Source organism: Dioscorea cayenensis, chromosome 12 (assembly GCF_009730915.1).
Source record: "Dioscorea cayenensis subsp. rotundata cultivar TDr96_F1 chromosome 12, TDr96_F1_v2_PseudoChromosome.rev07_lg8_w22 25.fasta, whole genome shotgun sequence".
Lineage (NCBI taxonomy): Eukaryota > Viridiplantae > Streptophyta > Magnoliopsida > Dioscoreales > Dioscoreaceae > Dioscorea > Dioscorea cayenensis.
Window position 1 is genome coordinate 9649245 of NC_052482.1, and position 130917 is coordinate 9780161.

Sequence of the window (130917 nt, forward strand, 5' to 3'; positions counted from 1 at the left end):
CTTCTTCTCCCCGTGACCAATGCACACGAAGGGGAAGCAAAATAGCAGTAATTCTCATAAAGTACTTCCACCTTAACCTTTCCCCCTTGTGCCTCCACCCAAAACCTTGTTTTAAAGGTTGGGAGAGATCTATCTCAACACAAATTTTGACAAATTTTTCCCTAGTTTTGTTTGATCTGTGTTTATCAATTTTAAGAAGCCTCCCCAGATGAGTAGTAAAGAGCTCAAGCATCTCTCCATTCCAGAATTCCATTGGGAGATAATATAATTGAACCCAAACAATAGCTGTATCTAACCTTTTAAATGACCACTGGAAGTTACTCCTCCAAGTTGTGAATTGAAAAATTATTCCTCCAATGGTCCAAGGCCCTAACGCCTACCATACATAATCTAGAAGGATAGCTTTCCCCAGGAATTATCCAAAGAGAGCCGATTACATAGCAGCTTTTGATAGAAGATATAACTCAGAATCCACACCAACAATGCCTTTGACAACTCCCTTGAGTTTTTTCTTATGGACCTTTGGATTTGAAAGTAATGGGTTTAATGACACCCTGAAGGATTCTCCTACAATGTTAGCCTAAGAATGAGACCTGGGTTGGGACACCATTGGTTCTTTCCCCTTGAGAATCCAGGAGGCTGGTTCCCCACCTACCATGGCAGGTAAGGAAGAGAGAAGACGAGCGAGAAAGACTCTATATGGTGAGAGAAGACTAGAGAGAGAGCCATTAACATGACTAGTTAAGTAAGAATTCTTGACAATAAAGAAGAAAATTGGCAATGATATCTTCTATGCTCTTTAGGCTTAGAAAGAAGTTTCAATTTTTAATTCAGACCACTGCTTGATAAAGTGAATTTAATTCTTGATTTTTAGAAAACTTAAGCTTAATTGTGGTGGAGGTTTGTTATAAGATGATTACACATGTTAGAAATAAATACTATCCATGATTGAGCCAAAATATTTGAATATTTTTGTCGCACCATGTTGTGGCAAATAATCATTAACAATAAGATAAGAAAGACTCTCTTTTGCATTGATACCTAGCTTCTTAATGAATTGTCATAAGTATATCTGAGAATAAATTATACTTAGGACCCCATCTTATAAAAATTATCATTAGGGTATATCATACATGTGTTGATTGCTTTGATATGAGATATGGGAAATAAAGGATAAATATAAAGGATGAAGAAAAATATAAAAGTTTGTATTTAGGTTAATATGTTAAATTATATCCTTCAATTCATTAATCTCAAAACAATCTACGAATAATATGGTAAACTCTCTTGGAATACTTGTTATGAGGTGCATGCTCATATATATATATATATATATATGTATATGTATATATATTGATATATTAGAATTCATATATATAATCTAAAGATAAAATGATTTTCTTTTATTACTTTGCATATATGCTTTTGTAAAATTTTGAGACTTGGCATATAAATTATGAAGTTTAATTAAATATACAGACTAATGTTTAAAGAATTTAAATTTCAAATTTCAAAATTAGATGGAAAAAAGTTAACAAACATAATACAATGATATAGCATAAAAGCATGGTAGATATATATATATATATATATATGTGTGTGTGTGTGTGTGTAAGGTTGAATCCCTTATGTCGTGCTACTGTACAATACTGTACAAACATACTCTAGAAATATTGTATCAATTCTATTCATCCACTGCTCATGAGGTCCCTTGTGGGAGAAAATGTATTCTTAACCGCTCTAGAGTTGCAAGGCAAGGGGGATTTACAATTGTGGGGTTGTGGTCATTGATATATCATCTTTGGCACACATGGCAGGTCCTAATTGCCCTGCATGTTAATCTGACCATATGGTAAATCCTTAGGAGTCATTAAACCATTGTAAATGGTGCACCATCATCCTTATCTATCCCTTTGACACCCCTTGTGGGGCGGCGCTTATTGCCATTTGTTAAAAAAAAAGTAAATAAACTTTTATATTTATTTTACATATTCAACCCAAAATTTATCTAATTTGGTTATCTGAATTTTTTTAAAATAATTGAATTTGATGTTGGCAATATAATATTATCCATTAGTCTTATGGAAAATTACTTATAAGTCTCTGACAAGTTTCATTCTTCCTAGATAGTCCCTCTAACTTTGCAAAATTCCATACAGTCGCTCCTCTTTTTCAGTGATTTTTCTTTTAGTCCTAATTGTTAAGTCCGCCAATTTGTTTCATTTGAATTACCAAAAATGGCCATGTAATACCTTGACCCATTGGAATTTACCTTCATGGTAAAATTAAAGTTACAACAAGAACTTATATGTGACAGTTTGTGGAAGATTTTGGGCTCAAGAGCAAATAAGAGGACTTGAAATGAAGTGTTTTCGGAGACCATGGATTGAGAGGTAAGTTGGCAGGAACCTTTTAGAAATACTATTTTTGACACAGACACATTGGTGATTTTTCAATGACATTTTGTAAGACTTTTTATTATCAGGAACTGAAAGAGAATTTTGACCAGAAAATAACATAAAGAGAAAAGGAGAAAGGTTGGGTCAGCTGAAGAATTTTCATCCTCCCAATAATGGAGTTTTAAAACTGTTAAAAAAAGAAGGAAATAGGGGAATTGGAGGTTTTGAAATGATGGGTTTGGAGATCGTCGGAAGGAGTTCGCCGAAGTGATTGCATTACTTGGTAAGAGTTTTTCTCATTGTGTTGTATTCTTCATGCAAGGCTTGTATATGTTTGGATGTGTGTGTGTATGTGTGGGTGGTTTGTTGGAGAAAATATTGGTTGTGAAGAAGTGTTGATGGTGATGATGATGTGGATGATGATGTTTTAAAGTTGAACAAAAGGATTTGAAATTGGGATGATTGATTTGGTGGAGTGAGAGGAAAGTTTCATTCTATCATGGTGACTAGGTCTAAATCACTAGGAACTTAAGATGGAATCCCTTCCGCCCCAACCTCCCATGTTTGTCTTAAAGTACGGGAATCCCTCGAGAAGAGACCAATCAGACTCTAAGCCTAAGAGACAATCAATCCCTAATCCAGAAACCTAGCTATGCCTAGCCTTTTAGAACATGCATAGATATATCATGGCATGGATGTTATCAATATGGGGGCATATCCTCCTCATCCACATCAACATGTAACAATCAATTGAGAACATGCAATGATTACAAAAACTAGAACAATTTATATTAATCAATCAAGATTCATAAATAATAACCGAGGGACCTAGACATACAATTCCCCTCGAATTAGGTTCTTATGGATCATACAAAACAAAGTATCAAAGCACAAGAGAACCACAAGACCAAATACAGAATAAATAAGCATTCAATGTATTTCTAGACTAACTCTCTCCAATTGTTCTCCGAAGATAGAGATTAGAGGATCCCAAGATTGTCCGATGACATGAGCCACTCATATCTCTTTGATAATGAGCTTTGAAGCTGCCTGTCATGCATGATCTTCCCTGATGATGCTCGTTGATGTACTCTTGAGAAATCTGTCGGAATCTGTTGGAATATGGAAGAAACTCCATCTCCCACCGCTCAAATCTCCAGAAATCCAGTCGCCTTAGCTTCTTCGGCAAAAGAGTCTCTCCCAAATTTAGAGAAAACTAAGATATTTATAGTAATTGGCTCCGCCACAGCATCAACATAAGCGTTGTGATGTCTGTTGTGAGTAAGTTATTGCTTGGGCTCCAAGTCACATCCTGACACGGTCTTTGGACGTTATGTGTCTTGACAACGGCTGTTATAGACTTCACAATAGCTATTGTGAGGCCATTATGGCTTCTATATTGCTACCAGTGAACTCATGCTGCCACAGCCTGATCACGGTAGTGGTAAGTGTAGACAACGGGCATTGTGTATTACCACAATGCCCATTGTGGGTTGTGGTGTAGCCTTGATTTAGCAACTTACTTCATTTTGTTTCAAAACATCCTCGAATTCACTTCTTTCTTCCTAAAATAGAAATAAAGGTTGTTGTGAACAAATGAATGAAATTTTGTACTAATGAGATGCGAAACAAGTACAATTTTAAGCTAAATGTAGTATAAATGATACTAAAAATATGATCGATTTAGCACTTATCAGCTACGTTAAGTGGGTTGATAATTGACTTAGGCTTCATTCAAAATTTGGGCTAATGATTGCAGAGTGAATTTTTTCAATGAGAATTTGGGCCAAGAGATTTTATATAAGAATTGGAATTAGTTGAAGGTTGGTTGGTCCAATTGAACTTGGTTCAGTGAAATTGGGATTGGTTCAAGTTGGTTCATGACGTTTAGGACAAATTGAGTTGGTTTAACCCCAATTCTAGTAGTTGCAACCCAATTGGATAAATTTGAGCCTAGTTTGGAGGCTAGTTTGATTATGCAAAGTCAGTTTTGAGCTGTTTTGAGAGAATGGGCCTTATTAAGCAGTTAGTCATTTTTCTTGTATTTTTTTTTTATATAGATGTAGTGCAGTCATTAGTGTTTTTTATTTATTTGGTTTTATTCTATTATGCTTCCAAGTCATTGTCTTGGCATAGGAGAGAGATTTCCTATTGAAAACCCAATCTAGCGTGAAATTTGAGGAATGCCAGGTAAGTTGGTAGTAAAAGCTATTTTTTAAAAGAATATTTTGAAATGGTTATTTAATTATTTTCTAAAAGAATATTTAATATTATATCTTGTTATGCAAAGACTTATTATGTTTGCTATCTTCCAATATGAATTATTATATATTTTGTTCACTCAAAATATATAATGTGTTTTATAACATGACAAATTAAGATTTAACATATGCTCCTACTCTGTGATTGAGTAATTTATGCTATTTGTACTTATATATATGACATTGCATAACTAATACTTGTATATTAGGTTTGAAATACATTATGAAGCTTTATACACACTATCATGCTTTTGACATCAACACTTGTAAAAATGGTTTTCATACTAGATATGTGAATGTTTATCCTAGATAAGGACCTTATGATGTTATATGCATGGATTGTATTATTGCTACACCTACAGGGTGGCTTGGATGGTGACAGGGTTGTAACCCGCCTACTACAATAGGGGGTCCCCACAGGCCAGCCTATAGAGGTGGCGTGGAGGACCCGGCATTATTTGTCCACTTCAGGTGGCACTTAAAGCCCTAATTGGATGTGCATCAAGAGTCTGGAGTCACCACATGGAACCTGGTGGGTCAACATCAAGGGCATGAGGACCTTAACTACTCTGAACATAGCCGCGGTCACGACTAGAGTTTAGAGAGGTTATCTAGACCATTGATTGTTTGATCGATTTGCTAAACTTCCTATTTACACATGTGATATAATTTTAATACAGTATATACTTGTAATTGGATACTAAGTAAATCTTACAACTATGTTATTTTTATAATATTTTTTTATTTTAAATTACATGGCCACTACCAACTAATTGAAATGTGCCACAGTTACAGTAGTAAGACCCTACTAGGTCATCTTTACAAGTTTAGAGCCAGTCAGGGTTAAGCCTAGGAATGTAGTGGCCCTCCTTCCTTTTATTTGTTTTTGTTGTGGTCATGTAGCAGTTGTACCCGCACATTTCACTATTTATGTTTCTTGTATTCATGTATTTGAACTTATAGTTTGTGTAAAAGTTGTCAGTTATGTTTTACGAGTTTATTTTTGTTTTAGAGTGATGTCATTTTTTCTGTTAAATTGAGTTTTAACTGTTGGGTGCCACATTCTTTTCGGTGGAAGGGATAGGTGTGACAACCCATGTGAGATAAAATGAAAATTTTGTGGAATTCAATTTCGCGCTAGGTTACATCTAATTTTTGTTTGGTGTACGGATGAAATCCCAAAGAAGCTTCCCTATGAAAAGCTTTTGGTTTTTTTCCCTCCTTATTCTTCTTCTCATTCCTTCTTCTTCATCTTCTTCTTCTTCATCATCATCTTCTTCTTCTTCTTTGGGATTCTTGGGGAAGCTCCCTGTGTTTTATTCTTCCTGTTGTTCTTCGTACAAGATCAAATTTGTAGCGAAATCTTTGTGTCTTGTTATTTCCCTCTTCATCTTCTTCTTCTTTTGGAGGAAATGGAAAATGCTTTCTTAGGTTTTCCATTGTCTTCTTCTTCTTTTTCTTCTTCTCCATCTTTTGGAGGCCATGGAAAATGCTTTCTTAGGTTTTCCATTGTCTTCTTCTTCTTTTTCTTCTTCTCCATCTTTTGGAGGCCATGGAAAATGCTTTCTTAGGTTTTCCATTGTCTCAATTTTTATAGTAACAATGGTACTAACAGCCGATAAACTTATGAGCTTTTCTAAATTTCATGCTGGTGTTCATCATCAAAGGAAACTTTTTGTGCTATTGCACGACATAAAAGAAAAGGACACGTACTTAAATTCACCGTGTTGAGCTCATGGGTGAGATATGTGAGTGTTGGGCACTGGACGTTTCTCAGGTAAGAGTGAAGTTTGTGACACCTAACTCATACAAAACATTTTACCCAATTGAGTCAAATTTGGACTTTTAATGCATAAGTTATATATATCATACTTTTAACAAGACTGTCATGGACATCACCATCGAGGAAGTGAATGGGTCAATTGATAAAAACTTAGACTCCTTCATCACATCATAATATACTAATAAGTGCTAGTGCTAGTTACTTTTTTTTTTTGTGTTCCTCCGTATTACAAGGCGTTTTTGTGTATTATTAGTTCTTTCTATATATTACAATGGCTTTGCATTTAAAATACATAATTCCTGTGTATCACTTTATATTACTACTTACTTTTGTGTTTTCTATGTATTGTACGTTATTTGTGAATTATTCTTCTTTGTGTTATGCATTGTCATGCAGGAAGTCCTTCTCAGAAAGCATGAGCGTCAATATTGAGACTTTTACATCCCAACATCATCCCGTAGGGATGCTCAATATTGTAGGGTGTTCCCAATCATATGATGGATTAACATTAAAATTAGGTCAACATTTTGATAATGTAGAACAGTTCAAAGATGCCTTACATAGCAACTCCATAAGACAAAATTTTGGCTTCATCATTATAAAAAATGATAAACTCTGGGTAACTTTCAGGTGCATTGCTCTGATTGCCAGTGGCATGTTCATGCATCCAAAGAGGAAAACGTATACACACTCTAAGAAGATAATGCAAGAAACACACATTTGCTATGGAGGCATTAGAGGAAAACGTATACACACTCTAAAAACATATTACGAAGCCATGGTGTTCGTCTACCTTATAAGGGTGCTTGGATGGGGAAGAAAATTGCTAAGGCCGCCATTCATGGTAACGAGATAAGTAGCTATGATTTCCTTCTCTAGTATGCAAATAAAGTGGCAGAGATAAATCATGGTAGCGTCATCGCCATTGAGAATGACGGGGAGCGGTTGAAGAGCACTTTCTTCTCTCTTATGGCTTGTTTGTTGGGGTTCAAGCAAGGGTGTAGGCCATTACTTTTTGTTAACAAAACTCAATTGCTGGGCAAGTATGGTAGGATTTTGTTAAGGTCAACAAGCAAAGATTACAATGAGGATCTGTTTCATATAGCATTCGCTATCGTTGATAATGAAACAGACGAGAATTGGACTTGGTTTCTTGTTACTCTCGGGGAGACATTGCATGGTCAAGATGACTATGACAAAATTATTACATTCATCTTGGATTGGTCCAAGGGTCTTGTGAACACAGTCCCAAAAGTCTTCCCATCATTGTTGCATGGTTATTACCTAGGACATTTGGAGGCAAACTTCATGAAGACTAATCCTGGACTCAGGAAAGCACTGAAAAAGCAGTGGTGGGCAGTAGTCATCAAAACAATGTGCATTTACACATCAAAAGAGTTTGATGATGCATGTACGCTTGGTTGCTACACAAGTCCGACGTTGATCATTGGTCCAACTACTCCCTCCATTATGAAATATGAGGCATTTTAAGAAAAAAATTATTCAAAAATAGTTATCATTTTCCAATATCAAGGCAATATTTATTCATTTTTCCCAATTTTACCCATCTTCAATTTCCTAAAGTATATAAATGAAAAGAGTAATATTGATAGTCCTAAAAATAATACATGGTTCCAAGAGAGGGATAGTTTAGTAATTTGGTTGATTTTTATGTTAAATTTAGAAAATTTAATGCTATCTTTAATTCTTGTGCAACATTTATAAACGACATGTATTTTGGAATGGAGGGGTATTTGTTTAAGGGTGTGCGATGGTGCGAGATATACTCCAATGTGGCAGAGTCTTTCAATGCCTAGATCAAAAAGATGCAGCATCTACAGGTAACGAGCATGGTTGATTCCATAAGGTTAGCCTCTATATGCACATACATATATTTTTCATGTATTATCATTCATTACTGTGTATTACTAAACGTTCGTGTGTAGTCTCCTGTGTTTGTGTGTAATATCGTCCATTTCTATGTATTATATTAAGTTACCATTTATTAAATTATGTTTAACTTAATTGATTTCCTTTTATATGTATTATATATAGTTAATGTGTAGTTCACATGTTCATTTACAGGTTTAAATATGAATATGCTGGCAGAGAGACATGAACTATCAAACAAGTGGGATATATACATTTTCCCTGATATACACAAGAAGGTTGAACATATAATCAAAAAGAGTCGCTTTCTGAAGGTGGATCGATCCAACGTTGAAAGAAACGAAGTGGTTGATGACCACAACAGTGTTGTCAGCTTGCTAATCCGGAACTGTTCCTGCAGAAGATGGGAAGTGTATGGCCTCCCATATAACCATGCATGTGCCGTGATTATGCAAACAGACACGAATGTGCACTATTACATAGACGATTATTTCACAGTTGAATGATATCATCGTGCATATGCCGAACCAATATACCCGATCCCTAACAATGACAAGCTATGCGATGACAACCATGAACTCCGAATGCGACCGCCAATATTAAAGAAACAACCCGGCCGTCCAAGAAAGAAGATAATCGAGTCACATGCATTTGATGTTCACAATCTCCATTGCAGTCGGTACCATTAAACTGGATATAATCATCGATCATGTAATGCAGTTATAGCGGACTGAACACTCTATGCATAATATGGGTGGGGCTTTTTCACTTTTTTTTTACACATATCATTTCTATGTAATATTAGTATACATTGTGTACATTTTCCCATTGTTCTGCATGATGTTTCATTTTTGTATATTGTCCGTAGTTTCTCTATATTATATGAATTTTTTGTGTAGCATTTGTGGTTTATGTGTATTATGCTAATTTCCTGTGTAATATTCATATATAGGGTGGATTTTGTATGTAATTCGTATATTACTTAGAAACGAGGATGAAATGTTTTCATGTAAAAGCACAAAAAAAAGTATAAGTATTTGTTTTGGCACTGCTATTGCGTTATTACAAATTAATGTTTATGAAAATACATGAGAGAACTCCAACAACATCAGTAATTGTTGTCAAGGACATCGTCATCCCCGACATCATCAGCGTCGTCCTTCATCGCACTTGCTGCCGTGACATTATCATTAGGTGCAACATCCTTTGCTATCATTGCATCCTCCTCAGAAACATCCTCTTCTGGCCAGCTATCTCTTTGGCGGCAGTGCCAGTCTCGGCAGGGACTACCCCTCTCCAGCAGCACCTTCTTTCAGGGGAGCTATCTCTTCGGCGGTAGCACTCGCCTCGGCAATGATTATCTTCTCCCCGGTAGCATTCAATTAGCCGCTAATTATCTTCTCCCCAATAGGTTCAGCCTTCCTAACAATGTCTTCCTCCTTGGCAGCAATGTCCTCCTCCCCGGTGGTGATTTCCTCTCTGGCATCATTCTCTTTCCCGGTAGTTTCCTCCTCTGTGGTAGCATCACTAATCACATCTTCACTTGGTATAACTATCCTCCTCATAATATTGACCAATATTCATGTAATATAGCATGTCCCAAGAATGGGATGTCTAACCACAGTATGTCTAACTGTTCCAAGTTCAAAATTTGCTCCATATGACGCAGGTAAAACATCAAATAGTCAATGCTTTCTGTTTCCTGTTGGGGCAGTTTTGCACATGCTCCAAGGGAATGTCTTTAAATTTGTTGTGTCCTGTATCAATATCGACACACAGTTGAAAGAAATCCAGTAGAACATGACAAATATTCATTATTAAATAGTAGATAAAATGGGAATCAAGCCTCAAAACTATACTGGAGTTACTTACCATGGCTATGGCATCAGCGTCATATACGAGCAACATAAGAGAGGAATAATGCATGTACTTTTGATTTGGAATGTCAAGGGTAACCAAATGATAATGGCCATTGAGAACGATGTGCATAAGAATAAGTTCAGCTTGCTTGTGTCCATATATGACATCCTCCATCACGTATACCACCTGATCTAAAATGAATTACAATTTCCGTAATGCAAGTGCTAGAGGCTAGATGGCAATGGCACACTTCTTGTATACGAAGGGATTCATCAGCAATTCCTCAAGGATCATGAGGACGAGGACATCAATGACATCATCGGGGACTTGCTATTTCCCTTGTAAGAGGACATAGAGGTTATCACGGTTCGTATACCCATAGTCATCCCTCCAAATGATGGAACTGTAGGACATAATTAGTGCAAATGATGTTAGTTATGTTAAATAATAGACACAATTAACATAAAATGATAAAACAGTAATCTTGCACTAGAACAGATTCTATTACATAGTAAACGTTAATAATACACATGAAGTATATATACTACACAGATATAAAGCATGACCCACACAAACAAAATGTTATATACAGGAAACATTAATAATACAAAAGACAACGTATGTGAAACACAGGAAAATTTAAATCTACACATGAAAAGCTAATAATACACTATTTTTCCATAAACTTTGATTACTATAGAAGATTCATAATTTACAGAGAAAAAATTACCTGTCAACACAGGTGTTCAGGTAGATCAAAATGGTTGCTTGTTCAATTTGGTTTAGCCTACCGAAACTAGCATATTTCTTCTTCTTTGGTAGGAAATTTGTTTGAACCTTTAACTATACCTCACGGTACAACTGACCCTCTGTTGGATCCTCGTATAGTACCAGCTCAAGCAAATCATTTTTTCCTTTTCAATCCTTTAAACCTATGAGGGATTCAAGTAGTATGTTGATAGCGCATAAGGCCTCCTCTTCTTCTTACGATCCGCCAGTTGAGCAAGAGCCTGTTTTGTAATTGTTCTCTTCAGCAGGGACCTCTTTAATGGAGCTCTCATCGATTGGGCCTTTTTTGCTGGGGCTCTCTCTGGTGGAGGCCTCCTCCAAGAAAGATGGGTAGGCCTGGCTTGACTTGTGTCTAGTGCAGCCATTTGTCTGGTTACACGCCTTGGGCCGCTCAGGGATAGGGCTTTATGAGAAAGAATTTCATCCAAGGGGCACTCGGGAGCAAGAATGTTATCGCATAAACCGACGTGTCCATTCCCTGACCCTATTTTACAACTTTTGGGTAAGGTAGGTTAACTTCTATTAGTGGAACCTCAACCTTCGGGCAAGATATGAACTCATCCGGTGTAGGAATTCCTTGTTGCCAGACGTCTTTGTACTATGCTAGCTAGAGCGGCCTTTCCAAGATTGCACTACTCTTTTGAATCTTATACTTGAAGAAAGAGAAGGGCCTAAAGAAGGAGGAGAACCAAAATCTATTGGATCTCGCTGGATGTCAGAATCCATAGGTGGTGATCGTGAGTCACCCCTTTATCGCCTTGCATCCTTGGCGTCACTCTTGATGAGTGCATTTCATATAGACATTTTATATACCTTCTTTATGTATTTTGCTTGTCTTTTAGCATTAAATTCATATATTTTGATACTACTTTTGGTAAAAGTGTGTGTTTGTGCAGACTAAAAGGTCTTGGGACAAAAAAAAAATATTTGGAGCAAATTCGACATCAAAAGAACTCTACTACACTTCTTCAATAGAAGCATGGCCATGTTGAGGCCGTGTTTAGCCCTGTGCAGTTCATTGGACTTGAAGATTTTATATGAAGGAAACACGGGCACAGAGCCTAATAAGTGCTTGTGTATAAGCAATACGAAGTATTCTTTTCTTACATTAAGCATCACTTTTATTAGATTTTATTGCTTATTGGTGTGTATTTGTGTTCTTTTGTGCATTTAGGGTTGTGGAGTCAAGTTTAGAAGAAAAGGAAGCAAAAGTAGATCGTGGATGCAATTGTTGATGAAGTACTTGGATTGAACAAAGATGAAGACACAAGTTGTGCTCAGAGACATGTGGGTGTGTGCCAACTTCCATTGTGCTCAAGTGAATGCGCAAAGTGGAGGGGCACAAAGACAGTCACACTGATATGTTCTAACCTGTGCAACATTAGCAAGAGCTTCGTTAATGTGGTTTCATTAAAGACCCGACACGATCTACCGCATGGATGTGTGCCCATTCATGTAGCCTCAATGAAAAGAGTGGATTCGGGAGCATTTTGGCGAAGTACTGTAGCAGTTATTGTAGTAGTTACTGTTCATAGCTCGTATAAAACTGATTTCTAAAAATCCACATGGCCGTGTGGAAATTTCACACACCCATGTGGATGCCCAATTCCTGTTCCAATAAATACCTCATTTTGAGGATTCTTTGGGGATCTTTTTTCTATCTTTTGCCTATCCTTGGAGGCACTAACAGCTAGGGATTGGAGAGACTTCGGTTAGGTTTTTGGAACAGCCATACGGTGTTCGACATCGAGTTCCTTTGGAGGAGAGCTATTGAGGGAGCTTTCCTCGGTATCGATTCGGTAAGGTGTGCCCTAGGTTTGACAAGGGAATCTTTGGAAAAGACGAGGCGGCTCCACAAGACCATCGATACGGACTACAAGGGGGTTTTATCTATGGATTGTATGCATTTACTTTCAATTTCATTGTTGATTGTGTATTTCTTCATGGAGAGCTAAACCCCTAGTGGGTGCTTGGACTTGTAAACCCTAGGATGATTTTGTTTCATTAACTCTTATTATGTTTCTTTAATTGATGTTTTAATTGAGTTTCAATCTTGAATGCTTGTTGGATTGATTTTCCCTTAGAGTGACAATAGGGTTGAGAAATTATCTTGGTAATCCTTGTGGATGGGTGACACTCCATTAGATTAGACAAAGAAAGGTTGGAGGCGGTCGAGAGGATGAGTCGAGAGGTAGCGGAATGTCCCCTTTCCCTTCTGATGTGGTGATTCCTATCTCTACGTTCCAAGAGTTCTTAGCGGTCATGATAGAGTGAAGTGCTAAGAGATAAACTCTATTGGGGCTTTGTTACACAAGAAACAAAGTGAGGTATTGAAGTAATAATTAGTGCTGGGGCTTAATTGTGACTAGGGGTCTTTCTCCTGGACCAAAGGGTTAGATCTATATTAGGGAATAGGGTTTATCACTTGAAGTCCCTAGAGCTTTCAGTAACCTTACACAGTGTGAGGCATCGAGAGTATCCTTTTTCACTGGGCATAGTGTAGGATTAGTCACGATTGACCTTAGGTTTGGGACCATGTGTTTTTGGATTTCCACGACTCATTAAACTTCAATTAGGAGGTATAGTAATTAGTCTTGCACTTGAAACAATAGTCGTAAGGTGAGCAATGTTCGGGTACCCCATCTTCATATTGATTACCTCTCCTTATTCCTATTACGTTCTTTTCTCTTTTCTTTATTTTTATTTGCATTGATATTGTTCACTCAAATCACGAATTAATTTACTCAATAGCTAAATAACATCACTACTTGCTTCTGAATAACTATTCCCTGTGGATATGACTACCCACTTACAGGGGTACTTTATTACTTCGACAACCCGTGCACTTGCGGTATACACATGCAAGGGGTGTGTCAGAGCCCAGAGCATAGCTGTGTAGATGGAAGCAAGGAATAAGCATGGGCATGCTTCTGCCCATGTAGCTTACTGTCTGGAGAATTTCAGAGCTGATGCCAAACTATAGACCAACCTATAAAGTGCACGAGCATAAGCACAGCCTAAGCACGACCATACTTGTATCAGGAATCACTTTTTATATTCCCCAAAGTTTGGGTTTAAGGGGAATTCTTCCTGATTTTGGATGGCGGTTGCTAAACAATCTTTACCACCATCTAGAAAGGGAAGAAAGCTAAGATATTGGAGTATCAATTGGAGTAGAGCTAAGTTGGCAGGAAGGTCCTCGGAGCACGATTGGGAGGATTAGAGAAGCAAAAGGAAGTTCGATGAATTCTTGCTTGTTTGTTTTCTTTATCTTTTCTGTCGTCATTTGAACCCATGAGGAGCTAAACAATTCTCTAGCGTCCCGGACTCATGAACCTTGAGATTATGTGTATTTGACTTACTCTTTTATATTGGCTATGAAGTTATTTTTGGATTCTTCTATTTTTAATTTTGTGTTGCAAAACTTGATGTACATGATTGTCATAGTTGTGATTGCAAAACTTGATCTACATGTTTGCTATAGCTGTAACATTTTGGGTTGGAGTACATGCCTAGAGATAGGACGTACAGTGTCGAGCCTTCCGATCTAAGGTTTACCTCCAGTCTAAGAAGATATACCTGATAGTCATTATAAAAGAGTCAATACATGTTCCTCAGGAGGATTAGTTCGGGGCACTGCTAAATATCATTGTTTCTAATCCAGTTTAATTCCCTATTTCTTTCCATCCCGGTCCCATCCTTCACATCCTTTTAGATCTTTATATTAGAATCGCTTCCCAATTTTTTGATTTGGTTAGATATTAGGAGAGCAATTACTACTAAGAGATTACCAGTCCCTGTGGATTCGACTACATGATCCTATTGAGTACACTTTATAATTTATATAATATGTGCACTTGCAGCATAGAAAGAGCTTGCTTATCAGTTCTTATTTATACAAGCTTGTAATTCATGAAACTCAATTAATACTTGCTATAATAATCGGGCCACATCATCATCACCATAGGGAACATTGTTCGGGCTCTCAACCGATAATCGATGATAGCCAATTTCTCAAGGTTGAGTAGGGGGGATGCTCTTGACCTTGCCTTGTCGTCTCTCTGCTTGGCTTTTGCCAAGCCTCTATAGGGACATTATTTTTTTCACTGGCCTAGTGGGCTGAGAACTTTGTCGGGTCGGCCTTTTGTGTCACCCACTTCAGACAATCTCTGAAAGGCTTGCTTCTAAGTCTCCCGCCTAACATTGCCAACTAAGGCAATCTCTTCATCATTGGATGGAACAAGTTCGAAGAACTGCATAGAAAACATGCATAAATTATAAGGTCATCAGTCAGCATATCGTACACAAATAATCTAAAACTTATACATAAAACTTGAAAACTATACATTAATTATGTTTTATACACAGGAGCTATGATAATACATATGAAGCAAAACATAATACATAGGAAGACAAAATAATACAGAGGGAGACATTATTATACACATGAAACCATAATAATACACACGAAACAACTCAATACACACAATTAGCAAACATATTACACAAAAAGAGGACAAATTTACTCCTTTTCCTTTAAGTGGTTTCAATAGAGGACCAATGGACACCGCCTTTATGAAACTGCTCTCCCTATAGCACATTATTCAGGGTGTCCGTCCCAGGCGCTATTTCTTCATACTACTTGTTACCTCGTAGAACCAGATGAATAGGGCAATGACGAACCCTTTTAAATAGCATGTTGTGGTATACTTTCCTTTTACACCGAAGTTGTACATGTGCGACCTTCAAAGGGACATTACCCATCATCCATCTGTGAATGGCATGCGCCCAAACAAAACTATTGATAAGTGCTTGTGTATTAGTAATACGAAGTATTCTTTTCTTACATTAAATATTACTTTTCTCAGATTTTATCGCTTATGCATGTGTTTTGTGTTCTTTTGTGCATGTAGGATTATGAAGACAATAGTGGAAGAAAGGAATCAAAAGTAGATCGTGGATGCATTTTGTTGATGAAATCTTGGAGTGAACAACCGTGAAGACACAAGTTGTGCTCAAAGACATGTGAGTGTGTGCCAACCTCCATTGTGCTCAAGCGAATGCAGAGTTTGGAGGGGCACAAAGGCAGTCACACTCATGTGTTCCGACTTGTGCAATACTAGCAAAATCTTCATCAATGTGATTTTATTGAAGACGCAACGCGATCTATCGCATGAATGTGTACCCATTCATGTGGCCTCGATGAAAAGTGTAGATTCGGGATTATTTTGGTGAAGTACTGTAGCAGTTACTACAGCAAATCACTGTAACAAAATTATTGTAGCATTTACTATTTACAGCTCGCAAAAATTCAATTCCTGAAAATTCACACAGTGTGAATGCTCGATTCTAACCCTATTTAAACCGCGACTTGAGACATTTTGAAGGATTTTTTTCTCATCTTTTTTCCCAACTTTGGAGGCACTCGCGGCTAGGGTTTGGAGAGGCTTTGGCAAGGTTCTTGGAGTGGTTCTACGGCCTTCAACACCGTGTTCTTTTGGAAGATAGTTATTGAGAGGACGTTCGTCGGCATCGATTCGGCGAGGTGTGCCCTAGGCTTGACGAGGGAACCTTTGGAGAAGACAAGGCTACTCCACAAGACCATCAATACGGACTATGAGGGGGTTTTACTTATGGATTTTATGCTTTTACATTCGATTTCATTGTTGATTGTATCTTGCTCCATGGAGAGCTAAACCCCTAGTGGGTGCTTGGGCTTGTAAACCCTAGGATGATTTTGTTTTATTGATCTTTTACTATGTTTTTTTAATTGATATTTTAATTGAGTTCCAACCTTAAATGCTTATTAAATAAATTTTCCCTTAGAGTGACACTAGGGTTGAGAATCTATCTTGGTAATCTTTGTGGATGAGTGACACACCATGAGGGTTAGACAAAGCTAGGTTGGAGAGGGTCGAGAGGGTGAGTCGAAAGGTAGCGGAATGTCACATTTTCCTTCCAATGTGATTTATCCTACCTCCATGTTCCAAGAGTTCTTTGCTGTCATGATAAAGTGAAGTTTTAAGAGACAAACTCCGCTGGGGCTTAGTTGCGCAAGCAACAAAGTGAAGTGTTGAAGTAATTCTTAGTGTTGGGGCTTAATTGTGACTAGGGGTCTTTCTCTTGAACCAAAGGGTTAGATCTATATTAGGGAATAGGGTTTATCACTTGGAGTCCCTAGAGTTTCTTGCAACCTCACACAGTATGAGGCATCGAGAGTATTCTTTTCCGCCGGGGCATAGTGTAGGGTTAGTCACGGTTGACCTTAGGTTTGGGACAGTGTGTTTAAGGATTTTCATGACTCATTAAACATCAGTTAGGAGACATAGTGAGTGGTCTTGAACTTGAAACAATAGTCCTAAGGAGAGCAATGTCTGGGTGCCCCACCTTCTATTGATTGCCTCTCCTATCATTTCATTGCGTCTCTTCTTATTTCTTTTATTTTCATTTGCATTGATACTGTTCACACCACTCTTGAACCATCTTCATTATAGTTAAATAACAATTCTTGTGTTTCCGAGCACTATTCCCTATGGATACGACTATCCACTCACTATGGTACTTTATTACTTCAATAACCCATGTACTTGCGGTACACACACGCAATGGATGTGTCAAAGGTCAAGCGAGGCCAGATCATCAATGTACCTTACTATGAATATTGGTGCATTTAGTGAAGTATTAGGAAGAAGACTGTCGTCATGAAGTAGACTACAAGAAGCTTTACAAATGTCTCCTCCTCACTGTCTTTACTGTATACATGCTTGAATAGGTTTTCCTTTATTGCATCATGGTGCCGGTTATGCATTTTATTAAGAAATAACTACTCAAATTAGGAGTAAACCATCTCATGCTTGAAGGATATGATATCTCTATCACAACTAAGACCTAGAATGAGAGCCACATCTTCTGCCCTGAATGGCAGCATGCTTTCACCTATCTTAAAGTGTTGGTTGTGATCATAGTAAATCTATAGCAATGCGTCAAGCATACCTCTCTCTTGCATCACCGGTGCCACATCCATAAAATTGGCAAAAGGTGTTCCGCAGAGGATCTCCCAATGTCGCCTACTCATTTCTTTGTCAACTATGAGATTGTTTCGACAATAAAGGCTAGTTTCATTGAAGAACGAATTTGGCTTTGTAAGGTAAGCACAAAGTTTTTTGGAATTCTTGAGCATTAACATACAATAAGCTTCTGCCTATTTACTAACAGTGGTATTAAAGCAATCATTGCTTGTTTTCATCCATATTATGTTGTATGAGAATGATTTGCCATTTTCGCTAGAAATTGCTCATGCATGCATAATAAATTTGTAATGGTATACTATTTGTCTAAATTGGAGTAAAAACGAGTGAGCTTTGCACTAATGTTTTCATGTTTGATAATTGTGTATTACCTACATGAAATTATTATGCATGCTCATATGTGTTATGGATTTCATTTAGCATGATTACATATTTTAGCAATGAACTAAGGTTTTCATGTTTGATAATGGTGTATTACCTACATGAAATTATTATGCATGTTCATATGCGTTATGCACTTTATTAGCATAATTACATGATTTAGATGATATTTTAGCTATGAACTAAGGTTTTCATGTTTGATAATTGTGTATTAGCTACATGAAATTATTATTCATGTTAATATGTGTTATGGATTTCATTATCATAATTTCATGATTTAGATGATATTTTAGCTATGAACAAAGGTTTCATATTTGATGGTTGTGTATACCTACATGAAATTATTTATGACATTATTGTACATGATCATATGTGTTATTAATTTCATTAATTATTTATTGTATTTATGTGTTAAATGAGATAACGTTTCATTAATAATTTTAATAGACTATTTTTTTAATGATAAAAAAATATATAAAAGGTACAGTAAAGTAGATATCTTAAATCATTCTTAAGAAAATTGGAATCCTTGAGATAGTAGTTACTGGAATATAGATGTATTTGATGAGCTTATATTTAGTAAATTATAGTTTAAAATATTTTATATATCATATAAAATTATTATAAAGTAATATTCTATATGTAATAACTAAATGGTATATAGATTGTTAATTTTAAATAAATGTGTTAGATATAACTAGAGGTGGGCACGGGCCGTCCGGCAACCCGGCCCGACCCATGCCCGGCCCGGGACCGGCCCGCCGGGTCACTGACCCGGCGGGCGGTTCGATTGACTGCAGAACCCGTCCTGTCAGACGGGCGATTCTGAGTCAGACTTCTCCCAACCCGTGGCCCGGCGGGCCAACTCGCCAGGCCAGGCCCATATAAGAAACGGGTTGCAACCCGGCGGGTTGGGAGCCCGTTGAAGCTGGGCTTCAACGGCCATTATTTAATATTTTTTTTAAAAATTTCAAATTTTGAATTTTCAGAAATTCATTTTTTTTTTTAAATTCTTATAAATTTCTATATATACCCCCACCCCCCTATTATTTACTTTTTTACCAATTCTTACTCTTTCCCAACTCTCTACTCTCATACTCTCTTAATCTCCTACTTTCATTCTCTCTTAATCTCACTCTCTCAAAGCATATTATTTGGATTCTTGGAGTTTAATTATTTGAAGTCAACATTATCAAGCTTAATTCTTGGAGACTTGGAGTGGTGCAAATTTTGGATTTTCTCTTAATTTTTAACATTTCGGAAGTCCCCAATTAACAAGGTTGGTGATGATTTAATTTTTATGTTTAGTTATAGTTTTCTAGGCTTATCTTATTTTAATCATGCAAGTATTAGTTGTATTCTTGAAATATTTATTTTAATTATTAGTTTAGACTTGTGGTTTTTTAAAAGAAATGCATGAAATTATTATTTGTAGTTTTAGTTGACTTTTTTTTATAAATATTTGGACGAAATTATTATTGTAGACATGAATAAAAGTATTAGTTGAAATTGTTGATATTTATTTTAATTATTATTTTAGACTTGTGGACATATAAAAAGTGCATGAAATTATTATTTGTAGTTTTCATAGAGTTGTTTTTTTAAATAATTATATGAATTTATTTTTAAATATTTGCATGAAATTATTAGTTATATTCTTCATATTTATTTTTATTATTAGTATGGATATGTGCTTTTTTAAAAAAATACATGAAATTATTATTTGTAGTTTTTTTGTAGACTAGGTTTTTTTTAATATTTGCATGAAATTATTTTTTTGTAGAGTTGAATGATTTTGCATTTATGATATTTATTTTTTTATTATTAGTTTAGAGGTGTGGTTTTTAAAAAAATGCATGAATGTATTTTTTTTATGGACTTGTATGAAATTATCTTAACTTGTGGCGGTTTTTAAAAAAATACATGAAATTAATATTTCTAGTTTTTTTGCATGAACTTGTTATTCTTTAATATTTGCATGAAATTATTTTGTAGAGTTAAATGATTTTTTTTTTTGCATTTATGATATTTATTTTTATTATTAGTTTAGAGTTGTGGTTTTTTTTAAAATGCATGAATGTATTTTTTTATGGACTTGTATGAAATTATTTTTTTAACTTGTTGGAGTTTTAAAAAAATACATGAAATTAATATTTCTAGTTTTTTTGCATGAACTTGTTATTCTTTAATATTTGCATGAAATTATTTTTTTGTAGAGTTAAATGATGCATTTTATGATATTTATTTTTATTATTAGTTTAGAGTTGTGGTTTTTTTAAAAAAATGCATGAATGTATTTTTTTATGGACTTGTATGAAATTATTTTTAACTTGTGGGAGTTTTTAAAAAAATACATGAAATTAATATTTCTAGTTTTTTTGCATGAACTTGTTATTCTTTAATATTTGCATGAAATTATTTTTGTAGAGTTAAATGATGCATTTATGATATTTATTTTTTTATTATTTGTTTAGAGTTGTGGTTTTTAAAATGCATGAATGTATTTTTTTATGGAATTGTATGAAATTATTTTTTTAACTTGTGGGAGTTTTAAAAAAATACATGAAATTAATATTTCTAGTTTTTTTGTATATTTGGTTTTCTTAAATATTTGCATGAAATTATTTTTTTGTAGAGTTGAATGAATTTGCATCTTTAATATTTGTATGAAATTATTTGTTTGTATTTTATGATATTTGCATGAAATTATTATGTGTAGTTTTTTTATACTTGTTTTTTTTTAAAATATTTGCATGAAATTATTTTTAATATTCTTAAATAGTTTTAGACTTGTGTATGCATTTTTTTATATTTGCATGAAATTATTATGTGTAGTTTTTTTATACTTGTTTTTTTTTTGTAAATATTTGCATGAAATTATTTCATTATTAGTTGTAGACATGTGGTTTTTTTTAAATATTTGCATGAACTTGTTATTTGCAAACATTTGTAGACTTGTGTTTTTTTTTTGTAAATATTTGTATGAAATTATTATGTGTATTTTTTTTGTGGACTTGTTTTTGTAAATATTTGCATGAAATTATTTCATTATTAGTTGTAGACATGTGGTTTTTAAATATTTGCATGAACTTGTTAATTGCAAATATTTGTAGACTTGTGTAAATATTTGCATGAAATTATTTCATTATTAGTTGTAGACATGTGGTTTTTAATATTTGCATGAACTTGTTATTTGCAAATATTTGTAGACTTGTGTTTTTGTAAATATTTGCATGAAATTTATTTGTTGTACACTTGAATGAAATAAGTTATTGTATTGTAAATATTTGTATGAAATTATATGTTGAAGACTTGAATGAAATTAGTTGTTGTATTCTTAGATATTAAAATATGGCTTCACGTGGTGGATGCTCTTGAGGAAAAAGCGTTGTTGGATCGGTTTCCACTCCCACACCACCTACTCAAAAAAGCAATCCATTTCAAGATTTTGAGAGCCCAATAGAACAATCGACACCGGTTGATCTACCCTCACAAACCGGACAAGCAACCAACTCCACAGAAATTGCCCTCAAATCTAACATTTTTAAACTCATTTTACAAAGTTGTATAATAATGATGGCATTGTAACACATGGTAAATGTAACTATTGTGGTTCCGAATTTAAATATTGTAAGGGTGGAGGATATGGCACATTCAATAGACACTTGGAGAAGAAGCACCCGGACAAGCTTGGACATGCTCGATCACAGTCACAAATTTGATTCACTATGGATGAAGGTACAGGTACTCGATCATCTCTATTTACATTTTCGCAAGCAAAATACAAGGATAAAATTGCTGAGACAATTTCCGTCGAGCGCTTGCCGTTCAACTTCGCTGAACGGTGTCAAGTTCAAGAATGCATCAATGACACACTACAACCGGCATGTAAGAAGGTTTCAAGGAGGACAATTCAAAGAACAATATTCAAACAATACAAGAATGGTAGGGAACAACTTTCTGAGTATTTTCGTACTTTTAACTCTTCGGTTTCTTTATGTTCCGATATTTGGACCGATGTTTTTCATGAAAATTCTTTTAGGGGTATTACGGCACATTGGGTTGATGACAAGTGGAATATCCAAAAGCGCGTTCTCGCTTTTAGGGTGTTCAACGAGTCTCATAGCGCCGATAATATTTATAGACTTATGCGTGGAGTTATCGAAGAATTTGGTTTAATGTTCAAAATTTTTTCGATTTCTTTTCATAATGCCTCCGCTAATACGGCCTCAATTAAAGATTTTTTGAGGCCTTCATGTGGTGGAAAATATTTTCATATAAGATGTGTTTTTCATGTTTTAAACTTATGTGTGCAAAGTGGTTTGGAAGAGCTTAAAGAATTTGTACTCCCCGTTAAGGAGGTCATAGCTTATATGGGAAAAAGCATGACCCTCATAAAACAATGGGCTCGCTATTGTAAAGCACATAACATGAGGGTCAAAAAATTCCCTAAAGATATCAAAACAAGATGGAACTCAACTTATCGGCTTCTTAGTGCAACATTTCCCTATAGGACATTGTTGACTAAGTTTGTTAATGATTCCTTACTTGGTTTTTGTTTATATGAGTATATCTGGGTAATTATAGCTCGTATTATTGATTTGCTTGTAGTTTTTAACACATGTACTAATTTGTTTTCGCAAGTTTATTTTCCTACTTCCCATTTATTTTTATATGGTGTTGTTGACGTGACTGAACAATTTTGGAAGTTTAGATTAGATCCACAATTGTTTAGTGCGTTGATCACTATGAAAATTAAATGGTTGTCTTATTATAAAAATATACCTCCTATTGCTTTAGTTGCATTTGTTCTTGATCCAAGGCAGAAGCTAGAAGGTTTGCAGGAATATTTGGACGCATATTACAAATTCTTAGGATTCAATGGAGGACAAGATTCCCAACCGGTTCCCATGAGCTTGCCCATGAGTGACGTGGATACTCAAGAATCTGAACTGGACTCCGACAGCATTGTGGATGTCAATGAAATTGTTGTTGATACTAGGAGTCAACTTGTTGAATTATATGATAGTTATTGTATTAGATATAGTCATATAGTTCCACAGGTTGCACAGGAGGCAGTAGGACAATCTAGCAGTGGTGGAGGAGAATCATTCCGGCAGAGGCAAGCAAAGAAGAAACCAAGGGGATCACAATATATAGAGCTCGACTTGTACTTAAACACTACCTTCCGGTTCTCAGAAGAAATCAACACGTATATGACTTTCAACGTCCCTCAACCGGGTGGCAAGGTAATGAAAAATCCGTACCCCATTCTTTCACTAATGGTAAAGGATATTTTTTTGCGTGTCCTATGTCTACGATGAGCTTGCGAGCAGACTTTTAGCGCAAGTGGAAACATGTTGGATTCAACATGTTCGCAATTGACCCCACAAAATATTGAAATTCAAGTTTGCACGGATGACTGGAAACGTGCTCAAGTTCGGCAACAAGAAGCAGAACAAGGAAGTCCAGATGCTAGTGATTTCTTCTACACAGATAACATGATGAGCACACCTGGCTCGACAGTCATTGAGTCCTACCAAGACCTAGATGGTACCGATTAAGTAAGTGGGTGACCGATTACACTGTGTAACAGAACTACGTAGGCTTTGATTCCTCTCACACCCAGGAGGATACGTAGGCAACTTGATTCGGCATGTAAACGAATTAAGTCCAAGCCATTTATTTTCAAATTTAGTGTAATTTAAAATTTTAGTGAAATTTAGTGTAATACATGGGACATCTCTTATTATTTTGAAAACTTGTAGTCTTCATTTTTGGGGTCTTAATTGATTCATTTTTTTTCTAGAAAATTTTTCCGAATTTTTCCGAATTTTTCACAAATTTTTTTATTTTTTTTATTTTTTTGAATTTTTTTCCGAGTTTTCTGTCTTTTTTTTGAATTATTATTTTTAGGTGGGCCAATCGAGCCGGCCCGGCCGGGCTTCGGGGCCCGGCTCCCTGTGACCCGGACCCTCCGGGTCCGATGGGCCAACCCGGCCCGGCGGGTTCTGCACCTAGCCGGGCCAGGTCCGGGTCGGTGGGCTGGTGAACCGGACCCGGCGGGTCGGGCCTGCCGGGCCCGATTAACCGGCCCGTGCCCACCTCTAGATATAACCTTTCAAAACATCTATTGAGTAATAAAATTAATTAATATATTTTAAAAGAGTATTATGACTTTTCAATGATGCTATTGGACCTAAAAGATGTGACACTTCACATGTAGCATTTGAAGGTTAATGGTTTCATTAAAAAAAAAAGTTGTAACTCTTCGAAAAAGTCTTTTGGAGGCTATAATATTGGTTAATTCAAGTCATTTGATATATAGAAACCATTTATATTAAACCAATTTGGTCATCTAACTTTTTCTTCTAAAGTAGTGATATTTTAGAAAATCACAGTTTTCCAAAAGCATGATCTTCCGTTGTATCCTGAGAGAGACACCATAAAATGCTCTTAGGGGATCTTTGTGATAGGGCGAACAAATCTCTCTAAAAATAATATAAAAGCGCTGCACAAATCTCTCTAAAAATAACATAAAAGTGCTTTTGAATTGATCTTATTCGATAAATTAGTACACCAACCCTATTTATTCCTAATACTAAAAATATATAAAATCTTATTAATGTATTAATTCAACTGATACAAACTTAGATCAACTAAGTAATTAATTTTAAATTCAAATCATTATCTTAAAAATAAAATTTAAAATTAAAATTAATTAAAATAAAATAAAATAAAATAAAATAAATAACGCTCTATGAGCCATATACATATATAATCAATGGTTCAAGTGTTTGCATACGTCTGAAAGACCTATCAACCACAATCGTAAAATAATATTATCAAAGAACACCACGAGAGCCAAAACTACGTCAACACTCAAAAACACTAAATTTCACGAAGATCATTAGCTGATTCAAAGCGCTGCTCCATAACAAGCCTCTCATTTTTAAATGAAGATTCTAAAGATTAACATATCATAAATAATGTACAAGCGGGATTTCAAGCCAATGTGTTACAAGCCCAATTTAGTCCCAAAGTGATAGAGTCTATGGGCATATATGTGAAGACCAACCCCACTCTGTTAAACTAGTTTTTTTAGCCCACATCACTTTATTGAGAGAGTCTATGGGCATATATTTGGAGACCAACCCCACTCTGTTAAACTAGTTTTTTGAGATTGTAGGTCCCCGCTGTGTGCATCACAATGTCGTTTTGTTCGCATCAACTTGACCTTCTTTTTCTGATTGTAAACATTGACAAAATCGACACATTAAATCAAATTCATCCACAGTGACATCTAGAAAACATGATTGACTAATAGCTGTATCTATGAAGAGGTGGTTGACATTTTGAATCATCTTTGTTTGTCAAGTCTTTCAGTCCGCACACTTGAACTGGTCGCTCAACTGGAACTCCCGCACCTTCTCGCTCCAATTGTATGCAGTATTGACCAAAAGTCTCGGGACTCACTTGAAGCCTGAAGTCGAGACTAAACAAGAAATTAAGCTCTAGTTTGTTCATCTCACGAGTGCTAACTCCTCCAACCTTTGCATAGTATGCGTTGCTGAAAAATCTGCAGTTAAAAGGTTATATTCAACTTTGTTTGACAGTAACATGAGATAAGTGATGCTATAATATCAATGAAAATCATGAGGTGCAGCAAACTATCTTCTATCAACTTCATTGGTTGCTTTTGTTTTCTTTGTAATAATTCATGTCCCAATGAGAAACAATTTCAGAAATAATAGAACCGATTGAATTCCAACATATATATATTCAATGGATAATTGACAAGCTATTCCAACGCCCACCCAATAATTTCATTTTTGGCTTTGATAAAGCTCAGCATGGCACTGTCTAACGAGCCGACACAAGACGATCACTATCAGCCAAGTCTTAATTTATTCAATGTTGCCTGTGCATTTCTAATTTCAATTTGATGATATATTTCTGAGAATTTTACAATTTTGATGCTGTAAATTTGAGAGGTAAACAGCTAATAGCTGTGTAATCACAATTGAAGAGAGATTATTTACGTGAAGAGAAGTGATGCCTTTGCAGAAAAGGCGAATGCAAGGCATGCCTATAGATCAATTTTTCGGGTCTTAATTCCAAAAATATAAACCAATATGTTTCTCCTTTTACTTTAGAGTCAATGTCAACCTATCATCCATGAATCACTAAGTTCAAATGCCTTGAAATACTACAAGAACTATAATGGAATCATTTAGATTAGATACCAACGACATTGTAAAGCAGCGTCATTTATCACTTTCTTATTTAGCTTAAAAGGTAAACAACAGTTTACTAAATACCCTTACATGCCAGTAGTTGCTCTACCTACTTCCTAAAGACTATCTGAAGTGGTCTTTCTTAATACCATTTACCATTATCAATGTTTGCACATCATCATATTATATCTCTGGTACAAACTCCTGGTTGTCTCTTTAATTTTCAGAAGAGAAGGATAAAAAATTATCTCAAAATGCATATGCATAAACTATACACATAAGTTGGATAAGCATACAAGGTTGCTTCCAAAAATGCTGTTGATATAATGATACACTGATCAATAACAAGTATCAACAAATTCAAAATTCTTGAAATAGCAATAATTGCAACGAGAAACAGGGGAAACAATGAATAAGTTACAAAGTTAAATTCTAATGAGAAGTAAAAATGGTTAATAGATTTTTAATATCAAGAAGCCATATTAATGAAATAGGTATTAGGCACTTACGCATCATCAATGAACTTGGCTGCTATGACTACACTTGTGATCAGTAAACGATGAACATTTAGAGAAGTTAGACGAACATCTGGTCGCTGAAGGAACCTGTCAATATATATGTTCGCAAGCACAAAGCATGATGGGCTGCACTTTGAATACTTAAATATACGTTCCATATACATTTGTATGCTTAATTCAGGTGCTCGTAGCCCATGGAAAACAGTAACAATCTCTTTGGCCCTCGTCACATCCATTGATTTCTCATTCTTCTGGACAACTCTATCCAGATGCGAGCACAAAGATGACAACACAAGCGGAAAAGTAGAAGCTCCATTTTTTGAGCCACTTAGGCCCAGAGCTACATATAGCTCTGGGAAAATGGCATTAGTGTCAAGTGTCATTGTTGTGATCTCACCACTGCAACCAATTTCATGTATATGATTAGATTAGTGAGAGCAGTGAGTTATTCAGCAAACAAACCCGAACTAAACATGAGCCTGAGTACATGAATATACCATGGAACATTCAACAGAATTCTCAGAACTTATGATGGATTACAAGCATGAAACATCAGCAGACTACAATTTTTTGTTCACTTGGGCACTAACCAATGCCAATCCAAAGTCGTCAAATTGTTTAAACCAACAAAAAGAGAAGCAAATCCATGGAGTAAAAAATGTATGACTTAATTATCAAGTGGGAAAATTTTCATACAATTAGCAGAAGTTATAGTTGATTGCATGCAATATAAATGTCTACAAATTAACAACTATTTTTAGTTTATTTGGAGAAGGCAACTTTAATCAGAAAAATTTTAGACATTGGACAAGAGCATGAAATTACTCAACTTAAAATTATAAAAGAGAAACAAATCTGCAACAAAAATTGTATTATGACTTGGCATTCAATGCAGAAAAAACATGATATATAAACGGAGAAAACATAAAATGTTCAAAAATCACAAAGCATCTGAATGTAGCCTCTGTGGCTCCTCCATTGATAATTAATTAAAAAAAAGTAAAAATAAAAAATAAAAACTAGTTTTAGCTGACTTGGAGAGTGATCAAGTTCAAGCAAGAAATTATCTAACTTAAAATCAACAATAGACAGACATATCTCAAACCAGAACCAGCAATATGACTTGATACTCAAACAGTAAAAACATAAAACAATCAACAATCACAAAACCATGGAAACACAGCAGCCTCAGTGGGTCTCTCACTCTATACAAATAGAACTAAAAACCAAAATCAAATCTAACCAGTGATGACAAACACCATGACCTGCATACCACCACATGTGTGAAAAAAACCATCTCATTACCATTACTAGCATTCTTTCTTAACAATGGTGCCGATCACCAATATCACAAAACATCTAAATGTAGATGCCTCGCAGGTTTTTTTCACTCCCTCTACTAATCCAAGAACTCACTTTAGCTTATTTGGAGATTGACCAACTATAATCACTAAGTTATCACCTTAAACTCAACAAAAGAGAAACAAATCTTGAATTCCAGCAGTCTGATAACTTATGATATCCGAACGGGAAAAAAGACATCAAAATCCAGCAACGTACGTAAGTCTCTCTCACTCTCTGAAAATTAAATCAAACCATGCATACCACCCAAAGTGCCAAAAATTCCATCTTGCTACCATAAATAGGTTTCTTTCCAAGGAATGCCGACAACAATAGCAGCAACAATACTCAGCATTCCAGAACAATCAATGAGAGCACAAAGAGAACACTAATTTTTATCTTGCTTGAAGAATGACCAAAGAGTAACAAATCTGGAACCAACTTGGGTTTGAAACATGAAAACACAAACAAATCAACAATCACAAAACAGAAAACATCTAAATCCAGAGTCTAAATCAAATCAAACACATGCATACCATCAAAACTGACAAAAATTCCATCTTTGTACGAAAATAAACTTCTTTCTCAGCAATAACAGCAGCAGCAGCAGCAGCTGTACTTGCTTTTCCAGAACAAGTGAGTCAATGAGAGCAAAAGAGAAGATATAGAGAAGAGACCAAAGATGGAAGATTGAACTCAGGTTTCTCCTCCACTGATGAGCTACTTGCGGTCTGAGCTGGAGGTAGTGTCGGTGATGGTGTGGTCACGGGTACACCGCAATGGCTATGGGAACGTGTGACGCACTACCAAACTTTTCAGTGGTTGTTATCGCCATTAGGATTGGCACATCTAACTCCATTTTCACACCCAATTCCACCACCGCAATTGATGGATAGCCTAAAAATCCAATTTTTCTTCATTTTTTTTGAAAAACGAGGGCATGGGAAGCGCAGTGGGTGGGTGATTGATTCAGCAGCTTCGGATTTGTCGCCAAGTTCATCGATGTTGTTACTCTCGTGAAGCAAATTTTAGATCTTTGTGAAAGAGGTCAAAGGTGTTTGCTGTTTTACCAAATTAACCAAATGAAAATAATATATATATTATATATAAGAGTCAGTGTAATATGTAGATGTTTGTTGCATATCTATATATGTTTGTTGATCAATATCTAGTTTGGATTACGGTAATGGAATGAGAGGGCATGAGGTAATAAAAGAGATGGGAAAAGAATGGGTAGAGATGATAATAGAAAAGATGTTTGGTTAAAAATAGGGCTGATAACGGGGCGGGGAATCCCAGATCCCCGCGGGGACCCGACCCGACCTGACGGGGACGGGGATTCCCCGGTTCATTCCCCCTGTGGGAGTGGGGAAGGGGGCCAACCCGTCCCCGTCCCTGTTTATTAAATGGAGCGGGGACGGGGATTGCTATCCCCGCCCCGCGGGGTCCCCGTCCCCGTTTATTAAATGGAGCGGGGATGGGGATTGCTATCCCACTCCCATGGGAGTCCCCGTCCCCTAGTTAAAAAAATATATATATATATATAAATTTAAATTATTTACAATTTTCTCATTTTTTTATAAATTATCTCATTAAATTTCGTTTTGCTTAAACATTTAGAGTATTTTGTTTTTGTAGAATTTTTGTTTTTGTTGGTTTGTTGAGACTTTTATTTTTGAATGATTTTTTTATGTTTATCATGTGTGTTAGTGTGTATTAGTATTAGATTTTTTACAAAAAAATCAAACAAAACTTATAGGTATATGGGGATCCCCGAGGGGATGGGGACGGGAGATAACTCCCCGCGTCGGGGGAGTCGGGGATGGGGATTCCCCGTCCCCGGCCCGCCCCGTTACCAGCCCTAGTTGAAAAAACAATTCATGAGTTGGAATGGGAAAATAAAAGAGTAATTTATTAGAAATTGAAAAAATAATAAAAGGATATGATATAAAATTACTTTTATACCATTAATATAAATAAATAAATTATGTTGTTTATGAAATATTTTAAACAAATTTTACTTATTATTACTAATTATTTAAATTACTTATTAATTATTTTATGACTTATATTTGAAATAAATATTTATTTAATATACTTATTATATGATTATTGTGATTAAATATTAATTATTTTAATATTAAAACATTTATATTAAATATAAATATTTATTTATTATAATTATTATATTATTATTATATTAAAATATTAATTATTATAATATTAATATATCTATATTAAATATAAATATTTATTTAATATAATTTATATAATTATAATAATTAAATATTAATTATTTTAATATTAATATATTTATATTAAATATAAATATTTATTTAATATAATTATTAATGATTATTATAAATAAATATTAATTATTTTAATATTAATATATTTATATTTATTTAATATATTAATATATTGTGAGGGGTAAAATGGGTAATTTACACACATTCCACCTTTTATCCTTCTTCATTCCCCCGAATATGGGGGGAATGAACCATTACCTTGTGGGGGTTAATGGTAATCCCCTCAGGGTAATGATTACTTCCTTAAAAATCCATCCAAACATGGGAATGAGTCATGATTCCCTCAATGGAGAACCAGTACTGCCATCCAAAGGCCCTTTAATGTTGTCATTCCTCCCTCACCCGTCCTAACCCTATTTGTCCATAACCCCACTTATCGCTTTCACCACTCTCTTCTCTTACTTTTTATCATTTATAAACGTGTCCGTAGATTTGAAATCTACAACATCCAACGTTGTCATATCTCCCCTGGATTCTCCCCCTCTTCTCTTTTTTTTTCTAAATCCTAACCTTACTCGTGACTTTCATCACTATTTTTTTAACATTAACAAATGAACTAATATTTATATATTAGGGTTTGTTTTTTATATAATTTTTCTTGGTTTTGGTTATTCTTACTTTCATCATCCAATTTCAAAATGTTTAATTTGCTAATTAACATTATTTTAACTTCAAAAAATTTAAGCTCTTCTCAATTTATCTCAATTTAAAAAACTAAGGGTTTGTTTGAATTAGCTTCCGGAAAGCCCGGAAATAAGTTAAGCACTTTTATGTTCAAAAAAACTTGTTCGTATTGCTTTTTTTGTAGAAGCAGAAACTGGTAAAAAAAGGTATAATACTGTTTTTTTAGAAGCTGCTCATCTGGAAAAGCACTTTTCAGAAAGCTATTTTGGGTTATAAAATTACTAAATTAGCCTTATGAAATAAAGAATTGACTGTGTTTTTATATTTTCCCCTAATCTTTCACAATAATAATAATAATAATAATAATAATAATAATAATTTATTATTATTATTATTGTTACTACTATTGTTATCAATAGCAATTACTATGTTTTGAATGAAATATTATAATAACTCAATGAATGCCCATTTTTGTAATTTATAATTAAAAAAGTTCTTTTAAGAATGCACATCAAAACAACTTCACACATATAAAAGTACTTCTACATTAACTTATTCAAACATAAAACACTGAGAACCACTTAACTTACTCTAAGAATCACTTTTTTAAAAGTCCTCTACCAAACTGGAAAAAAAAACACTTATTTTGTAAGCCAATCCAAACAGCCTAAGGAGTTGCTTGGATTGGCTTTTGGAAAGCTCAGAAGTGCTTGACTTAGAAAAAAAAACACTTATTGGCTCAAAAAAACATATTTGTATTAGCTTTTTGCAGAAGCAAAAACTAATAAAAAAGCTGAAAACAGTTGTTTTTCATAAGCTAACCATGGTGCTTCCTGAAAAAGCATTTCTCAGAAGCTATTTTGGGGGTTGTTAAATTACTAAGTTATCTTTATCAAATAGAGAAATGACTATGTTTTTATACTTTTTGTTTCCCCAATAATAATTATAATTGTAATTATAATTATAATCATAATACAGTAGTATTACTATAATAGTATTAGTATTAATATTAGTATATTAGTGTATTAGTATTAGTATATTATTATTATAATAAAAAACACTTTTAGGCTCAAAAAAACATGTTTGCATTAGCTTTTCTACATAAGCAGAAGCTGATAAAAAAAAAGCTAAAAAAACAGTTTTTTTCATAAGCTAGCCATGTGATGCTTTTGGAAAAAAAAACATTTTTTAGAAGTTGTTTTGTGTTTATGAAATTACTATGTTAACCTTATGAAATAAAAAATTTCCCCTAATCTTTTCACAACACTATTTATAATAATAATTATTATTATAATTATAATAATAATAATAATAATTATTATTATTATTATTATTATTATTATTATTATTACTAGTAGTAGTAGTAGTAGTAGTATTAGTAATAGTAGTAGTAGTAGTAGTAGTATTTGTTAGTTCCGCCGGTGTGGCACACAAGATTGGTAACCCAGTTTGGCGTCCACTCGCCTACGCCTGTGGGGCCAAGCCCAGAGATAAACAATCCACTAAAAGAGATGAAAATAATTGAGTACAAACACTTTGTCACTCACTCTCACAAATAAAGATCACTATCCTCTCTAGATTGTCTAGTGCCCTCACACTCTTCTCCTCAAGAGTCACATACAATCTCAGAGCAAGGTAGCTTATATAGACGCCTCAACGTCCCAAATGTAGCACATACCACTTTTAGAATCTCCACAGCTATTAATTTAAAAAACTTCCAAAAATTAGCACATACCTAGTTAGGCAAGAATTCTCGGCTGAGTTAGCGATGACTGCTTGACATGGCCAGCTAGGTAAAATTTTTCAGCTGACTCAATGATGTAAGCATGACCCATCCTATTAAGTCAAATTTTCTCTACTGAGTCAGTGACGACTGACTATCACACCTACTTAGACAAGATTTTTGGGTTGAATCAGTGACTACTAGCTGGCACAGTAGGCAAGGCAGAATTTCTTAGCTGACTCAGTGATATCAACCTGACCCGTTCTACCAAGTCAGATATTCTTGGCTGATTCAAATATGTCTAATTGGCCCAAGTGGTTAGGCACTATTTTTTATCTAACTCAGTGACGGTCGATTGGCACTGCCAGCTAGGTATAATTTCACGGTCGACTTAGAGATGGCAACCTAACCTGCCTTGCTACTTCAGATTTTTTTTTTTGGTTAAGTCAGTAGTGGCTGGCTGTCCCACCTAGTTAGGCAAGATTTTTCATCTTAGTTAGTGATGGTAAATTGGCACTCCATCTAGGATGAATTTCTCAGTTGTCACCAACTCAACATGCCTAGTTTGATTTTCTCTTCTAGGTCATTGATGGGCTGGTTGTCCCATTTTGTTAGCCGGGATTTTTTGGTTGAGTCAGTGACTTATGACTGGCAAGTCTGGTTAAGAAGAATTTCTCTACTGACTTAGTGATGGCAGCCTGATCCTTCTTGCCAAGTCAGATTTTCTCTGTTGAGTTGGTGACTGATGTCTGTCCCATCTAGTTAGGCAAAAATTTTTGGCGGGGTCTGGAAGCCTAGCTAGGCAAAATTGGTTGACTCTGTGATGCCGACTTGACCTACCCTACCAAGTCAGATTTTCTTGGTTGAGTCGGTGATGGCTGGGTACCCTACCTGGTTAAATAACCAGCTAGGCAGAATTTCTCAGCTAACTCAATAACACCAACATAACCCATCCTGCCATGTCAGATTTTCTCGACTGAGTCGATGATAGTTGGCTGTCTCACCTAGTTAGATAGGATTTTTTGGCTAAGTCGATGACAACTGGCTATCCCACCAAGTTAGAAAAAGTTTTTTGGTTGAGTCAGTAATAGTGGGCTAGCACAGCCGGTGAGGCAGCATTTCTCAGCTGATTAAGTGGTGCCATCTTGACTCGTCCTACCAAGTCAGATTTTCTCTGTTGATTCGAAGACGTCTGACTGCCCCAATTAGTTAGGTAGGATTTTTTGGCTGAGTCAGTAACGGTAGGTTAGCACTGGCTGCTAGGTAGAATTTCATGACTGATTCAGAGACGCCAGCCTGACCAACCCTTCCAAGTCAAGTTTTATCTGCTGAATCAGTGACAGCCGGCTGCCCTACCTAGTTTGGCAAGTAATAAACTTGAGCTTAACATGTTGGATTTTGTTTGAGGTGTTAGGTAAAGATCGGATGGTCACGAAGACACCGAGTTCATCTTCCACCACCCATTCCACCACTTTCCCTTCCATTCCTTCATTCATGCACTTTCTTGAGCTCTCTCCTTCATTCTCTTGGTGTTTTGAGTTATTAGAGTTGCAGCTTGTGATTGATTATTGTTCTTCTTCACATTCTTGACTTTCTTGTGATTCTGTTGAGTCATTGGAGGGCTTGCAGATGCAAAATGCAAAAAGAATCGAGTTTGATCCTTCTTAAGCATAAAGAAGGACTAAATTGTTCACTCTATCCCATCATCATGGACTATATTGTAATAAACTTATATATATCTATATCTATATATATATATATATATATGTATGTATATTTAATAAAGATCTTTAATAATTTAATGGTTAATATGAATTTAAGCTATTATTTGTAGGAATATGTTAACAAATAAGACTTGTACAGTTTCAACATCTATAATAAGCTCATAATTGAATGAAACTAATATGATTAACATGATTCATAAATCCAAAATTATATATATATATATAAGAAAAATGAAAAACAAAGAAAGATCACCTCTTGATAAGATTTCACACTTTAAAGTGCCATAATCCTATCACAGTTATCTCTCCACTATTTTTGAGCTTCCCAAGCATTAAACATTTCCGCCCTTCAAATCACATAAAACTAAAGTTAAATACTTGCAAACATTATATGCTTTAACAAGTATTCCCACAAGTAAAATCATATACTTGTCATGGGTATTTTTATTTAAAAAAAAAAGGTACCTAAAACATATCTTTTTGAGAAGATTAGAACCATTAGGTAATGCCACCAAAGTTATATAGACTCCTGGCTCAGCTTTTGCTATCCACTCTTCTTCTCTTTTAGCCTCCAAAACTTCAACTACTTCACTTAACCTATTGGTCTTCTCTTCTTTATTATTGTGAGATAGAAAATACGCGTCCTGGAGTCATGTCGGTGAAGCAACACTGGGTGATATAATGAATCACAAATGTTATTCATTTTATTTATTTTAATTTTGTGAACTCTTTCATTCCTAATAGAGGCAATCCTCTATTATTAATTACCCCATATTAAAACCTCATGAACCTCCAATTAAGATCGCGAGTACAAGTAAAGACAATAAAATTGTGAATTATAAATTTCATTATTTATTTATTTCATATATATATATATATATATATATATGTTTTCATATTACCTCATTTACATGTGAACATATATATATATATATCACTGCATGTGCCTTGTTACCATACTGCATTGCCACCTTGAGATATATATATATATATATCTCATTACCGCCTTGAAATTTGTATTTTTTTAAAACAAGTTTTGCTGCTAGCTCGAGATGAGCATTTTGACGTTGCTTTGGGATGGGTGTTTTTATCAATGACTCTACATTAGAATGTTTCTTCCTCTTCATTACTAGTTGCCTAGTGGTAGTACATGCTTGCATGCATGCATGCAATGGTTTTTTTTTATTTACTACTACAAAACTAGTAGTATTCTTGTTCAATTCTCACATAATAGAAGAAACACGGACATAGGTCGCAGCTTGGCCTCAGCTTTCCAACATTTTCAATATCCTCAACAACCTTCATTCCATCAAAGGAGGCCCTACTCAAACCTTTCCTAGTAAAACCCACTGAATACAAACCACGCTGTCCTTTCCAACATATGGACTCATATTCCTCCTATATGTCACTCTCCTTTAGCCAATATGGTACGTTGATCTTGTAACCAATTGCAAAGATAACAACACTAAAGTCCTCCCATGTATTATCCATGAACTTTATGCCATGTTTCATTAATCTTTTCGTAGCCTTGCGCACTTTGATTTTTATTTATTATTTTTATTATTATTTTTATATATTTAATTTTTAGTGAGTGAAAAATCAAAGATAGTGGGAAGAGATTTTTTTATTTAATAAGAGGTTGAGAATGTACAAATAGGCGGTAGTGTGGTGGTGGTGGTGGTGATTATGCATGAATTGGATTTTTAATTACTTCATTCTTGAGAGGATGAAGAAGGGATTGCATGAAAAGAAGAGAAAAGCTATTCAAAGTGTCCTCCTAACACGATTTCATGCATTCAAAGTCTGGCTGATTTGGGATAAGCTGCATCAAAACTTGCTTCTCTTATAAATTTCCAAGCAAAGTTCATTAAGTTATTATCATTAACAAGAGAGTGAATAAACACTGATAGAAAATTTAAATGGTTCTTAGGCAACAAATTCTTCATCTTGTTGATAGTTTACAAGAATCATAATTATGGATTTGTGCTTATGAATTGTGGTCATGATTTAGAATTGTTGAGGTCAACTCTGTTGGAAAAGATTAGAGAAAACCACACGCCAACACTCAAAGAAGAAGAACAATATTTTTTACGCGATCAACAGACTCACATCTTTTTAGTCTTCTTATATTGATATTAATAACTGAATTCAAACTTTGTTCCTTATCCACTAAGAAACTATATAGATTCAAAGTAACAAACTTATCCAAACATAATCCTAAATGCAAATGCAATTTACAAAATAACAAGGGTCATAATTGCAACCATAAATGCCTAAATGCAATATATAAATAATATAGGGTCCTAAATATGATAACAAGATTAATTCAACATTCACCCCCTTAATCTTGTTGTGTCTTTCTCACGCCCTCCAGGTTGATCTTATCTCATAGCTCGACAAACTTTTGGTATCCAAGGGGCTTTGTCAGGATATCTTTAAGATGCTCCTCCATTTTGACGTGCTTAACTTTTATGTCACCTTTCTGAACACAATCACGAATAAAGTGATATTTAGTGTCGATGTACTTACTCCTTTCGTGATGTACTGAATTCTTTGTCAAGATGCTCAATGCCTGAAAATTAAAATGACCATACCAGGCATACCATAGCCACGCCACATCTCCAAGTTCTCCAAGCAAACATATAGGATGTGTTGCCTTAAGACTGAGTATATACAATCTGTTCTTTAATCTCTTCACCCTTGCGAACAACCTTCCACCTTTATTATAGACACACAAGTACCCTCCTTTTATCACCGACTCTCATCCATGCTCATCAAATTGCCCCAAAATCACAATATTGCTGCACAAATTAGGTATGAAGTAAACATTTATGAGAAGACGATGCTCACCGTTTTGACACTGAAACATTACAGTGCCTTTTCCTTGGATGTCTATGACAGAATCATCACCAAACTTGACTCTCCTAACCACTCTCTTATCCGACTTCGAGAACTGGCTTAGGCTCCCATCATGTGGTTACTTGCACCGTGTCAAGATGCCACAAGTTGTTCTCATACACCATTTCCTTACTTCTAAGACCATGCTTGTTGTTCACCTCGTGCAACATGATCTCCTTTGTCGCGTGCTTCATGTCTTGCAAGGGTTCACACACTTCAGTCATAAGTAGTACCGGCTCATCATCATCATCTTGTTTCTCCACAAAATGAGTTGTCATGAGTAGTGCCGGCTCATCATCTTGTTTCTTCACAAGATGGGCTTCCTCATCCTTCTTCTTGAATCTGTACTCATAGGCATAATGAATACAATAGTGATAATTATAGCATTTCACCTCTGTCTTGTCAAAATTCCTTTCTTGATGAGTGCCTTCATTTCCACTGTTGTCATCACTGTGTCCACATCCACACTCATGGCCATGCTAGTTGCTTTCTCCTCATCCTTTTGATGAGTTTGACGCACCTTTGCCTTCTTCTCTCACATTCCATTTGGTCTATGTCAATAGAATGTGTTCTTCTTCCTCGTCCTGGTAACCTCGCAATCGCTCTTTATGGGCTTTAAGCAACATGATGACCTCATCCAGGGTCATCATCTTGAGATTGTCGAACTGCTCAATTATCGATATGATCTGAACAAACTTGGAAGGGATAACACGAAGGAGTTTCTTGATGACATAGGCCTCATCCACCTTGTCACCCAATGCACGAATTTTGTTGACTATGGTGGTCAACTTTGTGGTAAAATCATCGATTGTCTCCGCTTTACGCACGGGTAAACCTTCAAACTCATTTCTTAGAGTTTGGATCTTTACCTCCTTGACATGGCCAGCACCCATGTGCGTTCTTCACCATCTCCCATGCCTCCTTGGACATCTCCTTGTCAGCCAAACGAGGAGCGCCTCCTCGCTAATGCCCTAGTAGATGGCAGCAAGGGCCATTTGTTCCTTCCGCGTCTCTATCTCCTCATTCAGATTAGCAGGCTCAATGGCATACCACATGCCTTGTGCATGCATGTACACCTTCATCTTGAGTGCCCATGCTGAGTAGTTGCTTCTTGTGCGCAATGGGTACTGGAGGGTCACCATCCCGTCTCTTGTCGAAGACTTCAATTTCGTCGTGATGACAGTTTTTTCACTCATTAATGATGAACCCATCATGATCTTTGTCATCTACTCCAAACCTTACTCTGGTACCAGATGTTGGAAAAGATTAGAGAAAACCACACGCCCACACTCAAAGAAGAAGAACAATATTTTTGACACGGCCAACAAACTCACATCATTTTTGTATTTTTATATTGATATTAATAACTGAATTCAAACTACGTTCCTTATCCACTAAGAAACTAAACAGATTCAAACTAACAAACTTATCTAAACATAATCCTAAATGTAAAAGTAATTTACAAAATAACAAGGGTCATAATTGCAGCCATAAATGCATAAATGCAACATATAAATAATATAGGGTCCTAAATGAGACAACAAGATTAATTCAACAAGCTCGGGTAGGCAAAGTTCTCATATCAAAATGTATCATACAGCTCTCTAGGTCATGATTCAATTCAAGGCTCGCGGATTTGAATAGATGTTTTAGAAAGGCTTGTTTCCAGCTCATTTAACTCATCAATGTCCAGTTCATCATCATCATCATCATCATCGTCGTCGTCGTCATCGTCGTCATTGTCATCGTCATCCATCATCATCATCATCAGGAATGTCTTCCTCGCCACCTCCACCTGCATGGTTGGATCTTCTTGGCCATCTTTATTCTCTTCTATCTCTTTAGCAGCATCTAGTTCTTCTCTTTCATAATTGCCATAAGCCTTAACATTATGATATTTGACATGAGCAGCTCATGACCACCTATCCGATCATTCTCTACCTACATTACAGCCAAACCAGCCTCTCTTCCAATCATTTTTTATTGCATACATAATTCCAGCATCATAGGAGTGGTAATTGCAACTTTTGCATGCTCCTTTTTTAAATCACCTCTTCAATAGGCATCTTCTCTGACTCTTCTGCCAATAAAGCCTTTATTTGAGACTTCAAAACATATTCAAGGGGTAAAGCATAGCTGTAGTGGCATGCAAACCCAAAACCATCCATATTGATTCCTTTCAACTGCTTCTAAGAAATACTTGTAAATAATCTCAATCGGTTTGTTTTGGCTGTACTCCTTTTTCTTTGACTCCACTACCTTCTCCAGTGTCTCATGATGAATTGCTAGCAGAAATATTTTGTGTTGATCTACTTAGACTATGTGGCTTAGTGTTTCCATTATTGTGCCTTGTCTCAAAAAGAGAATGTGCTTCTCCAGAAGAAGAAATTATAGTCATTTGTGATCTGTTAGCCTGGGATACTCCTTGAGATGTGAAATTTTTTTGGCATACTTAGCAGTAGAAGATTCATGTCCTCTAATGGCATTTCATTTGTAGCAAGTAAGGGATTTTCTGCATTAGATGAGGGTCCACTATTCTCCAATGGCAAAGCAGTAGTAACACAAGTAGCCACCATTCTTCCACTACTTCGGCTTTGGCATGGCGACTACAGCTGGCTTCAGCTTGGCAGCTACAGACCTCATTTTGGCCTTGTCTTTTGGCTTTTCCAAAATCTTAATCTTTGCAACAGTTGGCTTTGGTTTCAGCTTCGACTTTGGCTTCATTGGAGCAGCAGCTACAGACTTCAGCTTGGCCTTGTCTTTCGGCTTTACCTCAATCTTAATCTTTACGACAGTTGGCTTTGATTTTGGCTTTGGCTTCGGCTTCGCCAAAGCACCAACAATAGCAACTTCAATATTTTCTCAATGGAGAAGGGAAAGAAATGGCAGCAAAGGTGGCAGGCAACCACAAACAGCGACATTTTTCGGTGACTTTTTTTTATGTATAACAGAGAACGGGAAAGCTTGAAAACTTTAATTTTTTTCCTTTCTTCTTCAAATCTTCCTAAGTGGGTAATAATTTTTTTTAGATCTTCTCCCTCTTCGTTCTTCTCCACTTCTTAAAAGCATTAAACCTTGACATCGTGGTTTGACTTGGTCGCGGTTGTGGTTGATCATGGAACGACCATGTCAACCACACTAAACACACCTCCCACGTTTTATTTATTTTATTTTATATTATATATTATATTTATCTGATTTTGATGTTTTTTTATATTTTCTTTTTATCTATTCTTTTATTTTATCTTTATCTGATTTTGGGATTTGTATTCACAAGTAATCTTGAGATTTATGCTTTTGGATGATAATGATATTAATATATTTTAGATCACCTCAAGATCTATGTGCTGATCTTGGGATTTGGATATTTTAGATTGCATTGGGATCTGTGTTCTTCACTAATCTTGGGATTTGAATATGAATATTTTATATCACCTCGAGATCTGTGCTCTTGGATGATCTTGGAATTTGAATATTTTAGATCGTCATGATATTTATACTCTCGGCTAATCTTAAGATTTAAATGTTTTAGATCGCCTCTAGATCTGTGTTCTTAATTGATCTTGGGATTTAAATATTTTAGATTACCTCGAGATCTATGCGCTTAGCTGACTTTGCGATTTGAATATTTTAGATCGCCTCAAGATTTGTACTCTCACCTAATTTTGAGATTTAAATATTTTAGATCATCTTGAGATCTGTGCTCTTGGCTGAACTTGAGATTTTCGTATTTTAGATCACCTCGAGATATGTGCTCTTGCCTGATCTTGAAATTTATATATTTTAGATTATCTCGAGATATGTGCTATTGGATGATCTTGAGAGTTGTGTATCTAGATCGCCTTGAGATCTGTGCTTTTGGATAAATCTTGAGATTTAAATATTTTAAATTGCCTTAAGATTTGTGGTCTTGGCTAAATCTTGAGATTTAAATATATTAGATTACATCGAGATCTGTACTTTTGGCTTATCTTGAGATTTGTGTATTTTAAATCGCTTCTAGATTTGTGATGTAGGCTAATCGTTAGATTTGTTTATTTTAGATTAACTCGAGATAAGTGCTCTTGGCTGATCTTGAGATTTGTGTATTTTAGATCAAATTGAGATCTGTGCTCTCGGCTAATCTTGAGATTTGTGTATTTTACATCACCTTGAGATATGTGCTCTTAGCTAATCTAGAAATTTGTGCATTTTAGATCGCCTCAAGATTGTGCTCTCGGCTAATCTTGAGATTTAAATATTTTAAGTCAACTCAAGATCTGTGTTTTTAGGATTTGAATATTTTAGATCGCCTCAAGATCTGTACTCTTGATTGATCTTAGGATTTAAATATTTTAGATTGCCTCAAGATTTGTACTCGTTACTGATCTTAAGTTTATAAATTGCCTTGAGATATGTACTCTTAGACAATCTTGGAATATATACCAATATTATCAAATTTGTTTATCTTAACCATATATTATCCTAATTCCATTATGATTTGCCTATATTTTAAAGGTCAAAATATCAAAATGGTGCCTCTATTTTGCGTTTTCTGCCCTTTTAGTTCCTCTAATATAAAATCTGACTTTTTGGTCCTCATATTTTCACATTTTTGACTTTTTGGTCCCTCTAATTGATGGATCTGCCCTTTTGGTCCTTTCAGTTGATGAATTAGAGGGACCAAAAAAGATGAAAATGTGTAAATATGAGAACCAAAGGGGCGGATTTTGCAACTAAAGGACGAAAATGTGCAAATACAAGGACCAAAAGGGTGGATTTTATATTAGAGGGACTAAAAGGACAGAAAACGGAAAATAGAGGGACCATTTTGATATTTACACATATTTTAAAATTTTGGTTTGATTTGAATTAGGAAATGTATTTAATATTTGTATATCTTTTATTTATATTAATTGATTAATTGTTTTTATATAAACAATTATGTTGTACCTTCATGGTCTTCATTGGCATGTCCTTTATCTCTCTCTCTCTATATATTTATATGTTATTCCATTTATGCATAAAAAAAAGAAAAATATTGTAACATAAAAGATGTTTGCATGGGTATTCACTTGGTGCGTGATTCCCCTTAAGGCTTTGCTTGGATGTGGGTTATTGGAGGTTTTGTAAGGTAAGTTTATGGGTGAGCAAAACCGAATACCTGATCATGTTTACAAAACCGGATTAAGTACCCGGTTTTCTAGATCTGCAAAAACTCGACCAATATCCGACCCGGTTTAAACAGGATACTGAAAACCGGGTATCTGATTTAAATCCGATCGGATATCGGATATCTGGATCCAAATTCAAGTTTATCGGCTTCATGGAATTTTTTATATAATAATATTACATAAAAAACTAAAATATCAAACTTATAGTTTACAAAAAATAATTAAAATCTTATGTTATTTTCTACATAATAAAAATAATAAAAAAAGTTTTATTAATTCTAAACAATACAAAATAAAACCAAATATTTTCAGAAGCATCAAACATCTTATAAATAATGAAGTTAGAGAAAAAAAAATGCGGATTGATGTAGACTAAAATAGAGAAGTATATTTTAAAGGAATTAAATTAGGAAAATGGATTTTTTTTTAGCCCTTGTAAAATTTAAATTTATTATATATATATATATATATATATATAAGAATATATTGAAAACAGGATCGGATTCGGATACCCGGTTTTTATTTTTTCCCGACCCGGATCCGTTCCGGTTTTTATCTTGAAAATTAGGATTGGGTACCTAATATATTTTTTTCGGATCGGATACCTACAAAATTCTGGTCCAAAAATCAGATACCGGATCGAATCAGGGTTTTTTTTCCTCACCCATAATGTAAGAATGTCGTTAGAGATGGTAAAGAAGGATCATGAGAAGAGCTTAAAGGGGAGGGGGGATAAAGAAATGAGTGGGACTAAAAATCAATAAATCTTAATTGAAGAAAGGAGCATTACATTCAGAATTAAGGGATAGTTATTTGTTTCTATTCATGTTTTTAAATTTGAATGTTTTATTTAGGAAAAATTTTGATTGTTGTGAGTTGGCTTCTCTCATTTTTGGGCTAAAATTTAGCAATTATCCAAATTAAGCAAATATCTTGTACTCACACACACACACACACACACACACACATATGTGTATATAAATATATCTTTGTCTTTTTATCTGTTCGTAGTATTTAAGGTTTTAAATTAGTCCAAAGCGACATTACTTGAGATTTTGATCACTTGGACTAGGATTGTTCATTCATATTAAATTATAAAATATGGACAAGTTACATATATAGTTAATATTTTAGTGCACATGTATCTTTATTTTATGTCTCTTCAGAACGACACAAATTCTCTATGCAGAAAACCGGTGTCAATAAATTAAGAGATTGTTGGTGTTAACTAATGATTTTAATTAAAATATTTCAATATATATATATAATTATAATTTAAATTCACAAACAATGTTCACGCATTAAGTAAAAATTAAAAGGATAAATTAATTTATTTAAGTTTAAAAATTGAAATAGCTTCTTTTATTTTAATTCGCAAAACCAAGGAGCCACGTTATCAAAGGGTGAAACACGATGTTCAAACATGTGCATCTTATCCAGAACATTATGTGCGTTACACGTGAAATCGACATGTTCGGATGGTTCACAAAAACTTGAAAGATGCACATTGCAACAAAGGCCTGCAGCTTAATGTACGTTTTGTTATATAAAACCTCCACAATAGACTTTATTATAAATTCAGTCCTTCCAATCCAATCTCTCCACTTAATTATATTTTGCTCTCCTACTCCTCCATCAACCAAAAATGGACCAAACTTAGTATCTTTGTGAACCCTTGGGTTAACTCTTGACTTTTATTGATTTTGCAATTTGGAAGGGCCGATACTTGACCTTGTTAATAATTAATTAGATCAAATCATGTCTGAGAGAAGTGCTCTTAGCTAAAATACTGTTCATGAAGATAAATTAGGTTTGCTTCAGAAGAAACTTGAAGCAAATGAGAGGGGCAGAATATTTGGCATGCTACGAGAATGCTCTATGTGACAAGCAAAATATTTCTCCAGAGTATAGTCAAACTATTACGAACTTGAATAGCAACTGCAGTACATTGGAGGAGCGTTGTTTGAGTCTTTCCAAAGCTTTAGAACATGTTAAACGTGAATCCTATGATTGGAAAACTAAATACGACAATAGCTGTTTAGGGTTGCAAGCCGTGGAAGAAGAATTCACTCCATAAATTACTGCTCTGGAGTTTAGGAGAAGTATTGTTGAAGGAAGATTGGCTGCAGCTTGTGAACAAGTTAAATCTGCTATTGAAGAGGCATCTGAATAGAAGAGGAAATATGATGTTGCTAGTGGAGAACTCAAGACAATGCTGGAGAAGTCAACATTAGCCCAGAAATAGTCAAATAAGGAGTTGCAAACCAGGGAAAATGCTTTGAGGGTAGAGATTGTAACGTGCTTGGGGTCAAGAACCAGGAAGGCCAGTGAGATGGGAGTGAGTAGAGGGAAATTAGAGCAAGGAAAAAGATGATAAAGGAAGAGAAAGGAGACGATCACTAGGAAGGAGAAGGGAAACAGAGCCTTTCATTCTCAATTCATTAGTCTTTTGTAATAACTTTAGTTACATGGACCTTACTGACCATACATGTACCATACTAACATCATTCTATCACCATACTACCTATACTATCTTAACAAACCTTATCAATCTCCAGAAGATATGGTGATCTATTTACCCTACTTCTCTTCTAGATAACCATATCAACCCATATTCAAAAGATATCCTCCCAAAAGATATTATCATATGACTATCAATCCCTGCTTTTCTCATGTAACAAATTCAGCATATTTGGTGAGTTTTGTTGACCTCCTATCATGGCGGCCCTTACGCTGACTTATCTCTGTTCGATTCGCCACATTTGCGTCCCCATCAAAAGGTACTTTGTCCTCAAGGTAAAAGCCGAGAAAATTGAGGTGGATTTGATGGCCATTTTCCCAAGTAGCATTAGATATGGAATGCTGGTCCCATTTGACTAAAACTTAGCGGATTGCTTGACCCCGTATCAACACATTTATGGAGTCAAGAATGGTACTTGGCACAAGCAGAGGATGCTGATCAATGAAGTGCAAGAGCAAAGGACTTTGTTGTGGAAGTGGATCACCGACACAGTGTTTCAATTTGGAAATGCGAAAAACATTGTGAAGGTGAGCCATGGGTGGAAGGTCCAAGCGATAAGCCACCGGGCCGACTTTTCTGAAGTATCTTGAAGGGTTCACAGAAGCATTTGGAGAGTTTGTTGGAGTGGCGAGAGCCTACTATTGATTACCGGTAAGGTTGGAGTTTCTAAAAGCCATAATCATCTATGGCAAAAGAAATATCGGTGCAGCCTGAATTAGCATGATTCTGCATACGGTTTTGAGCACGCAACAAATTTTGGTGCAAGGTCTTGAGAACCGAATCCTGGCTAGATAGGAATTCATCGACAGTGGCTACAGGTGAAGTTTTGACAAAGTAATCTATGAGGGAAGGTGGTGGCAGGCCATAGACAGCCTCAGATGGTGTCATGCGAATGGAGGAATGGTAAGTGGTATTATAATGCTATTCTGCTCAGGAGAGAAATTGCAACCATTTCTGAGGATGGTCATTGGTATAATAACGGAGATAATCCTCGAGGTACTGGTTAGGGATCTCAGTTTGGCTGTCGGATTGGGGATGGTAGGAGCTGCTCATTGCCAGTGTTGTGTCCTGCAATTTAAAGAGTTATTTTTCCAAAAAAAAGGCTTGTGAAGAGAGGGTCCCGATTAGAAACAATCGTCGTTGGCATGCCATGGAGACGAATGATAACACGAACAAATGTTTCAGCCACCTGAACAGTTGTATAATTGGGTGTTAAGGGTGAGAAATGCACTTGTTTGGATAAACGATCCACAACCACTAAGATTGTTGTCTTTCCGGCCGAAGGAGGCAAGTTGGTGATGAAATCCATGGGAACGGGATGAACAGTGAGGCCAAGGTGCTATGCGTAACGGTTCTGGATAAAATTATTGGTGGATCCGCCATCCACTAGTCATGTAACCTGTTGACCACTGATCATGCCGGCGAGCTTGAGAGTGGAAGGAATGACCGGTAAGAGCATGGAAAAAGATGGTAGAGTGTCTCCGCTGAGTATGGTTTCAGGCGGAGGAGAAAAAGAGGTATCATTGGGTGGATAAGGATGAGTGTCGAGGTCTGGTAATGGAGTATCATCTTGTGAATCAACTAACAAGCATAGAAATTGAGGAGGTTAACATCGATGACCTGGAGAGTATTTCACACCATAATTGAAGCAAATCCCGCGTTCACGATGGGACGCCATTTCAGCAGGGGAAAGATGTTTAATTGGAAGAGAAAGGGGTTGTGGGTTTCCGGTTGATGGAGGCGGGGGAATTGCAGGTGGTCGTGGTGGAGAAAAATGGTGAGATTGGACTGGTGATCGGGTAGAGTTGAATTTATCTTTGATGAACTTGGCCATTCCCACTACATCATGGAGATCTTGTGGTTTAAGAAGATAGATCTCAAATTGAATGTTGTCTCGTAAACCTGACAAAAAGCAATTAAGAAGACTTTCCGTGCTCAAATGGGTGACTCTAGTAGACAAGGATTCAAATTCAGTGAGATAAGTATTGATGGAAGATATCTACTTGAGCTTGAAGAGCTGAGCTTCTGGTTTAATAAAAGAAAAAGGTCCAAAACGCAAGTGGAGTCGGTGGGCGAATTTTTCCCAAGAAGCAAGCTGTGCCGTGGAAAACATCCAGTGATACCAATGGAGAACTGTTCCGGTCATGTAGAATGCGGTAATAGTCAGCTTCTGTTTAGGTGGGGTTTGATGGAAAATGAAGAAGCGTTGAATCTGAAGGAGCCAGCCTGAGGCATTATCGCCAAAGAAGAGCGGGATTTCAAGCTTCTGAGGCGAGTATTTGGGGAAGGACATTAAGGAAGGGTTGTGGTGAGTTGGGTGGAGGGAGTAGGTCTGCTATGGTGTGTGGATGGTGTGGAAGGAAGAGGCAACAATGGAGGACGGGGTGAAGATGGTTTCTCTAGCTTGGAGAGCTTGACCATGATATCAGTCATGAGGGTTTACTGAGTAGTGAGTGATTGATGTAGTGACTCCAAGATGTCTGGATAGTGTTCTAACTTGGATAGTATGGAATCATGTCGGGCCAGGTGATCAGTGATGGCAGCTAGTTGTTCATCAAGAGCGCGAGATCGAGTCACCGCACCCTTCGTCATGATCGCCTCACAACTTAACGAAAAGCACCAAATTGTAACGTGCTTGGGGTAAGGAACCAGGATGGCCAGTGAGATGGGAGTTAGTAGAGGAAAATTAGAGCACAGGAAGAGATGAGAAAGGAAGAAAAGGGAGACGAGAACCAGGAGGGAGAAGGGAAACAGAGTATTCTCAATTCATTAGTCTTTTGTAATAACTTTAGTTACATGGACCATATTGACCATACATGTACTATACTAACATCGTTCTATCACTACACTTGTTATAACTAGTATTCATTGTAGCAGCTTATCATGTAGCGGCCAATTATTATCTTCCAGTATGTACTGTAGCGCTTGATACTGTAGTTGTAGCAGTCTTTCACTGTAGCAGCCCAGCATTGTAGCAGCCTGAAACTATACTTTAAATCTATTCTTTTCCCTCTTCTTTCCTTCTCCTCCTCTGCTTCTTCTTGTCAGCCGAGCACACCTAAATCCTAGAAAATTTGTCGATGAGCTTTTCCTTTGAATTAAAGAATCAAACTTCCTCCTCTCAAGCTCTTGAGTTCGGTAAGGCTTTGATCTAAGGCTTTTCTTTCGTATTTTCCTCGTTTTTGAAAATCTTTGAAACCTTAGAAATACCCCGTGGATTGGGTTGTTTTTAAGCTTAAATCTAAGCCCTTGATTTTGTGATTCTTTTGTGTGGATGTTTTGTCAAGAAATTTAGTGAGTTGGTGTTGTAAATCAGCAATAAACCATCGTTTTAGGGCCGGCTTTATTGTAGCACTTTCTTGGTCATTGTAGCAATTCTGATTTACTGTAGCAGTACAGTAGCACCGAGAAACTTTCATTGTTTCTTCAAATTTTTTTTTGATTAGAGTGAAGCTCTAACCCTTAGAACTTCATTGGTAACCTTTAGACCTAGTTTTGAGCTAACCCTAGGATCGATTTAGGGTTGTTTAGTAGAAGGAACCTAGGGTTTCTTTGCTTGGATTTTGTACTAATCATTGATTTATTTGTCGTGATTGGCATGGAGGTGAGACGTTAGCTTGAGGCAAAGAGTTAGCCGAGGATTAGCTTGCGAGGGGAAGGAAATTGCCGACCAATGAGCGTGTCTCGAGGCGAGATGACTAGTTTTGTGAGTGTGATTAATTATGCATAATTCTACTAGGAGAATACTTATAATTATTCTATATTGTGAAGTAAAGTTTTATTTTCTTCTATACTTAAATCAAGATTTTGATTGACTTAAAATGAGTTTATTTAGTGATGTTTCATACTTGAAAAGCATTATTGTTCAAAAGAAAGGATTTTTAGATTGTTATTTGGTTCGTAAGTTGTGCGTTGATTTATGTTAAAATCTTTGGATATGGTTGTGTTTATCATTTCCCTGTGGAAATGACAGATATTTTGGATATTGATTATTGTCCTGGTTATGGACTCCTCGTTGCGAGATACATATTTGGTTGGTGACATCCTACTGTAGTAGGCGGTTTTCACGGCCAGCCTGTTGAGGTGGCGTGGAAGACCGGTAGACTTATTGGTCCTGTTCAGGTGGGTGTGTAGAGCCCTGACTGGATATTCATCTGGAAGGCGGGGCCACCACGTGGTGAACCAATGGGTCAACGTTAAGGACATGAGTTCCTTGACGGTTTCGAACGTAACCGCGGCCACGTCGAAGATTTAGAGAGGTTTCAAGACCACTTTTATTCTGGGTTTGAGATTTACTCCTTTTGTGTTTCTTTTGTTGTGTCATATTGAATTTGTGGTGAGGGGGTGACGCCTAGCTGTCGCTCTTAGGAGGGCAGACTCCCGTAAATTTGATTTGGCACTAGTATTATGTTTACATATTGTAAAACTCATGTTATTTACTTTATTATACTTACAATTGGGAACTAGTTGATTTACATGTTAATTATGGAAGATTTGCTTCATGATTAGCTTTTCCATTAATTGGAACTCTATATTTAGTATTTTTACACTTTGATATTCTAAAACCCTAGTTGGGGTAAAAAGGTTTTCTTGACACAATCTTTTGTTATATTGTATCAATGATTTCTGTTATGTTTATCTATGTTTTAAACTGTTGGTATTAGTAAAGCATTATGTTAGTGAGTTATTTCGTGTATTTTGGTGTATTCTTGTAGCATTGTACTAACTCACTCACTGAGTAACTTCAGTTGCTCACCTTCTTTTTCCTCTACAAATAAAATTTATTAAATATTATTATATTGTCAAACTGATGAGGGAAAAATAATACAAAAAGAGAAGGAAACTTTGAGTTTGTTAATAATTTAAATAAATTTTTGAATAAAAATTAAAACAATCATTAAGAGGAGTAACCTTCACCGCAATCACAAACTCTTTTATTTTTTATTTTGATATGAATATAAGAATTTTTAAGATCCAGTGATGTTTTTCAGTTCAAGTTGAGTCAAACAAAAAAAAAAATTTATAATTGGAATGATAAAATGTATAATTAGATCGACTTGGTCCGCTTTGAAATTCACCCTAGCCCAAGTAGAGGACCTGCTAGCGTTGTGTTAACAAGCTGCGCTGCAATTTACTAGCCGGTGTAAGTCACCCAAATCGTGGCCGTGCCCGACTCATATAGTTCAGCCAAAAATGGAAAGCATAATCTGATGAAGAACATGCTTCTCTCCTTCCATCTTATTATTATTATTATTATTCCTCTCCGTCGGCAGCCCTTGCTGTGAGCACAGCGTAACCGAATTCCCAGGCCATAAATCCGATCCACCCTAGGGTTTTCCCTCCGTGTGAGATCTCGTTCTTCTAATTCTGCTTCGATGGCGTGCATCAAGAGTGCCGCGCGATCGGCCCTTGTGGCCTTTGCCCCCGAAGCGCCTTACCTGGCGTCGGGCACCATGGCCGGCGCTGTCGATCTCTCTTTCAGCTCGTCCGCAAATCTTGAGATCTTCAAGCTCGACTTCCAATCAGATGACTCCGACCTCCCCGTAGTCGCCTCCTGCCCCAGTTCCGAACGTTTCAACCGCCTCTCATGGGGCAAGCTTGGATCCGTCTCTGAGGAGTTCTCGCTTGGGCTCATCGCTGGAGGCCTCGGCGACGGCAACATCGGCGTGTGGAATCCCTCCAAGTTGATCGGGTATGTGATCGCTGTTCACCGGAATTCTTGTGGATTCAGCATCGGATGGATCTAATTTCATAATTGAGGAGTTTCTCGATTTTGATCTTTTTGTTTCATCTGAATCTTGAGGTGTTTCTTGAATTTGATTTTAAAGTTGCCTCTGCAGTGAAAATAATCAGGATAGCGCTTTCGTTGTGAAGCTGGAGAAGCATACAGGGCCGGTGATTAGTTATCTTTATGACATAAACTTAGTTTTGTTGTTTGTTGGGTTCTCTGCCTTTTTGTGTCGCTTGCATAATTGGCTGCTTTTATTAATGCTGACAGGTCCGTGGCTTGGAGTTCAGTGCCATTTCACCAAATCTTCTTGCCTCTGGGGCCGATGAAGGGGAACTCTGTATCTGGGATCTGGCAAAACCTCCAGAACCTGATTTATTTCCGTCACTCAAGGTACTGAGCATAAACATTTCAGTGTTGCAATTGCTTTCAGTATCATGTTTGCTCTGTTATATTGTTTGTTGCAAGATATGAAACACATGTTAATGTCAAGCATTGTTGTATGTCATGGATTCCAAGATTTCTTTTCTAACATTATTTAGGCATGAAGGATAATGGTGGAGTAGCTCCAAAATTTTTTCTTTTTTTATATGAAAATCTGAACATTTTACTCAAACTTGAGAATGAGTGGATAGGTGATACATAGCGTGGTTGGGACCAATACTGGGAGTTGGTTTTGAAAATTGGGATATGGAATAAGGGAAATTCTTCAGCCGAGAGATCCAGTATTTTATTTCCAAGGAATAATTCTGTCAAGATCATTTACAGTTTTCTTTGGATGCTCATTATCTGATATTGCTTAAGTGTCTCTATTGTAACTACAGATATGCAATTTTGGTGGCATAAGTTTCCTTTGATGGTTTGTTAGGCATACTTTACAATTGATGGTTGTCTAATTAGGCAAGTATGCAGAAGATATTCCTTGCTTATGCACTGTTTGAGAAAATAATTGCCAGATAACTTATTTTTTTCATCCTGATTGATAACACATTGACATGAAAAATAACATAGTTATATTGACTAGATATATGATTTAATAGAAATTGTTATGACTAATGATAGTCATATCTATGAACGTAGAGCTTCATTTTCGCTCCATAAGAACATTCCTCAGTATGCCTCAGTTATAAAGAGCCTTGGTAAATCCATTTTGCTTTTGTCTATTGATAGGATGTGATGATCCTGGCTTCCTACTTATCCAGTTGACTGGTTTTGTAGTAACCCCTGTTTCATAAAGCTAATAATATATTTTGCAAACACCAATTAGGTGGGTTTTGGCATGTCGACCTAATTTTGAGTAATGGAGCCATAGTAGTTGTGATTGTTTCTCTTCCTTTTGTGTTAGATTGCAAAGTTTATTGTTCATCAGTAGCTTTTATATATCACAACTACTATAGTACGTGGATCATTTCACTATTAATTTTTATTGCCTTATATGCATCTTTTCTCCTAAAAATTTGGAAATTTTTTTATGCCTATTGAAGATTGGGGAGCAATAAATTCCATTATGACATTATAATGTTTGGAGATGTTCCCATAGTTTTCCCAATGCCATAGCCCAATTTCAGAAATTTGCTTGTTAATAAATGGTCATGGATTTTGTCCACCTTGTTTATGGAGCCTTTATAATTCGAAATGCTACTCAATGTGTGTATGCCAGGACATTAAACTAAGCTTGCTAAACAACAACTAACTAAAGAAGTCATGGGTTGGTTATAATTGATTGATGGAGTCCCATGGTCTTTGTGATTATATTCTTGAGCAATTAATCTCCATTTACATTTTGGAGTTTGTAAGATCATCAATATTTTAGCAATGTTGGCCATTTATTGAATCCATCATACATGGAGAAGAAACATAAGTATTAGTATAGGAGAATTGACAACTAATTTATGTAGATTTCTTTGCCTTCAATCATACCAAAATTTTTGTTTCTGATTTTTTTTTAATTTTAATTTTATTTTTTTTTGAATTTTGCCTGATTATTTGTCTTCATTGCATTTTCAGCAATGGACCAGAACCAGCATACTCAATTGTATTTTATGCTGTTAAAATTGTGATCATACAATGTTCACTTTTTGGATCCTTAATTTTGATTGTTCACGGCTTGAAGCCATTGCATGTATTGCTATATGGATTGCCGTTATGGAATACATATTCTCAAGGTTCTGAGCCTAATTTTTGCAAGTTTTTGTAGAGTGTTGGTTCTGGCGCTCAGACAGAAGTTTCTTTTGTATCTTGGAATCCCAAGTTTCAACATATATTAGCATCTACTTCTTACAATGGGATCACAGGTGCTACTATAGTTTTATTTTAACTCTTATCTTTTGTAGATTATTTATGAATGGAATACTATTTAATTCATTCTTTGATGAGCTTTGCCATTGACTGCCTTTTTTTTTTTTAAATACTTTTTCAGTTGTTTGGGACTTAAGGCAGCAGAAACCAGTGACCAGGTAAGTCATTTGCTCATTATTGTAGCAAAGTTTTATTATTGATTGCTAATATTAAGCACTGGACAAATTCATTGGTTTCTGAACAGTTTTTCAGATTCAAATCGTAGAAGATGCTCTGTTTTGCAATGGAATCCTGATGTTTCCACCCAACTTATCATTGCATCTGATGATGACCATTCTCCTGCTCTCCGCGTAATATACACTTAAATGTGTTCTAGTCTTATTCATTCTTATCATTGTATCTTTTTGATCCTATAATAATTTCCTTTTGTCTGTTGAATTGAATCGGTTGTATCTCTGTAGGTTTGGGATGTAAGAAAAACAATATCACCTTTACGAGAATTTGTTGGGCATACAAAAGGTGAGGCTTACCGCTGTATTGTTTAAGCACCCTGATATACTTCCTTGTTATTGTTGATAGTGGTTTATTTTCCAACCTATTTTCATTTTTCTCATTGATGCTAGGTATTTTCTTTCACTATTTAATTTTGTGATCATCTGATCATATTTATCATCTTCTCTTTTACATGACCTAATCTCACGTTATTTTCATTTTTCATTTGATCATCAGCAAATAAATGATCAGTTAAATGATTTAACTTGTTTGCTAATAGCATTATTCTGTTTTACATGAATTGCACATGCTTCTTTTGTATATGATAATCAACAGAAGGATTTTATTGATTTTCATTGGTACTTGAACAATTGTTGCGGTGTTTCAAACTTGTTCCATTTTCAATCAGGTGTGATTGCTATGTCATGGTGCCCGTATGACAGTTCATACTTGCTTACTTGTGCGAAAGACAACCGTACTATCTGCTGGGATACGACTAGTGGGGAAGTAAGGATACATTTGTTGGCCTCGAGTTCTTAATAAAGATATATCTTTTCTTATACTTTCAGAAATTACCACAAGACCTTTAAGTAATTGCTAATTGATTAATTTTTTATAAATATTTGTTTGAAACTTGAGTAATAGTGGTGCTATGTGTACTTTCATTTATGCAGATTCTGTCTGAGCTGCCTGCTAGCACCAACTGGAATTTTGATATTCACTGGTATCCGAAAATTCCAGGTGTCATTTCAGCATCTTCATTTGATGTTAAGATTGGCATTTACAATATTGAGGTAAAGCACCCTTTATTACCCTACATATTGAATTTTTGGATGTTTGCGACATTAGACATATAATACTCTGTTATACTAAATTTTTGAACGATACGCTGCTTGTCATGATAAGCTGCTTAGCTTCTACATATTGAATTTTGGATGTTTTGCGACATGAGATATGTAATACTCTTATACTAAATTTTTTGAACGATATGCGGCTTGTCACGATAAGCTACTTAGCTTCTGCATCTTACATATGAACATGAAGTGTTGCCTTTTCCTTTCCATAAATTTGAAACTTCATGTTTTCAGAGTGCGACTTATTTGTAGTTATGTACTCTTATTTTGGGAACCAACACAGGGAGGCATGGAGGCCTATTAATTTTTTCAATAATTTTTTTGGGTGCCTTTAAACTTAGTTGGAGATGCGACCTTCTGTGTATTTCCGTTAATTTCACAGCTTATTCAATTATGACTTGGATTATGCTATTCTAATATTGTTATATGTATGCAATGATGTAACTGGGCTGGTGCTATAGCTCAATTAAATTTATAGACATTATGTTTTAACTTTTGATCCATAGGTAATATATAGGGGCAAACTTCACGAAAAATGGCCTGTATGTTGCTTTTCTTGTTACGTAGACTGGGTTTTTGTTCCTTAATTGAACTATATTAGGTTGAGTTTCACTTGCAGAAGCTGGCTGCCTATAATTTCCATTCTTTCTCTAGTCTTCTCATGGTTTCTTATTGTTAATTGATGAATTCTTGTATTCTCCTTTTATTTGGTCTCTAATGAGAATGGAAAATGCAATGAGCTTGTATTTGTTATATTAAACTGGCTAAGCAATTGCTGTTGATCTTGCTCTAAGACAATTGTTAATTTATTACAGGTTTTTTCCACTGAAATTACATTTTCTCATGTGTATGGTGACTAAAACTGTGAGAAAGGATTAAATTGAATTCCATTTATTGCGTGCTCTCATATATATATATATATATATATAGAAAAGTGCAATACTACATAATTGGATTACAAAAGAGAAGACCATAATTAGGAAATACAATAATTCATAATTAGGAAACAATCAAATAGAAAGAAAATTTTCTATTCTTTAACACTCCCTCTCAAGCTAGAGTATACACATCATGCATGCTTGGCTTGGAACAAATAAGCTTTAGTCGGCGATGGGAAAAGCTTTGGTGAAAACATCTACCAATTGATTCTCAGAGACTCTAAGGCATGGATATTGTTCCTTAAATTACTGCATCTTTAATAAAATGATAGTCAACCTCGATGTGTTTTTTGCGCTTATGCGCTTATGACAGGCAGGATTATTTCTAATAAATGTTCCTACCTTCTTATCATAATACATCGGGACCGGTGAGGGAATAGAGATGCCAAAGTCTTGAAGTATGGATATCACCTAGAACAACTTCCAAGTTGTATGTGCCATGGTTCTATATTCTTATTTTGCAATGAATCGGGAGACCATATTTTGCTTCGTGCTACCATCAGGTAACCAAATTATCACCAACAAAGGTATAAAAACCGGTTGTAGATCTGTGATCCTCGTGAGTCCTGGCATACTCTGCATTTGAGTAGTCCTATACTCAAAAATGCCGATGATGTCAAAAATGAAGTCTCTTGCTAGGGGAGGGCTTTAAGCATCTGAGAACCTAACATTAGCCTAGTGGACATCTTAACGGAGATACATATATTGACTAAATCTGCCAACTACAAAAGAAATATCAGGCCTAGTGATGATGAGATAAAGTAGTTTGCCAACAATAGCTCAATAACAAGTGATATCTTATCATTCTGGATTGTCATTATCACTAAGTGGCAACATAGGATCCAACGGAATAGATGTAGGTTTGCATCTAATCAGATAGTTTAACGAAGTAGATCCAGAACATAGTTTCTTTGGGAAAGAATAAGACCTCCATTAGTATAGTTTACTTTTATCCCAAGTAATAGATTGGTCCAAGATCCTTGGTAACAAACTGAGAATGCAGAAAATTTTTGGTTGTAATAATGCCATCTTGGTCACTTTCAGTCAATAAAATATCCTCCACATAAAAAAAGAGAATAACCAAACTAGTGGAATGATGCAAATTAAAAACTAAGTGATCAGAAAAGGAATGACTAAACCTTAATTGTAGAACTACCTTACTAAACTGTTTAAACTATGCCTGTAGATTTTGTTTCGGTCTATATATTGCTTTATGGAGTTTGCAGGCCTTGGTACACTTCCCTTGAACAATGAAGCTAGGGGTTTGTTTCATGTACACTTCTTGAAGCATAGAGATGTATTTTTGATATCAAGTTGGTACATCAACCAGCCAGAATTAACTACAACTGAGAGTAAAATACGCATGAAATTTAGATAAGCCACCAGAGAAAATGTTTGAAAAAACAAATCCACAGGTCTGTGTAAAGCCTTTGACAATTAATTGAACCTTCTAATGGTTGATGGAGCCATTTGGCAAGTATTTAAGGGTAAACAACCATCGACACCCCACAACTGTAAAACATGGGGGGTAGGTCAACCAATTCCCATGTGCTTTTGGACTGAAAGCTGACATTTCTTCCTCCATCGCAGCTTTCCAAGAAGGGTGTCGTAATGCCTCGACATGACTTTTGGGAATTTGTTGATTATCAAGAGAGAATTGTCAAGCAGAAACGGATAGAAGATTAAAGGATGTAACATTAGATAAAGGATACTTTGCTCAAGATTGATAAGCTTTCCAAAAAGCAATAGGAACATCTAAATTAGTAGAAATAGGAGATGATACTTGAGACTTGTCTCCAGCAGATGAAGCAGGATTTGTAGGAGCAATTAAAGGCTCTGTCACTGTGAGTGGTTCCTCAGCTAGTAGAAGATTTTTAGTGGCGACAATTAACACAGATAGGCATTGGTGGCGGAAGCGGTGGTGATAGCGGTGGGTGAGAATAGGAGGTTGGTGATGGTTCTAAGCTAAGTAGTGGTGGATCTGAAGCATTGGTAAAGATGCACCATCAACTTTAGTGATAGTTTTCTCCCATATAATTACATAGTATGGCATATCCTTAATAAAGTGGCATCGTCGCTATTGTAGGATTATTGTGTAGTTGGGTTATAGTGTTGATATCTTTTTTGGGTACGAGAGTTACTGAGGAAGATACCTTTGAATGCCAGGAGTCAACTTGCTTGTCGAAAAAAGGTTCACGAAGCAAACTCAACCAAAAACCTTAGCAGGTAAAGAAAAAAGATCTTTTCCAGGGAACAAGACGGAGTATTAAACTTTCCCACCAAGTACGGATGACAAGACTTTATCTATAAGAAAGGTTGCAGTTCATACTAATAAGATGGACATTTATTTGAAACATGATGGTGCGAGTTACATCCAATAGATGACGTAATTTTGCTCAACAAATTTGCTGTCTGGTTTTAACACACGAGGTTTGATGTGATACACCAAGCGATTGAATGAAGGCAGACAAATCATTGTTCACAAACGTAAGGCCATTTTCACTTCGGAGCACTCTGATAAACGCATAAAATTGAATTTGTTTCTTGAATGAAATTTTTGGTGAGAACAAGAGTTGTATAGACTTTACCTTCATCATATAGACCTAAGAATTCGGGAACAAGCATCAACAAAAATTAGAAATTATCAAAACCCCTTGACATTATTTAATCTAACATGGCCCTCATAAATCAGCATAAGCTTAAACAAAGGGGACAGTCTTATTTATTCTAGATGAAAAAGAGGACTTGTGGTGTTTGCCTAGTTGACAAACCTTACACTTAAAGGATTTAATCAAAGACAAATTGCGAAGCTGACGATGTAATACTGTAACACTAGGATGACCCAACCGGAGATACCACTGCAAAGTAGTAGTATGAAGATGGTAAAGTTGCACATGGTTTCTGAAGGAAGATGAAATAATAGAGTCCATCTCGCTCAAAGCCTCCATCAATCTGCTTCATTGACCGGAGATCCTAGAGAACAAAGGTGGACTCCTAAAAATTTGCTCGATAGTTCAAAGTTTTGTTATTTGACTTATAGAGAGAAGGCTGAGAGCAAACTTTGGTGCATGTAAGACATTAGTAAGAGACATAAAATCAGTTAGTGATACACTTCCAGAACACGGCTTAGATAAAAGACAGTAGTGACTCAAAAACGGAGGCATTACTAGTGATTTGAGAGGAAGCACCAGAATTTGCAATCCTTTCAGAAGCGTGGGAACTGGTGGAAAGAACATGGTTACCTATATGATGCACAATTGAGGCTTTAGTAGATGTAGCATAAGATAAGAGAGTGACATCCTCTCAAGACTGAAGTCCTAGTCTATCATGCTCCTTTCTAGAACTAGTGACATGGTCATTGTCACGGATGTGATCGTTGCTTCTACAGCCTATGCTGCATTTGGCTATTACTCGACATTAATTGCGTCATGCTTATGGCCTCCAATTGCATCATGCTTGATCGAAGTATCTTGCCTTCGAGAAGTGATGCTTGTGATGGCAGTCTTTCCCACAACATCACCAAAAGTAGTTGTCGACGAGAATGAAGAATCAATCATTGTTGATGCAATATGGGGGTCCTATAGATGCAAAAGAATGATAAACAAGTGCCTCAAATAATCTGCTATGTAAGTAGCAGGGAAGAACGGCATCAGGGAAGTAGATTGGCATTAGTTAGCCTCTAGTGGTGCAACGACGGTCCTCTGTTGACCGCTCAATGCTAGGCAATGACCCTTGGTCCTAGCAACAACTTTTCCTGGTGGTGAGTGGCTAGCGGCGGTCCTTAAAGCAGAAAAAAGGAGAAGAAGAAGATGTTAGAGATATTAGGTCCGAAGAAGAACTTAGGATTAAACTTGCTCTGGTACCACATGAGAAAGGATCAAATTGAGTTTCATTGATTGTGTGCTCTCATACATATAGGAAAGCTCAAGATTATATAATTGGAATAAGAATAGTAATTCAAAAGGAAAGACCATAATTAAGAAATACAACAATACATAATTAGGAAATGGTCAAATAGAAAGAAAATATTCTATTCTTAAGAAAAACATTATTAGAAAGTATTTTATAAGATTTTATTTATTTAAAATGGAACTGTGTCTAAAATACTCTGTGAATATAATACCGACTTTTTCTTCCGAATTTTTAATAGATTGCTTAGTTTCTTATCATGAATATTAACTTTTATTATAGGCTTGTGGAAGATTTCCAGCTGGAGATGGTACCTTCAGTGCTTCAGGTAGATCACTTTTCATAATGAATGCTGAAATGTTCTTATGATAAATGGTTGTCTTCTATAATTTATCATGTATTTCGTGTAAGTAGTGCCATTTAAGTTTTGAAAACAACTTTCTCATGTGTATGTTATCTTTTGATTTGTGTTCCTTTTTTGATCATTTTGTAACTTTTGTGATGCTTCTTCCTACCTAATGTAGTGAAGTGAGCAAATGCGAAAATTGATGATTATGTTTGTTCTAATATGAAGAATTGTCTTTACAATAACATTTTATACTAATTGTTTGTAACCATTTCTTCTACACATTTCCCATCTTCATACTATTTGTGAGCAAATTCTCATAACCCAACTAAATTGTATTGTACCTCTTCTCAAAATTTATTTGTGATTAGAGAACTTATCACAACGTGTAGCTAATAAAGATGTCATGGGGAACTTAGTCTTTGAATATGCTAAATTTCAGCTTTCCACACTCTAAGCAGTTTGGACTTTGGTTCATAAAAGTTCCAATTGCTCCACAAAATAAAATATTGTAGTGGGCAATGTTTATGAAAATGGTTCAGCAAACAAGAAGGATGTTTATTGAACTTGACACCTCTTTCCCAATATTTTGGCCTTGTTTGGATTAGCTTCTGGGAAGCCTAGAAGCGAGCTAAAAAAAATTGTTTGGATTAGCTTCTCTGTAGAAGCAGGAGCTACAAAAAAAAAGCAGAAACACTACTTTTTCAAAAAGTTGGTCATGTGATATTTTTGGAAAAAGTAGTTTGGGGTTACGCAATTACTTAACTTCCCTTATGAAATAAAGAAATGACTAAGATTTTTAAGGGTTCTCTCCAAGCTTTTTGCATCCCCATCTAGTTTTTTCTACCTCCAAGATTTGAAGGCCTTCCCTCTCGTCTGTTCCTGCCCCCGTCCTTGTGTATGCATAATAATTGGGATATTATTACAATTCAATGAATACCCATTATAGTAATTTACTACTGAAAAAGTCCTATGAATGCACATCCAAACAATTTCACAAATACAAAAATACTTCCACATTAACATATCCAAACACAAAATATAAAGAAGCACTTAACTTGCTCCGAAAAGCACTTTTTTCAGAAGTCCTACCAAACTGAAGAAAAACACTTTTTTTTTTTTTTTTAAAAAAACCAATCCAAACAAGGCCTTTTATTGTTCTTATGTTTATGGAATTATAACATCAACATTCATTACTTGGTGCATAATAGTTAAACTCTTATAATCTTGAGCCTGTTTATTTCAATTATGCTATGTTATTTACAGCTTCTCCTTGTAATTCCATGCTTCCTTGCAACATTATCATTCCTGTGAACAATTTTATCTCATTCATATCTCATTCATCCTAATGGGATATTTTGGATAAAACTTCTTCGCCGATAAGGTAGAAATATCTTGATTCATGGTCCTGTTGATTTCGCTCATTTGTATGGCTCATATATTTTAATCTATCTAATTTCTACTGTGATTTTTATCAATGATCCATCCATTGCCTAGATCTTACCTTTAGTTGGCTATCTTTTTCATGGATCCAAATATGAATGTGGCGAACATAGTGGCATTCTTCCTTGACTGCCAAAATTGTTTGAACTGTTGCATGCAATATTGCGCCCTTGTCAACAAACACCCTGTGAATCGTCTGATGCTATTGTTCTCGAATTTTTCCATTAGTTATCAAGGACTATTTTGCACATAGATGCACATTGCTTAATTTTTTTAATATTGATTTGATTGATCTCTTAGTCTGCTTGTCTGCTTCATTCCTTTGTCAAATTTGCAGCGCGCTCGAGGGCTCCAAAGTGGTTGAAATGCCCAGTGGGTGTGACTTTTGGCTTTGGAGGCAAGCTTGTATCATTTCAGCCTTCTGCATCTGTAACAGGTTCTCCCACTTGCACCTCTGAGGTAAGCAAAATTGTGCAATGTAATTTTGTTTAGTTGGTCTTCTGTAATATATTTCTGTTCCATTTCAGGTTTATGTGCATAAATTGGCTACTGAATCAAGTTTGATAAAGAGATCTACTGAATTTGAAGCTGCAATACAAAATGGTGAAAAAGTTTCCCTACATGCTTTATGCAGCCGAAAATCTGATGAATCTGTGTAAGTTCCCGTTGGGTAATATACCTTATTAATCTAGGTTTTTGAGTTCAGGACAATAATGAAAGCTTTGGGCTGTATTTTCCCATTTGTTGGTGCAGACTTGAGCATGACAAAGAAACATGGGGATTCTTGAAGGTTATGTTTGAGGAAGAAGGCACAGCAAGGACACAGTTACTTGCTCATCTTGGTTTCAATGCACATCAAGACGAAAGTAGAAATGCATCTAATGGCATTGAGAAGAAATTAACTAGCAGTCTGGGTATTGAAGATGTTGGAGAAAGCAGTGTCTTCCCTATTGACAATGATGAAGCCTTCTTTAACAACATTCAACCTTCAGTTGATAGCTTTTCAGATAATGATTTCCCTAATGGCAAGGAAACACCGAAAGAACCTGCAGAACATCTTGATAGTTCAGAACATTCTATTGATGATAATATCCAACGGGCTTTAGTTGTCGGGGATTACAAGGAGGCAGTTTTACAATGCATATCCACAAACAGACTGGCAGATGCACTGGTTATTGCAAATCTTGGTGGTTCATCTTTGTGGGAAAGTACACGTGATCATTATCTTAAGAAGAGTTTCTCCCCTTATCTGAAGGTTTGCTTGATTCTTTTTATAATCTTTGTTAGGTTCAGCATTTGTGCGATGGTAAACTGGATTCTGAGGTTCTTGTTTCATCTTCAAGTTTTAGTTTCTCTTTTCATTTGGGGAGAGACTTTGAAGTTTATGTATCTATACTAGTTCTTAGAATCAATTTTATTGAATGTAGGTTGTCTCTGCAATGGTGAATAATGATCTCATGGGCCTTGTTACCACCAGACCGCTTGACTCATGGAAAGAAACACTTGCTCTTCTTTGTACGGTAAGCTTATATGAAATTTTGATTAAAACTATCATTCATATGATATTTTTTCCCTCCCTCTAATTTGCATTTTCCACACGATTGTTCTGATTACTGTTTCATGAATTAAAAACTTTTTTAGAGGATTTGAATTTTGTTTCTTTTTTAAGATATGGATTTGGCCAGTTGGATCAGCTTGGCTATACTGGGCAAAGTTAGATATTTGCAGCTCATCTGCCTATTAGTTTCTAGGTTGGCAATTTTGCCATATAAGCAGCTGTGTAGTAGTGAATGAATTAGCTGTCCTTTGTGTAGGCGATCACAAGGCAAAACCTCCCTTGTGGCACTTTACACCATTGAATTTGGTATCTTTTTTATGTATACTGCTGCAGAAGTGGATAATTGCATATTTCACTGTCATGTTGTGACTATTCATGTATAATGCTGATGCGAAGTTTTTTTTGGGATCAAATCTACTGTTGTAAGAACCTCTACAGGTGAGAGTTTTATAGCTTAAAAATGGTTAGAACTTAGCCTTCTCCAAAAAGCAATAGACATATCCCCTTTTGCAAATGCCTTTTCATACCCATGTGGCCATGTCAATTAAGTTTTCCTTCCTGGCATCTCATTTTGGGTTATATCTGTCAAATTGTCTTTTTATAGTATTTTAGCCTTTTGTAAATTTTCTAGGGATGCAACCAAGAGGCGTATATACATAAACAATGATTTTGTGCTATTATAGGTGCACTTGCAAAGTTCTGTGGGTGTGCAATCAGTACTATTTGTGGCTATGCAAAATCTCTTGTATTTTATTGTTTTGATTTTCATTCTCCAGTTTCTGTATATCTAATGATCTAGAACAGACGAGTGGTTTTCATGGCTTTGCTTTTGTTTGGTTTCATGTTTTATTCAGCCTATTCAGTCGAGTATCTGCCTGGTCCTAAGACCTATCTGTGTTGCGACATTAGTTAACGTGGTCTCTTAATTTTAAAGCTCGGTGAAAGTGAGTCAGTATGCATATTTTTGTAATTCTCTCTCTCTCTCTCTCTCTCTCTAACTAATCTTATTGGTGCTGATACTCATTTTTTCACTTTTTACTACATCGTCATGTACCGATTTATTACAGTAAACTTGTTTAACTATCCTTACTGCATGAAATCTTCCCAGAAACAAAATGTTTCAACATGCTGTTTGGCATTTGGTATAGAATAAATTCAGTAATTATTAATTAAAATACAAGAAGTTGTGTTGTGATTGCTTGATCAGTTTAGAGTATGTCATATCTCATGCATATATATGCTAAAGAAAAATGTGTTCTGTGGCCATTCATAACCTAAGCTTAGTGAAATGAAGGCCATTGCTAACATAGGTTCCTTAAAGCATTGGCTGTATCACTGTGTGGGTGTTGTGAGAAGAAGGTATTATTGCCATGCTTTGATTAGCAGGGTGAATAAAGGGTTTGCTCAATAAAATATGATATTTTATTTTATTTATCAACTTGGGATTTAATGTCCCTGGCACACAAGCAAGTAGAATTGGTAGGTTTAATGATAAGGAAAAAGCTGCTTTTCCCCTACTTACAGGGAACTAACCAAATCTTTGGCAAAGTCGTCACGGCACAAGCTTATAAATTGTAAAATTTAGTTAGTATTAATAAAGAATTTAAGGAATGTATAGAAGTAAAATTAAGACATGATCTCTCTTTATAAACTTCTTTTAGAAGTCAAATAATTAATATAGTAAGTATCCATGTGCCTCAAATTTGTTTTGTTATTATTGTTTTAGGTGTGAAGAATATGAGAAATCATGGTCCATTTGGAATGAAAGATGTTAGATTCTATATTTTGGTACTAGTGGGCCCTATATGGGCTCTATATGGGCTTAGGGGTCTTACACCAAAAAGTCTCAAGACTTAGTGGCTCAACCTCTATCCCTATATATAAACCCATTACACTTCTATCACACAATCAATGTGATACTATATTTCCAACACACTCCCTCAAGTTCAACTCGGTCGAACTTGCTCAGACTTGTACACCAGAGGTCTGTTTACCAGGACATGTACACTACTTTGTGTCTCAGAGGTCCTTACACTCATGGACTTATACACTACTTGTGCCTCAGATGTCTTACTCACATGAACTTGTACACCACTTGTGTCTTAGAGGTCTTTTTTTTTTAACATATATATTGGGCTCCACTATATTGCTCTGATATCATGTTAGATTTTATATTTTGGTATTAGTGGGCCCTATATGGGCTTAGGGGTCTTACACCAAAAAATGTTAAGACTTAGTGGCTCAACCCCTATACCTATATATAAACCCATTACACTTCTTTCACGCAACCGATGTGGTGCTATATTTCCAACAAAAGACAAGGAGAGCACAATATATTAGAATAAACAAAACTTTTACAATGTGACCTCGATACTCTTAAAACATTGGGAGTCTTGATTAGATCAACTATATATCTAAGCGTAGTGTATTTCCTAATAATAAGTATGAACTTTTATAGATTATTCCGGAATAAGAATATTACTAGTTATAAACTTACCAAACATACATATCTAAAACATTTAACATATTTGAAAATGGCTTTTCCAATCCTATAGTGAATGGAAATGAACATATGATTTGGTATACATGTTCTAAAAGATATTGGTGCAGTATACAACGAAAATAAACATGAGTGGACCACGGGTATATGTTGGTAACATAAATCAATTCTCATTGCGTTTAAAATTGTAGAAAGAAAGAACTAATTTTCTTATTGATTGATGGAGGCAAGGGTCTTCTTGTATAGAGAGAGATCCAAGCCAAAACTAAGAACAAGTCAACCATTCACAGCAATAAGCAAGAAAGGAAAAAAGAAAAAGAAAGAAAGTCTAAATAATGACATATAGTTGTCTCTTATTGGTTTCCAACTAGTGTTGTTAAAAGTGAGAAAGACGCCCAGGCTAGGCGAGGCAAATCGAGGCCTTGGTGCCTCAACACCCTCAGGGCGAGGCGTCTTCAATGAGATGAGCCTGGAAGAGCATTTTTTGTTAGGTGTCGGGCATAAAAAACGCCCTTGTTTTTTTTTTTTTAATGCTATTAGCCCTATATTTAATGTTTTCAATTAGTGTTAATTGGGATTTTAAAAAGGCACATTTACTAAGAAGGAAGAAAATTAATTTAGGGAATAAAAACTAGGTGATTTTAAATGGCCACACCCACTAATAAGAAAGGAAATAAATTTAGGAGAGAAAAATTAGGCGATTTTAGAAAGGCACGCCTTCTAATAAGGAGGGAAATAAACTTTGGGTAGAAAAACTAGGTGATTTTAAAAAGACATACTAATACGAAATGAAATAAATTTACAGGAGTAAAACTAGATGATTTTAGTGTACAATTGCTATTTTTTTTTTTAAATAATGAGTAAATTAAGGGATTAACTAATTAATTAGAGAAAATTGAAAGGCATTAAAAGTTGCACTCTAAATTTAGTGGTAGAGTTGAAGCTAGTAGATGATGAGGATGATAATATTGTAGAAATAGATGACTCATGAAGATAGAATTTGTACTCTAAAACTTCTAGGAATGTTTTCCTTGACTTTATATTTGACTTTATGTTTTGCTTTGCTTGACTTTAATTATTCCAACAACTATATATATATATATATATATACAAGTTATTTATTAACTAGTGCTTTAATTACTTCGCTCAGGCGTGCGCATTTCGTGCCGCATCTCGCCTTGAACAATAAGAAGTCTTAGTGCCTTGAGGGCGTCTAGCACTTTTAATTACATTGTTTCCAACAATCCCCCTTAAGCTGGAGCATATATGTTCATCATACTCAGCTTTATTGATCGGACATGGGAGTAGCTTGATAAAGACATCTGCCATCTGATAGTTAGAGCTAACATTAGCTGTGTGTAAGGGACTGCACTAAATAAGATCACGCGTGTAGTGATAGTCCACCTCAACATGTTTTGTGCGTTCATGAAACATAGGGTTGTTTGCTATGTATGTGGTTGCTTGATTAACGCATCTGAGTTCTATACTCTTAAGAATAGTAACATGCAAATCCGCTAGTAGTGACCGTAACACATCAATTTTGTTGCGCTTGTGCCATGGCCTTATACTCGCTCTCAGCACTAGAGAGAGAACTGCCTATTTCTTGCTCCATGTGATAAGGTTGATTGCTACATAGGTACAGAACCCAGTAGTGGACTTTCTGTCAGAAAGAGAGCTTGCATACTTAGCATTTGCAGAAGCAACTAGATCAATAACACTGCCTTTAAAAAATAGTAATCCTTTCTTAGGTGAGGACTTAATGTACCAAAGCACCATCATAGCAGAGGCTAAGTGAGTTTAAGTAGGTTTGTCCATGATCTGTTTCACTTTCTCTATTGCAAGAGAAATATCTAGACACGTAATAGTCAATTACAATAGCTTCCTTGTCAGACTTTTGTACCGCCGTGTATCAATCTCCTTGTCCTTGCAGTCGTATACATGCCTTTTAGGGCCCATCGGAATACTTGCAGGTTTGGATCTCAACATCCGGCTTGACACCGAAAAAGCCCTATAACACCCAGTCTCTTTCAAAAGATCTGTTGCATATTTCCTCTGTGAGAATAATTCCCCTTTTGATGTGGGCAACCTTAATTCCTACAAAGTACCACAGTGGACCAAGATCTTGAGTGTAAACTGCTTAGCCAAGGCTTTCTTCACATTTGCAATTCCTGGGTATCATCACCGGTCAGCATGATGTCATCAACGTAGACCAGTATAGCAATAACTCATCTTCCTATTTGTCTCACAAATAGCGAATGGTCTAACGTGGACCTTAAGAATCCTAAATCCTCAAGAACCTCGGACAGTTTCTGGAACCATGCTTGTGGGCTTTGCTTTAGTCCATAATGGCCTTCTTCGATAGGTATACTTTTTGACACCCCCTAAATCTCAAAGCTAGGCGGTTGCATGTAAACTACCTCCTGTAAGTCGCCATAGAGATGCATTCTTGACATCAAGTTAATGAAGAAACTAATTTAAAACAAACTAAACTGTAGTCGCAACCAGAATTTGCACAGTAGATAGTCGTACAATGGGTGAGAAGGTGTCGAACAAATCAATACCATAAGCTTGAGTGAACCTTTTTGGCACTAGCCAGGGCTTATAGTGAGCCATAGAACCATCTAAATTATGCTTAACTACAAACAACCATCTGTCCTACAGGTGGTTCAACAAGCTTCCAGGTACCACGATAAGTAAGAGCTCTTCCTCAACCTGTTGCCAATGAGGATCAAGGACGTCCTGAGTATGGAAGGTCATAACTTCTACCTCACAGAGGGCTTCCGCAAACTTCTTGTATAAGTTTCCAAGACAAGAGAAGATCACTGCCCTTGATGTAGGATGCGGAGTACATGTTCGTGGCATCTTTATGAGAGCAATTGGCAAGCCAAGCGTGGGATCTGTCTTACTGCCATTAGTATTATCATGTGCATCACATGTAGTATTCCTAACAATAGTGGTATTAGTATGTAAATCCTCTGGTTGAGAACTTATTTCCGGGGCTGACGACGGTGTAGGCTTAGTAAGGAGAGACCGATGCTGATAGGTGATACCAAAATGATTCCCTCCTAATTCTAAGACTGCGAAATCCTCTAGGACAATGGGTGGCATAGGCGTGGGAGCTGGAGGTGGACCAACAGTGGAGAAGAAAAGGTATGGACTCAAAGAAAGTAACATTACTGCTAATGTATTGATGTCGTGTCTTAGGATCTTAGCACTGTTACCCCTTTTCATTCCTAGCATACCCTAAGAAGACACATTTAATAGCCCACGGTGCTAACTTATTCTTACTTGAACCATGGATGTGGGCAAAGGGAACACTCAAAAGTCTTTGGGGATGAGCAAAGAGACAACCCCTAGGGTAGAGAATCTGCAAAGGTATCTGTTCATTCAGTCTGACAAGAATTTGCGTTCATTGTCAGACTGAATAATTTTAATAACTGTTCCAAATTGATTTTTTATTTCATTGACAAACTCCATAAGAATGGAGTTGACGTTAGACTTATTCTTCATAATAAATGGCCATGAAAGACGAGAATAATCATCCATCACAATTAGATAATACCTATGTTCCTGTCTACCCGAATACCGATTAGGACCCTATACATCTACATGAACTAGATCAAACACGGATATAGATTGTGGATGATCATAAGTTGGGAAGGGATTCCGATGGTACTTTCCAAGTTGGCAAGCCTCGCATTCCAACTTGGTCGTAGGTGGAAATTGGGAAAGAACACGATGAAGCTTATTTAATGATGGATGACACAAATGTTGATGCCAAAGAACTCTAGACGAAGTATATGATTCAAGACTGTGAGTAGAAAGAAAAGAAGTAGCTATTGGTTACTAAGTAAGGTGGTAGACTCTCACTTGTTGACAGCCACCACTGATCGTCTTCTCTGTGAAGATATCCTGGAAGGTAAGAGAGTCAGTTAAAAATAGCACGACAATTCAGCTTCTTACAAATTTGACTGATCGATAATAAGCTAATAGGAAAATATAGAACAAATAACACGTCCATTAGCCTTATAGTAGGACCCAGAGTAACCTAGCCCATAATAGGGACATGTTTCCTATCTACCACCTGTACTGTCCTACTAGGTCGGATCATGTTGAGCTATGAAAAAGCTGCCTTGTCACCATAAAGATGTTTTGAGGCATCCGAATCTTTCTACCAATTGGACTCATGCACCTGCCTAACTTAGCACCCAAATGTACTTGATAAGGGTATCGAGGGGGTTACAGCCGCAACAGCTGTGGTGTTCGATTGTCCAGATGGAGATGCTGGAGATGATCAACTAAGACACTGGAGTAGATAATCAAAGTCTCCTCGGGGAATAGTAACTGATTCCCCCTTCTGAGATGACCATACGCGTATATGCCTGTCTTCCATGTTTGGACCAGCATCAGTCTTTAGAATGCCCCATCTTGCTGCATACAAGCACTGTATTTTTCCTTGATGAAACCCGCTCTTACTTTCCCCACGTTCTCTGCTGGGACTCAGAGCACCACGCTTTCCATGCCCAGTGGAGGTAATCAAGGCTGAAGTCTGCATCTCCAGAGACTCGGGAGTAAGAGGAATAGCAATGCGGTTCAGTTTGCTATACACCTCTTCCAATTTGGGCAGGGTAGACCTAGTAATTATCTAGTCATGAGCGATGACATATGTGGGATTGACTTCAGCGAGAAACAAGAGAACCCCAGCTTCTCTTCTATGGGCCTTCTGAGTCTCAGAAGTGTAGACAAACTGACAAGCATTGTATTTCTCAATCAATGCCTTCAACAGAGAGTTGTACTGCGATAGGGTTTTATCTCTTCGCTTCGGATTCATCATCTTGTAATAGGTTTGGAAGATGAGATTGGAATTCTTCTGTTGGGAATAAGTGTGCTCCAGACTATTCCATGTCTTCTTCGCCATCTTGTGGTACATGATTTCGTCACTGATGCAGGGAATGACGCTATTCATGATCTAGACACACCATACCATTGTCCTTGATCCATGTCGCATACTTCCATGTCTTCTCCTTAGGCTTTGGTTCCGTGAGAATATACTTCTTATGATCCTTGACCGACATAAAAAACGTGCGTGACCACCGTGCATAGTTGGTCTCGTCCAACTTGAAAAGGAGACCAAAGAAAGGGTGCTTGGTACTTTCTGCATTTGCACCCCTCGTCACTTCCGAACTTTCTGATGCCGCGGCCATGTTTTTGTGATCTTGAAGCCACAAAACTCGTCAAATGGAGACGAGGAGTTTCACCATTAAGAACTTGCGCACAATGGCGTCATCAAAGCAACTAAAGGACATAAGGCAGCTGACATGGCGTTGGTAGCCGCTGGAAGCGACGAGAGGCCATGGGGAGACGACCTGGGGCTGCAACCAGCGGCGGGTGTGCTGTTGGGCTTGCTAGGGAAGGCGATGGTGGGCCTAGGGCTTCGGAAAGATGGGTACAAGGACCCAGTTTAAGATCGTCGCTCTGATACCATGTAGAAAGAAGAACTAATTTTTTTATTGATGGATGGAGGCAAGGGTCTCCTTGTATAAGGAGAGACCCTAGCCAAATCTAGGAACAAATCAATAATACACAGCAATAAGCAAGAAAGGAAAAAGAAAGAGAAGGAAAGTCTAAATAAGGATATATAGTTGTCTCTTATTGATTTCCAACAAAAATGATGACCATATACTGTCAGAAAGGTTGTGGAGAAGGTCTTAGAATTGTCTTTTTTCTTTCTTTGTTCAAGATGACCAAGAAGGGCCTGTGGAAATTATAATGAATGAAAAAAAAAAATCAAAGAATACAAGAGAGGGGGTATCTATCCCAAATTGACCAAGCTTCGACTTAATTAACATAGATATTTTACAATGTAATAAAATTAAATTAATGATTGAATTATTAAAAATGATATAATCTATATTTATTTGATTACATTTTGTGAAAAAGGTTGTGTCTATTTCTAAGTTACTTCAACTGTGGTGTTTTGTTGGACTTTGGAGAGGCTTGAATGTGGTTTGTTATTAATTCATGCTGAGCTAAACATACTACAAATTCAAAACTAATGAATTATTTGTAAAAATATGAATAACCAATGCTGCTATTTAAAATGTTAGACTTAACTCTAACAGATTCAGGCTTCAGTTTTGTTATTGGATGTGTTATAGGCCTTTTCTAGTTTGTAAATTTTGTGATGCATAATGATTTTTGCTTTGGATTTTGTGACATGGTTATTTTTTTCATTAAGTTAGATCGAGTTATATTGGGGTTGACTTATGCCAAATTGAGATATTAAACTAAATGGTCGGCTATAACACTAGGCAGGAAATAATTTATTAATCACCATCATATTGGCAGCTGCTTAGTTCATTAGTGATTTAGCAGTTAAGCCTAGGCTGTCAAATGCTCTAAACTGCCTAAATGGCTGCCTCTAAGAGCACTGGTTTGCACCTTAAGATAATTATTCTGATCATTCTTCTAGATGGTCTTTTCTAGTGCAGGTTCCTGTAAAGCAAAATTCTTGAAATCATAAAACTTATTGTTGTTATTAGCTTCTTTGAGAAACATATACAGATGCATGTAACTGCATATTATCAAGGTTGTTTTGGCACAAAGGATGCCCTTCTTGTCAAAAGTTCTTGGTTTACAATTAAAACATGAAGAAATTCATCCGCTGAAGGATGATTCCTTTTTTTGTATCAAATGCATTCTGCTTAGTTGAATAGGGAATAAATTATTGTGTTCTCTCTGAACTTAGTTAAACAAGTTTTGCTTCAGTTATGCTACTTATATTCAAATTATTCTTTCCATAGTTCATCCACTTCAAAGCTGATTCATCTTTTCTTCAATGCAGTTTGCTCAAAAAGAGGATTGGACTTTACTGTGTGATACTCTTGCTTCAAGACTAATGACTGCAGGAAACACACTAGCTGCAACTCTCTGCTATATTTGTGCTGGAAATATCGACAAAACTGTTGAAATTTGGTCATGTAACCTGAAGCCTGAACACGAAGGCAAGAGCTATGTTGACCTTCTTCAGGTTGTCTACTACTACCAATCACAATTTATTGATCTGCTTGATGAGTATTCAACTAGCAAACTGACATTAGAATGGCTTTATGTATAGGATTTAATGGAGAAGACGATTGTCCTTGCTCTCGCAATTGGACAGAAGCGGCTTAGTGCATCTCTGTCGAAGCTTGTTGAGAACTATGCTGAACTGCTGGCCAGTCAAGGGCTTCTTACTACAGCAATGGAATATTTGAAACTCTTGGGCTCTGAAGAATCGTCTCATGAGCTTTCCATTCTGCAGAATCGTATTGCCCTATCTGCTGAAGGTGGTAAATGCTAAAAAGATATTGTTCCTTTTAGAACAAAAATTGCTTATTACACTCAACTATATCTGTTCTATTAGCAATATCTTCAAATTATTTAGTACAATTAGTTGTTGTTGTAGTGCTGCTAATTTGTTATATCTTGAAATTTACAAAAAACGTAAAATTGTCTTTTTCCATTTATAAGTTTAATTCATCTCTTTTAATTTATCTGAATCTTTGGCTTGTGTTCGCTTTAACTGTTTGTGCTATTCTATTCTATTTTCATTCTTCCCAGATACAATGACATTGGTTGTATTCTTTTTTCATTTTGATATAATGAGTGAACCTGGTGGGCTTCAGACCCTAGATATGCCAGTCAATGGCTTAACCTGGACTTTATCAAGACTTGCAGGATAGCACCTGGCAATATCTAATGTACATTTAATGTGGCCATTTGCATCTTCATTCTGTCAAGATTATGATTACAGTTTTCTGGCAGGCTGGCTATTCTATGTTTTTCTCCATTTCATAAACTTTTGTCTTCATTATCTATTATACTCTCCCACTGCTCACTTTCTTTAATTATGTGTCATGTATTCTTTAAATATTCGACGACACCCTGGTTCGATGTATAAGATGCATTCTTTGACAATTTTTGTATTGCCTTGTTTGTAGATAGTGGCAAAACAACCCAAAGTTCACCTTATGAGGGCAGCCTGTCACAAACTGAATCTATATATGGTGCACAAAGTTCTAATAGTAGTTTTATTGACAATGCACAACATTACTATCAGGTTTGCCTTTTGTGACTGCAAATAAATTTTTAAAAATTTATTTTTTCCGTCAAAAGAGCATTTTCTCTATGTTAATAGTTGACTTATGAGATAGGACAAAACACAGCCCCAGCTGCAGCAGCGCTTTATTAGCAGCCAATATGGTGAAGGTTATCAACAGTCACTTTCTTCTCATGGTGGGTATCAGCCTGCGCATCAGAAACAAACATTCCAAGAATATATTAACCCTGCAACTTTTCAACAAGCACAGCCACAGCAGGTTTTTGTTCCATCACAGGCACCTCAAGTTCCACAGGTATGTTGTACGTTAGATCCATGAAAAGTTTATTTATTCTTGAACTAATGGATTAATGTTGAAAATAGTTTTGACCTCCATCCACTTTTCTTTTTCTTACTCTTCTCTTCCAGCCTCACGCTGAGGCTCAGCCCTGTTGTAGCGATCATCATTATCATTTCAATTAAATTGGGATCAAAAGAAAATGAAATAGTGGACGTGTAATTGTAAAACTCTAAATTCGTTTGATTGACAAGTATAGAAAAAGAAATGTTATGTTAAAATTGGTTACAAATATAAAATCTTTAAAATTTTTCATGCTTTTATAGGTATGCACATTCCCTGCCAACCCAACTGTAAAACATTAATCTCATTAAAAGAGTTTCAGGGAATGACAAAGTTGATGGATTTTTCTATTTTTCCTACCCATGAGTGAAAATTCCAGACTCTTAGTTTTTTTTTTTTAATAAATATTTTTGTGGTGTAAAATGGGCCTTTTTCCTTTTATTTTACTTTTCCTCTTATTTCTTTGTAACAGAAAGGAAATTAATTTTGTAGTGATTGACTCTTGCATTTGACCAATCATGACCTAGTTTTCCTATATTTTGACCAAAAGGACATTTTTGGTGCATATTATGATTTAAAATTTATAATCTTAATCTTTCTCCGAGGCATGGGGGGCTTGAGTATCATCATCATATGTGTTGAGGCTTGGTGAGGTAATTGTATCCTTCAATACATGGTTCCAGTTGAGGACTTGAATCTCTGTGGACCATGATTTGCTATTGTAAACCTCTTTAAGATTCTTGTTTGAGGTAGGCTGGTTTTTTTTAGCTAAACCTGGATGTTTTCTAATTCCTTTTGTGTACTCCAGTGCTTTATTGTGATTGACATGTTATGTTCTTGCTATCAAGTGATTGTTCACTTGAACTTGAGCTTATTTGTTTTATTTTTATATTCTTTCTCTAAGTCCTTTCAATTGAACGTTAGCATTAAATTTTTCATGTGTATGTTTAGTTTAGACATAGTTAACCAACCAATCTGTACAGCTAAAAAAAAAGGTGATGTTGTATTATGTAATTGGTCAAACTTTCCCAGATTGAGTATCATTTTGGTCCATTGTTAAAACGTGGGAGACAAAATGCCTGCTGAAAGTAACCAAGATGGTAGGTGTCAGATGCTTTGATTGCTGTTTAAGACCTAATGCCATCAGAACCTGTCAAATGATGTTTTTGGTACCATTATGAACAGATTAGTTCTTGATTACCAGTGAACTTATTGTTCTGAAAGTCTAGTTGCTAAATAGGTTTGTCAATCATTCTATGGAATCTGTTAAATGATGCAAGTGCAAATATGTGATAGAACTAAAACATTAGTATCCTTGAATCAGTTGTATGCTTTTGAATTCTATATCCCTTTGATATGTTGGTTTGCAATAAATTTTGTGGTTTTAGCTACTTTATTTTCGTTATTTTGCAGCTAATTTCTAATGCTTGTGTTCTGCTCCAGCCTAGCTTTGCTCCTGTCCCTGCACAGCCTGCATTAAAGCCTTTTGTTCCTGCGACCCCACCCACTTTGAAAAATGTAGAGCAATATCAGCAGCCTGCATATGGTTCTCAACTTTACCCGGTCTGTATGGTTTCCAATTTCGCAGGTGGATTTTTTGTCCACTTCCTTTGATTGCACAAAGAAACCTTACTTCCTCTTGGGTGCAGGGTGCTGCCAATTATATGTATAGACCTGGACTCCCTGTTGCCACTCCTCAGGGTGTTGCTCCATCTCAGCCAGGACCTGTTCCTGGTCACAAGTATCCCCAGGCTGCGGGTTCTGCGACAATGCCCAGAGGTTTCACTCCGGTTACTAATCCAGGTTTTGTTCAGGGGCCTGCTGGGAATCCTGTTCAACCCTCAAGTCCCACATTGCCAGCACAGGCACAACCAGTTGCCGCCCCACTGGCCCCTCCTCCTACAGTTCAAACCGCTGATACATCCAATGTGCCGGGTAATCTAGTCTCCTAAAAATCCCACAAAATTGAGACAATATCCTGAAGAAAATATTCTATGATTATGATTCAGCATAGTTAGATAATGCCGCTGGTACCTAATAACTGAAAAGGAATAAATACTTAGAACTCTTCCTGTTACCATGTATGATTATGTAGTGTAGAGAAATCTTAATATTTGTGCTGTTTCGACCTGTTTTCCCTATTGCATTTTTACTGTGAGCTTGCTTGCATGAGCCTATTAATCTCCTCATTCACAGCAATGCCATTATCGTTTAAGATGGCTGTTGAGACCTTTTAACTTCTTAATTGCCGGCATTTGTTTTACAGCCCTACTCTTGCAAGTAGTGACATTTCAGGTCTATGTAAGACCATATGGCACTGAATCCTTAAATATATGATTATGCAGCTAATAATGATAGATTTGTCCTATATTACAGTTGAGATGAGATCTGTTGTTGCAACCTTGACAAGACTCTACAATGAGACGTCAGAGGCTCTTGGAGGCATGCATGCAAATCCATCAAAAAAACGGGAAATCGAGGATAATTCAAAGAAAATTGGGTCTCTGTTTGCGAAACTCAACGGAGGGGACCTCTCGCCAAATGCTGCCTCCAAACTCCGCCAGCTCTGTCAGGCTTTAGATGCCTCTGACTTCGCTAGTGCTTTGCATACCCAGGTATTTGTTGCATGTTTTTTGAGCCATAGTACCAAGGTAGAGAATAGAGAGATATCGGTCCACTTTGATTTTCATTTTTTATGCTTATGATTTTTAACATGAACCCCTGCTGTCACAGACTATGAAACTAAAATGATATGATTAGGTAGGCCCTTTAAGCTTAGGGCCTATACTGTTAATGTATGAGATTGTTTTTTCTGCATGTCATGCCAATTCTTGTTAACTGGGTACTTTTAGAGTTTGCAGCACTTGTTTCTTCACGTCAAGATATTAATTTGACTTTACTAATTGTTTTTATTATAAATTAGGTACTCCTAACAACAAGCGATTGGGATGAATGCAACTTCTGGCTTGCAGCACTGAAGCGAATGATCAAGACTAAACAGAGTAGTAGTAATAGATTGTAAATCAAACAAGTCTATCTGATGGAGGATTTATTTACTCAAATGATGTATCAACACCCGTTTATGTTTTTGTTGTTTATGCTATATCCTCGTGCATCGGTTGTATTGTTCTATAGTTTGGACTCAAAAATGGGTATTTGATTCTGCAGTATGTAGTCATAGGAATAATTCTCTCAAGGTCGCGGGACTATGCATTTTTTAGTTTGGAGCTCTTAGGGCTGCTGGCTATTTTGATCATGCTTTTTATATACAGTCGTGTCTTTTCTTATTACATTTGGAACGTCAGAGTTACTTCAATGAATTGATTATTTTTAAGGATCGAGTCTGGAATTGTAGCTAATTGGCATAATTCAGGATCCCAGCTCCTGCCAGCAGCCTTAAATGTAGGTGGGCCTCTGACGTGGCTAGCATCAGCCTAGCAGAGGGCTCATCTCGGGCACAACCTAGAGGGCTCGAACGGGTGTCCTTGCCAATACATGGCGGTTGGGTTTTGCATTCAATTGGTTAAGTCAGTTTAAAATTTAATAGAAATAACTGCATAGTGATTGAGTTATTTTTATTTTGATTTTTTTTTTTTTGGGTGAGTGAACTGAGTTAAAGGAAAATATTCTCGGTTGGTGAATGGATGGAGTTAAGCCACATCATCATTTCATCTACAAGAATTTGAGAGTTTGTTATGAAGAGGCTGGTGGGAGAGGAGAAAAGAGCGCCAAGGTTTGAAGGAGAGTTTTTAACTGGAAGTCACGTGAGCGGGAGGTCAGCCACATCAGCAGATTCATTAAGGCTTCGTTTGGTTCAGTGGGGGATGGGGGAGGGGAGGTGTGAGGGGGAGTAAGGAGGGGAGGAGTATGGAGGGTTTGAAAAAATTTTATGTTTGGTTCAATGGAGGGGTGTGGAGGGGTAATTTATTTTTTTTGTTTGATTAGAAGAAAGGGTGATGAGAGATTTGAGGTGTATTTTACTAATTTACCCTTTTATATAAAATTGATCATAATACTTTTTTATACATATCTAAAAGATTATTTTGTACAAACTTTGTTAATATAAAAATTAAGATTAATATTAGTAATAATATTATTTGTATAACTCAATTTTTTATATTTGTTTATCATTCTTATTTGAAGATTTATTTAAAAAAATATTATTATTAATCTTCAATTGACACATTGAAAATTAAGACAAATAATAATAATAATAATAATAATAATAATAATAATAATAATAATAATAATAATAATAATAATAATTGTTATTATGAAATTAGATTTAAAAAAGATATTATCGTAATTTCTCAAATTGATAAAGGATACTTTAGTCTTTTCATAAAGATTTAAACATCAAAATTTGTTTTAATAATCCCACCCCTCCAAAAGACCCCGATTTGGAGGGGTGGGATATGAGGGGTTTGGAGGGGGTGAAATACCCCTCCAAACTCCTCCTCCTCCTCCTCAATCCCCCAACCAAACAACTTTCACCACTCCTAACTCCCCTTCACCCCTCTAAAAACCTCCAACCAAACAAGGGCTAAGTGACGACACAACAGCTGATGAGGTAAGGGAATTGGCGATTGGGCGAAGAAGCAAGAGGGCGAGGATGGCCAATGTGAAGCTAAGGGAGTTTGTTACAAACGCCAGGGTGTCATCTAATTAATGGTGGAGAGAGGGGCAGTCTAAAGGAGGTTGTTATGCTGACGTGGAGGGGAATATAAAAGACAAGAGAAGAAGAAGGGGGGAATGGAAGTTAAGAGTAGAGGCTTGGATCCGAGTTGTAGAGTGCTCCGCCGGGTGTCTTCGGTGACCGGAATTAGGAGGGAGGTTTTCTCAGTTATCTTACTGTTTTGATTGATTGTAGTGAGCTGGATCTAACTCTGGACTGTTCTTTTTTTATTGCTTATTTTAGGTATTACTTGATGATGATGATGATGATGATGATGATCAATTATAGATGAGTCCTTGATCGATCTGTTGTTAAACTCTTGATTGAGTTAGAGACTCATCTGATTTACAGTTTGATTACTGTTTCATTGATTTGAGTAATGAATGAATGTAAATCAGTGAATATATTCACTGGATTGTGGTTTTTAGTTGAAAAATAGCATCCGGTTGCAATTAATTCAGCTGAATATTTAGTTCATTCATTACATTGGATGCTTTCGTTGAGAGCAAAAGACATTTCATATAAAGACAAACCAGTGAGCAAAAGACAACAATACAACCCGTATTGAGTTCCATCACAAATTGTAATGAGAAGATCATAGCACCAGCTATTCCATATAAAGCACAGCTAATTTGCTACCCATTGCAGAAACATCCAATACTCAACAGGCAACATCTATAGCAGGAAATCCAAATTCACAATATAGAATGATCACTTTCAATGAAATGCAAGTGATGAAGGCTAAACATTTGTGTTTCAATTGTGATGAGAAATTCACTCCATCACATAGGTGTGGTAATAAGAGGTTACTCCTTTTACAATGGAATGAAGATTCTTAAGAAAATTATGTGGCTGAGAGGCTGAGTATCCATGTTTGGTTATCAGGAGTGGATTGGGGGAGGAGTGGATTGGGAGTGATATGAGGGAGATTGGAGTAGGAGTGAGAATGAAGAATGTATTTGGTTGGTAAGGTTTGGAGAGTGTACTTTATTGGGGGAATGAGAAATATAAAGAAAGTAAATGTGATAAAATGACACTTATGTCCCTTATTCAAATAAATGATATTTTATATATAATAATGAGTTATTTTTAATTTTAGCTTTTTAAAATATTGAAAAATGTGAATAATTAATTATAAAAAATAAATATTTAATTTATAATATTAAAATTTTGTTCTAATTTTTGGATTTAATTATTAATATCATTAATTAGCTATTAATTAATAGTGTTAATTGTAATGCGTTATTTTTAATTATATCTTTTTTAAACACCCATGAAAATGTGAATAATTAATTATAAAAATAATTATTTCATTTTGTAATACTACAATTTCATTTTAATTTTTGGATTTAAATATTAATATCATTAATTAGCTATTAGTTAATGATGTTAATTATAATAAGTTATTTTTTATTATATGTTTTTAATACACGTGAAAATGTACCTAATTATTTATGAAAAATAATTGTTTAATTTTATAATAATAATAATTTTTTTGCACATGAACAATAATGTAATGAAAAAATCAAAACAATTAAAAACACCTTGCACAATATGATATATATATATATATATATATGCATCACTCAAATTAATTGTGACAAATTTTGTTAATATGCCCATACTATCATAATCTTATTGTAATTCAAACCATAAAAACAAACTTTAAAACAAACACATTGTTCTTGCAATACAATCCATAAAAACTCAACTCGCAACACTAAATTTTAAAAACAACAACATCACAATCGAAGTAAAACAAACTCATGAGGTCACATATTACGTGCTCTAAATGACAATCTTGACAAAAATACATGACAAACTAAGCTTCTTCTTGCCTGACAACTTGAAAAAGATTTTCAGTTAGTCGTTATTTTTAGGCAAAACCTACAAAAATGAATATTACACCATCATTATAAAGAATTTTAAGACAAAACATGGAATAAAAATTGAATTATGGTTACAAAAAACCTGTAAGATGAACATCGCCTCATCATCAGAAAGACCATCAATCTCAAAAAGCACTTGTGATAACATGTTTTTTATTTTCACAATTTCAGCAAGAGCATCCTCACGTGCTTACTCACGGGCTTCACGGGGCTCATCACGAGCTACTTCACGTGCAGTGGCACCAGCTAGTGTCTTAAATCCTAAACCAACAACTTCAACGAAATTGTACAAATTTTGTAAAATTTTCTCTAATGATTGGTCCACAACACTTTTCCTCTTTCGACGTGCTCTTGAGGTACTTGTTTCTGATCCTATGGGTAATGGAGTCGGAATGGGTTCCTGTGTAGGCATACAACCATCATCACTTACAAATTGAAAGAAACTCGTGTCGTCATCCTATGTGACATTCTCATGTAAATATTGCTTGACATCATCACCAATATCGGCTCTTGCACTTCCATGTGCTCTATCTCTTGTAAAGACTATGGCAAGATCATTGAAGAAAGGAAAAGCTTTTCCATAAAGACTGGCTACCTCCTTATGATTCTGCATTGCATGAACAATAAAATTAAAATACAAATACCATAGATCATAAGATGGTATTAAATAAAATTAAAATTTTCATACCTTCACATACTCATCATATGCACTTTTCTCACATTCAATAATGCACATCTCTTAGTTCTAAATGAATCCACTTATTTGAAGTATATCAGCTATTGCAGTGGTTTTGCTTCTATAAAATTTAATCCGAGACTCTATGTTAGGAGCAACCTTTAATGTGCTTGTTGGAATATTTTCCTTCAACATTCTTTCTAATTGAGCAAGGTGTCCATTTTTGAACCTATTTTCAACCCGCCACATTGGATTTGTAGATAGCTCAATTAAAGCATCAATCCAGGCTTTATCTTCTTCTACGATCCAGTAGTGTTTGCTTTGACTCCTACCCCTGAATTGTGAATCTGTATCCATACTAAACAACAAAAGAAAAAGAGATACATGGATATAGAGCATCAATCAAGGCTTTATTACTCATACCGTTTCTTCTTATTTTAAATTTTTTTTTTTAGTAAACATTTGTATGTTTTTTTAAATAAATTCTATTCCCCATTATTCTTTTTATAATTTGCAATTTAATCAACTGTAGTATAGAAAATATATGAGTTTGATAGAGATGTGCTTGCTATACTCTAATTGACTAAGAACAAAATAGTGAGACAAAGTTTGTGTGACTCCAAATCCTAGTCATGTCATAATTAGTACTAACTACATGGTTAATTTTCATGAAAGTAATTCTATATGACTCAAGTCATGCAAATTTAGTCAGAATAACGAAATTACATGCTGTTAAAATAACTGCAACACCTGAGATTAGTGTGAATTTTGGCCTTGAAGTCACAGATCTCAGTTTCAATATCCAATGCTGAAATTAGAATTAGACTTCATCATGTCATACAAACATAAATTCAGAAATATATATGACAGATAAGGGGCTTCCATCATGTCATACAAACATCAAAATAATTAACAATATATTTGTTGATTATTCATACAATACAATAGCATTAAAAACTGTGTCCATCATGTCATACAATACAATAAATCAAAGTAATTAACAACTTGATTATGCTGATGTTGAGTGCCAAGAATTAAACATATCCACGGCCATGTTAAGCTGAGATTATGTCCATTCTTCTGTTGGTTCAATGACCATAATTTTTTCTATATCATCTTGTGCACCTTCTTCTGAGGTTGCATCACTAATATCATCTTCTGTAGGATCTTCATCCATTTCTTGTCTAATGAAGTTATGAAACAAACAACAAGCATTTATGATACGCCATTGAGTGGCTATATTATAAAAACTTGGGGCTGGATAAGATTTTCCAACGACTTTTTAGAAGACCAAATGTCCTTTCAATTATGTTTCGTGCACTAGCATGTTTCGCATTGAAAAATTCTTTGAGGTGTAAGTGGTTGATGCCCATCGGCCGAAAAACTTAATAGGTAGCGTTGTCCTAAAAAAGACTCAAAAAAACCAAGGCAATTTGCATACCCAGCATCTACTAAGTAGTAGAAACCTAGAAAATAGAGAAATATTTCATATTAGGTAATGATTTAAAAGCCATTTATTAGTAGGTCTCCAAAAGCAATAAAAATTATTATTATTATTATTATTATTATTATTATTATTATTTTTTTACCATCAGGAACCTTCAAGCCATTAGGCTTTGTCACTGCATCCCTAAAAACCCGACCATCATGGGCTGAACCTTCCCATCCAGACAAGGCATATATAAAGTGCATGTATTGCTGACAGCGAGGATATTTGTAGTAATTTCAGATTTTCTTCATCTATATCTTGGTCAATCAATTTTGGGTACATGTCTAATGCTCCAAGAAAATTCTACATTAAATAAAAAATAAATTATTAGTCACATAGTGTCTATGACTAACAGAGCATAAGAACCTAGGTCATTACCTTAAATTACTTCCTCCTAAAGTCGTTTAAGTTTCAAATTACAGGTTCTAGTTTCTTCCAAAGAACTAAGTGACAAAAATAATTGACTTCAACATAGCATGGAAATGCCCACTAACAGTCTCTCCCAATCGGAAAACTTGAAATCTAATCACTCTATTCTTGACATGATGTGCTATAATGTTCAAAAACATTGTGATAATCTCTTGGACACCAACATTTAATGTATCTCATAGCCCACCGTTTGTAGTTAACAATTGACACAAATTATAAAAACAACTTCGATCCATGTGTAATATGTCAATGCACTTAATATCACTTTCAAAAACTAAATGGTGAATGTACTTATGTTGTTTGCAACGTCTAGTAGATGATGATGAAATCTCATGTTCAATCATTCTTTGTCTATTATTACTTTGCTCCGTTGCACATGTGGTGAGGAGAACACATAATACATAGAAGTAGCATACGATCATTGCTCAATATACCCAAAGTTGTTTAAGCCTTGTCATATTATCAAAATCTAAGTTGACAATAATGCGTATGTGTAAGTGATGAGTGCATTTCATATAGATATTTTCATACCTCTTTTATGCTTTTTCTTGTCCTTTAGTAATGTTTTGTTCTAATTCGATGCTACTATGAGTATTATTGTTTATTTGTGTAGGAAAATAGGTTCCTATGCAAAAGAACAGGATTCGGCATGATTTGTGGTAATTCGACTTTTTCATATATATATATATATATATGTATATTTTTTCCCTCATGTTTCATTGTGTTTTCTTGAGAAATTTTCATGTGTGAGTGTGCTTAAGAGTGTCCCAAGTCAATAGAAACAAAAATGAGGTCAATCGGACACCAATTGAGTTGTTTAGAGCCATTTTTGTATAGGCTGAATGGGCATACCGGGGTCCATACGGACTGGATACACCCTGATATGAAAATTCCAGAAACTTTCTACTAGGGCAGACGGGCCGTATGGGGGTCGATTCAGGGCATAAATTTAGGGTTTAAAAGCCCTTTTTCTTATCTTTTTCTCATTCTTTTTACACTTTTCCTTGAGACCTTTTCTCTTCCACTTTCCTCCTCTAAAACCTTCATCCTCACTTCTCAAACCCATCATCCCTTGGCTTAAATCAAGATGAAACTTGAAGATCTCTTCTTCCTCTCTTGAGAAGTGCTTTTTCTTAGGGTTTGAGAAGCTTTGAGGTAAGGATGTGTTTTATTTGATCTTCTTCTTCTCCCTTTATCTTATTTCAATTTTCTTTGAAGTTATTGATGGATAATCATGGGTTTTTTTTGGATTTAAAGAATAGAAGAAGTTTGAAGGTGTATAACCTTGAATCCAATGAGATTTGAGAAAGATCTTTCATGTTATAAATTAGGGTCACTGTAGCACCGAACCAAGTTTGGTTTCTTTTGCTTTTCTTGTTAGTCTTGAGGGTTGTGAGAGTTTCATTCTTATTAGATCTTATTGCTAGAGTGTTTAGAAAACCCTAGGAGCACTCATTTCTCCATTTTGAGCATTGTTCTTAATTTCAATTGATCAAGTCATTGATGAGGTTTCATAGCTTGTTTTTGTTGTTTAAATTCTTCTAGGAGGTGAGACTTCAATCAAGGGGAAAGAGCCGGTAGAGGAGTAACACTAGAGGTTTTTAGCTCGCCAAGTTTGTGAGTGGGGTTTATTAAATTATGGACTATAAATCATGCATGTTTTCAAATGCTAAAGTTGCTTTGGCCTTCAATGATAATTTATTGTTGGTAGTACTCTTGAAATGTTTTCTATGGCATTTAGAAACTTGATGATTTATTATTTAACCTATTTCAAGAATATTTGCGAAGTATAAGTTACTTGTGATGGTAAACCCAATGTTTTGGATCATATGTTTCGAATTGTGTATTTTGAAGAAAAACTTGATGTCTTGGTTATGATGACTAAATGAGTTGTGCAAACTAAGTTGAATTTCATTGTGACGATGTTATACTTATGTTATACTTTCAAAGATTGATCTTAAATGATGTTTTCTTGATGAAAAAGGATTTCTTTGGAGGCGTATGATCAATTGGCTCAGTCGTATGAAATTATGGTTGAGTTATTGAATGATATATTTTGAATATTTTCTATGATGTTATTTATGCTTATAAAAACTTAGTTTTGTATTGCATCTTCAAGGAATTATTGAAATTGGTGTCTTCCTATATAAAAATATTTGTTTCACGATTAGCATAACATTTATTTGATTTGATATGTGCAAATTACTCACTCATGGAGTGAGGACGATTTATGTGAAAAGTTGTGAAATTAAGATGAAAATGATTTTACAATTTCTTCGAATGATATGTCAACATTTCTAAAGTTTCTCAAATTGCTTTCTATGGTATCTGAAAATAATATTTGGGATTATGACTGAGTCCATTCAAAGATACTTTTCAAGAATGTCTTATTGTCTTTAAAAACTTCATTATTGTGTCTTAAAGGTTCTCAAATGTATGTTTTCATGAAACTTGGGACTCTTGTTATGATATTAAATGAGTTTATGCAAACCATTTCTGCAACACATTTTTTGTTATTGTTGAAGTTATTCTTTAAATGTGTATTCAATTATTATTTTCCAAAACGATGCTTATTTGATGAAAAGATGTCCAAATGTGATGTTTTGGATAGTTTACTCACTCTTGTAGTGAAAATTTATATGATAAAATTTGTGATAATTTGAAGAGATTGATGCTATATTTGAAGTATCTTTTCAAAGAACACTCTTGTATGGTGTTTTTGATATAGATGGTTTCATTGAAATTGTTATAAGCAAGTTATCCACTCTTGAATCGGCATTTGTGTACACTTGTGATCTCTCAGTGAGATTTATGCTTTGCTATTGATGTATTTACTAAGCCTACGGGCTGGATATGGTTATTTGTTAATGGTGACATATGGGGGATCCCCAGTACTTACTGCAGTAAGGGAGATGATGGTTTCCACGGGCCGACCTGTTTAGAGGTGGCGTGGAAAACTGTCAAACCGGTTATGCCATTTTAGGTGAGAGCGTAGAGCCCTGACTTGGATATAGTTGGGTTGTTCGGAGCCACCACACGAACTTCCCAGCGGTCAACGCCAAGATACGTGCATCTTGGTGGCTCCCAACCTAACCAAGGCCACGATTAGTGACGGAGGGTTTTCGAGGCTATTTGTGATACTATCAACTTATGACTTATTTATTTACTTATTTATTTTCTAAACGTTTCGAATTGTTGAGTTATTGAAGGAAAAGGTATGATTCTTGGATTTTAAACTTGTTTTAGGTTCTTTGATGAATGAAAAGGTTGTTGACTTGCATTTCTTGATGAAAAGCTCACATTCATGTTTTTACACTTGATTTCTAAAATATTTTATCATTGTTGAATTTTAAATCACATTATTGTTTTGCATTTTCTATTTGTTCATGAATGAGATATAGTTTCCTATTTAGTCCCTCACTTGATAATCTAATTTTTGAGGCTATTTACTAAGATCTGGTCATCGATTGAGATTTCTTGAATACTTGTTTTATCGAGTTATTGGAAGGAACAGATGTTTTTTCAATTATAATTGATTTTAAATTGTTTATGATTTAAAATGGTTATTTATAGTGTATATCATTTGCACAAGTTTGAAATCTTGTTTTGTGCTCGTTACTTATACTATCTTAATTATGCCTCACTTTTGAATCATTTAACATGTTACAACTATTAAACCTTGTGTTAAGCAAATACCTAGGTTTGAAATTGTGGAAAGAAAATAATTTTTGTTTAGCTATTCATTTTCCGCAAACATTTATATTTTGAGATTTTTGAAAAGTGATTCCTATTTAAGTTAAAGCTGGACTTTGATAAATTGTTATTGTAAAAGAATTTTATTGGTATACTATGTTCTTTGTGGATTTTAATGTTACTCTACGGTTGCTAAGTTCTTTATTTTGGGTGTTGGTAAACTCTTAAAACTGTTTATTGTAAAATTGGTTATATTTCTTTTGGACATGTGTATTTTATAGTTCCATGCGATTCCCCTCACTGAGTAACCAAATTACTCAACCCCTCTTTCTTCTCCCCAGCTGTTTGTTCAGTGAAGCCATGCGGACGTGAAGTGCTTGGCAAGAGTCTAGTGCAGTGCATTTATTTCTTTTGGTTTGTGTATGTATATTCCTGTACTTGGCATGTAGGGTGTGAGATCCCTAAGGTTACATTGTTGACCGACTTATATAAATCTCCTTCTTAATTATTCATGTATATTGTTATTGTCCAGGGTTGCCTGAGAAACCATACCCATATTTTGGGACGATTTGATGATTATATATTTCAGGGTATAGCTTTGCATTTTTGGGAGGTAATTGTAAATGTTTGCTTGACTTCAAAATGTCGTGATGGGGTCTATGTCATTGTTGTTGTTGTTGTGTTATTCTTATAAGGTTTGATTATAATTTATACCTTGTGTTACATTGATGATCTAGTATAATAAGGTTATTGTATATGTTCATTATTGAATTATTCTTTTTTTTTTTTATAGTGGTTTTGTTCAAGGAATAGGTTAGCCTCACGGTGATTTGGGGTTGAGGCAGGTGTTTGACCTCCCCTGGGTTGTCGTGGCGGTATGTTATGTGTGGGACGGGGCGTGACATGATTATAGTGTGAAAAAAGATCAAAACACAGTGTTACAGGTGAAGCACGGTCTGAGCACAACCGTGTTCCTCCCCCTGATTTTCCTAGGCGAATTATGCATCAGGACTACAATAAAAACACTGCAGATGAGTTACTGCAGCATTACTATAGCAAATCACTGTAGCATAAATTTAGAGAAAAAGCACGGTTTGTGTGATCCTTGCACGACCGTGTTCTTTTGAGAAGTAGGGGCGTGCTCATGCTGAATTTCTATGATTCAATTGCCCAGACTTTCCTGAAATAATCAGGGGGAGAAGCACGGCCTAGGGACGACCGTGCTCTCCCTGAAAAACACCTTTAATCCCAGATCTAGGTCACTCCAGGGGATTTTTCTTCCTTCTTCTTGGGGGCGGCTGCCATGGTCTTCCCCTTCACATTTCTGGGGCCTAACTGAAACTATGGTGCAAGAGCATGAGTGGAGCGGAGCTTAGCTGGTGGGACTTCATTGGAGCAACGTCGGAGTGGTTGAGAAGCAAAGAGGAGAGTCTTTTATGGCTTATATTTCTTTTGTTTTCCTTAGTCTTGTGTTGATTTGTAAACCTATGAGGGGCTAACCGTTCTTTGGTGCCCGATCTATGAACTTGGATGTTTATGTGTTATGTTGATTTACTTGCTTTTAATGTCTACAGAGTTCTATTGGTTTCTTGTGTTTAATCATGTGTTTGCATAACTTGATGTGTTTGATTTGCACAGTTGCTTTGGTAAAACTCGGTGTGTGGATTGCCATAGATGTAGTTGCCTTGTGTGATTGTCAAACTCGTTGTGTATGAAACCACAGTTATCCTAGCAAAACTTGGTGTATTTGAGAACTATATATGCAACATTGCTCTTGAGCACACACATTGAATCGTAGGATGTACCTGGTAGGCATTAGAAGAAAGTCCATACACATTTCTCCAGGGGATTAGTCTGGGGCACTACTCTATCTCTGCGTTTCTACCTAGTTCAGTTTTAGCCTTTACCTGTCATCCTTCCTTCTTTTAGGTTACTTACTTATCATCTTTACCCTGAATTTGTGATTTGGTTAGACATTAGAATATCAACTAGTACTTGAAATTCAGTCCTTGTGGTTCAACAACCCTACCCCTCATGGGATACCACTGTATTATTTGTGTGTGACCCATAAGCTTGTGGAGAGTGGATCAGTAAGTTAATAAATATTTGTTGATGCAATGTTAGATTTTGCATATTTTCAGCATTTTAAGTTAATATCATTAGTTTGTAGAACTACATTATTATCAAAAAGTGACAACTTATTATTATTTTTTTTGTGTAATTTATGTATATTGATTTTTGAATATGATCATCTTAATCATTTTTAATTTGATTCGATTGTTTATATTACTGGTATAAAATATAATTTACTTGATCTATTTAATTGAGAGCATTAATCAAAATGGTTATCGACAATAATAGTTGGATTATAATCAATAAAAATTATTATTATTATTATTATTTTCTTTTTAGAAAATTATTAATTAAGTCCAACTCAAGTTTTTTGTTTTAGAAACTCATATAAAAATCCTCAACTTTCAAACTAATTAAGTAATGCTATACAAAATCATCCAAGAATGAATCTAACTCAACACTAATTAATTTATAACCATATTTGAAAATTTTTCAGACATCTCCTTCTAACAACTCTATTCCCATCTAATTATTCATATTTCACATGCATTACTAGAAAGTGATCAAATGCTTCTGTATCTTTAATTATTTGAGTTAATAAAACTTTAGCTCAATTAAAATTAATTAGAGATGATTTAAATTTAAAATTTTTAAAAATTGACATTTCTAATTAATGGTTGGTGTTCATTAACATTAATATTTTTGAAATATTGATTATTAAATATATGTTGTTGTGCAAGTTTTCAGTTATTATCCCTTCATTTGATTTTTAGAGATTATACAATCACATGTAATGGAGATTGTTGATATAATTGTAGCTATAAAAGGTTTTTCTCCTCAAGGATATGAAAATTGCCAAGTCATAAGATGATTAAACCAATTAAAAATGAATAAAATGCCAAAAAAAAAAGGGATGCGCTTGGGAAAACCTTATCAGCAATATGAATGGAAATTGGTTTGGTCAACAAGGATGCACTTTCAAGAACAAAATGATAACATTTACAATCAAGAAAACATGTCTAAAGAAGGCATATAAAAGAAAAGATACCTTGCTATACTTTATTTATGAATGCACTCCCTTAACATAGCACCATAATGTAAAGCAATGTCCATGTTCTCATAGCTGCAGAATTTAATCTCATCAGTTCATGCACCATCATGTTAAGTGGGACATAAATCTTCCAATAATATTGATTTATAGAAAGAAACTTAAGTGAAACAAGTTAATGTAAAAATTATTGCATCTTATGTCGTAAAAAGGGAAGAATCTAGATGACAATTTGCACTAATTAATTAAAATTATATAGCTTGATCAATAATACTGAGCTGTCATTGCTTTCTTTCCAATGACACTAGTGACGATCAAAAAAATTTGCATCACCTTAAATCAAGGTAGAAAGGGCACAACTACTACAAAATAAAAGAAAAGGAAATGGAAAATATAAGAGAACAATGGTAACAAAGTAGCAGACCTTAGGAACATCAAATACTCTAGCGCTTAGTAATTCTGAAATGTGAGTACCATCTTTCTTAAACTCAGACAAAAGCTTATATAATTGCCACCACACAGCACAATCCTATATTTTTAACATATTGTTTAAAATATGGCTCACTAAATGGGATAGTACTTTTAACTTGCATGAAATCATAGGGGAAAAAACAATAAAACAATAATCATGTCACAAATTATTACCGCTATTATTGTTTTTTAGTCCCACTAAAATGTAAGCCATGGGGCAGATCGCAGAAGCATTTTTGGATATTAGTTTCATTGTCAAACATAAAGGAAATATTAACAGAGTGAAAAATAGAAGATTTAGATTGCAATATATAAATATATACACTTTGGAATATAGAGATGCAAAAGCTATTGCAATGTGTTTTGTTGTTGTTGAATGAATTTTTTGTGTTCTTTTATTTAAATGTGCATGAAATACTTCATTTCTAATCAAATGAAAAAGATCACAGAAGATTATCACCTCAAAGGTCTTTTGACATGTATATGGACTCTCCAAAGCTGCAATGCAAATAAGTGCAACCTATTTCTTGAAATTTTACCCAGTGATCACATAATTGTGTAAAGTTTTAGTTATATAATTAACAAAATGCATTTCAAGGATACAAGATGAAAAAAATTTAAATGCAAAGGGATTGCTGTTAATACCATAATGTTGTCTCCTTGATCAAATATTAGATCAGCCCCAGTAGGTTCCTCTGTTAGTGTATGATAAATGCTAAATTGATCATATTTTCTATATCATTTACATTGCATCTAGCATGAAATTGTACTTGTTTAGCATCTCATTAGGATAAAATTTTATATTTTTGTTCGCAACAATCTTTATTTCTGTTTTAGGATGAAAGAAGCGAATTCGAGGATGTTTTGAAGCAAAATGAAGCAAGTTGCTGAATCAAGGCTGTATCACGGCTCACAACGAGCGTTATGGGAACTCACAACACCCGTTATCTACACTTACCTCTGAATTGATCGAGTCTTGGCAGCATGAGGTCACTTGTAGCAACATAGAAACCATAACAGCCTCACAAAGGCTGTTGTGAAGTCTATAATGGCTGTTGTCAAGACGTATAACAACCAAAGACTGTGCCATGATGTGACTTGTAGCCTAAATAACAACTTAGTTACAAGGGGCATCACAACGCCCGTGGTGAGGCTGTGGCGAAGCCAATTACTATAAATACCCTAATTTTCTTAATTTGAAGGGAGATTTTTTTGCCAAAGAGTTAGGGTTGCCGGATTTCTCGAGAGCAAGAGCATTGAAGGTGATTTTCATCGGTATTTCAGTAGATTCCAGCGATTTTGTCAAGAGAAGATCAATGATCATCATTGGAGGAGGGCATACGTGACACACATCATCCAGACAACTTTGGGATCTACTAATCCCCAACCTTTCGAGAACTATTGGAGGGAGTTAGTTTAGGAATAGATTGAACATTTATTTATTCATTATTTAGTCTCATGGCTCTCTTTGCACTTTGATGTTTTACTTTCTTTGATCCATGAGAACCTAATTCAAGTAGAATTGTATATCGTTCTAGTGTTTTTAATCATTGCATGCTTTAATTGTTTATCTTTGTTGATATGGATGAGGAGGATATGCCCCCGCATTAATGGCACCCATGCCATGATAGACCTATGCATGTTCTAAGAGGTTAGGCATAGCTAGGTTTCTGGATTAAGGATTGATTGACTCTTAGATTTTGGGTTTGATTGATTTCTTCTCATAGGGTTCCTGTACTTAAGGTAAACATAGGAGGCTGAGGAGGATTAAATTCCATCTGAGTGACGGGGTGGAGGAATTCTATCTTAAGTTCCTAATGATTTAGACCTAGTCGCCATGGCTTATTGGGGCTAGTAGGGCTTTGAATTCTGCCGGTTCGATCCTAGTATCACGCCTATCATAATTAGTAATCAAGATAACCTTCATACATACTCCCACTCCTTCCAAGTGTGGTTAATGACATCTCCAATTGTATTGTATCCATAATTTGTACAATTAGACTCAAGAGAGAACTTAAATGTTTTGGCTATTAAGTGAAAAGGAAGTAATGGGAGCCTCTCGTCGTTCCTAGGGAAATATGACTCTTGTGTTCATCCACAAGGTATTACTTGACGGCCCATACACTTGCAATATTACAGACTTGATTACGATATTCTATTGTGTACGTGCATAATTATATATTCACATATCCATATTTTCACACACCCAACACCAGCAGGAAAGCGTCCGTCAGTGCACATGGTCTAACAATTATGTATGGAATACCACTTTCCCATAGCAAATCCTCACCCTATCGAAGAACAGTTATGATGTTGAAAAATGCTACATTTGCGAATTTATGTATTATGTGACCTCTCTTGCTAATCGTATCACATGACTGATAAGTTACAACAAAGATTTTCAAGTTTAAAAAAATTTCTATGCACGCTCTGTAAGGCAACTTTAAATTACAATTGGATCATTGAGTTTCTCAACCTGAACTCATTCTCGCAACACACAATATAACTAAGATATAATGGAGTGTATGTGATGCATACGGTTAATAAAATGCAAAACAGAATTGTAGAAAACTCTCACTTAATTTCAGCTATGCAGAATCTTTAATTGCTTAGTTTATTCCATTGGAGCTAATATAACAACAAATCACTTAAATATAGTACCAAGGGGGAAAAAAAACAGTGACAATTAAGACATTATGCTTAAATTCAAACAAACCAGATAATCATCATATCCAACAAGCTTCTTATCTTCAAGAAAACAAAAGTTGGAGATCAATATAACATCAGCTACACTACTATATCAATTTGCCGTTAATAATTTTAATTTTATTGACCAGCAAGATGTGATAAAAGAATTGATCTCAATCCAATTCAAGAAAGTTTGAATGGCTTAGCTTTGCTTTCCTAATAACAACATACGATCAGAAGAAATCCACAAAGAAATATAAAGAAGACCAATACGAAGAAGGGAGGGCAAACCTGGAATGATGGACCATCCTAAAGAGAGAAGTTTGCCACTGAGGAAACGGCAAGTGGCCACGATGAGATCGTCTGTGGATGCTATGGCTCGCCGGCGGGGAGCAACCACTACTGGTGAGAACCTTCAAACCTCGCCCTAACTCTTGAACAAACTCCAGCATCAAGGAAAACAAATTGATAATAAAAAATTATTTTCAAGGGGATTTTAGTCTTTTCCCCATTCAAGATTGGGCCAGTCTGCCAAATTGGTGGTGATTGCCAATGCCTTACACACTACTCTCTCACTCCCTCCACACTACTCCCTCACTCTCACTAACGCATATCCAAACAAAGGATTATACTCAATCCTCCCTCACTCCCAATCCACTCCTGACATCCAATTAGCTTTGTAGTGGAGTTAGAAGAAAATTCAGAGGAGAATGATCAAAGTCCCAAGAGCTCTCTTAGGGTCCTTTTGAATGGGGGTAATAATCCCCAAGGAATGGGAATCATTATCCCCCATCCATGTTAACCCATGTTCGGGTTAGGGTAATGGGAATCCTATTTCTTTAATGGGATGGTGCAACAACTCCATCAAGGGGATTCCCATTACCTCCAAAATTGGGGGTAATGGGGTGTAATGCCCATATTACCCCTCTCTTTACATTTAATTAACATTTAAAACTAATATAATTAATTATTAGATTTAATTATAATAATTAAAAATAATAATTAAGAATAATGATATTTAAATTATTTTATAAGTGAATTTTTTTAATTTTGTTAATTAATTATATATTAATAAAAAAATTATAACTTTAAAATTTGATCGTAGTAATTTAAATTATAATAAGATATTTACATATTGAAGAACACAATATAATAATTTAAATATCATTATTTTTAACTATTATTATTGATATTTTTAATTATTATAATTAATTATATTAATTAAATATGTAATAATAATAATTATTTTTTAAAAATATTTAACTATAATAAATTAAACTAAATAATTATATTCTAAGTATTTAATAATAAATAATGTTAAATATTTATTATTAAACACAATTTATTATCTTATACAAGATGTTATTTACATAAAAGGGTATAAATGTAACTTTCATCATATCCCTCTCTTATTTTTTTTCTATTCCTAACTCATATTCCCTCCAACCAAACATTTTCTTCATTATCATGTCCTTTCCCACTATTCTCATTCCCATTCCTCCCTTCTTTTCATTCTCCCCGTCTCATTCCTTTCCTGTAATCCAAATGGACCCTTAATGCCATGAACAGTTCTACAATTACTGGAACTTTACGATTTTCTGGGACTGTTAATGGACATCCAGTGAAAATTTTACTGGATGGGAGAACTGATGATAGCTTCATACAACCAAGGTTAGCCAAATTTCTTAATTTAATGATACAACCTACTAAACCAATCAATGTTCTGGTGGGAAATTGACAAGCTTTGCAGGTGGAGGGAATGGTTGCTGAATTGCCAGTCAACATGCAAGGTTACAAATTAAAAATTCATGAATTTTTATTGACTATAGCTGGAGCTAAAATGATTTTAGGAATAATATGGTTGGCTACTTTAGGAGCTCATATGGTAGATTACAGTACTTTTCAATTCAATTATGGCATAATGGACAGTTCATAACTTTACATGGTGATCAAGACAGAATGCCTCAATAAGTTCCTATGCATTAGCTGAACAGGCTGGCTACCACAAAATCTATCAAAGAGTGTTACAAGGTGATGGCAGATGAAATGGAGAAGGAAGAAAACTTTGGTTGTAAAACTCTAATCACAGAAAAACAGAAGAGAAAAATATTTAATTTTTTGTAAGGATGTGAGAGAAATTAAGATAGATGTTATTACAATATCAGCAAGTTTTTGATGTGCCAAAGGGACCACCACCCTTAAGGTGTTATGATCATAGAATTCCTCTCATAGAAGGGGGCACAACCTGTGAAGGTAAGACCTTATAGGTATGCCCATAATTAGAAGAATGAGATTGAAGTGATGGTGTCTCAAATGTCAAAAGAAGGATTAATAGAAGCCAATAACAACCCCTTTTCCTCACCAGTAATTTTAGTTAAAAAGAAAGATGGAACTTGGAGATTCTGCACTGATTATAGGGCCTTGAATGCCTTAACAGTGAAAGATGCCTTCCTAATACATGCAGTTGACGAACTACTTGATGAATTGAATGGGGCCGGAATTTTTTCCAAGTTGGATTTAAGACCAGGCTATCACCAAATCTTTTTTCATTCAACTGATAAACATAAGATTGCTTTTAGGACTCACCATCGGCATTTCCAATGGTTGGTGATGCCTTTTGGATTTTCCAATGCACCAGCCACCTTCTAGTCATTGATGAATGGCATTTTCCATTTTGCAACGAGAAGGTTCGTGTTGATACTTTTTTATGAGATTTTAGTATACGGTCAAGATTGGGAGTGTTATATTAAACATTTGGAGTTAGCACTGATGACGCTCATAGACAATCAATTGTTTGCAAAGTATTCAAAATGCAGTTTTGGTATACTACAAATTGAATAATGGGGACATCTTGTATAAGCAGAAGGGGTAAAAATGGAAAAATCCAAAGTGGAGGCCATATCGAGTTGACAGAAGCCTGTAAATATCAAATAGTGAAGGGGATTTATTGGGCTTAGTGGATATTATAGAAGATTCATACAAAGCTATGCTAATTTAGCTGCTCCACTCACTGATTTATTGAAAAAAAGATTGTTTGAAATGGACACATGCAGCTAAAAAAGCTTTTTCAAGGTTGAAAACTGTTATTATTTCTACTCTAGCTCTAAAATTACCAGATTTTATGGTACCATTTGTATTGGAGACAAATGCATCAGGGCTAGGTATAGGGTCAGTATTGAGTCATGAAATCACCCTATAGCTTATTTCTCCATGAAATTAACACCACACATGCAAAAACAATCTACCTCTGTCAGAGAACTTTTTGTATTGACAGAAGCTATGGGAAAATTCAGACATACTTAATTGGGCACAAGTTTGTGATAAAAACTGATCAAGAGGCATTGAAACATCTTGGGCACCAGGTCATTCAAACTCTAGAGAAAAAGAAGTGGCTTCCAAAGTTACTTGGATGTGATTTTAGTATAGAGTTTAAGCTAGGAAAGGAAAACACTATTGTTGATGCATTATTAAGAAGTTTCATGGTGTTTTCTTCTATGCAGTCTAAATTGAAAATTCAGATTCAGCAGTTGTAGTTACAAGATACCAAGTGTGTAGAGATAATACAGAAATTGAAATCACAACAATAGGTAGATATCAACTATGTTTGGAAGAATAAATTATGATGGTATGCAGGAAAAATAGTGGTGCCTGAAAATTCTGAACTCAAGTCTTTATTATTATATGTGTATCATGCTACTCCATTTGGGGGTAATGCAGGAATTTTGAGAACATATGCCAGATTATAAATGCAATATTTTTGCCAAGGGATGAGAAAGGATGTTACTTAATTTGTCAGAAATTGTTTGATCTGTCAAAAGGTAAAATCCACCCACACATACCCGGGAGAATTACTGCAACCCCTACTTCTTCCTAATCAAATATTGGAAGATATTGCAATGGATTTCATAGGGGACCTACAATTATCAAAAGGTTACACAGTAATCTATGTCATTAATGATAGAATGTCTAAATTTGGATATTTCATCTCATTGAAGGTAGAATTTAACAGTGCAAGTATGGCAGAGGCATTTATTCAGAATGTGGTCAAGTTAAATGGCATTCCCAAGACTGTAGTTAGTGGTATGGACATGGTATTAATGAGTAAATTTTGGCAGCAATTTTTCAAGGCCATGGAGACTTCTCTGGCTATGTCTTCTTTATATCATCCACAGACTCATGGACAATCAGAAGCTTTGAACATGTGTTTAGAGATGTATTTTCACTGCTTTGTTTCAGAACATCCTAAATTATTGGTGCAATTATTACCTTGGCACAGTACTAGTATAACACTACTTTTCATAGCAGTGTTGAGATGACTCCATTCCAAATTGTTTTTGGAAAAGAACCTCCATAATTAATTACATACTTCTCTAATGACAAAGATCCACCCCAAGTAGTAGAACTTCTACACTAGATAGACAAGGTACTAGCACAATTGATGCAAAAGATTTTCAAAGCTCAAATTAGGGTGAAAAAGTTGGCAGACAAGATGAGAACAAAAGTAGTATTTGAAGGAAGGGATTGGGTCTTGGTTAAATTGCAACCATATCGACGGCACTCATTAGCTTTGAAGAAAAATAAAAAATTGGAAATGAGATATTTTGGTCCTTTCAAAGTTTTGAAGAGAATTGAAATAGTTGCTTATAGATTGCAATTACCACCAAAAGCTTAATTGCATCCATTTTTCCATATTTCAGTGCTTAAGAAATGCAATGGAGATCATCAAAAAATTTTCTCCAGTATTCAATTGCTATTGATTACTTCTAAAGAAGGACCAATTTAGCAACCACAGGATGTTTTACAATTTAGAACCATTTTGAGGAATTGTCATCAAATTGCCCAAGGATTGGTTTAGTGGAGTCATCTATCATCGGAGGATAATGCTTAAGAAGATTTAGATAAACTAATGGAGCAATTTCCTAACCTAGACCTTGGGGACAAGGTCAGTTTTAATGGAGGGGGTAATGTTTTGAAGAGGCTGGCGGGAAAGGAGAAAAGAGTGCTAAGGTTTGAAGGAGAGTTTTTAACTGGAAGTCACGTGATTGGGATAAGGGCAGCCACATCAACAGATTTATTAAGTGATAACACAATAACTGACAAGACAAGGAAATTGGCAATTGGGTGAAGAAGCAAGAGGGTGAGGATGCCCAATGTGAAGCTGAGGGAGTTTGTTACAAATGCCAAGGTACCCAATTAATGATGGAGAGAGGGGTAGTCTAAAGGAAGAGGTTGTTATGCTGATGTGGAGGGGAATATAAAAGATAGAGGAAAAGAAGAAGAAGAAGGAAGGAATGGAAGTAAAGAATATAGGCTTGGATTGGAGTTGCAGATTGCTCCGATGAGTGTCTCTGGTGATCAAAATCAGAAGACAGGTTTCCTCTTAGTTATCTTACTGCTTTGATTGATTGTAGTGAGATAGATCTATAGATTTGTACTATTCTTGTTTTTATTGTTTATTTTTGGTATTACTTGATGATGATGATGATGGATTATAGATGAGTCCTTGATCATTCTATTGTTAAACTCTTGATTGAGTTAAAGATTCATCTGATTTATTGTTTGATTATTGTTTAATTGATTAGAGTAATGAATGAATGTAAATCAGTGGAGATATTCACTGGATTGGGGGTTTTAGTTGAAAATAGCATCTGGTTGTGATTAATTCAGCTAAATATTTAGTTCATTCATTACAGAGTTGTCCATGCAATTTATGTTTTCTTCTAATTTAACTAAATCTTATATGAATTTTACAATCATGAGTGGATAGGCATATTTTTGGTACTTGGTCTTGATGGCCTTTAGTTTTAATTAAAGTTCTTAATTTTTTTTCATTGATTTAACTTGAATTGGCATTGAGATCCAATTGTGGTTAATCCATGAATATAGTGAGAGCATGTGTTTGTGAGCTTAGGTTTAGTTAATGAGAGTCTGAATCTATTATTAAACATGCACTTAGTTCGCAAGAGCCCGAATGTATGTGAGATCTCTATCAATTGAAAGAGTTTAAATTCATTCATTGAAATTAGGATGAAAAGGACTCTCCTGATAAGAGTGACCTAATAGAGAGGTTCATGTGACATAATGCATTGCTAGGGGAAATGTACGAAATACCCGTCTTACTATTTTTTTAGAGATAAGGATTAGCATAATCAAGAAACTTTTGTGACTCAAGAATCTTTCATTAGAATTCTTTTACACTTAATAACAAAAGAAATTCACATCCAAGCACCATTCTTATATAATTGATCATTTCTTGATTGTAATTATAAAATTAGAAGTGTTTTCATTGTTCTTGTTTGACTTTCTTGTTTAGAATTAGAAAATTCGTCATTATTTTGTCTAGATAATAGGGAGTAAGATAATATCTAGTATTTAATTTCCACCTGGGATCGACTTTGCTAGTTAGCACACTTTATTACTTGATTGACTCGTGCACTTGTATTTTATATAGCTTCATTCGCACAGCTCATCACCCTCTTTCAATGAGATCCAAAATACCGTAGATTTATAATATGATAACACAATTCTCAGCATGCAATCACCCAACAACAACATTATCATGCTGAAGTTTTTCATGAGATATATGTATAAACCTATCACTCAAGCCAATAAAGTAAAAATATATATATTCACATAGTCAAACATATATTTCCATATAAGTATTTCTATATAATAATATGAATGTAGTGATGTTAATTAATCTTTTGTCCATGACCAATCCGCGTTAATATGAAAGAAAAAGAAAAGGGGATCATGAAATCTACTTGTACTCCGATATTTACCTCCAATAAACCTCTCGAATATGATTTAACTCCTATGGATTGAAAAGAATTGGGCATCTTGAAGAATTAAAGCAAGATGAAGGGAAGATGTATAAGGAAGTTTTAGAAGGGAGAAATTGATGGAATGGCCGAGGTTAAGAGGCTTTTATATAATTTCCCCTCTTTTTGAACAATTTAACTCCCATTATATCACTATTTCTATTTCAGCCCTTTTTTCAAATTTAATCCCTAGTATTTTCTTTATTTCTATTTTAGTCCTAATTATGTCTTTTTAATGCAAGTATGAAAAAAATATAATAATAATGATGAATAAATGTGAACTATTGCAATTTAATATGAATTTAGATATAGTTTTTAGTTTGAGGATGGTACATCTTTCATTTCTTAAAAAAAACATAGATCTGCAATTGCATTAATTCAGCTAAAAAAAAGCTATTCAAATGAATATAAAACTTGTGTTTTGTGAAAAAAATAAATTATAGAAAAACAATTTAAGAAAAATTAACACCAATGAGGTAACTCATTTAGCATAAGAAGATTTTAGAATTAATTATTTCAATTATGAAGTTGATCAAAAAAATTTTTCTTCTTTTAAGAACATATTTGAGTAATTCAAAATATATGAAAATGTTTTTGGTTTTTAACATAATTTAAAAAAGTTAAGTGATTGCTTCCCGCAGGTGTACGGGATCGCCAAGTAATACCTTGTGCAAGAGCACAAGGATCATATTCCACAGGGCTAAGGAGCTCCTATTACTCCTTCATCACATATTATCTAACCTCACAATTTAAACATGGTGAATTACTCTAACTGATATAAAGAAGTAAACAAAGTACAAGCATAAGAGTTACATAACAAATCAAGTGATTTTAAGAGCAACAATGATATGCACAAGCCTATGGATATGGATCCCCTTGAGGAATCATCATGATATATGGATGCACAATAAAGCATAGCAAGGGTGATTTAGACCGAGGGATCTCAAAGTTAGACCAATCCCAATTTCTCGGTGATTGAGCCCTAATCCTATATGAACGTTGATAGGAATCTCTCTCTAACTAACATCCCTATGATCGCATTAAGAACAAGGAGATCCCGGAATAAGGACAAACTTACCCTAAGTCTATCCTTATGGTTCGGAGGGCTACCAGCATCCAATTTCTTGGTATGTTGGTACAAGCAAACCCCTTTTAGATCATTAATGATCTAATACATGCGAGTAGGTCGTATCTACGTGTATAACTCAATAAAGAACTACGGATCTCTCCATTTAATAGTTTTAGGCATGAAGAACAATGAGCTAAACCATAAATCAACCCAAGCATCTCAATAAAATAAAAAGCATCCAAAATACATGATGAACCCCCCAAGGTTCACCTACATCCGGTGGCCTTGGGGTCTAGTGTGCCATCATACAAACAATAACAACAAAATCCATAAAAGCAAAGAATGAGTTCATAAGTGACACTCCCTAGTTGCATTGATGAAGAAGAAGAAGGAGGTTTGCCGAATGACGCTTCCCCTAGCCGAATGAATACCGAATGACCCTTGATCCTTCCTCCCTTGGTGATGAATCTCTCCCCTTGATGGTCAAACTCTTGATCTCTTCTCTAGCCTCAAGAATGTCTTCCTCAAAGATGTCTTCGTTATCCTCTATCATCTCCCAAGTGATGGCTGCCAAGAAGCTTCTCTTTGATGCCCTAAGAATTTGTTTTTATACCTCCTTTGTATACGGGCCGCATGGGGGTCGTATAGGGGTCAATTGGGGCACAAAACTCTCCAAGTTCAAGCCATCCCAGGGTCAATAAGGTCCTCATTCAGGCCGTATGACTTAGGCCAATTCCTTTGCTTCCATTGCTATAGTGTCAATCCCGGGCTGTATTGAGGCCGTATGGCCTAGAACATTTTCAAGCCTGAAAATCATCCAAGTGCTACGGTGACTTCTGCAGTAGTCTAGTTACAGTACTCCTGCTACAGTACTGTGACCTGGTTTTCTTCTCTTTTTTCGCCCAAATAATATCCTCGTATTCTCCATGGCTCCTCCATGCCCTGCAATGCAAATAATACTCGATTAAGCACAAAATGGGCATCAGTTCTTACAAAATACATGTTATGTGTATAAAATACATATACTAAAATACATGCATTTAGACACTTATCATTAAGTTTTTAGATGATAATCAATTACATAAATATATTGTATTAATCGTAAGATTTTTAAACTAGGCACAATTTTTTGATATTGATAGTTAATTGACACACCCCTTCCAAGTATTGCAAGTGCATTGGTCACTCAAGTAGTATAATGTATCTAAGGGTCAGGTTGTCGAATCCTCAGAAAACGAGAGTGCTAGTATTTACCAATTCTTTGTTATCTAACCACAATCAAGTAATGTGATAAGAAATTATGCAAGAAATTAAATCAAGAGGCAAAGGAGCAATAAGGCATTGGAAGAAAGGACCAATCAACACAAGATAGATACCCAGGAAATGCTCTCTCCCTAGGACTTCTATGAAGTACAAGATCTACTTAATGCTTACTAATTAAGATAAATTGAGTCATGGGTATCCTAAAACACACCAGTCCCTTTCTCAAGCCAACTATTGATTAGTTTCATGCATGGTTTTAGAGGTGAAATCTGTTTTTTCTAAAACCACATATGACTGCATGGAGCTCTAGGGATCTCAAATAGATTAATCCAATTTCTATAATTAGGTTAATCCCTTTGTCAAGATGAGTGACCTCTAATTCTATCCTAACCCAGGCAGTGATCTTCCTCTTCAATAGGTTTCATACGATTGCATGAAATTCAGAGGAATACGGAGGTAGGATAGTCAAATTAGAAGGAAAATGGGACACTTCTCTACCACAAAGCTCATCCTCTCAAGCCTCTCTAACCTTGGTAAATCTAACCCAAGTGGGTCTCTCGACAAGTCACTAGTGTGATTAAAACATACAATCGGGCTCTCGCTAAAATGGATTGCTTGGAATTAAAACAAAAGGTTGAACTCGAAAAAAAGTCTTAAATTAAGGAAAGCAAAAGTTAAATCATACAAATAATAAATCCTAGGGCTCATATGCCCAAGTTCCCAAAAGGGTTTAGCTCCTCATAAAGTAATACAATATCAAACAAAATAATGAATGGATACAGTCAAAATCCATCGAAGAAACCCCCTTAGAATCCGTGAGTCAATGTCTCGATGAATAGCTCCTCAAACATCAAAGGATCACTTCATTGACAAGAGGTACACCGCCTTGAATCTAGTATGAGTGACTCCCTTGATGACCTTGACCATAAAAAAATAAAAAGGAAATGTGTCGATTGTATTTGAAACAAAGACAACAAGTTGGTACTCGTGATTTTGGGGCCGTTATGAAACCAATGGAGGTTGATGTTGGAATCTCTCCTTCAATGCAAATATCCTCTCTCCAAACCCTATTTTCCAAGACCTAACTTGCGTAAAAAGAAACAAAACAATGAAAACATGCCCTATTTATAAGTAACTGTCGAGGATTCACCTAGGGATGTGACTGTTTGTGTGGAGACACACCGCCGTGTGCCTGCCCTTGTGGGGCCACACGGCCTTGCACATGGCCGTGTGGTGGGGTGTGTGGCATTTTATCTTGTTGAAATCTTAGACATCTCTTCTGTAAAATATACACAGGATGGTACACGGTTGTATGACTACCTCTGTGCCCTTCTAGTGATCGAAAATTGCTCTAAAACTTCCAGAAAGTTGGCATACACACCTATGTGAGTCACCTAAGCGTGTGTGATTTCCCATGTGGCTTGCAAAAAAGCTCCAAAAGTGCTTCACACCGCCATCTTTGCTTCCTTTCTTATAAAATGGTATTCACACACCTTGGTTGATCCAAAGAACAAAAAACACAAAATATGAGCTCACATCATGGTCAATCTATACAAAATAACATACTAAAGTATGTGTAAACAAGCACAACTCATTAATACTTATTTTCTGAGTGAACTTTTCAAAGAAATTTTTCATGAAGAACAAAGCACCACTTAAAGTTATTAATTTTATACAAAAATTAAATTCATTTCAAAATATTTGAATTGTTTTGAGAATATCAGCAAGCATACCTATTATAATTACTTTAGCAAAAAAATAGTTGTTAAATTTGAGATTAATAAAATCATTTTAGAATCAACTTTGTTACAAGAAATATTAAATGGATTCACTATTATTTTTATTGATAAAATTTTGGTATCTCAACTTGAATACGAAAATTTAATAGCTGTGTTTGCATTCTACAAGTTAAAAAATGAGTTTTATTTGAGTTTTTGGTGCATTACAAGTAGAGAGGGATGAATTAGGATTCACTAAAGGGTGATACCACTGAGCATTATATCCCATCAAATTAGAAGTTGCCACATCAGAACTTTTTCTATCTTTTTTTTTAATTTCTCTATATCAATTAAATCTGTAAACTGGTAAACCGAAAAGCTCCACTCTAAACCATACATAGTAAACTGCAAACCCAGCCCCTACAGGGTTTGGGGTTTATTATTTAGGGTTTAGAGCTTAAGATTTAAGATTTGGGGATTTAGGGTTTAGGTTTTTAGAATTTTGATTATAACATCTTTATTATTTGGGTTTAAAATTTGGTATAATACCCGAATTGATCCCTCTACTTTTCTCTCTCTTCCCTTTTGGTCCCTCTACTCAGAAATGTTTCCAACTAGTACCTCTATTATTGAAATTTGTCCACTTAGTCCCTCTACTTTTAGTCTCTTCCTAACTAGTCCATGTACTCTTGAAAATAAATGGACTAGTTGGGGTCATTTTCAAGCATAGAGGGAATAAATGGTCCAATTTTTAAGAGTAGAGAGACTAGTTGGGGCATTTCTGAGTAGAGAGACCAAAAGAGAAGAAAGAGAAAAGTAGAGAAACCAATTCGGGTATTATACATTAAAATTTTAAGGTTTTAGGTTTTCATAAGGTATAATATCCGAATTAGTCCTTTTACTTTTCTCTCTCTTTCCTTTTGGTCATTCTACTCAGAAATGCTCCTAAGTAGTCCCTCTACTCTTGAAAATGACCCAATTCAGTCCCTCTACCCTTAATCTCTTCACATCTAGTCCCTTTACTCTTGAAAAATACATCGAATAATTGGCTTATTTAGAGTCGAAAGGACTAAGTAGAACCATCTTCAAGAGTAAAGAGACTACTTGGGAGCATTTCTGAGTAGAGGGACCAAAAAAAAAGAGAGAGAAAAGTAGAAGTACCAATTCGCGTATTACACCTTTTCATAATGTATTAAATTTAGATATTTATACAATTTGAATTTGAAATGGTATAATTGCCATATAAGTCCCTGTAATTGTGTACTTTCTGCCTTTTTAGTCCTTGTAATACTTTTAGGTACATTTAAGTTCTCATATTTGATCGAATTGGGACTTTCGAGTCCGAGGCGTAGATGGCGTTATCTTCGCCGTTTCTTTTAAGCTGGCATGGTTTTAAATATTTGTTGTTAGGTACAATTAAGTTCTTGTATTTGATCGAGTTGGGACTTTTTAGTCCCCCTATTTCGTAATAAAAAAGTAACATTTGCAGTTAGGTCCAATTAAGTCCTCATATTTGATCGATTTGGGACTTTTTAGTCCCCCAATTTCATAATAAAAAAAGTCACATCGTCGCAAAAGAAACGACAAAGTTAACGCCATCTATGCCGCGGACTAAAAAGTCTCAACTCGATCAAATATGAGGACTTAAATGTACCTAAAAGTATTACAAAGACTAAAAGGGCAGAAAGTACACAATTACATGGACCTGTACGGCAATTAAACCATTTGAAATCTATAAATGCCAACTTGGCATCCATGTTTTAGCATCCACGTCTTTTAAAAAACCTATTTAATTTGACATGATGATCTCTAATTGAAATGGGATATAATCTAACATGGTGTCACCATATCATATAATCCCCCTCAAAGAAGGATCTCCATTCTCCATGAGATAGAATAATTCATCATTAGTATTTGTTTGAAAAGTTTAAAATTTTGTTTCTTTTAATTTAATCATAATCTATATTTTCTTTTTTTATTGATAAAGATATAGCGCTTTTAAAATTTTCATCTTAAGACTAACAAAAAATGCATTAATTTGGGGTGACCTTCATTTTTTATGTAGACAAAATGTAACAAGATTATTATGTACAGGTAGAGTATTATTTTGGCTTCCACTCTTGCCCTTATTTTCAATTTGTTTACAGTCATGCTATCATTCCTTATATATATATATATATATATATTATTTTTATTTAATCATCTTATATAATTACTATTACCCCCTCATAAAAATTAATTCTCACTTATGTACAACTGTGTAATTAGAATTTTTTTTGAAAATAAATATAATTTTTTTCTTACTCTCTTCGCTTTGACAAAATATGAGGGTAGAAATAGCGTTTAAAGATTTGGTTAATTAATATACCTTATAATTTAAATGAAATTAAATGATTTCACAAAAACTATATAATTAAAATTGTGGTAGTTTTTAAATATAATAAAATATTGCGCAATATTTTAATATGAAAAATTAAAGTTTTTGTCATGATTTCTAAGCTTGTAAAAAATGGTGAGGATATTAATATAAATCAAATACAAACTTAAAGTGATAAAATTTTGTTACACCCCGAACCTGAAGAGTTGACAAATGGCCATATACCTATAAGGCCGTAACCAAATAGGCACGCAAGGCCTCAAAACTTGTCTCACAGCAGAAAGAACAACATCTAACAAAGATAAGAAATTTCAAAAGTAAAGGAAACTACAATGTTCAGAATATAACGAAAACACATAACATTTTCTGACATAACCATTCAATAAAAACAAGAAGAGTTAAGTCCACAACAAAAAAGGAGTTTATTAATTCAACAACAACTAGAAAGCGACTTGCTCAACGGCCCCACTAAGGTATCCACCACTCAACCCTACTCCTAATCTAAAAGAAAATGAGAACAACTTAATGAACTTGAGAGCCCAATAAGCAACCGCTAAAAATATTGAGATCACATAAAGTTCAATAATTTTAAAAACATACTCAGATGTAACATTGCACAATAAATATCAAAATAAATCCCAGAAATCATAATATTTCAATATATATATAATTTACCGAAAGAATGAGTATATAAGTCCCCCAAATAACTAATGCCAAAACAAAGCATCAAAACTCATTTGTTTAATCTCAGTGACCCGAGTTAGATTTCAGAGCTTAATTATTTACCCTAGGTGACACGAGCCAGAATGTCAGAAGCTGTTATTCTTCACTGACAGAACGATGCGAAACTATCGTTTCTATGTCAGAAATATGTGTCGACACGGTCAGTGTTTAACCCTCAGTAACAAAATTTGTGCATTGTTAATTGAGGACTAATTTTCAATTTTAAAATATTTAATGTTTGCAAAATAATAGCTATCAAAGTCAAGGCCGAGCAAATACAGAGTAATCCTTCAAGCAAAAAGTAGTTGCATTCGTATGATTCCATTTGTTTTGTAATATCAAAATAATTGATTAGTTTATAATCTAAACTTGAACAAGTAATTCGTAATATTCTTCAAATAATTAGAATTTTTAGAACAATGGAGGAAATATGGTAATTGGAAATCTGATAAGAATTAGATAAAAACCTTTCATGAAAGCTCACAAAAGTTAGAATAGTTAACTTGAGATTTGATAATGGTTAAATAAAAAAACTTTTCATAAATGCTCACATACGTCAGACAGTGTTCATAACCAAACTTAACAACTATTAATTAAACCATATAAATAATCAACTTAAATAACTATTAAATAAACCAGAATTCAAAACTAAATAATTAAATAACTAATAAAAATACAAACAATGAGAATTTAATAAATATCAAATAAAAACTAACTCAATGATTAAACAAAAAATGTCATTAACAAGATAAATAAGTGAACAAAATAAAATTAATACTTTTTCAAGAGTTGAAATGCATATACATATACGTGTATTTATATGTGGTTTACTTACAAGTCCAATGCTCAAAACTCTAACTTCAACCCGAAACTAGGCTTCCAAGGAATACCCTATTTTTGAGAGCACAGTCTATATGTATTAACAAGAATGATCCATACAAACCTAAGGGTCCGTTTGGTTAGAGGGAATGGAAATATGGGAATGGGGAAGGGGAAGGGGAAGGGGATGGGGATGAGGATGGGGATAGGAATAGGGAAAGGGGATTGAGGATGGGAATAAAGTAATGTTTGGTTGAAGGGCATGGGATAGGAATATGAGAGGGTATAGGAGAAAATTTTAGTAAAATTACTTTTGTACCCTTGAATATTTTAATTAAATAATGTATCTTAATAGTAAAATAAATAATTATTAAATGACTCTAATTTCTATAAATAATATTTAAATGAGTTATTGATGTATTTATTTTTTTAAAATAAAATGTTAAATTTATACATTTTAATTGCCAAATACAATTTAATTATTTTTAATTAAAATAAACAAATGTCCAAATTTAATTATTTTTAAATCACCAAAATTTTAATAAATCTAATATTTCAAAAATAAATACAAACCATAAAGAGATTTTTAATTTCCATCAAAAACATTATTCTTCAACATGGCTTCTCCTCATTTTAAAAATCACAAGAATATTCCTAAAACTTTTTGAGATATTATGAACCAATAAGAAAAACACATTATAGGAATGCTCCCAATTAAGAAAAACATAAAATCCACATGAAAGTAGACATATTACATGAAAGTTCAAAGTTTGAGTTTGACATAATATGATGGATCCATTACATAGCCAAGCATTAAAACAAGAAACATAACACCATTACATATAATTTATAAAGCATTAAAACAAGGAACATAACACAATTATTATGCATAGTTCATAGATTAGGCGGTATATATCCCAATCTTACTAGAAGTACATGACAAAATGGTAGTTTCATGTTGCATGGTAACTCAATAAATGTTTTGAGTTTATCTTCATGTTTTGGCAAAACCTGCAAGATAAACATCACTTCATGAATAAAGAGACCTTCAACAAATGGAAGTACTTGAGGTAGCAATTTCCTCCTTTCTTCATGCTCTTCACGATTAGTATCCTTTTTAGCAGCTGCATCAGCCATTACCCTAAATCCTGGTCCAACTTTTTCCACAAAGTTACGGAAATTTTCATTCAGTGCGTCCATGGAAGGGTCCTGGCCAATACTTTTTCATTTTCGGTGGGATTTGACGGTACTAGTACCTTCTGAAGCCACAGGTGATTGATGTGATGCAGGTTCTTACATAGGCGTGGAAAACTCATCAGTTGGTAACTGAGAGAAACCCATATCCTCATCCAAACTAATGTTTCCCTGAGCATATTATTCTGCATCATCTCCAATGTCACCTCGTGTAGTTCCCTGTGCTCTATCTTTTGTGAACACTGGAGCAAGATCATTGAAAAATGGAAAACACTTCCCGTAAAGACCAGTTGCTTCTTTATGGTTTTACATTGCATCAAATAAGAAAATGAGTGATATAAGTAAAATATATCCATTAAATTATCAATTAACCATGAAATATAGATATACGTACCTTAACATATTCATCATATATGCTTTTCTCACACTCAATAGTGCACCTTTCATAGTTCCAAAGAAACCCATTAATTTGTAAGATATCACTTATTGCAGTAGTCTGTTTCCTTAACAGCTTTACCCTAAACTTGATATTAGGTGAAGCTTTTATCATGCTTTGTGGAAGTTTTTCTTTTATAATTCTTTCTAATTGAATGAGGTAGCCATTGCGAAATCCATTCTCTACTCGCCACATTGGATTTGTTGATAGCTCCACTAAGGCATCAATAAGTGCCTTATCTTCATCTGTTGTCCAATAGTGTTTGCTTTGTACTCTACAGCTTAATTGTGAATCTGAATCCATAATAAATAAAAAAACAAATAAATAACCATCAGTCAAGTTCAAATTAAGACATGGAAAAACAACCATTTCAAAAGGGTTACATTCTTTGAGAAAAATCATATCACTAAAACTAACATTTAGACATCAATAGAAAGCTGCAAAATATAAACTTTGGATGCAAAACTACTATTTAGAATTCACATAACATACTTTTGAGAATTCACATAATGCCAAGAAATTTAAATAGCATAGATATACATAAAAGAAAATCAAATAACACACATCATAATAAAATAAGAAATTTGCTTCCACATATCATCCTTTAAATAGGACCAAAAAAAACAAACTGAGATAAACAAATGTTCACAACACCAACATTAAAATGTTTGGTTATAAAAACACTCACATGCCTAACAAACTATCAATTAATTAGTTTGACCTCCAACTATTAAACATATTTGTAGCCATGTCAACTCTTAATTGGGTCCACTCATCTGTTGGATCAACAACTGTAATATTCTCAGTATCATCTTGCATGTCCTCCTCTGAATGTAGAAGCTCAAGTTCATTTTCTATAGGATTTTTAGCCATCTCTTTTCTAATAAAGTTATGCAATAAGCAACATGCATTAATGATACGTCGCTGGGTAGCTATATTATAAAAACTTGGGCTCGATAGAATTTTCCAGTGAATTTTGAGAGGACCGAAGGTCCTCTCAATTACATTCCTAGCACTTGCATGTTTCATATTAAATAACTCTTGAGGTATACGTGGTTGGCATCCATCATCCCAAGAACTCAAATGATACCGTTGTCCTCGAAAAGGCGCAAGAAATCCAGGGCAATTTGCACATCCAGAATCCACCAAATAGTAAAATCCTAACAAACAAATAATTATTATCAGAAATTTGTTTTAAGGACTAACTATTAGCATCTAAAGAACAATGTAATTATAATTTATTTACCATTTGGAACCTTTAATCCATTGTGCTTTGTTATCACATCCCTAAGAACTCAGCTATCATGAGCTGAACCCTCACAGCCAGATAAGACATATATAAATTGCATATCTTGACTACAGACACCAAGTACATTAGTAGTTATTTCAGATTTTCTAGATCGATATCTTGCTCAATCGGCTTTTGGCACATTCACTCTAATATGAGTTCCATCCAATGCTCCAAGGCAATTCTATATTAAATAAAAAAATAAAATGTTACCATCTAAAAAATAATAATTATTTATTTAAAATAATATTGGACTTCAATAAATACCTTAAACCACTTCCATGTATGATCAGTTGAATTTTCTAGGATGGATTTTTTTTTTAACAAGACACTATGGCAGAGTATGGTTGACTTCAATTGCTTGAAAATGTCTGCTAACTGTCTCACTAGATCTGATGAAATCAAATTTGATTATTCTATTTTTTACATGGTGTGCTAGAATGTTCAGAAACATCGCAACCATTTCTTCCACCATGACATTTTTCGTGCCTCATAGCCCACCAGTCGTACTTAGTAGTTGACATAATCGATGAAAACTATGTTGATTCATACGTAGTTTATCAATGCATTTTACATCACTTTCATAAATCACACGTTGGAGATAGTCAAGTTGTTTATGTCGCCTAGTAGATGTTGAGTCAATTGCATGTTCAATCACACCATTTCTAAGAGCACAGTGCCTTATCGCACATGCCATGATTATAACGTTCACTACAAAAAAGTAGCACATATACATTGCATATAGTTGAAGCTCTTCCAACTCATCCATTTAATTGATGTCCATTTCTAAAATGAAATTTAACATTGCATTAAATTGGGCAAGAATAAACATTATGTAAAAGCATGACTAATTCATATTATAGGAAAAGCAAAAATAAACAATGCATTAAATTTTACACAGTCCTGAAGAATAAACAATGAGATCTAAAGGCATGATCAAAATCAAAAGATACATATTATTTTACATCTATAAGAAGCAACTTGCCTCTTACTGGCAAGAAGTATGTCATTGTTTTAGGCCATTACAAAAGTTATTGATTTTCTTTCCTTCTTTTTTATTTTACATCCAATTGCTCCAATTTACTTCTCATATATTTGTATTTGTTTGGAGGATTACAGAGTAAATGGGAGGAAATCATATATATTGGTCATTTTACCTAAAGATGTTAAGTACCAATGGAGATGCCTAGGGTTTCTTTTCAAGTTTAGCTTCGAATATTTCAGGTAAAAAACTTCCTACTAGAAAATGATCTCTTGCCGAATGTTAAAGGCATATGAGGTGGAATAACAAGGGAAATTTTATGAACATATATTAATTCTATGCTTCCTTGTTGAACTCTCAGCATAGATTAATGTTCTGCTGTTGAATGTTGTTTGTTTAGGTTTTGATTGGGAGATAACTTTTTTCTCTGTAATTTTTTTCTTAAAAAGAGGGCCATTAGTTGCAACGTTTTACATTGCCAATTTTTTATCCAGATAAAATACATAAACTATTTTTAGGTACTATCACTTTATATTGAAATATTGGTCCTTTCTACATTTTTGTTTGGACTTCAAATGCTGAATATATTTGATGATGAAGCCAACTACTTGTGAGATAATAGTTCATGTTCTTTCTTCCTTTTTTTTTATAATTATTACAGAGGGTACAAGAAAATAAAGAGAAAAAAAAAGTAATGTGCCCAAAATCACATGCTAGCTGCATTAATTATTTTTTTACTTTAATGATTCAAAATATCTTGAAATTCCTGGGGATAACATTGGATAAGTTTGAGGTGTCCCAAATTATTCTAAATTATCCAACTTTAATTGGTATTATGGAAACTTTTAAATATGAATATTTTTAAATTTCATATAATTTTTATGATTTATTAAAAAGGATTACCATTAAATTAATTAGACTATTTACTAGACCTAATATAAGTATATAACTTGAATGAAGAATATTTGTGTGTGTTTGAATTACTATTAACCAAGAGAATCTTCATAAGAATTTAAATTAAATTAAAACATAATTTTTATTTGTTAACTGAGAATCCTCATTTTTAAGGCTAGGTAAAGTTTGTCATTCATCCTTGAGCATAATGGCCATTTTATTAAACATAATTATAATACATTCTTTTAATGTGATATTAAAAAAAGTGTATAAAAATTCACACAAGTCATATAACAGAATGGATTAAAAAAAATGATACAAAAAAAAAATTTTGATTTAAAATTTCATTTAAGTGCTCATAAAAAAATAGAAATATGTAAAAATAAAAAAAGCTTAAGTCAGGGATCTTTAAACAATTTCACAAAAATTTATATCCTAAGACTACAACAATGATAACCACAATTCATAATAGATATTAAAAAGAATGCATATAAAATAGTAAAGAAAAATTCAGATCTTTACAAAATTTCACCGAATTTTATGTTAAAAAAAAAGATAATAAACATAATTCATAATTATCTTAAATAAGAAATAAAACTAAATCGTTAAAAAAGCAATCTTGACCAATGATCCAGCCTATCCCTTTCAGATCTCCACGATTCTTAAAAAAAAATAAAAAAATTTTTATCTAGAATCCTAACTAACTAGGAAGATGATCCTCGGGTGACTGTGGCGGCAGTGGTAGAGATCTTGGCGGCAGCGGTAGAGATCGTGGCGGCAGCTGTAGCGGTAGAGATCATGGCGGCAGCTGTAGCGATGGAGATCATGGCGGTAGAGATCGTGGCAGCAGCAGGAGCAATAAGGTGAAGACAATATAGTGGAGTTAGGGTTCAAAAGCAAGGTCAGTGAGAGAGGAATTCATAAATATATGCATAATGGTCATTTGGTAATTTGTAAAGGGTACATTTGTCATTAGCTTACCCGTGCTCAATCCCCCTCTCCAAAATGAGGGGGATGAGCATGAAGGCGTTGAGGGGCATGCAATCCCCCCTCAATCCCTTCCTATGTCCCTTGGTGCATACCCAAACATGGGCATGCACATGCCACAAGGATTGATCCTTAATCCTTGGGGATCAATCCTTGTATCCAAACGGGCCGTAAATGTTATACCAAAATAACCTCACTCATTAAAAGACTACATACTGTAAACTAACTACTGTAAGCACTTATAACAAGATTAAATTGGGGAGCTTTGGCATGAGTATCAAAAGCTCTAATACTAATTTAAAAAGGTAAGTTTAAGATCCCGCAAACAAACAACATAATCACACAGTGATATACATTGAATCAATTTCCTACACTAACAATCATACTACTTAAAACATCAAATAATATAATATATATATATATGTGTGTGCGCGCGCACCGAAAGAGTGGACGCCAACACTAGAATTAAATCTCACTCCACAACCATCATACATATATATATATATATATATACATATATATATGTCTTAACAACTAATATACAAAACTTCCACTATTCCCTATGAAATTAAAACAAACACAGTATCTAAAATAACCAATCAATTATTATATATATATATATATATTATATAAGTGGACTGTAGAACTTGAACCGATTTGGTTCCATCCATCAAACATATAAATCTATATATATATAATACACATATCTGTAAAAAAATAAAATAAAATAAAAAAATGAACACTTTTTGCATTAAAAGCAATGCCATGATTACCTTCCACACAACAACCACTCTAATGGCTATTTAACTAAATTTTCCAAAAACAAATGACCCAACTTTTTCTAAATTCTTTAAAACTTTCACACAGGAAATCAAGCTTCAACATATATTTCAACTTAAAAAAAAAAAATTCAGTAGCATCTAACCCATTAAGGTGCTTTCGTCACAAGGCACTTACCCTATATATCAAACTACAACATTCACAAAGCATCACTACTCTAGTGCCAAAAATCACCAGACAACAGAATTAAAATCAACGTAATCAACACAAATATTTAACAAAGCCTCTAACAGAATTCCTATCACCATTAACTAGGATAAACATTAAATCTGATCTCTACACAGAAAAGACTAACCCAACAATCATAATATCAAACACCAACCGATCAAATTCCAAAAGAGAATAGCGAGACATTTTGGGAATAGATCCGAAGAAGAAAATGCTTGCCTGAACAATGACAGTGCAGCAAAACCCTTGACGATGAGGAAATTCTCCGTCCTCACCGCCGACACCACACACCAAAAAGGGAGAAGAGAAAAGAGGCTAGATCTCTCCCTCTTTCTTAATCCAAACGGGGATCTACAATGGAAGAATTAGAGAGCTGGCTAGGGTTTTGAAAACCTAAAATATAATATAAAGATAAATAAAAGGGGGGCTTTTTCTCTCTGTAACAGCCAAGCATGGAAAATTAAAAAGAAATATTCATTGTGTGGGGCCCACAACTTCTTCCTCCTAAAAATAAGCTTAGTCCTCTAAACTCTTACCTGATCAGATGAAAAGATACAGGTATCTCTCTTTCATCTCCAATTCTAGCTCCCATGTTGCCTCACGCTCTGAATGATTGCTCCGCTGAAGTTTTACATATGGAATGATTCGTCTCCTCACAACTTGCTCTTTGAAATCCACAATCTTTACATGACACTCCTCATATTTCATATCATAGTCAAGTTGAAAGTCTGAAAACTGTATTACATGATCAGGATTTGCGATGAAATTCTTCAACATAGAAACGTGGAACACATTATGCACATGGGAAAGAGCTGGTGCAAGTCGGTATGGCACATCACCAATGCGGTCTAAAATCTCAAATGGGCCAAAAAATCGAGGACTGGGCTTTCCTCTAACTCCGAAGTGAATTTTCCTTTGGTTGGAATGACCCTCAAGAACACATGATCTCTAACCTGAAACTCTAAACTTCTTCTTCTATTGTCTGCATAACTCTTCTGTCTACTCTAAGTTACTCAAAAATGATCTCTGATCAATCGGACTTTCTCTACTATCATTTGTATAATCTCTAGCCCTAACAATCTTCTCTCTCTCATGTAGTTCTAACAAATAGGTGATATGCATCTCCTACCATATAATGCCTCATAGAAAGTGATCTGGATGCTTGCCTGATAGCTATTGTTATAAGCAAACACAATCAAAGGCAAGTGTCAATCCCATGAACCCCCAAAATCAAGCATGCAAGCCCGAAGCATATCCTCCAGAATCTGAATCATCCTCCCAGATTGGTCATCATTTTACTAGTGAAAGGTTATGTTGAATGTCAATTTAGTTCCCAAAGTCCTATGGAAAATTTTTCAGAAGTATGCCACGAACCGAGTGTCTCGGTCTCACACGATTGACACTGTAACGCCATGCAGTCTCACGATCTGTTCAATGTATAACTCTGCTAGCTTCTCCAAAGACATGCCAGTCTTCACAGCCAAGAAATATACAGACTTGGTTAATTTATCAACTACTATTCACACACTGTCAGTACCCTTGTTGGTTATAGGAAAACCATGCACAAAATCCATCGCAACATTCTCCCACTTCCACTCAGGAATTGGAAGTGGTTGAAAAAGTCCTTCTGGTCTATGATGCTCCACCTTAACCTACTGACAGGTTAAACACTATGCCACAAACTAAGAAATCTCCCTCTTCATGTTATTTTACCAAAAGTACTCTTCAGATCCTTGTACATTTTAGTGCTGGCGGGATGAACTGAATAACTAGTGTACTGAGCTTCTTCCATGATTTCCTTCTTTAACTATGAATCATTTGGAACACAAATCCGATTTCCAAATCTCATTGAACCATCCTGATGGATCCTGAACTAAACTTGAGTACCAACTTCTATCTCTTGTCGAATCTTCATGGAATAGGTGTCTTCTGCTTGTGTTGCTTTAATTCTCTCAAAAAGCATAGGCCATACAACTAAACTTTCCAAAGAACCACCTACACCTTGTAAAATCACCTATAGCTCCATCCTCCTCATACCCTCAAGGATTGGCATTTGGGAAGTAATCAACGTAGCTACACTACCAGAAGACTTGCTAAGTGCATCAGCTACTACGTTTGCTTTCCCAGGGTGACAAGGATAGTCAAATCATAATCCTTTAGTAACTCTAGTCATCTCCTCTGTCTGATATTCAGCTCATTCTGAGTAAAAATATACTTGAGGCTCTGTGATCTATAAACACTTCACAAGCCTTACCATACAAATAATGCTTCCAAATCTTTAAGGCAAAAATCATAGCAGCTAGCTTTAGATCGTGAGTGGGATAATTTACCTCAAAAGGCTTTCATTGCCTTGAGCCATATGACACCACAAGTCCATTCTGCATTAGAACACACCCTAAACCAGTCTTGTAAGCATCATTATATATGATAAACCCTCCACCAGGGGATGGGAGTGTGAGAATGGGAGCAGACACTAATCGATGTTTCAACTCCTGGAAACTCTACTCACACTGATCTGACAACTGAAAACTTGCTCCTTGCCTAGTCAGTTTAGTCAATGACGCTGCTAACACTAAAAATCTTTCTATAAACCAACTGTAATAACTGGCTAGCCGCAGAAAACTACGAACCTCTATCACATTGGTGGGCCCCTTAAACTCAACAACTACCTCTATCTCCTTGGGATGAATAGAAATCCCATCCTTGGTTATCACATGACCAAGGAAAGCTACCTTGTCCAATTAGAACTCACACTTAGAGAATTTTGCAAATAATTTTTTCTCTTTCAAGATGCCTAATACAATTTTCAAATGCTCCTCATGCTCTTCCCGGTTCTTCGAATACACCAGAATATCATCAATGAACAGCACCACAAACTTATCCAAGAAAGGCTAGAAGGTTTGATATATCAAATCCATAAAAGCCGGCGGGCATTCATCAACCAGAAAGGCATCACAAAAAACTCATAATGCCCATAGTGAGTGTGAAATACAAATTTAGATACATCTTCTGGATTAATCTTTAACTGGTAGTATCCTGATCGAAGATCAATGTTCGAAAATATTTGTGAACCTTGTAACTGGTCAAAAAGATCATCTATCCGTGGTAGTGGATACATGTTCTTCACTGACACCTTCTTCAGCTACCGACAATCGATGCACAACTGTAAACTACCATCCTTCTTGACAAATTTAGTGGTATTAGAGAGTTCTCGATTTCATTTGACTATGATCATAGTTTTCCAAGCAGAATCTTCTAATTTAATGTGCTAGGGCGATCTGACTCGAGTATAGTTTGGCATCCTTAGGTGCTAGTTGATCTGATAGGATCATTTTGTTTGTGTTTGTTAGATTCCATTTAGGTTTACCTTGCAGAATGCCTCCCCGAAGAGCTACTTGCAGAAGTATTACTAATTTGATGGGACTGTCCTCTACTTCCAGTGGAATTTTCGTTGAGGAAGGGACTGATAGGATTGACAACCACAAAATTCATGTTGAAGAAGGGACTAATAGGGTTGACAACCAAGAAACTTTGTAGGATTTGGTTCGAGAAGTGGTAGGATAGGGGCGTGATCAAAGACAATCAACACCACCACCAGCTCTGTCGCTTCTACTCCTATTCCTCCTTCCCTTCCTCAAGAGCCTAAGGAGAAGACCATCATGGAATTCAAAAGATCTAGTCCACCACCATTCGTGGGTACTACTAATCTAGATGAAGTAGAAGTCTGGGTGGAATAAATAAAGAAGGCTTTTGTTGTGCTGAAGTTTGCTAAAAAGGGGAAGCTTAGGTTTGGTGTGTGCATGATCAAAGGACTTGCAAGTCACTGGTACCAAGAGGAGCTTCGCACTCATTAAAGGCAGTAGTTTGGTTATTGGTTACAATTAGGAAATGCTTTTTTCCGCAAATACTTCACCAGGGACAAGACGGTCTAATTTGAGAAGTTCATCAATCTTACTCAAGGTAGTATGATAGTGGATGAGTATAAAATGGACTTTAACAAACTTTCCAGATATGTTCTGAAGATGGTGAATGATGATTAGAGCAGGGCCCGACATTTTGAGGAAGGATTGTAGGCATTCATTCATAGGGGATTGATCGTCTTGCACCTGACTAGTTATACAGAGGTTGTGAGTCGTGCCAAGTCCTTGGACACTGTCTGGAGTGATAGTAGAGATCAGAATAGAAAGTTACAGAAAAAGAGGGATATCAGCTTTGACAATCAGAGGAACTGTCAATTTAGAAGTGGAGGGAAACCAAGGTTAGAAGCTAGACAAGGTGAATCTCAGACTGTCAATGGGCCACCAGCACATCAATCTCTTAGGTTTGCACTTGTTCCGTCTCATTCTAGCTAGAGATGTGCTACTTGTAGAGGTGCAGATGCGACTGCAGATTGTAGACATACTATTGGGGCTTATTTCAGGTGTGCTAGTTTAGGGCATCATATTGCCAAGTGCCCACAGTGGTCTTCTAGGGCACATAGGAAATCTAGTGTGCAAGATTTGAGGCAGGTGACAGCGCCAAAGACTCAAGCATCTTCAGGTTAGCGTGTCAGGAAAGAGATAACTAATAATTAGCCGACTTCCTCAACTCAGCAAAAGGCAAGAAGGCCAAAGACCTAGGGCGTGTTTATGCGATGACTCAGGAGGATACACACGCCTCTAATGCAGTGGTGTCAGGTATATTAGTAGTTTATTCTGCATATGCTTGCGCATTATTTGATTCTGGAGCTACATATTCATTTATCTCATCTGCATTTATTTGTAAGCATACCTTGCCTGTTAAAGTTGTGGATTATGATTTGAGTGTTGCCACCCATTTGGGAGTTAATGTTGTTCTTGATAGAGCCTGTGAGAATTGTCCCATTATTGTTGCCGGTCATACGTTGCTAGCTCGCCTACATGTTTTGAGCATGACCGACAATGATGTTATCTTAGGAATATACTTTTTATCTAGATTCCATGGTGTAATCAATTGTTATGAAAAAAAGGTAGTTTTTAAAATCCCTGGAGAAGCAGAGTTCACCTTTCATAGTAGTGATTCTGCATTACCGACTCCTGTGATTTCTGCCTTACAATCTTGCAAATTACTTTTGGGTGGGTGCTAAGGATTTCTTTCAATAGAGGTAGAAGACAAATCTGAAGGGCCAGTGTTAAAGGATATTTAGGTGGTCAGAGAGTTTTCTAATGTTTTTCCTGAAGATCTTCCTGGATTGCCTCCAAACAAAAAAGTTGAAATTGCTATTGATTTGGTTTCAGTAACAAACCACATATCTAAGGCTCCTTACAGATGGCACTTGCAAAACTGAAGGAGTTAAAGAAGCAACTTGGGGTGCCATCTTGTAAGGAGCCTTATATATATGGTTTTTTCCCGGAACAAAATACATAGCAAATTCAACTTCTTTGTCCGGAGGCAAGCCAGGAAGATCTTCAGGGAAAACATCAAAAAAACTCTCTCACCACCTGAATATCCTCTAACACTAGCCCTTCTGATTTGTCTTCCACCACTGTTACAAGAAATCCTGAGCACCCACCCAAAAATAATTTCTGAGCTTATAAGGCGGAAATCACACAAGGCGGTGATGCAGAATCACTACTATGAAAGGTGAACTCTGCTTCTCCATGGATTTTAAAAACTACTCTTTTTGCATAACAATCGACTACAACATGGAATCTAGACAAAAAGTCCATTCTTAAGATAACATCATAGTCAGTCATACATGTAGGCGAGCTAGCAACTCATAACCGGCAACAATAATGGGACAATTCTCGTAAGCTCTATCAAGAACAACATCAACTCCCAAAGGGGTGGCAACACACAAATCATAATCCACAGTTTAAAACTGCTAAAGTACCTTACATAACTGCATTAAAGGCGTGTGCATCCTCCTGAGTCATTGCATAAACACACCCCTGGGTCTTTGGCATTCCTGCCTTCTACTGAGTTAAGGAAGTAAGCTGCTCACTAGTTACCTCTTTCCTGGAACGCTGACATGAAGATGCTTAACACTTAGGTGCTAACACCTGCCTTGAATCTTGCACACTAGATGTCCTCTGTGCCCAGAAGACCGTCATGGACACTCAGCAATACAATGCCCCACACTGCCACACCTGAAACAAGCCTTAGTAGTATGTCTATAATCTATAGTCCCATGTACACCTCCCCAAGCAGCACATCTCTGGCTCGAATGTGACAGAACAGGTGCAAGCCCATGAGATCACTATGCTGGTGGCCTATTGATAGTTAGAGATTCACCTTATCTCTCCTACAACCTAGGCTTTCCTCCATTTCTAAACTGACGGTTCCTCTGACTGTCAAAGCTTTTGTCCCTCTTTCTCTGTAACTTTCTATTTTGATCTCTAATATCACTCCAGACAGTATCCAAGGACTTGGCATGATGCACAACCTCTGCATAACTAGTCAGGTGCAAGGCTGCTAATCCCCTATGAATATGTGCCTGCAATCTTCCCTCAAAACATAGGGCCTTGCTCTGATCATCATCCACCTGCTTTGGAGCATATCTGGAAAGTCTATCGAACTTCATTTCATACTCATCCATTGTCATACTGCCTTGAGTACGATTGATGAACTTCTTATCAAACTGGACCATCTTATCCCTGGTGAAGTATTTGCAGAAAAGAGCATCTCTCAATTGCAACCAAGAACCAAACTGCTACCCCTGAAGAGTGCGAAGCTCCCCTTGATACCAGTGATTTGTAGGCCCTTTGAGCATGTACACACCAAACCTAAGCTTCTCCTCTTCAGTACACTTCATCACAGCAAAAGCCTTCTCCATTTCTTCCACCCAGACTTCCACTTCATATGGATTAGTAGTACCCTCAAATGATGGTGGACCAAATCTTTTGAATTCCATGATGGTCTTCTCCTTAGGCTCTTGAGGAAAGGGCAAAGGAGGAGGCGACACTGGTGGTGGTGGTGGTAGTGCTGCTGCTGATACCTGTCGCTGTCTCTGATCACACCAAACCTACCACTTTTCAAACCAGATCCATCAAAGCTTCCTAGTTGTCAACCCTGTTAGTCCTTTCTTTAGCAGGAATTTTGTGGTTATCAATCCTATCAATCCCTTCCTCAGTAGGAATTCCACCGGTAGTAGAGGACTATCCTATCAAATCAGCAACACTCCTGCTAGTAGCTCTACGGGGAGGCATTCTGCAAGGTAAACCCAACTGGCATCAGACAAACACAAACAAGTGGCCCTATTAGATTAATTAGCATCTATGGATGTCAATCTAAACTCGAGTCAGATCGCCTTAGCGCACTACTTGGAAAACTAAGATCATAGTTAACTGAAATCGAGAACTCTCTGATACCACTTAGATTTGTCACGCCTTGAACCCGAAGCGTTGACAAATGGCAGCATACCTACAAAGCCGTAACTAAGTAGACACGAAAAGCCTCAAAACCTACCTCACACTAGAAAGAACAACAACTAACAAAGACAATAAATTTCAAAAGCAAAGGAAACTATAATGTTCGGAATATAACAAAAACACATAACATTGTCTGATATAACCATAAAATAAAAACAAGAAGAGTTAAGTCCACAATAAAAAATGGAGTTTATTAACTTGATGACAACAAGACATCGACTTGCTCAATGGCCCCACTAAGTTGTCCACCACTCAACCCTACTCCTGATCTAAAAGGAAATGAGAACAACTTAATGAGCTTGGGAGCCTATTAAGAAACTACTAAAAATATCGGGATCACATAAAGTTCAATAATTTCAAAAACATATTCAGATGTAACATTGCACGATAAATATCAGAATAATCACAGAAATTATTAAACTCGGTGACCAGAGTCAGATTTTAGAGCTCATATGTTTACCCTCAGTGACCCGAGCCAGAATGTCAGAACCTATTATTCTTCAACAACGAAACGGTGTGAAGCTATAGTTTCTATATCAGAAGTATGTGTCGACACGATCAATGTTTAACCCCCAGTGACAAGGTTAGTACATTGTTAATTGGGGACTAATTTTCTATGTCAAAATATTTCATGTTTGCAAGATAATAGCTATCAAAGTCAAGGCCGAGCAAATTCAGAGTAATCCTTCGAGCAAAAGTATTCGCATTCATATGATCTGATTTGTTTTGTAATATCAAAATAATTGATAAGTTTATAATCTAAACCTGAACAAGTAATTCGTAATATTTTTCAAATAATTAGAATTTTTAAAACAATGGAGGAAATATAATAACTGGAAACCTGATAAGAATTAGATAAAAACTTTTCACGAAAAACTCACAAAAGTCAGAATAGTTAATTTGAGATTTGATAAAAGTTAAATAGAAAAACTTTTCATAAATGCTCACATACATTAGAAAGTGTTCATAACCAAACTTAACAACTATTAAATAAACCATATAAATAATCAACTTAAATAACTATTAAACAAACCATAATTTAAACTAAATAATTAAATAACTAATAAAAATACAAACAATGAGAAATTTGATAAATATTAAATAAAAACTAACTAAATGATTAAACAAAAAATTTCATTAACAAGATAAATAAATAAAAAAAAATAAAATAGATAATTTTTCAAGAGTCAAAATGCATATACATATACGTGTATTTATATATGGTTTACTTACCGGTCCAATGCTCAAAACTCTAACTTCACCCCGAAACTAGGCTTCCACGGAATACCCTATTTTTGAGAGCACAGTTCATAAGTATTAACAAGAATGATCCACACAAACCTAAAAGTTATACCAAAATAACCTCACTCATTAAAAGACTACTTACTGTGAATAAACTATTGTAGACAATTATAACAAGGTTAATCCAGGAAGCTTTGGCATGAGTATCAAAAGCTCTAATACTAACTTAAAAAGTAAGTTTAAAATCCCACAAACAAAAAAACATAATCACACGGGGATATATAGTGAATCAATTTACTACACTAAAAATTATACTACTTAAAACATCTAACAATATAATATATATATATATATATATGTTATAAAAGAGTGGACGCCAACACTGGAATTAAATTCCACTCCACAACCATCATACATATATATATATATACACCTTAACAACTAATATACAAAACTTCCACTATTCCCTATGAAATTAAAGCAAACACAATATCTAAAATAATCAATCAATTATAATATATATATATATATATATATAAGTGAACTAGAGAACCTGAACCAATTTGGTTCCATCCATCAAACACACATATATATATATATATATAATACACATATATGTAAAAAAAAATAAATAAAAATAAATTAACACTTTTTGCATTAAAAGCAATGCCATGATTACCTTCCACTCAACAGCAACTCTAATGGCTTTAACTAAATTTTCCAAAACAAATGACCCAACTTTTTCCAAACTCTTCAAACTGACACACAGGAAAATCAAGCTTCAACATAGATTTTTAACAGAAAAAAATCAATAGCATCTAACCCATTAAGCTTCTTTCGTCACAAGGCACTTACCCTATATAACTAACTACAACATTCACAAAGCATCACTACTCTAGATGCCAAAAATCACTAGACAACAGAATTAAAATCAATGTAATCAACATAAATATTTAATCAAGCCTCTAACAAAATTCCTGTCACCATCAACTAAGATAAACATTAAATCCGATCTCTACATAGAAAAGACTAACCCAACAATCATAATATCTAACACCAACAGATCAAATTCCAAAAAAGAACAGTGAGACGTTTTGGGAATAGATCCTAAGAAGAAATCGTATACCTCAACGATAACAGTGCAACAAAACCCTTAACAATGAGGAAATTTTCCGTTCTCACCACCGACACCACCCCCGAAAAAGGGAGAAGAGAAAAGAAGCTAGATCTCTCCTTTTTTCTTAATCCAAACGGGGATCTACAACAGAAGAAACAAAGAGCCGGCTAGAGTTTTGAAAACCTAAAATAAAATATAAAGATAAACATGAAAAAGGGGGCTTTTTTTTTTTTTCTCCTGCCAAGTATACAAAAATTAATATATATATATATATATATTCATTGTGTGGGGCCCACAAATTTGGTGTAACATGTGTGGAGATAAGTTCAAACAGAAAATACAAATTTGCTGCTAATTAAAAAGTGATGTTTAGCAGGAGAAATGGAATAAGCATCACAACATAAAACTCCCATTCTAATATTTAGTGTCAGCTTGTAAGTTATAGAGATGCAATGGGTTAAATTCGAATGCAAAAGATGAGCGATCGCCCTTATTTCTGCTCATTTTATAAAATTAATAATTTTCATGTTTTCTTTACAAAAAGAGAGTGTTTCTTGTAAAAATATTTGTGTGAAAATATATAAAAAAAAAATCCTGGTAAAAAAGTGATTTACAAAAGCACTGAGGAGAAATGAAAAATACCATGTGGGGCTGTTGTGACTGTCTATGCCAGAATCACCAGATTCACCACATCTTTGGTTTATCAAAAATTATGCTAGGATATTGATTTTATTTTATTTTATTTTATTTTAACAAGACAACAAGCACCGCCTCACAAGTGGGCATCAAGAAACATGTAATGCCTAGGGATTTATTAACTTGGTCAATGCAACATGGGGTGATTAGAGTCATATCATGTGCTTGCTTAGAAGACATTGCAACAACACTATTGACCTAGGGATTCGACCATAAATATGCCCATTCACTATCCTTATAATATTCCATCTACAGAATAGTGGTTGTTAGGATATTGAACTTTAAAACTAATACTAACTAGCAAGGAGCTCTATCAGTTATTATATGCAAAAACAAAACATCACAATGCATGATAAAATGATCAAAATGTTTTTTTTTTTTTAAAGAAACCCGCTGTGATAAAATGATTAAAATGTTTTTGTTTTTAAAAAGAAACCCATTATGCATGAACATAAATAAACACTTTTTTGTGAAAGTAAAAATGTTAGAAATATAATTATCTTCTTTTCCTATTAGCCACACAAGGTAAGTTTTTTTTTCAATTGATTTTTTTAGCTTGAGTGAAGCTATTTTTATCTAATAGATTTTTCGAATAGGTTCTCGAATGGCGTGGATGCCACGTCATCATCCACCCATTCTTTTTTATATAAATTCAAATTTATACCTTAAAAATACTTAAATTCTTAAAAAAAATTTAAAAAATTATAACACCATATTTAAAATCTTAAACCCAAATACTACAAAATCCTATATCCAAAAATCTAAAAACTTAAAACCTAAATAATAAATAATAAACCCTAAAACCCTAAACCCTAAATTATAAATGCTAAATCCTAAGCCCTAAACCCTAAACAGTAAACCACAAACCCTCCGTTAGAAGGAGAAACTTTCGGTTTATCATTTACAATTAAAAGTTTAAATTTAGGATTTAGGTAATAAAGAGAATTTTAATTTTTTCTAAAAAAGAGAGAGAGAATGACGTGAATGCTGACATGGATGTCAACTTAATATCCACACATCCATATCATTCGGGAAATGTATTCAAAAAATCTATTCGGTAAAAATATCATTACTCTTTTAGCTGTGAGACATAAAATTATTTTAATAGTGACAATCTCCACCGCCACCACTTAGGTTATTTTAATCTATTTTAAATAAATTTTAGCTTTAAAATGATATATAATTTTTTATGTCTAATTTAATTTTAAAATTATTTCTTTGATTATTTTTTGTGAAAATTTATTGGATACTTATTGCATAATTGTTGAATTATTTGTTGTGAAAAATTATTGAGAAAATTGTGAAAATTTGTTAAATAATTTTTTTGTTATGAAAATTGTTAAATATATCAAGAGACGTTGTTTTGGATTAATATAATCTCAAGTTTGAATTAATATAAATTTTTTTAGCATCTATAATTTATTTTTTGGTTTGAAATCAACACTCTTTGATCTTGCTTTTGGTTTGGTCACCGCCAAAGAGTACTAATTTATTCTATGAAATAGGTAAGAGTTTTGCAACTTATGTAAAACCATTCCTCTATGTTTGTTTACATGACATAATTAATTCACACTAATTTATTCATCACAGTATGGTGTAGCTTTTGATCACAGAAGATGATTATATTCTATTTCATGAATATAAGGATCAAATAATTATAATTTAATTTAATTGCTTAATAACATGTCTAAATTTTCTGAAGGGCTTTTTAAGCAACAAAGGCAATATATTTGAACATAGTAATAACTGTTTATAGTAAATTCAAAACAATCAAATAAAAATATAATTATGATAGCCACAATTAGGGTTTCATGACTCATATATCATTCTGTGTCTAGACAGCCCTAATTTCAAGGAACAGCTTTGAATATGCAAATCTTAATGTAAGTGTAAGGTAAAAATAGAAGCATAGATTTCCATAGCTAGAGATTATGACCATTCTTTTATGAATCCATGTACCTGAATTATGTTATGACGCTCACATAAAATCTTAATTACAAGCATAACAACAAACATAGAATAAAAGCATTGATAGTTTCAGAAACTTCTGAGTATAAAATGTCAAATGAGTATTGGATAAAGTGAAAATGTAAAGGAACGCTAAGGAAGGATTTACAAAAATAAATCCAGGAAAAAATTAGAGAAAGGGTACCGAACAAGGAGATTGGACTAGTAGCTCCAATAGTGGAAGCTATGAACTTTTATCTTTGTAAAAAAGGGCATTGTAATAAGAAAGAGAATTGATTGGGATATCGAACAATAAAGAAAAATTGATCCAAATAACCAATGAGCGCACAAGATGAGGATTAAAGTGGAAATTCAACAGCGATTATTTTTAGGATGGATTTGATTTCATAAACAAATAGTAGCTAGTCAGCAATAGTCAATTGTAATATTTACAAGTTTTGGTACAATATTGAAAATTTAATCTAATTTTGTCCATGGAGTTAAGGGGCCGTTTGGTTTCTGGATTGGGAATGGAAAGGAGTGGGACAGTAATGGAAATGAGGAGGAGTGAAAGAGGATTGTGAATGAAGAATATGTTTGGTTGGTAAAGAATAAGAGAGTAGTTCATTGACAATGGAAAAAGTTAAAAAAGAAAAATATGGTAAAATAACTATTATACCCTTTATAGGATTAAATAGAATTATATATAAATAACATATTCAAGTAATATAATACTTATTTTTAAATAATAAAATATTTCAAATATTGTTTTACTTCCATTATCATAGTTAAATATTTGAATTAAATATTTTATTTTATCAATTATTTATTATAATAGTCGATGGACAACAGGTGAATATTCCTGTACTACCCCTTGTTGGTCCCGAGGGACGAAGATTAAAACGTAGAAAATATAAAATAGAATGTCAATACTTTTTAACTATATTGATTAAGCATTGTTATTTCTTTTATCATAATTAAAAATTTATAGGTGATAATAATTAAATATTATTAATTTTATCACAAATAATTCAATAAATTTAAAATAATTAACACATTATCACATATAAATATTTATCTAATGCTTTAAAACATTAGAAGAAGAAGAAAAAGAAGAAGAAGATAAATTGGACTAATATACAAAAAATCCCTCAGATCTCCACTAAATATGGAAAAAACATAAACACATTCTCCAATCTGAAAAATCCAAGAAATTGGACTAAAATACAAAAAGGATCTCAAATCTCCACTAAAATATAATAGAAGAAGAAGAAGAAGAAAAAGAAGAAGAAGAAGATAAACTTAGTTTTACAACATGATACTAGCAGTGTGTTTCTCTGGTGAAGGCAGCAAGCCTATCACACAGCCACACGAAAGCACTGAACCACCAGATCACAAACTTCTCTGGCGATTAATATTTCCAGCTTCACAGATCAGCGATCGAAACAGAGAGAAAAACTCCAAAGAGAAGGAGGAGAAGAAGGAGATTGTGGTCTTGTGGGGAAGAAAGTTACTTTTTGAGGGTACAATTGGTATTTCACCATCAAGTCATCTATGAGGAATGAGAATCTCCCCAAAATGAGGAGCAATCTCATTACCTCTAACACAAGCTTCTCATGCTTCCTTCATGCCTCCTTCACTCCTATGCCTACACATCCAAACAAAGGATTAGACCCATTGTGGCTTCATTCCCACTCCAAGCCTTACAACCAAACGGCACCTAAAAGTAACTATAATGATAAGGCATGTGATATTTGGCTATTTATCAACTGTAACATCAAAATGAATAAAATCATTTTTAAATTATATTTTTTCAAATAAAATTTAAAGTTCCTTTTTTCTAATCTCTCAATTACACTTATATGGAAAAAATAACAAAGGGATATATAGGAGTACCCTGTAAAAGAGAGAGAGAGAGAGAGACTAATTTAAACTAATTATTAACAAAATAAACTCAAATCAATATTAAATACTGAGAGGGATGGGGAGCACCAGAACCATGCGGTTCCCACACTAGTTTAACTATAAAACGTCAATTTTCTCATTATCACAACACATTTCTATTGGTGACAAATGAATTCACGATATCATAAATTTCATCGCAACACATCTCTATTCTTAACAGGCTAACCAGATTATACCATCCTGGCATTCTTGCGACGCAAGTCACTGAATTGGAGAGAATCTAGAAATGCCACAAAATGTAAGGCTAATTTTGAAAGTAAATAATTGACCAAGAAAAAAATATCAAGGAATATAAAATAGTTACTTCTGGATGGAGGAGAAAGCAAGAGTTTAGTTGAAGAAGATGATACTTTCTTATAGCCACACCTCCTTTTCATATGTAGATCAACTTCTTGGTTTATCAGCTCTGACAAAGGTGTGGGTGATATGCTGTTTAAAAAAACTGCTAAACAAGGACCCATACATCGTGTCTACATGGTAGTAGGAAAAGATAGAAAGTTCATGAAGTTTATGCTTAGCTGGTTGTCACACAATCTTCATCCTTCAATAGCCCCCACAAAATGGAGAGTAGATGTTGTCTACTGTCATCTTGCCCAAATGTGAATGAAATAAATAACTAGGGAGAAGTTTTGTGAACATATCTGCCAATTGTAAAGTGTTGTTAACATAATGTGTAATTAAGCTTCCATATATACTGTATCTTCTCTCGAACAAGGTAACAATCGAGCGCTATGTGTTTGGTGCGTTCATGAAACACTATATTAGCTATATGCATTGCTACTTTGTTGTCACAGAATAATGTTGCAGCTTGAGGATGTTCAATTCTAAAGTCTGTAAGCAAGCAACACAACCAAGATAATTCATAACAAGTAGATGCCATGGTCCTATACTCAGCTTCTGTAGAGGAACGTGACATTGTTTGTTGCTTCTTCAATTTCCATGATATTAGAGAAGACCCAATGAAATTGCAGTTCCCCGTTATAGATCTTTATGTGTATGGAGAAGCTCCCTAGTCACTGTCACTATAACCTTCAAGTTGTAGAGCTGAATTGGAGGGATAGAATAAACCTTGACCTAGTGCCATTTTGATATACCTTAGTACTTTATGCGCTGCATTTAAGTGAGCATTCATGGGTTGTCCATAAATTGGCTCAACAATTGCACTAAGAAAGACAAATCTAGCCTTGTTAAGGTCAAATACATTAGCTTTCCTATAAGCCTTCTGTAAATGGATGGATTAGCTATCAATTCTCCATCTTCCTTAGACAACCTGAGATTTTGATTCAAAGGTAGCTTGACAGGTTTGGCTTCAATGGTTTTCGAGTAAGCAAGAAAATCTACAGCATATTTGCGTTGGCAAATATGTATTCCTTTTTCCTATCTAATGACTTCCAAACCCAAGAAAAATTTCCAATCACCAAGGTCTTTGATCTTGAACTTCATTTAGAACAAACTTTAAATGATTGATGGATGTTGTGCTATTGCTTGCAACTATAATGTCATCTACATAAACAAGCATAGCAGTGAACAAACCATTTTCAAACTTGGTGAATAGACTGTAATCAGCTTTAGATTGAACAAACCCTTGATGAGTAATAAACTCTAAAAGCTTTCCATACCATTGTCATGAGACCTACCTTAGACCGTATAAGCTTTTTTAGAAGGTTGCATACCTTAGGCTCTTTAGAAGTGGCATATCCAGGAGGTAGTTGAATATACACTTCTTCATTCAAGTCACCATGTAAGAATGCATTGTTTATAGCAAATTAATGGAGATGCCAACCTTATATAGCCGCTAATGCTAGAAGCACTCTTATTGAGACCATTTTGGCAACAGGAGAGAAGGTCGTGTGGTAATCTAATCCTTCTTTTTGTGTATATCCTATCACATCAAGCTTGGCTTTAA

At 35.1% G+C, this 130917-nt stretch overlaps 4 protein-coding genes and 1 long non-coding RNA gene across 6 annotated transcripts; 3 read left to right on the top strand and 2 right to left on the bottom strand.

Moving 5' to 3' along the window:
- The first annotated feature begins 7221 nt into the window (after positions 1-7221).
- Positions 7222-8839, top strand: LOC120273144. Its single transcript, XM_039279789.1, has 3 exons — positions 7222-7245; positions 7323-7854; positions 8529-8839. The coding sequence occupies exons 1-3, from the start codon at positions 7222-7224 to the stop codon at positions 8837-8839; spliced, it is 867 nt and encodes a 288-aa protein (XP_039135723.1).
- Positions 8840-25306: 16467 nt separating this feature from the next.
- Positions 25307-29590, bottom strand: LOC120273996 (cyclin-P3-1-like). Its single transcript, XM_039280743.1, has 3 exons — positions 29024-29590; positions 27138-27545; positions 25307-25970 (listed from the first exon to the last, which is right to left on the bottom strand). The coding sequence occupies exons 2-3, from the start codon at positions 27527-27529 to the stop codon at positions 25712-25714; spliced, it is 651 nt and encodes a 216-aa protein (XP_039136677.1). The 5' UTR covers positions 27530-27545; positions 29024-29590; the 3' UTR covers positions 25307-25711.
- Positions 29591-39386: 9796 nt separating this feature from the next.
- LOC120273145 (zinc finger CCCH domain-containing protein 21-like) lies at positions 39387-40341 on the bottom strand. Its single transcript, XM_039279790.1, has 4 exons — positions 40218-40341; positions 39920-40050; positions 39817-39870; positions 39387-39647 (listed from the first exon to the last, which is right to left on the bottom strand). Exons 1-4 carry the CDS (start codon positions 40339-40341, stop codon positions 39387-39389), a joined length of 570 nt encoding a protein of 189 aa, XP_039135724.1.
- Positions 40342-50634: 10293 nt separating this feature from the next.
- Positions 50635-77173, top strand: LOC120273033 (protein transport protein SEC31 homolog B). Of its 2 annotated transcripts, none has more exons than XM_039279671.1 (22): positions 50635-51131; positions 51280-51334; positions 51438-51560; positions 53365-53461; positions 53587-53623; positions 53710-53815; positions 53927-53984; positions 54367-54464; positions 54632-54751; positions 59941-59986; positions 61785-61906; positions 61975-62102; positions 62201-62702; positions 62875-62967; positions 72350-72535; positions 72623-72833; positions 73488-73606; positions 73713-73901; positions 75390-75509; positions 75596-75881; positions 76323-76561; positions 76870-77173. In XM_039279671.1, the coding sequence occupies exons 1-22, from the start codon at positions 50815-50817 to the stop codon at positions 76966-76968; spliced, it is 3351 nt and encodes a 1116-aa protein (XP_039135605.1). In that variant the 5' UTR covers positions 50635-50814; the 3' UTR covers positions 76969-77173. The 2 variants fall into 2 exon arrangements, with proteins under 2 accessions (XP_039135605.1, XP_039135604.1); XM_039279670.1 differs by having other exon boundaries at positions 50636-51131; positions 73701-73901.
- A 6943-nt stretch (positions 77174-84116) lies between these two features.
- LOC120274035 lies at positions 84117-87399 on the top strand. Its single transcript, XR_005540686.1, has 3 exons — positions 84117-84259; positions 84650-84721; positions 87139-87399. It is a non-coding gene; the product is annotated as an uncharacterized LOC120274035 (long non-coding RNA).
- Positions 87400-130917: the final 43518 nt, after the last annotated feature.

Bases quoted from the DNA above. Each gene is read 5' to 3' on its own strand.
- LOC120273144 (XM_039279789.1), top strand. From the start codon at position 7,222: ATGGTGTTCGTCTACCTTATAAGG. The intron at 7,246-7,322 runs GTGCTTGGATGG...TTCCTTCTCTAG, and splicing joins TGTTCGTCTACCTTATAAGG to TATGCAAATAAAGTGGCAGA. The intron at 7,855-8,528 runs GTACGCTTGGTT...GTTCATTTACAG, and splicing joins AAAAGAGTTTGATGATGCAT to GTTTAAATATGAATATGCTG.
- LOC120273996 (XM_039280743.1), bottom strand. From the start codon at position 27,529: ATGACACTTGACACTAATGCCATTTTCCCAGAGCTATATGTAGCTCTG. The intron at 25,971-27,137 runs GTAAGTGCCTAA...TTTTAACTGCAG, and splicing joins GCCAAGTTCATTGATGATGC to ATTTTTCAGCAACGCATACT.
- LOC120273145 (XM_039279790.1), bottom strand. From the start codon at position 40,341: ATGGTGGCTACTTGTGTTACTACTGCTTTGCCATTGGAGAATAGTGGA. The intron at 40,051-40,217 runs GTATGCCAAAAA...TATTTCTGCTAG, and splicing joins CATGAATCTTCTACTGCTAA to CAATTCATCATGAGACACTG. The intron at 39,871-39,919 runs GTTTGCATGCCA...TATGTTTTGAAG, and splicing joins ATCAATATGGATGGTTTTGG to TCTCAAATAAAGGCTTTATT.
- LOC120273033 (XM_039279670.1), top strand. From the start codon at position 50,815: ATGGCGTGCATCAAGAGTGCCGCGCGATCGGCCCTTGTGGCCTTTGCC. The intron at 51,132-51,279 runs GTATGTGATCGC...TTGCCTCTGCAG, and splicing joins AATCCCTCCAAGTTGATCGG to TGAAAATAATCAGGATAGCG. The intron at 59,987-61,784 runs GTAGATCACTTT...TCAAATTTGCAG, and splicing joins TGGTACCTTCAGTGCTTCAG to CGCGCTCGAGGGCTCCAAAG.